The sequence below is a fragment of the Rousettus aegyptiacus genome, unplaced genomic scaffold, assembly GCF_014176215.1.
Source record: "Rousettus aegyptiacus isolate mRouAeg1 unplaced genomic scaffold, mRouAeg1.p scaffold_m13_p_9, whole genome shotgun sequence".
Classification (NCBI taxonomy): domain Eukaryota; kingdom Metazoa; phylum Chordata; class Mammalia; order Chiroptera; family Pteropodidae; genus Rousettus; species Rousettus aegyptiacus.
Genome location: NW_023416312.1, coordinates 74001258 through 74145436, shown reverse-complemented (window position 1 = coordinate 74145436; position 144179 = coordinate 74001258). Strand labels below are relative to the sequence as shown.

Here is a 144179-nt window from a genome sequence, read left to right as displayed (position 1 = left end):
AAGAGGTCCATACCAAGACATGTCATAATTAAAATGCCAAAGGTTAAATATAAAGAAAATATTAAAAGCAGCAAGAGAAAAACAAATAATTTCATGTAAAGGAACACCCATAAGACTGGCAGCTGATTTCTCAAAAGAAACTATGCAGGACAGAAGGGCTTGGCAAAAAAATATTCAACAGGAGGAAGACCTAAGATCTACAACCAAGAATAATTTAATCAGCAAAGCTATCATTTAGAGTCAAAGGACAGATTAAGAGCTTCCTAGACAAAAATAAGCTAAAGGAATTTATCACCACCAAGCCAGTATTACAGAAAATGTTGGAGGGACTTCTTTAAGAAGGAAAAACATGTATCCAAAACATGAATAAAGAATGGTAACAATTACATTCCTATCAATAAGTACCTTAAAAGGAAAAGAATTAAATGCTCCAACCAAAGATAGGGTGGCTGAAATGATAAGAAAACAAGAGCCCTAAATATGAAAAGGAAAGGGATGGAAAAAGATATTGCTTTGATGGACCTAGAAAGTATTTAAATCAGACAGAGAAAAATAAACACTACATGATTTCGCTTATATGTGGAATCTAAGGAGTAAAAAGAACAAACTAATCAAAAACTGACTAACAAATATAGTGAACAATTTGGTGTCGGACAGAGGGGAGGGTGTTTGAGGGACTGGGAGAATGGGGCAAAGGGTTAAAGAAGTACCAATTAGTAGTTGATGGATGGTCACAGAGATGGGGAGCATGGCATAGGAGATGCAGTTAGCATTAATACGTTGGCTAGGTGGAGGGTCAGGGGAAGTATGGTGCGATTGAGGGTATTGTTTTATGAACTATATAGATGTCTAACCGATGTACTGTATACTTGAAACTAGATTTAAAAAATGAAACAACTTTTAGATTCATAGTAGCTAAACCCCAAGAGTCAAAAAAAGTGGTGGTGGGGAAAGCCTTAAACCAATAAGCTGTCAATTGTTGAGTTTTCTACACACATAGCTAGCTGCCCAATATTCATGTGGGAAAATCAATGGTACAGTCTAGAAAGAAGAAATCATATACTTTTATATCAATTTATTGTTGTCAACAAGTCCTTAAGACAATATTAGTGTTCTCTACATGTAGATTCCTAGCAAATAGATGCCTAAGAAAGGCTACTTTAGGATAATGATTTCAGAGAGGTGAGGGGTGAAAAATCATAAAACCAAGTGTGTTGCAACAAATGTTATACAAATCAAATACTGCTACAGTACAGTATGGGAGAGTATTAAAATTTATCCACTAGAAGATTATTGAACTGTTAGAATTCAATTTTAGTGAATATATTATAATATCCAGTTGTGTATAATAAAGTTATTTTTTTCATGTCCCAGCTAACAACCCAAACTATCCTAGTACTACTCAATATTCCTTTGAAACTGTGGAAATGATGGATTCCATCAAATGAGAAATACTGTATGACAGAAGATTCACAATTCCTTGTCTGTTTAATAGTTAATATATTTAACAGGATAATGTATTATATATAGAATATAGCACCAGTAGTTGAAATACTGCGAAATGTTAGCTATTTTAACTCAGATCTGACATATGTTTCAAAATATTTGGGATATCATTCATTGAATTTTAAAAAGATGGTACTTCCTGGTAAGCAGCAGCTCAGAGTAGAAAGAGCACTGGACCTGGAGTCAGATGCGATGCAGGTTGTTTTTGCTAAATGCTCTCTAATATCCTTTCCAGATTTAATGTTATTACCTTTTACCACTGAATCTTGAGAGTTTGAGATAATTTAAAAATGGTTACAAAGTTGTTGCCTTCAAGCATCTTGGTTATTTCTTTTTAAAGTTTAATTTTAAAAATAGAATTTGGTAAGGAAAGGGGTTGGGAGGAAACAGTTTCATTTTTTTCTGTAGATCTGCTGTCATATATCTTCTATTACTTGTTAATAGTGGTCGGCTCCCCTCTATTCTGTTGATAAGAGTTGAAAGGAGTTGGAAAGTGTCTAGGAAAGAGAATTCAAAGAGCAGCAGTAGTTCTTTCTGCCACAAAGCCAAGAGAATAACATTACCTGAGAGACTACATTGGTGTAGTGTGTTTACAAAACTGGCTCAAATTCCCAAGATTAAATAGCTTAGAATTTCTTGAGAGTTCATGCAAACAAATGTTACTTTTATTGTCAGATTTCCTTCTCCCCAGCCCCATTAGTATTTACATCTCCACATCAATGTCTGACCAACAGAAATCACAAGCCTAAAATGTCCGAAACTGATCTTAACATCTTCCTCTCCAATCCTGCTTCTCTCTTGTATTCCCAGTCTTGATCAACAATATCACCACCCCACTGGCTCTAGCCAAGCTCAAAACCTTGGAGTCATTCTCAACAACTTTTCCATCATTGCCCGTTCCCCTGTCTTGCCTCTCCCCAATCCACTCTTTGTATTGTGGCTAACAAAGTGCTCTTTCTAAAATGCAAATATGTTCACAGAGTTTCCCTGCTTAGAAAGCTTTAATGACTCCTTTTAACCTACTGGATAAAACTCAAAGTCCTCTTTTGGTACCTGCAAATCTCTCTAGCCCAATCACCTGCCACTCCCTGCCATTCTCTGAGCCCTTTACACTCCAGTGACATGAACTGCTCACAGTTAACCAAACACACCATGGTCTTTCGTGATTGTGGCTTTGCATATGAAATTTCCTCTGCTACTATGTCAGCTTGAGTTACTTTTCCTCATGCTAGTTTTATAACTCTTGCCACACTATATTGTAGTTACCTCTTCACTTGTTTGTCTAAACTGCCAGACTGCCAGTTCTCTGTTTGGGGAAAAGATAAACATTATAGAGGAGATTCAGACTCTGTTTCCTTCTAGGTGGCAATTAAGCTCACTTTGGACCCTGATACACGACGCCGTTCTTTAACATTTGCTTTTTTTCCCCTTGTCCTAGCCCTCTCCGTGGTGAAAGTGTTAAGCAGTGGAATGGTCACGTGACCAATAAGACAAAGCAGCCTGGCTGATCCACAACCTGGATAAACATCTACCTCATATTATTTTTTAAGTAAATGAAAATCTGGCTAAATGGGCCTTGGATTTAGGGTGGCTTGGCAGGAGCTTTCTATCTTACCATGTACCATGTGGCAGACCCCAATTTCAACCCCTAGAGCTGTAGCTGAGGGTCAACACATCCGCCCCTCATGGTCTCAGAGAATATCACACTACTGTCAAACAAATAGCCCAAGAAGAAATAGCTGGTGGAGATCTTCTTCCTTGTTCTCTCCTCTGTCTGAAGCCGAGACAACTCTGTTTGCAGGAATGTCTGCCTTTGGATGACTACACCATAGAGCAAGGAATCAAATACCAATCACATACACATGATAGGTATTCTCCTTCACCTCCCCAAAATAGGCATAGAGAAAGTCTTCATCTCTATCTAGAACAATATCTAGTTAGCACTGCTTTCTGGCCCAGTTGAAAATAACCTAGTCTTTTAACCAGTATTTAGTTGCCCATGTGAGGCAGCCAGTTTTTCAAGTATCCCTGGCTATAGAGTTCCCTAGGTATGGTGGCTCTAGGTGTAATCTGGGTTAGTTTGATTGGTGATTAGCGTGGAAGGACCTTGCCAAGCAGGTGGGGGAAAAAGGGATTAGTTATCGGTCTGGTTGGAAGGAATCTCATCTCTAAAAACAACAAATCTTTAGAAAACAATGAATTCATAATCATCATAGAAATTTTCCTTCATGGCTATTGTGAATTTTATCAGATACTATATTTACACTACAGTGAGGCATCTAGCAGCAAGAATGGGTTTTAGATTTAAGTGGGGAGAAAGGAAATTAATATAATCTATTTGTCTTCAGGAGAGACCACCTTTAAAAAATCAAAAAGCTCCCACGATATCATTTATACATATGTCAAAGGCAAGGAAAGGTGATCTGCTCTTAGGTGTCTCTCTGGCTGAATTCGGATAAAGAAAAAGAATTCAGGTGCTACCAGTTGTAACATGAAATAAAACAGAAATATTACTGGCAGGTGTGGCCCCCTGAAGTTCTTAGGTTTCTATGTTCAGAGTAAAGATTACCCTACCCATAAAATGATCATTGATGACATCATTTATGATGCCTTTGCCCTTCAGTTGGCACTGCACAGGCACGGCTTGGTTCTTCACCACGTCTGTAAAGTGCATTGCCACCAGCGGGGAGGTGTAGTTAACCTGTAGGTGGAAGAACAATGAATTCTAAATGTGAAGAGGGGCGACTCTGTGGAAGGGTAATAGAATGGAAGTGATCAGACATTCAGTGCAGGATGAGGTAAGCTCTAAAAGGCAACTGAGTAAATTCCATGATGCCAAGTCACAAATGGTGAAAGCAAATGGCATGCTCTCTCTGCCCTGGAACAGTGGGGGAAATGATATATTTCTCTCATAAGTCACTGTCAGATATCTGTCCTCTGGGGAAAACCAATTCTAACTCATGATTTTCTGGATATCAGACCATGAATCAAACCAGAACTAGTGTCTGTCAAGTCTCCATGCTAGAGATGAAGCCTTTACTGCCCCAAGGCTTCGAATGGGAGAAACAGGTAAGTGGGGTTATTTGGGCATAATCAAGTAAAATGGCAGTGTTTTGTCTGCTCATGGCTCTGACGCCAATTAGCTATGTGGCAATGGGCAGATCACTTCTACTCTATGAAACCTAATTTCTCCATTCGTAAACTGAAGGAGTTAGACCAGACTATCTGAGATTCCTTCAGATATGGAAAGGAGTGGCTGTGATAGAAATTAGTAGAGTGGGCTCCTTCCTGGTCTTGGCCAGCAGCTATTCACCCCTCTGTTTCTACCTCCTGCTTTATAATTCACATAGAACCAAGCTACTCCTTCCTTGCCTCTGAGCCCTTTCTGACAGCAAAGACTGAAGTGGATACAGGCTTACGTGAGTCAGTTTGCCGTAGTAAGGATAGTAGCGGAGGTCAAAAGAAGCCGACTCTGGGTAGTAATTGATGGATCGGATGTCATTTTCATCTCCTCTCTGTAAGTAAAAGCAGGTATATGTGGAGTGCTGGGTCACTCAGTTTGTTGGAGCCTGAGCTAAAGGGGCCTATGCCCTAGATGAAATCACTGTGTGACTCATACCAAGTGTCCCAAGAAGACTACAAAAGAAGAATAGGGCATAGATCACTTCAGACCTATCCTCACAGGAACATTTCCAGGGAGAGACTGTGCCTTGGCTTTTCAGTTAAAAAAGTACTGAGTTGAAGGCCTTGACTGAGTAGGCTGAAGGAGCTCAGCATGGCTCTTGTGCTGGCTCCTAGGGGACCCAGACAGAAAGGGTACAAAGGGCTTGCAGTACCTGGTACTGCTCTGGCAAGAGGGTCTACCGTACCAGCCCCTCTCCAAAGAATCATATTGGGTTTGACACCCAGTACTGGACTTTGGAGCTGGGCAGGTGTAAGTTGGAACATGTTTAGTAAATCCTACTCCACAACAACTTGCACACTGTAGACTCAGTTCTACTAGAAGTCAGACCAGGTGCACAGGGATACAGCCTGAAGTTGGCTCACCTAAACTCATGTCTTTGACCACATTTTCTGTAATGCTTAATTACAGTAGATGGAGTCAGAAAGATAAGCAAGAGGGCCTGATACTGGAAACGATTAAATAATCAAGTCAACCCTCATCATATCATGTCAGGTAGGGGATTGCCCATTCTGCCTATACATTCGGCTTGTCCAAAATCACAGAAGTCTGAGGGCTAATAAAGGACAAATAGTTCATCACTACTAGCAAATCACTCACTAGGGTCATGTGATGGCTTCTGTCAATATAGTGTAATCATTCTTTGTATAAACTGAGCTCTCTTTAATTTATTCTAGTAATTACCTCATCCTGCTTGATTTCCACAAGTAGGTGTAGATTTGACCAGTATGGATTATTATAGAATGTATTAAGATTCTTAATATTTATTTTTTTATAGAAGGACAGTCCTCAGCAAGCTGAAAAATGAATGGCTTCCACTAGGGCACTATAAGTGAGACTCAATCCAATCAATATGCTAGTTTAAGACTGAGTTGGTTTTTGTGATATATTTACATATTATTCTAAAAACAATGAAATTCATTTTTCATGAATGATCTGTGGAATCAGTTATACTAGTTTGTAGACACCTCACATGTGTGTATATTTATTTACACATATGTACATGTGAACAGAATAAATGTCCTTCCTACCTTGCTCACCTGACAAACACAGCCTGACATTTCAAAGTTCATCTTCATCATCACCACCCCCACGTATAACCAACTTTTCCTAGTCAGTGTCTCCACTGCACCTTTCATAGCACCTGTAATGCTTGATTGCCCAGATTTCAGAGAGACTCATAATTATCTTGGCACTCCCAACACCTAGCAAAGTACCTGGTCTGTAAAAATTAATCAATAAATGCTTGCTGAATGTGAACTATTGGCTAAATAAATGCTGCCTTTTGCTGCTTTCTGCTATGCCACCATTACAACTGGAGTTTTGAGCTGTATTTCTAGTACTGAGAATGGCATTACTTGGCTCCACACATTTGCAAGACAAATGTCCAGGGCTGGGGGATGCAGTTGATGTTGTCAAACAGGAGGGAGCTACTGCCAGTTTAAGAAGAAAACCCCATATCTAGGATTTTTCCAACAAAAAGGCTAATTAGTGCAGATGAGATTGGAGTTAATAGTCCTTTGAAGGACAGTTAATTAGCATATTAATGGAGTGATGTCTAACTCCCCTGTACTCATTTGTTATTGTATCACCAGTGCCACTGGTCATTGCTGCAGAAAGTGAAATTCAATTTTAAAAGCAGGGACTAATGATTCTAATGAAAGCTATTTGTTTAGTTCAAAGAAACAAGTAATTAGAGCTAAAAGGAAACATAACCAGAATCCCAATTAATGACTAGGCACATTGTTGTTCCCTTCTGTGGTCCTTAGCTGAGGTTCAGTGTTTGGTTTTCACAGGTATACATCAGCACGCGCGCACACACACACACACACACACACACACACACACAGAAGAACTGAATGCTTTCTGGAAATAGGGAGGCCTGAAGTTGCTAAAGGGAGGTATAGTTATGAAAAGATTAACCCTTTCCATAACCCATAACCAACCATCAACGGTAAAGCCTTTGGAAGAGATGAACCACCTTTTTGCATGAAATAGATACACTACCAATGCTAACAACTCAAAGAGGCACTTTACCTGAACTTTGCAGGAAACCTTCACAGGATCTCCAAGCTCAGGACGAAAGCCTACAATCTATCAAGAGAAAACCAGCATTGTTTTTCTTTAACAAAACAAAACAAAAAGCAAGATAGATTTCACAGTAAAAATGGGGCTTTTATAAATCCCCTTGAGTCACCCCTTCCTTAGGCATAAACTTAATCTATTTTGCACTCTCAGAAATGGTATAAAAAGCAGGAAATGAAAAATATCTTCAGAGCTATGCAACTCAGCTTACTCCTTGTATTTGTGCTTGGTAATCATATAGTGGTAACTGCAGCAAGATAACCCCAAATGTAAAGAAAGAACTTTCTGGTTTTAAGAGGTGTGTGCCTGGTAAGGATCTCCCATACCCAAGACGTGCCAAGAGAAAAGGAAAATGCATTTCTTGTGATATGAGATTGTTCCCCCAACTCACCCCTAAGTCAATCCCCTGTTACAAACAGCTCAGGATCTCATTCCTGACAGAAAACATCAAAGGGCAGATTTGGAGGTGTGGTAGAAGAATGGTGTGGGAAGTGCTTAAGGAGAAAAATAACTATTGTTTGATCATTTGTTCAGTTGTTTATATTACTGATGCTATCAGTAAAAATGGCCAAACTTGCAGTGTGTGAAGACAGAGCCCAAGAGAAATGAAGTGTCCAGAGCCCTCCTACCCAGCTCATCCACTTATCATTGCCAACGTTTCAAGGGCCAATATACCCTGTTCATCTTTAGAAGGATGCAGGGCTGTCCAGTAGAGTAGCCAAAAGTAGAATCCTCCAGGCCAGAGCAGTTCTTCAGGAAGGAGCGCTTAAATTGGCAGGCCTTCTTGTCCTCGTCTTCATTGCCATCTTGAATGAAGTACTGCCCCGGGGGACAATCTACATTCATTTCCTCTTGAAGACTGTCATTATAACCTAAAGTGTACACGAGTAGCAAAGGGTGTTAGATGGGTGCTATAGAGGAAGGCCATGTTTTCAGCAGTCGTCCTCCCTAGTTTCCTTTTTCAACTCAGGTGTTCTCCTCAGAAAGCCCACTCAATCCGTCCTAGGCTCTGAGACATAGCATCAGGTGCCCAAGCCCCTTCGTCATTAACATGTCTCGAGGAAGCCCTCTGGGTTAGTCCCCTTGGCCCACTTTGATTGCTTGTCCCCTTCCTTCTCGTTCCCTCAGAACTTTTATCCATCTCTGGGTTATGTGTTGGTCACTTTACAACCTCTACTTTTCATTATCTCTTTTCAGATATGGTAAATCGTAAATGTGGTGGGCTGCCTCTTCTGTTTCTGGGAGAGGAATAGGCACAAAGTAGGCAGATTTTGGGAGGGACTGAATTATGTCAATGTATGGCATATATAAGGAGGCAGAGATCCTGGGTTAAATCAGCCTAGGAAATCTCTCCCTTTGAGGTCAATGAGAGACACCTGATGCAAGAGAGTGAGAAGTATGTGTTGTGGGACAGGAGGAAAGGGGAGGAAGAAGAGGGGGAGGAAGAGGAGGAAAAAGAAGAGAAGGAAATATACCAGCTTCTCATTCTTTACATTCTTTAACTAAGATAACACTGCAAAATAAAAGCTTAGGTTGAAAGACAGAAACCAATGACAACCATAGCATCTCCACCGAAAGGGTAAGGGAGTGAGATCTTGTTTACTGTGACCTGAAGCACTAAGATATAAGTGTCCCTTTACATTGGATGAAATGTAACATATGTCCAGGAAATGAGCTGAAAGGGGCTATCTGTGAGCTGACTCTTTGGACTACTAGATGCCATAGATCTAGGCTTTGAAAATTACTGGATAATTTCTAATTTGATTCTAAATGAAGAAGTCAGGTAGTCCCATTAGATCCAGCCCCCATGCATTCATGTTCCAAGTAGCTCAGTTTTTCCAAGGAGATGGTGTACCTATGATCCACCAGAGGCAAAACTCCAATGTACTGCTGGATCCTCGTCTAGACATGTTTTTGACCTGGGTTTGATATTATTAGAAAGAAACTGAGAATTTTAAATCTATTCCAGTTATGGCTAAGCCTTTATTATTCCTCAAAGCTATATTCGCTCCGAGGTTTCGTTTTGATCATTTTTTTTTTGGAACAAGAAGTATGTTCAAATAGTAACTTTCTAAATAGAAGTGCTAATCATGTTCTCATCGTTTCTCTTGAGGTGAGTGGTTCCATTAAAAATAATGTGACATGGGCATGACCTCTTTTGCAAAAGCCCAGTCTTCATGAGAATGAAATTGATACTCTGGGATGTCTATTTCAGAGATGTGTTCCTTTTAAACAGGGAATATTATCTATGCTTAGGAATGAAAAACTCAGTGCTTTTCCTAATGTTCCCCACCTCTGTCATCAGGTCAGAATTGGTATTTCTCCATCTTCTAGCTTCTCAGAGGGACTTTCTCATTAGAGATTCTGGCAGTACATTTGCAATAGCTCACAAGCATTTTGAAAGTAAAGAAGATATTGTGCTGGCTATGCTATTCAAGATGTATGGGAAGACAAAAATGGAACTACTTGGACTTAGAAAGACCCCAGCTCCCCTCATTTTACAGGTGAGGTATTTGAAGCTTAGACTTATCAAAAATAACACCAACCATTATTGATCCGAAGCTGAGTTTCTAACACCTGGCTATGTGGCAGCAGCAAAGAATTATGAGAAGCAGCACTTCTCAAGCTTTAAAGGGCATAAAAATTCATTTGTGGATCTTGTTAAAATGCAGATTCTTATTCAACAGGCCTGGGGTGGAGCCTGAGAGTCTGCCTTTCTAACAAACTCCCAGGTGATGCTGACGCAGCTGGTCCCTGGATCACTCTTTGAGTAGCAAGGGTGTCAAGAACATGGATGTGAATTTAAACAATGGTTCTGCTGCTGGGAAACTTTGATCCCATTATTTCCCCTTTCTGAGCCTTAGACTCTGCTATACAGGGTTAAAGTTAAATGACAACATTTATGCATTTAAATAATACTTCCTGCCACATAAGAAATTGTTTTCCTTTTAATTCAGTGCACATTCTACTGTCACGCCCAACTTCCCCCAGCACACACACACACACACACACACACACACGCACGCGCACACACACACACACGCGCGCACACACACACACACACACACACACACGCACGCACACACATTTCGGCCAGGCCAGGCCAACCAAATTAGTCTAACTGGCTTTTTTTTCGCAAATCATAGATTAGCAGTGTAAACCCACTAGAATTCCTCTTTGATAGCTGGACAAATATAGAGGTTGTGTTCTCTGTGTTTAACCATAACCAAGCTGCTACCTCAGTTTTCACCCTTTGGAAGGGCTTCTCAAAAAGACATTCACTTGTTCCTGAAAATATATGATGACATTATAGCTATAAGCATCTTGAAAACACTTCTGATCAAAATGTTGGAGTGTCTGCCATCCAGAGATTCTCCTTCTAACTCCCATCTGGAATGATGTTAAAGACCTTTCCTCTCTTATTTCAAGATGGCCCATCTTCACAAATGAATTCTATTACTTTGAGAAAGTATAGGAGATAGGAATTTTCCAGTTCTGGAGAATACTCTTCTTTTCTCACTACTACCTCCCCCCAGAATTATTTCTTTATAATTGATAATTATTGAGCTACCTGAGCATGCCCAGGATATAACTAGGTGCTGCAGGATGTTCGAGCAGAAAAGACAACTTTTCTGCCCCAATGGACTTATCATATTACTGGAGAGTTGGCTTATATGCTTTCAATGCAATATACAACCATACTGCAATTTTGATGGTATCTACAGGTGCTGAGGGGGATGCAAGTTAAGGAAAAACCAGGATGGGCTGGGGTTAGTAGGAGTGGGATTTCTGTGCCAGGCGAATTTTGGAATTTGAATTCCCACCCATCACCTTTCCAAAGAGATTTTCACTATTGATAAGAACTTACTTACCCTGGAGAAAGCCATTTAGGCTAATCACATAATGCTGCCAAGTGTCAGGTTCAGAAATGTTGAAGTTGAAGTTAAGGCTATGGGCGAAGGGTCTGATCATAACTCCTGGCAATGAAAACAGGTCTTGGATATATTAACCCATTCTTGGGATTATTTTTTTGGTATTGATTCCCATGAAACCATTTCCCCCCAGGCAATCAAAATGAAAAGGACTATAATTTGCCAAGTATCATTTTACTCTTACTCTTAATAATTGAATTCCTAAGTCATTTCCGGGAAGAGCCAAAGTTAATTGAGGCTGAACATGCTGTGCAAGCAGATTTCTGTCCAGCAAGTTCTGACAACACAGGGCATTTGGGCACTCACCAGGAGGCTTCACCCTCTCGGTGAAGGTTGGCGTGTAAAGACCGATGGTCAGAAATAGCATGTACATGCAGAGGGTGATCACAGCAGCCAAGGAGGCATAGAAGAAGAAGTAAATGACTAAGATCAGGCCTGCAGAACAGAGATGAGAGTGGTCAGTCCTTGCCGACAAGCTCTACCTCCTCACTTGAACTCATGAACCAGAACCAATTCAAACACATGAATTGGCTTTTTTTTTAATTCCCAAGATTCAGTATATCCTTGCTCATTCAGATTTCATCAATTTGGAATTGGTGAGATTGTGTCAGAGGTCCGATAGCAGTTTACCTTTACAGCATCTCCTACCCTTGCAGCAGGAAGGGTCTGCTGAGCAAATGATGACCAAGATTACAGGGAAGTGGAGTTTAAAGTACCACAAAGGAGAAATTGCTTGAGAGTCCTCTGGGCAACAGTTGATGTCCTAAGTACAAATCATTCTTTGCTATTTATTAAAGCTGGTGCCCTGAAGAGTCCTAGCAGCTTGATTCCAGTGATTATATGTATTTGCAAGGAATGAAAACAGCACTTCTTTTTCACAAAGCCTATAATTCAAACTTTCGATTAATTTACATGGAACTTGCCTCTAATCAAGGCAAAGGGAGGTTTTACCCTATTTATTTCGAATCTTCTTTATCTATTCAAAAAGAACACTAACACAGGACTGGGAGGAGAAAAGGAAACAGTTCTTAATTATTGACACTTGCTACCTGTGAGCACTACCTGTTAGCTTGGACAAATTACAGAACCTCTCTGCACCCCAGATTCCTCACAGGTAAAATGGGAATAAGTTTAGCACTTACCTCATATCCTTCTCTATATCTGTAACAGTACAGTAGTCCCTTCTTATCCATGGTTTTGCTTTCTGTAGTGTCAGTTACCCGCGGTCAACCACGGTCCAAAAATATTAAATAGAAAATTCTCAAAATAAACAATTTGTAAGTTTTAAATTTTACACTGTTCTGAGTAACAATATAATGAAATCTCACACTGTCCCACTCTGTCCTGCCCAAAGTATGAATCATCCTTTTGTCCAGAGTATCCATGCTGTATATGCTGAGTGCTCATTAGTCATTTAGTAGCTGTCTTAGTTATCAGATCGGCTGTCATGGTGTCACAGTGCTTGTGCTTATGTAACCCTTATTTTAATAATGCCATATTCACATTACTTTTATCATAGTATATTATTATAATTGTTCTATTTTATTCGTTATTGTTGTCAATCTCTTTCTGTTCTTAATTTATATATTAAACTTTATCGTAAGTATATATGTGTATTAAAAAACATAGTGTATATAGGGTTCAGGCATATCCATGGGGGATCTTGGAATATATCCCCTGTGGATAAGGGGGGACTACGGTACCTGAAATTCCATCTTTCCTTATATCCTATCCTGACCTTACCATTTTCTAGCTGTTTAATCTTAGACATGCTGTTCACCTCCTTAGACCTCAATTTCCTCATCTGTAAAATAAGGACAATAATAGTACTTGAATAATGCATACAAATAGCATAGCAGCATAACCGTTTGATAAAGGTAGAATTATAAACTAACACATACATATAAATACATGCTAATCACAAAACAAAAGATTAATAAAAATAAAATATTCCTAAAATTATGAAAAAATGAATAGCCTAATGCAGAGCTTGACACATACCAAGTGCTCTATAAATGGCAGTCTTTGTTGTTAGTATTAATATTATTGTTGCTGTAGGACCAGAAGCATAGTTGTGTGAATTCCTCCTCTGTGGGCTGTATTAGGTTTGCCCCAGGATTAGGCAGCACAGAGTGAGGTGAATGAGAGCAAAATTGTTGCTGAGAAGCTCTTTTCAAGTCCTCCTTGGGGTTTTCTCAGTCAACAATATCTGGCTCCACTCCCAACAGTGTCATGATGTTGGAAGTGCAGATTTGAACTGAATCATCAACCAGAAATTGGAACAAACCACATAACTTTGCTGTACCCAAAACTGAATCCAAATATTAACTTTTAAATTGAACCATGAACCAAATGAAATTAACCAAAAAATGATTGGAGAAAGGGAGAAGAAAATCCTTAGTAATCCAACTGGAAATGGAACCTTTGTGTTTTATAAGATAAACTAAAGCAGAACTGGAGCATGAACACATTGATTCAGCTGAAAATCCCTGGAGAAGAAACAGTGGCACCTGTGTGCCTGTAATACTTGGCTACTGCCTACTGTTCTAATGAGATGTGCCCTGTGCCACCTCCTCCATTCCTTTCCCTTCATCTCCATCCTTGGAGATGCAAGGATCCATGTTTCTTGCATGAAAGGAAAGCAAGATAATACAGGTAAATTCCCTTGGAGATATCTTTCTTCTTGCCCAGGACATGTGGCCAGGAAGCTATAGACGGGAGAATGGCACTATCAATGAGTCCCCTCAGCCTTACCCGGGAGTCTGTGTTCTGGGAGTCTATGATAGGCTAACTATCTCAGCCACATACCCTAAGGTAAAGCCGAGCACCATACCCATCTGAACCCACTGACTCCTCCAACTCGTTGTGCTCTGGATGTCCAAGTTGTACTTGACCGCTCCTCTAGGTAATCCAGGGTTCTCTCCTGAATGCCCCACCCAAACTTGGGTAGACCTGGATATCTTGGATAGACTAGATCCCAACTTTTCATTCCTCCAATCAAAACGCCCCATCGGTTCCTAAGGCCCTACCCTTTGGGGCCTCGCTCATTGCCATAGTTCATGAAGACGGTGTGGTGTTCTGGCAAGAGAATGAACTCCAGTGTTCATCCAACCTGGGTTTGACTCCCAGTGCTACCACTTATTAACTATATGACTTTAGACAAGTTACTTACCCTCTCTAAGCCTCAGTTTCTGCATCTGTAAAATGGGGATAATAATATTACTACCTCATATGGTTCTTGTCAGTATCCAATAAAATAACATATAGTTCCTAAGAATAGAGGCTGCCCAGCTACCAAAGGAAATGCACAGAATATAATAATAGGTTGCTGCCTAGGCTCAAATGGTCGCCTGGTTCTTAAGCAAGAGGGCACCAAGGCATATGCTTGGTGGCCTAGGCACTGGGATCACTATTTACCCTTTGCACAAGGGTAGTTGAACAGAAGAAGCCATAGTTCTTGGGCTCTCTTTAGGCCCAATACCCAGAGGCCTGGATATGACCTACTGTGCAGTGTCCCCACTGCCATATCTTCCCTGGGCACTTGAACCTTCCTCCCTCATCCCCACCTATTGGCCTATGGATTGTTCTCCATAGGAGCAATTTGGATCAGCTCATCTGGTGAAGTTCCAATGCTTGGCTGTTTAAAGTTTAGTGTAGGGCACTCTCTTTCAGAATTACACTTGCATTTCACAAGGCTCATTTTCCCAGTCATCTTTAGGCAAGGGAGAAACAGCTGTGCCCCCTTTGGAGCCCCAGTGAGTGTCCAGCATTTGTCCGCAACTTCCAGAATATTGGAATGTTCCTTGAATGGTACATCTGTTCTAGTAGAGAGTTCAAAGGATGGGCACGGGTGGAACTGAGAACTGAGGAGGGGTGGAAGGGAGGTAGACATTTTTCAGAGCCCCACACCTGCTATTCCTAATTTCAGGAATCAGGGCTGGCTGATGCACTCTGACAGCTGAATTAGAAACAAACGATGAGGGAGAGAATTCTCAGCTAAAGAGGACTCTAGAGGGCATAACAATCAACTTCAGCAACCTAGCTAGACCCTTGGCACTGGGGAACACTTATTTCACCCATGGCATCCTATATGTTTTTCTTCTCCTACAGGTTAACTGAGTTCCAAACTAGCGGCTGCTTTTTTTCTGGGCTGTGCAGAGAATGCAGCAAGTGTGAATTTGACCACAGGCAAAATATCCTGAGAAGGCTCAGCACTAGTAGTTCAAGAGGTGAGTAAGACCCTGGGAGAGGAGTGCTGGGGAAGTTGTAAAGTAAAAGTGGTGGCAGCATGTGGTTACAAAGAGGAAATACTAAGGAATGTGATTCTGCCTTTGATCAAGCAATATTGGGGCTCAGGCTTAATCGCTGGAAATTATCCCTTTAAACCTAATTTCTCTGTGTGCATCATGGGAGCACAAAGCACCCACAAGCTGGGGTCCGGGGCAGGCCTCCTGACTCTCCTTCTCTCACATTACTAGGTGAAATAATGAGGCTTTATAAACCCATCATCAAGTTAGCAGGGACTTGGGTCTCCTTTCCTAGAAATAGTCATCTTATTGGAGCCTCGGGCTGATCCTGTGAGAGAAGGCAAGGCAGGGATTTGTTTCTCCCATTTGGCAGATGAGGATACAGAGGCTCAGAGAGAAGGAATGATGAGCCCAAGGCCACAGAGATAGAAAGTGACATGTCTGGGACTTACAAAAATTTCTGTGCCATCCCAAGTCATTCTTGCTTTCTCTCTGCACTGCAAATTATTTTAAACCAAGTGGATTTTAGCTACACAATCAAGTTTGTTCACTCTTTGAAGTTCATTCTGATGGGATCTACCCATAGCTCAGGCATTTCCTGAGGTATTGGTCCTTTTACATGATATCTAAGGGAAGTTTGCAGACAAGCCCACCCAATGTACGGTAAAGGAGTCCTGGACACCAAGCCAAAAGGAAAGGACACCTGACTGGAGTATTGGGACAACTGGGACTTACTCCAACTCTGACCTGTTCGGGCCAGAGACATCCTTTTCTCCGGATCCCACAGGTATTCATTCATGATCTGCAATTTCTGCCACCAGGTGTTGCATGTTGGCTGACCCTGACTGTCTTCATCTTCCTTTTCTTCCTCTTCTTTCTCCTCTTCTTTTTCCTCCTCCAAATAAGGTACCACCATCACCTGAGCCTCCTCTTCTGCTTCTTCCTCTTCATCTGCAAAGTAGTTCTGGTTCACTTCATCCTGATCATCCTGGAACAGTAACAAAACACAATGGCACATTCTACCAGCCACTCAATATTTGGAGATGCTTCAAATTTCTACTTTCCCATAAACATACCCATTGTTAAAAGAGACATATTTTCTTTCCTTTCTTTTGAAGGAAATAGTCATTCTATGACCTATTTTGACCTAATATCCTTTTCCTTAGAGATGCAAATTTTGTTCTCAGCTTCAGGCATTATGGCTCTTCCCCAGGGACTGCTACTGTCACTACTCTGTCCTGGGTCCTTGGCCTTTCTCTTCACTTTGTCTGGCTTGTCAGGGCAGAGCTGAGCTCAGAGCTGGAGGATGGAGTAGTTTTAAACACCCGTGTTTGTGATGGGAAATTCTCAGTCTAAACCAGCTTCACCCTAACACTCTGTACACTTTTAGCTGCTCCACTTTACCATCCCAAGTTGTGGCTAAAAACATCCTGGGATAGACAGCAGGCAGAGAGGCCAACTGCTATACCCCTCCTCAAAATTTAGACTGCCTTCTCAACAGTAACAAGAGATAGGGGGTTATTTGCTGATTCTTTGACTTACCTTTTCTGGAAGCTCTTTCTGCGTCAAGCTGGTCAAACAGACCACTTTAGAGCTGGGATCCCAAGTGCTACTTCCTTAGCCTCCACTCCGCCAAACCCCATACCCTAGGCAAAAATCTGGACACGTAGTAAGTGCTCAGTATATATTTCTTGATTGACTGAATGTAGCCATTACTTGAGGTCTGAAACTGTAATTTTCTCTGAGTGATTCTAAGAAAATTAAACAAAAAAAGAAAAACCCAGACTTCACCAAATGGTATTTCAAATGCCTCCCAGCCACAAGCTAGAGAGTTGGATCTTTGCTCTTTGTGAATCTGCTAAGGCTCACTGCAGCAGCAGAAAATGAAGCCACCCTCCCACCTCTTTGCTGTCCAAATATGAAAAGTGGCGGGGCCTGTGCACCTGTTGGGGTTGGATGTGTGAAATGATAGAGACCAGGGGTTCCATGCTGCCCCCTCCCTGCCTGATTCATTGAAGGCCATTTAGAGGACACTCAGCTTAAAAAACGGTCATTAGTAGGGAGAAGGCTCAGAAAATTAGATTGTTCGGAATCAGTAAAAGTGATATAGAATGATAAGGCTCTACTATCAATATTCAGTCTGCCCAGTGCTATCTAGCTCTTGATTATAAGCATTCTTGAATTGCTGTCTAATTTGTTCAAATGTACAGCTTTATATCACACACCATATAAGAACTGACAGAGACCTTGAAGATGCACTTGTCCATCTGAGGCCCAGTGAGGAGACAGAATCTAACCAAAGTCACACAGCAAGTTTATGATAGAGCTGAACCTATGATAGTCCTAGTACCCATGTCTCACGATACCTTGGACAATGATGCTTCCCCTTTATCACACTGAACACAAGTGCTTGGAGGTGGTTTAGCAGATTTATGGAGTATAACAAAATGTTAGATTCTGTGTTCCCAAGAGATTGTAGGTGCTTATAATTGAGGATTTCTGACTCTGATGTGGACTCACAGTGTAAGGCTTAGGAAAATAAACCCATCACTCAATATCGAATGGATTAATGAATGTTCTTAAATCTCTTTCACTTGAGTGAGAACATATGTATACATTTGTCTTCCCAAACTACATTTTGAACACCCAGAGAGCAGGCTCCATATTTTTTAACTCCTTGATAGCCCACCACAGTGAGGAACCCACAGTTAAGTAACCAGGGGGTACTCAGCAAATTTCAATGATAACTACCTGACTTTGGGGAAATGCTGTCACAGAGCTTGGTGTCCTAACCTCAGCAGTCATGTGGACTGCAGTGGGTAGCCATAATGGCTCCCAGAGAATCTATTGCAACTGAGAATCTCAGATAATTTAAAGTGGAATGTTTCATTGTGGAGTAATTTTTTTTCCTTTTATATTTTCTGAAAAACTTCCTTTTCTCTCCTTGTTGCGTATATGCTTGCCCTCCACCTCTGTTCCACAGAGAAAACAGCTGGTTTTGGCCTCAGCTTGATCTTATTTGGAGATATGAGCTCTCATGCTAATCTCATTAAAGATAGCTTATCATTAAAGCTTTACCCTCCTGAGAATAATTAACCTTCTTGGAGCTAAGTCCCCAACGGCCCTTACAATGCCTGAGTATCAGGAACCTCAAATATCTTTTTCCTCTCCCCTGCTTCTAGGTATAGGAGAACTTCACAATGTACAAGAGAGACACTTTTGTGCAACTATTTAACAGAATCTTGTAGGAAATTCTTAAGGAATGAGAGGGTCTGTTTTTGTTAGTTTCCTAAGGTGACAGTCCCCTCATGTGATAGTGTGAGTGTACTAGGATATAGAAGTGGGTGTATGCTGGGGCCATCATGTTGCCCTAACAGGGAAGAGTCTGAAGGGCAGAAGGTAGCTCCACTTTGAGCACTCTAAATATATAAACATACAAACAAATATATAAACAGTATGTCTTAAAAGACAAATTTGTGCCTGGAATTGAGTTATACCCTATAAACATTTGAACAGTTGGTTTATTTTATTTTATTTTTTATTTTTATGTTTTTGGAGTCAAAAGGAAAGTTTATTAGAGAAATGGTAACGCTCCACAGAGTGTGGTCTCCTCTCAGAGGCAGAAAGTGAGAGGCACAGTGAGAGAGACAGTGAGAGAGAATAAAGGCACTAATAGGGACAGTTGGTTAATTTTAAAAGAGAAATTAGCACATAATTTTTCACTCTATCAAATAATTTCTTTTTAAATTTGATCATGCATTCCCTATAAAGTACAAGATCCCCTGATGCACTGAAAATCCAAATCAGTTGACAAATCATTAAAATTATATACAACACTTTAGCAGCATTACATAGAAAAGAAGCCAAGCAAGGAATAGTTATATATGCCCTACAGGTTGTGACTGCTCTAAGAGCTACAAGGGACTTTGAGGATGTCAAAAGAAAGATTCTACAAATTGTGGCTGGAAAGTTAAGGGAAGCCCTCTGTAGGTAGATGTGAGGATAGAAGAATTTGTGTTTTCCTCCACTGGTTGTTTACAGTCTTCACTTAACTCCCTGGTTATATAAGTGGCCATTCCCAAAGAAAAATGGATTAAGCTTTGTTTCCTCCTGAGGCTCAGATCACAATCCTTCTAGAGGGAGATTTTATAATATACCTCCTTTCAGAAAAGTGTTATGTGTGGTATATATTAAGGAATTAAAGCAAAGTAAACGCAAAGAAATTTTGGATTTAAAGAAATTTGTAATGCACCCTGGAGATAAATGGAGACATCGATGGTGTGTGTGTGTGTGTGTGTGTGTGTGTGTGTGTGTGTGTGTGTGTTGGGCAGGGTGTGGTGGCAAGCAGGATGGCAATAGTTTGTAGAGGGTCAGAGGGTTAGGGAGTTGCATAATGCAAATATAATGGAAAGAGCACAAGATTAGAAGTGAGAAAACTTACATTCTCACTTTGGTTCTTCCACTTATTTACAAGTCACTCCTGTGCTCTGAGCCCTAGCTGCCTCCTTTACATAATGAAGAATTCTGGAGAGATGATGTCTAGGATTACTCCCAGCTTCTACCTAAGATTCTATGATTTTAGCTGTAGTTTGGAATTTCTACTTTGGAAAAGGAGCAGCTGGGTTCCTAAGAAGGTACCACCCAAAGGGACTGAGACAGCCGGGTAGGCAGTGCCTTTTGTTTCCTCTTCCCCTTCCTTTCTCTCTTGACTAAATTTCCTGCTATCAGAATGAAACTTTTACTCCCAGTCTCTAAAAGGTCCATTCAAATTGTAGACTCCCAAGGAAAAATTTTTAGAAAACCTCTCATCCTCTAGACTCTTCCCCTTCCCTTGTCTTTGTTCCATAGGAAGAGGGGTTTCTTCCTGCAACCCAGAAATTTAAGGTGCAGTTGAGGTACTGGGAGTCACTGCTCACTCTTGAAATTATGGGCTTCCTTAAATTTCACTGTTTCTTCCATCCCAAAGAGAAGCAGCCACAAGCCAATAGCTACCCAACCCCCAATCTGCCCCACTAAAAAAAGCAGCAAAATATTCTTTTCCCTGGGACTCACAAGTCTGTAGAGATAACCATAAGGAGAGGCCAGAGCCCTTCTGGACCGGAGCTGCCTTCTCATGGCTGTTCAGTGGGCAAAGAAGCAGCAGAGGCGGGTAAAAGTGGATAAGAGTTCTGGAGCTTCTGCTGTTACAGGAGACACTGGTTTCTCAGGCCACTTGGAACCTAGTAAAAGTGAACCCTCCTGGCATGAGCCCTTCCCCAAAATAATCTATCATACCCCTCTCCCATTGGTTGGCCCCTTCCTTGAATCAAAGGAAAGCCCTATGGAAAGGCAAGCTCATCATTACAGGGAAAGGGAGATATTCTGGGTCATGAGGATAAGTGACTCCCCCCCCCACCCCCAGTTCATATCTACTCTCACTCCCTGCCCTTCTCTAGTGCCTGAGATACTATGGGCCCAATGGAAATCTTAGGTAGTGTTCTTCTCAACTGAGAGTTGAATATCAGTGTGTGCAGGGGGTAAGGCATGGGTGGGAGCTGAGAGTGAGGGGAGGTGGCCAAGAATAACTTTCTTTTTTCATAAGGCTGATCTCATGCAAAAGGATCTAGGGTGTTAGAAAAGATTCCCTTTGCTTTCCTTACCCCCACCCCCACCCCCACCCCATACTCACCAAGCTACGTATAATGTTCCTTATTTGTATCAATCCAGGGGCTCCTGAAAATGTGGATTATGAGTTCTGATTTTGGAGGCCAGGCTTTTTCTTTATCCCTCCCCACCCTAAAGAAGGTCTTGGACATAAAGAAGCCTTTTATTAGCTCACATGTCAGAATGGCCCCATCAGTCACTGCTCCTCACACACACACCCCTTGGAATCCTGGCCAAATTTCTGTAGTGTTTGAGATCTATATTTATCTCTTAGCATCAGGGCAGGGAACAAGCCAGAACTTTGCAGTGTCAGTTTCCCAGACATGTATAACCCCTGAAGCCAATGTGAGATCCAACAAAAGAAAAATTAATAGAAATAGCCAAGAACATTATACAGCATTTTTGGCCTGTTTGGTTTACCCCACTGAAGCCTGGGTAGAGTTTGTAATCCTTCTTTCACAAATCTTTCTTTCACCTCCCCATTACCCTCTGGTGCTGAGAATATTGCAGATACTGAGATTCTCTGAGCATATTCACAACCAAGAAAACCAGCACAATAGCTTAGATAGATTTATTCATAATTCCAAGTCTAGGCTATTTTGATGCAGATAGCTCCAATAGTTGTCCATTTAAAATAAAGACTCCATTAACTAGATTGTTACTAATTAGGACTTTTCCTTAGCAGAATCTTCTCTCATACCTTGATTTTGAGAAGACACCACTGACAAAGAAAGAAATTCATTCCTCTTTTTGGATTTTAATAAAAGCAAGATATATTCCAAGGGATAGCCTGGTCTCTGTAGACACTGACCTCTACCTCTTACACTTTCTGCACTCGAGCCTTTTGTGTGTTTCTTGATTTTAAGTATGAGAATCCTGAAACCCTTGGAAGTTTCAAAAATCAAACAAGGGACAGGTTAACTGGTCTTGTCTCACTATGGCAGAAAAGAGAAAGCAATCATATTAGCAAGATTCAAAAAACCAAGAGTGGGGGCAGCACTATCCACAATAGTCAAGATATGGAAACAACCTAAGTGTCTGTCAACAGATGAATGGATAAAGATGTGACATATATATATATATATATATATATGAATATTATTCAGCCACGAGAGAGAAGAAAATCCTGCCATTAGTGACAACATGGATAGAGCTTTAGGGCATTATGCGAAGTGACAGAAATCAGACAGAGAAAGATAAATACTGTATAATCTCACTTATATGTATGTATAATTCTAAACAAACTCTTAGAAACAGAGTAGAATGGTGATTACCAGGGGCTGGGGATGAGGGAATACTAAGCAGTTACTGTTTGGGTACAAAATTTCAGGTTGAGAAGATGGAAATAGTTCTGGAGATAGATGGTAGTGGTGTTTACACAACAATTTGAATCTACTTAATGTCAATGAACTTTACATTTAAAAATGGTGAAGATGGGAACTGAGAAGATGGTCAAAGGGTACAAATTTCCAGTTGTGAGATGAATAAGTTCTGGGGATCTAATGTACAGCATGGTGATTATAGTTAATAGTACTGTATTATGTACTTGAAAGTTGTTAAAAGTAGATCTTATGTGTTCTCACCATAAAATATGAATGGTAATTATGTGACATGATGTAGTGTTAACTGACATTATACTGTATCTAAATGTATCAAATCACATTATACACCTTAAACTTACACAATTGTATGTCAATTATAATCTCAATAAAGCCAGAAAAAAAACAAGAGTGGGAGGATAAAAGAGGGCTTGGTTTAATGTGACTTTGGGTAACAAAATATTCCATTCTGCAGAATCTCTTATTTCCTAGCATTCCGGGTCATTTGCTATATACTTAATATATTTTAACTATAGCCCAGGCTGCCTTTTGGAATGCCAGTTGTTGGTTGGGGTAAAATGACAAAATCTCATAGGATCTCAAAGACAGATATCTGTATGAGTCCACACTCAAAAAACTCTAGCTAAAATAGGAACCATTCCTGTTAATTTTGAAATGAAGGCAATTTGCTTAACAATGCAGCAAACTGGAGCCAGAAGTGGCCAGTGGGGCTGCAAATAAAGTAGTGGCTACAGAAGCAAGAGAGGAGGGAAAAAAGAGAGGCTTTGAATATGACAGTAGATTAAAAGACAAATTATTCAAGTCTCTAAAATTATATGCCCAGTCCTTGAGCACCAGTGTTAGCAGCTGCTTCTATAAGCCCCTTTTCCTTGTTGCCTACTACAGTAAAAGCACATGGTTGCTGATGGGGAACAGAAACAATCTTATGGACTAGGTCCTCCTGTTTCCAAAAGTAGGAAGAGATGGTAGCAGTCTTCAGAGAAATTTTGCCTCTACCATGAGGTGAACTAGTTTATGTCATCTGTTTTTGTGCAGTATTTAAATAATTGTGAGAGGTGGGAGGAGGGATTTGTCCCAGAACCATCAAAGAGCTGTTGTACATTTTACCTACCTAGGGATTTGCCAAATCCTCAGGGAGTCTCTGGGAGGTCATGTGCAGTGGAGCTTAAGAGCCACCCAAGTGTCAGCATCAGAGTTGCAATTGGAATCACTCAGGCATTGCTGAGTGCTCTCTAGGACCACAGACCCTTCTAGAATTCGTGACTGTGTGGACTCTGAAGTCATGGATGAGGAAACTCCAGGCTTACCTAGGGCCTGAGGCTGCCTGTGAAAGCTGCCCAGCATAGGGTGTCATCTTTGAAGTGCATGCAGGAGGGGGAATTTACTTGAGACTGCAAAGATCAAGAAAGATTTCCTGGACTAGGTGGGGATTGGGCTGGATCTTAAAGGGCAATCCTCCAAGCTGAATCAGCTACTGCCCAACTTTGATGATGCCAGTATGGTCCCTAGTGCCCAATGTTCCCCTCCCGAACTACCAGCCTGTGAGTAGTGGCCAGCAGGCATGGCCAACAGGCTCACTGGCTAAGGCCAGAGGGTTTCCTTGATCTGAATGGTCCAGATAATGGCCCCAGATCCCTAGTTCACTGGGTTCTAAGAAGAACCCTTAGCACATCACATTCCTGAATAGTTTCCATCTGTGGAGTACAGTTGTACAATGAGAAATGCTTTCATTTCAAAGGACTGAGGACTATGGGCTTGTGACTGTGTAAGCTCAGACTCCCAGGGAGAAAATGAAGGTTTAGGAAATTATGAGGTCCTTGTGGAGATTCAAGCCTATTTCCAGTGCCTAAAAGGCACTAATGAATATAATGCAGGCAAGAGATGTTGTTTCAAACAAACAACTAATTGGAATTAAGAGAAGAAGTGTGCAGAAGCCCCTAAAGAATGGATATGCTAATCGGTCTTCATTGCTAGCCCCTTAAGCTTTGACTGTGACATAGACTAGCCTATTAGATGCCTCCTCTGTAATAGCTGCTGAATGCTAGGGCTCTTTATTGCCATGGTAACCTTAATGTCTAGAGTCTAGCTGAGCCCCAATCTCCTAATTTACTACTCAGGTGGCTACAGTTCTTTGGGTTTTATTATTCTTCATGCCCCAAGTACCAGAGTGGCAGTGAATCATGCTTATTCATCCTCTGCACTGCCCATGGTGTCTTTGAATAAGTTAGGGTATCTCTTACTGTGTGTGATGAGCAGATTATTAAGTTGGAGCCTATTTCTGCTTTCACTAGACTGGTGCCTCTCAGAAAGCCAATGTATCTCTAACTGCTTTCTTACCTGCTGCATTAAATGGCTTTTGACAAGCAGAGTGATGGCACTGCAGTAGGCCCAGCCTCCCAGAAGCCTGTGCTTGCTAGACTGACTGGGAGGAGCAGAAGAATACAGGCAGGTCAGTACCCACTGGGAGAATGAATCTTGGAGACATGCCATCAAAAGGGAGCAGTTGGAGAGGGAGAAGAGTCATTGCAGAGAGGGTCCTGGATGGAAACTGTAGTGCTAGAAGTTTCAGTCCCTCTAGAGTTAGTGGGTATGGCCTGGGTGGAAAAGGAGATCCCTTGTTCTTAGTGACTCCAGAGGAAGGAAGTAGCTCCCAAAGGCTAAAAGGTACCACGAGGACATACTTCACATTATTTTATAAAAGACCTTTGTTTAAAAAAAAAAAAAGCTGGTTACAGAAACCAGCTCCTTGTCACTGGAGCTGCCCAAAGTTTGGTGTTTCATAACAGAGATGTTCTAAGAATGCATGGCCAGGGGGTGAGGACTAGGATTGAGGGCTTTACTAGATGACCTTTTAGAACTTTTCCAACTTTGAAATCATCTGTGTCTATGTACAATGCTGTTTCATTTATCAGGACATATGCTAAATTTAGATGATACTTTATATGTACATGTGCTTATTCCAACAGTACATATGCCAAAATTGGGGTGATACTCTATATATGTTTGTCTGTGTCTATCTCCTGGCATAGATGAAGCTTTGCAACAGGTGCAGATATTTTCCTGATGCCTCTGTCACTAAAAAATGGGCAACTTGAAACTAAAGATAAGTTGTACAATAAACCCTTGTCCCCTGCCAAATTACAAATGATCATTGCGAGCAAGAGAAAGTCTTGGGTTTTGTGGGAGTTTTAAAATTTTATTTTACTGCAGCATTTGACTGACATTCTCATGGGAGAATTGGTAGACTAGATAAAACTGTAGGCTACACAAATTTGGAACATCTTTAGACAACATATTTTTTTTCCTGCTTATTGAGAATGAAGGGTATAGGATGGGGTGAGAGGCTTTCTTGAACTAGATAGATCTAAGTGGTGGCATTTTAGTTTAATGACAGTTTGGGCAGAGAGCAGTAAACTGAACGATAGTCACTCAAGTGTGCCAAGCACAGAAGGGGCTGTTAGGCAAAATTGTTCATTTCCACCAACCCCTGCATAGCTGTCTAATATCAAGCAGTAGCATTTTCCCCAGGGTTGGACAGTTATATTAATCCAACCCGAATCCACTCTGGATTCAGAAAACACTAACCAGATCTCACAGTGGCTTTCAGCTACTTGTTAAATCAAAATTAAATTCATAAGCTTAGGGTCTCTCCATCAATAACTCTGCTCAGTTAGTCACTTGCTATAAGACCACAGGAATGCCGATTGATTTCTCTGTTGCACCATCTCTCCACCTTGAAAGAGAATAATTCCAGTGCCCCTGCTTTCTCACTGTCAGGAATGCTGTGGAGCTAGAACATTGTAGAAGAAAATGGCAAGAGGATTCTGAAGCTGGGTGGGATTATTGCTCATTAAGGAGTATAGTATAGTGTTTTAAAATTATAAGCTCTATGATTGGAACTGGATTTGAATCCGGTTCCCATTCTTAATAGCTGTGTAACCTTGAGGGAAGTTACGTCACTTCTCTGGGTCTCAATTTTCCCAGTTGGATCGGAATAAGGATTAAATGATATAATTTATATAAAGTGCTTGGTTTAGTTCACTCAATAATAATTATTATTGATAATAATATAAACAAACAAACGAGACAAACAAAAATATCTTGTTCTTTTTCAAGGGCTCTTCATCACAAGGCCAATGACCTGAATGGTAAAGGGAGTAAGCCTCCTAAGGTTGGAGGCAGTGACCGCATTTGGCCTACTAATGTCTCTAATGCTAGGAATTTGGGGCCAGGCAAGAGAGTGTGGGTATTTGGAGATGGAGTGAGAGGTGAACGCTGAAGATAGACATGCTAAGACTGGGGTGAGTCAATATTCTGGAGGTAGATAAGGCCTTCGAGGACCCTCATTCATATTATACAATGTAAAACAGTGTTTCAGACTATGGTGCACTCAAGAATCACCATAAAAGTTTGTTAAATATGTGTATTCCTGATTACTCCACAGATTACTTATTAATTTCAAAGAAAAAGAAGGGTTCTAGAAGACATCACCTTAAATAAATGATCAAATTTAGCATCACTATTAACAAGGTAATGGCATGTGGATCTCCTGATGTGATACAGTGAGAAGTAAACAATATTTCTTCTGAAGAAGTCTGGCCAAAGATGCTTAATATAAATCTAATCATGTAGAAACAATCAAACAAATCCAGACTGTAAACAAAACAACTTACCTGAACTCTTCAAAAAATATCAGTATCACTAAGAAAAAGTGCTGTTCTAGAACCTAGATTAAAAGAGACGACAAAGAAAAGACAACCTAATGAAATCCATGATTCTTGATTGAATTCTGTATCAACATAAACAGCTAAGATGTTTGGGAGATAATTTGAAAAATTTAGATATGGAATTGATATTGGATAATATTATTCTGTTACATTTCATGGCTGCGATAATGATGTTATACAAGAGAATGAGTGAATGCTCTTGTTCTTAAGAGATACATGCTGAAGTATTTAGGTGCAAAGTGATGTGATACCTGCAATTTAATTTCAAATGTTGTAGCCAAATACATACAAATAAAAAGATTTTTATTACATATGTTTGTATTTGTGTTATGGAGAGAGAGAGCATGTGTGCAAATCTAAAATGCTAACAATTTCTAGGTAAAAAGGTATGCCAGTATTCATCATAGTTTACTTTCAAATTTTTCCAAATAAAAAGTTTAGGATAAAACACAAATCCTTTCCTACAGCTCCATCTCAGATGTGCCTTCTTATATCCCCCCAACACTCCCCAACTCTTACCTAATATCCCCTATCCTGGAGCAACTGGAGATAGTTGGTATTAAAGAGACGTGAAATTAGGGAAAGCTTCATGAAGGCAGCTACATCTGAGCTTAGCCTCCAGGGATGGAGCAGAATTTTACAAGCAGAGATAGCAGGGAAAGAACTTTCCAGAAAGCAAAAATTCAAGTGAAGTTCAAAGAATATAGAACAGAGGTCATCAATTTTAGTGTGCACCACAGAGTTATTTGAGGAGATTGTTAACTATGCAGATTCTCTGATCCTAAATCCAAAATTCTGATGCTATAGTTCTGAAATAGGGCTCATAACTTTGATGGTTTAAAAAATATTAAAATGAATCTATGCAGGGGTTCAAAGACCATTACTTGCAAATCTTAAAGTTCCCACTCCTCTACCTCCTTGAATCGGCATAGACAGTTGCCTATTCCACATACATAGAGAACTGGCCCTGTCTCTCTTCTGTTCAGCTGAATCTCATACATGAATTTTCAATGAGGCTGATGTAAACCTATGGAGGGAAGTCCTCTGTACTAGACCTGGTAGTCATGGTATCTGCCATGTACAATACTCTGCTCATTGCCTCCTGCTCAGGAAAATAAATCCAGATAATCATGGCATAAGGGTGACCTTGATTGTACCAAGAATGGGCCCCAATATTTGTTGACAGATGAGGTAGCTAGGCACAAAGAGCTCTGCCCAATGAGATTGATAGTTACAAGCTAAGGCAATCCCACCAGGACCTTGTGGAATTCTTCCTGTAGACTATGGAGAGAATTTTCTAGTCAGTGGCAAGAGGAGAACAGAACAAACTTACAGAAGGAAGCAGGTACATTATACAAGTACAAGAGAACATGACACTGATGACTGTAACTGCTTTGGAATCTTGTAGCTTTACAGGCTATCTTTATCACAATCTTTCTTTTCTTGAGGTATCCTAAGTGGACCTCTGTTTTCTATGATAAAAGAATTAAATTAATGTTCCTTCTATGAGGTTCCAAGTTCTTAGAGAACTCCTAATGACCACACTAAAAAAGAAAGTGTCTCAACTGCTGTTGCTACTGGTCTGAGGAGCTGGCAGGACAGAAATAAGCTAATTATTTCCTTGTCTCTTACCTATTAAAGCAGACATACAAGTCAAGAAAGGAAACCCTGAGCACATTTTCTTGAGATCCTCCCTATCTTATAGATGTATGTGTCCCAAATGCTGCCCCCCTTTCTTGTCTTCAGTCCTCCTTGCTTGGTTCAGTGTTGTGGAAACTCCACCTTGTGTAGTCCTTTCCTAAACTGTTTTCTTCCCACTACCTCTGGCCCCAATCCAAGCGGAACCCAGCTTGGTAAACCCATGCTCAGAAGTCAAGAAGCGAAACAATCATCCTCTGTTCAGACAAGAACAACAGCTGCTGGAGGGGGTCAGGGAGGCGATAGCTGAAAGTTGTGGGGAGGTTGTTACCTTGGTCAAGATTCTGCCAGTGGCCCAGTTGGCCAGGGGAACCAGCCATCCACCTGGGCTCTACCATCTCAGGCCCAAAGATACCTATATATGGTAGACTTTGGATGCAGGGAGATGAAAGAAAAATCTGGTCCAGTCAGACTTTTGGACTCCCAATCCCCAGGTCTTTGATGTACACCAGTCTTTACGTCATCCTTCCACTCAGCCTTTGTGGTTGGAAGCATGATATGGCTTGGCATTGACTTTGCCCTACCCTTTCCCTCCTGAGATTCTGTTTTCTGGCCAGGATTACCAAAAGTTGTTAAAAGGAAGAATTCTCATCTTAAAGTTCCCACTCCTCTACCTCCTTGAAACTAGGGCACTGTTCTCTGAACTCACTAATTATACAAGTTAGGGAGAGGAATTCTAGCCCCAGATCCGTTCTGAATGCAGTGCAACCTTGGAATAGTTAGTTACTTAAACTCTTTGGATCTCAGTTTTCTCAAAGGGCTGTTGTGATGATAGCATGTAATCACTTGGTGAAAGTGCTAGACAAATCATCAGGCCTTCTGGTAGAGCAGTACTCTGGAGACATAAGTGGGGATGACCTCTTTCCTCCACAGCCTTGTATTTCTCCTCTCCCCAACCCTATGCTAGCAGCTGTTACTCAAGCTTCAGTGAACAGAGGGAATGTTTGTCTAACATTCCAACACTGTTGAAGATAAAGTTTATAGATAATGACAGCAAAAGAACTGTATGAACAAAAGGGATACTTGGGACTCCTGAGATTAGAAAGCTCAACTGCATCCGCTTTATACAACTAATCTGGGGGTTAGAAATATATGGAAAATGTGATCTTGGGATCCCACCAGTATACACCCCATGAACTTAGATGACTTTTGATGTGGAGGGTGGCAAGTAACCCCCCAAAGAACTAAACCTAGCTGGTTATGCAAGAGCCATAGCCCTGGAAAAATCACATGATTAAGAAGATAGGATGATAGACTAAGATAGGAGACAGAAGGAAAGAAAATAAAATAGTTTAAACCTCTTCTCTTCTTAATGGGACACCCAAATCATCCAACTTGAGAAATATAGTCAGGTCTGGTAAAAAGTTATGGGGGAAGAGCAGGGAGGAATGACATCATATGATGCAGCAACTACCCTCGAGTACAGCTCAGGAAGCAACACCATCCTAGGAAAAGAGTGACTATCAAAACTTATGACACACAGTGTAAACATACACATTCCTTACCGTTAAAGTGTACAGCTAAAACTTATTGGATTTTGTTAACCAGTGTCACCATAAAATAATTAATTAATTATTGTTTTTTTAAATTATGAATGTTCTGGGATTTTTTTAAATATATTTTTTAATTATAGATGACATACAATATTATATTAATTTCAAATGTGCAATACAGTAATTAGACATTTATATACTTTATGAATTGATCACCATAATAAGTCTAGTACCCATTTGGCACTATGCATAGTTATTACAATATTGTTTTCTAATTTAAAGTTTTTTTCAATTACAGTTGACATACAATATTATATTAGTTTCAGGTGTACAATATAATAATTAGACACATAACTTACAACATGACTATCCCGATAAGTCTAGTATTCATCCAACACCATACATAATTATAATATTATTGACTATATTCCCTATGCAATACTTAACATCCCTGTGACTACTTTGTAACTACCAATTTGTACCACTTAATCCCCACCCCCTTCACCCATCTCTCCAATATCCCTCCCATCTGGCAAGCATCAAAATGTTCTCTGTATTTCCGAGTTTGTTTCTGTTTTCTTTGTTTATTTATTTTGTCTTTTAATTCCACATATAAATGAAATCATGTAATATTTGTCTTTCTCTGTATGACTTATTTCATTTAGGATAATACTCTTTAGGTCCATCCATATTGTTACAGATGGCAATATTTCATCCTTCTTATGGCTTACTAATATTCCATTGTGTATATGAACCACTTCTTCTTTATCCATTCATCTGTTGATGGACACTGAGGTCATTCCTATATCTTGGCTATCATAAAGAATACTGCAATGAACATATAGATGCACATGCCCCTTCGAAGTAATGTTTTGGGTTTCTTTGGATAAATACCCAGAAGTGGGATTACTGGGTCCTTCTTTGTCTCTTGTTATGGTCTTTCTTTTCAAGTTTATTTTGTGTGGTGTAAGTATTGTTACTCCAGCTATTTCTTTTTCATTTCCATGTTCATTAAATATCTTCTTCTACCCCTTTACTTTCAGACTGTGTGTGTCTCTCAATCTGAATTAAGTCTCTAATAGGCAGCATATGCAAGGGTCTTGTTTTCTTATCCATTCAGCCATCCTCTGTCTTTTTATTACAGCATTTAATCCATTTACATTTAAAATAATTGTCAAAAACAGAGATTTGTGGACATGGACAATGGACTAATGGTTACCAGAGGGTAGGGGGTGTGGGAGAAGGTAGACAGATAAAGGGGGTCAAATATAGGGAGGTAGGGGGAGGGTAAAGTGGGTAAAAGAAATCAAATGGTAGCTGAAGGAAACTGGATTTTGGGTGGTAAACACACAATATTATATATAGATGTCAAGTTATAATGTACACCTGAAAATTATATAAGTGTTAAACAATGTTTAATAAAAAATAAAAATAAAAGTAAAAAGAAGGTAATTGTGGAGAGATATATAGTTATTGCCATTTTATTTTTCATGTATTTGATCTTTGTTCTTCTCCTTAAAGAAATCCCTTTAGTATATCTTATAATATTGGTTTGGTGGTGATGAACTCCTTTAGCTTTTTCTTGTCTCAGAAGCTCTTTATCTGTCCTTCGATTTTAAATGTTAGTTTTGCTGAGTAGAGTAACCTTGGTTGTAGATCCTTGCTTTTCATCACTATGAATATTTCATGCCACTCGCTTCTGGCCTGCAACATTTCTGTTGAGGAATCAGCTGACAGTCTTATGGGAGCTCCCTTGTAGGTAACCAACTGCTTTTCTCTTGCTGCTCTTCAGATTCTCTTTTTGTCTTTAACATTTGGCATTTTATTTCTAATATGTGGGCCTCTTTGGGTTCATCTTGTTTGAGACTTTCTGAACTTCCTGGGCTTGTAGGTCTGTTTCCTTTTCCAGGTTAGAGAAATTTTTCATCATTATTTCTTCAAATAGGTTTTCAATTCCTTGCTCTCACCTCCTCTGGTGTCCATATGATGCAAATGTTGGTACGTTCGATGCTGTCCCAGAGGCTCCTTAAATTATCCTCATTTTTTAAACTCTTTTTTTTTCTTTTTGCTGTTCTGATTGGGTGTTTTCTGCTACCTTATCTTCCAAATTGCTGATTCAGCCCTCTGTTTCATCTAATCTACTGTTGATTCCTTCTAATGTATTCTTCATTTCAATTACTGTGCTCTTCATTTCGGACTAGTTCTTTTTTATGTTTTCTACCTTCATTGTTATATTTCCTATCTCTTTGTTGAAGTTCTTACTGAGATCCTTAAAACCAATGTTTTTAACTCTGCATCTGGTAGATTGCTTGTCTCCATTTCATTTAATTCTTTTTCTGGTGCTTTGTTCTGTTATTACATTTGAGATGTGTTTCTTTGTCTCCTCACTTTGGCTGCCACCCTGTGTATGTTTCTATGAATTATGTAGAGCTGCTATGTCTCTTGGTCTTGGTAGAATGGCATTATGTAGTTAGTGTCCTGTGGGGTCCAATGGCACAGTCTCCCTGGTCGCCTGAGCTGGATTCTCCAGGTGTGTCCCTTGCATGTGTTGTGTGTGCCCTCCTGTTGTAGTTGAGCCTAGACTGCTGTTCACACATCACTGAGAGGGACTGATCTTCAGGCTAATTGCTTGCGAAGACTGACCATGACTACAGTGGAGAAGTGTTGGGCAGGGGCTGACCCTATGGAACAGGATTCCCTTTAACAGTGTTCTGGCACCTTCCAAGTCTGCCCTTTGGGTATGTCATTTGTGGAGGTATTTGAGTAATGCTCTCGTGTGGTCTGAAGCTGGCCACTAGGTGTGTTGGACTGAGGTCTCTTGGAAGAGGCTCTAGTGCATACCAAGGTCTTCCACTGCCTGTGCCCTTCCCAGGGCTACCTGGTATGAGCTAAAAAGTGATCTGCAGATGGTTGCTACTTGTGCTGGGCTTAGAGGTGCCTGCGAGAGTCTAAGCTGCAAACTGAGGCCAGCTGCTGCTAGTGCCAGGCTTGGGCCTGCTTAGTAAGATTTATGGGGCATCCCAAGGCCAGGTGCTGCTTGTTTTGGATTTTTGAACCTTTGAAAGATGTTAGGAAAGCCCACAGCAGGAGCCAAGATAGGCCACTTGTATGGAAAAGGCCTTGGAAGCAGCTTGACTGGGCCCACAAATTGGATGTTCTGGGATCTCAGGGAATCACTAGGGTTGAGTGAATAGTGTTATCTAGGTGATGGAGATTCAGACTGGGTTGGGGGTGGTCTCAACAAAGGAACAGTGGCTTCTGCCATTACTCTTTCTGAGAGAATGCTGCCCATCCAGCCCTTGCCTGGAAGCCAGACAATTCAATTCCTCCCTATATGTCTCTGGCTCCTTTCAAGCTGCTCCCTCAGAGCTCCCTCAGAGCCAGAGCTCAGAGCAATTGAGTTCATAAGCAAATAAATCTGTGTGTGGACCCTTTAAAAGGAATTCCTAGGACTCCAACAGCCCTCTCATTTGCTCGCCCACAATCCCTGCTGGTTTTAACAGCCAGAAATCATGGGGATTTCTCTTTTTGGCACTGGAAACCTGAGTTTGGAGGCCTGGTACAGGGCTAGGACCTCTCACTCCTTGGGGGTACCTCCACGGTCAAGTTATCCCTCCCAATTTTTAACTGATATGCATGGGCGTGGTCTGGCTCTTTTCACATCTTATCCCCTCCTACCAGTCTCGATGTAGCTTCTTCCATATATCCTTAGTTATAGGACTTCTGTTCAACTAAACATCAGGTGATTCTCAACGATGGTTGTTCTGTAGTTTAGCTGTAATTTTGATGTGGTCATAGGAGGAGGTGAGCACATATTTACCTACTCTGTCATCTTGACTAGAAGCCTCACAGTTTGTTGTTCTTAATCCCCTTTATTATGTCACCCAGATCCTCCACCCCTGCCCATCTGGCAACCATCAGCTTGTTCTCTGTATCTATGAGTATTTTTCTGTTTTGTTTGTTCATTTATTTTGTTTTTAGATTCTACATGTAAGTGAAATCGTATGGTATTTGCCTTTTCTGTCTAACTTGTTTCACTTAGCATAATACCCTTTAGGTCCATTCATGCTGTCACCAATGGTAAGATTTCTTTCTTTTCATGGCTGAATAATATTCCATTATATATGTACTTGCAAGCTAACAAGTTAGCCTGGCACATGCTCATGATCCTGGCAGAAGACATGAGACTCCTGGGTCAGAGGTAAAGGACCTCATTTCTCACAGCAATAGTAATAATCAGAGTATGGCATTTTCTTGTGCCAGTTCTCCTTACCCCCAAGTCTCATAAAACCTACTCTAAAAGATCTAGGTGATCAACATTAAGCTTACCAAATCAGAGTCTTTAATATGGGCAGTAAGTATGCTTCTCCTTTGCTCTAGAGGGAGACACTGTATCTTGCATAGCTGTTCACTTTAGAGATATTCTTGAAAAAATAGTCAAGAACAATGTTAGTCAGTGTCTCTGCTCATAGGGCATGCAGAAACACAAGATTTCCACAGGAAATTGTCTCACAATATTTTGAGCAAGTTATCTAACTTCTTTGAGTCTTGTTTTTATTTTCATCTATAAAATGTGTATCGTAATAGTACGTACATCATAGAGTTGTGAAGAGTAAATGAGTTCATACGTGTTAAAGCACCAGGCACCTAGAATATGCTCAATAAATTTGTTCTATTCCACTCACTCTCACTTTTTCACCACTATTACTAGAAGGCCCTACTATTTCACACCTCTCATTTTATTCCTGCTGTCATCCCAAGGCTCTCAACAAAAGACCTTGGTTTACTTCTCACCAACTTTTCTCACTCATTGCTAGTTTCTGTACACATCCTGTCAGGATTAAAGTCCCGCTTAATTAATTAATTATTCATTCATTTAATAAATATGTATAGGACACTTACTAAAAATCAGATACTGTACTAGGTAAAGGGGATACAATAGAGAATTAAAATGACACAATCACCACCCTCATGGAGCATGCCCTTTTGTTAGGCAGATATTAAACAAATCAAAATTATTGGTCATCAGGTAAGAATAACATATGAAATAGAGTATTATCCCCACTTCCCTCATTTGATCTGCACTGCCTTGCTGTCCACAAAGGATTGTATCTCTTAGCACTTTTCCTTAATGGAGTCAAACTTCACTCCTGGGCTCTAACTAGGTAAAAAGTCAATCTAAACTTGTGGACCAGTTAAGTTGTAGAACACTGTCCAAGGAGTGGAGTCCTATTACTTGCCAAGGCAGGAAGCAGCAGTGTGATAGAGTTGGCAAAATAAGGCTTCTAGAATCTGCTGAGGACTTGAAAGAACAGATCCAAGTTGACATTAGCAGAGTCATTCTTTAAGAGAAAACACAGCTGCTAAGGGAGTGTTTGAAAGCAAATCTGTTGGCCCTCACTCTTAAGGAACCTACACAGTTCCCTCAATTTTCACAATTAATTAGCTACATAAACTTTCTTCCTTTCTTCCAAGGTTAGCCTCACCTCTGACTTATAAAGAAATGATCATGACTCCAAATCAGTGAGATGTTTCACTGGTTTGCTACAATGTTCCTCCTCCTAGATGAACATTTTTTCTCTCCAATAGGATTGAAAGAAAGTTGAAGGCAAAACCTGTACCTTACACTTCTCTTATAACCCATTTTTACTCCTTTCTTTCCTAGCACAGCCTACATCTGTTCGGTGACACAATCTGTCTTTTAAAAATTAAAAATAAAAATAACTAGCTAAAAAAAGGAATGATGTTGTAGAATAGCATGGTGTTTACAAACCAATTCATGGTTATTTTATTTATAAAAGTTCCTGGACTTCTCTGGTCACTCTTATAGTAACATTTTTCCCCCCAAGTATTTTGTGAGCTCAAATAGATTGGTCTCTCTGGTTTCACAGATAAAAAGTCAGGTGTCAATTTGAACCAATCCCATGCTAGTACAGTACTGCTAGGAATTGAAGCAAGGAAACATGATCCCTAACTCTCTCTCTCTCTCTTTAATCATTATCTCAGCCTCTTTCTTAATCTAATCCCCTTGATCATGAGTCAGGGACCTTTCCAAGCAGTATGCCAAGTGTTCTGTCACTGTTCCTCCCTGGGGCAGGAGGTAAAGGGTGATTAATTGCAGAGTAGAGTATGAAGGAAGAGGTCATTACTGCTCAACTATTGTAACTTGGAGGTCAAGAGGAGGACCCAAATCTTTGAAGAGAAGGATATTGGAAGGAAATTTCAAATGTGACAGCAAGGAGACCCTCACAAGTAGGGAAGAGGAAGAAGCTATGACAACTGAAAAAATTAATTAGCCCAGGCACTAAATTTGGCTTTTAACTTATCAGGACTGGACCTAGGAGACCTTGACAAGTCAATTATTCAGAACTCTATTCTATAAAGGAAGGATGATGTAATAAGAAAGAATAGAATTTGCATTTTGACAGCACAGTGGACTTAATTAGGACTAATGTTAATATGTTGATCTACTTTCTTTAAAAATGAAAGAAACTGGAGATTTTTTTCAGAAACAAGGCAGAGCAAGAGATGTCCCCAGATCTCTCCCCTTGAACTAACAATAAGCCGAAGATCTAAAACTCAACAGAAAATTACCCAAACTGCACACCAGCATGTCCGAGCATGGGATCTGCACATAATAGCTACCACAGGTCAGAACCCTGAGTGTCGGGAGGTGGACTTGGAGGAATAAAAAAGGTGCCTCAGGGAGCCACCAGAGTTCCCTATAGGAGGAGGGGGATGGGAAAAGGTGTGGAGAGTTCCCTGACTGGCCCTGCCTAGGAGAGTTATGATTTCACGCAGTTGGCAACAGGGCTCAATCGTCAGGGCAGAAAGCAGAGAAGCAGGATGGCAGAAAAGCAACAGCTGATTTTTACCAGCTGCAGTTGCAAAACTGAGACTGAGCTGCAGCCTCAACCCCCAACACAGAGGGTCCTTCCCCTCATACCCTCCAAGATCGATTGCCATGGAGTCCCAGGGGAATCTCAGCAAATGCTCACAAAACTGTTGCTAACACTGACAGGAACTAAAACTGAGGGTAACAAGCAAGATTAAATATCTATCAGAAAATAAAAAGGCATTTTTAAGGATTTATATAAAGCAGGGATCCAGGAGGCTTAGACGCCACCTACTGGAAACCAAAAAAAAAAAAGTCTTCTTTGCAGCAGGCTAAAGAGAGTATTTCTATAATAAATCTTCATTCTGGAAAAAAAGCAGAATACATTTCCATTAATGGCCAGGTGAAGAAGTAGTCCATTAAACACCACGAACAACCAAGGTAACAAGGCATCTCAGAAAGAAAGAGAAAAATCTCCAGAAAATGAGCTTACAGAAATAGAAATATGGAACTTAAGAGACAGAGAATTCGGGATGGTGCTTCTGAAAAAAAAAACTCAGTGAGTTCCAAAACGAGTCATATAAACAATTTCAGGAATTGAAAAAAAGTACCAAGATGAGCAGAGCAAGGAGATTGAAACCCTCAAAAAGAACAGAATAGATGGTCTGGAGATTTAAAAAAAAACACTGCAAGAGTTGAAAATGAAATAGCAAGCTTGGGAAATAGAGTCAACCAAATGGAGGAAAAGGTCAATGATAGCAAAGACAAAAATCTAGAAATAAATCAGAAGGAAGAAGAGAGAAACCAAAGAATGAAAAATAATGAAAGAGAAATACAAGAACTAGCTGATACCATCAGAAGAGGAAACATAAGAATAATGGGCATTCTCAAAGGTGAGGAAAAGAAGCAGGGAGTAGAAAGCATTTTCAGACAAATAGTTGATGAGAATTTCAAAAATCTAAGGAATGAGCTGGGGCTGGGAATTCAAGAACCCAAAAAGGCCTTCACCAAGACACATTGTATTAAAATTATCAAAAATTAATGACAAAGACAGAATTCTCAGGGCATCCAGGGAGAAGAAAATGGTAACTTATAAAGGAAAACCCATTAGCTTATCGTCAAACTTCTCAGTGCATACCTTACAAGACAAAAAGGAATGGAATCAAATATTTAAATTCTTAAGTGAAAGGAAATACTAGCCTAGAATAATGTATCCAGCTAAGCTCCCTTTTAGATATGAAGCAGAATTTAAGACCTTTCTAGAAATACAAAAATTGAGGGAATTCTCCACTATAAGACCTGCACTACAGGAAATACTGAAAGGGGTCAGCTTGCTAAAAACAAAATGACAAAAAAAATACATAATTAAGAGTAAGATGACTATCAGGCAAATAGAAGCAGGGGAATGCAACCCTTACTAAGAACAGGACATTATAAGCTTAAATAATAAGAGAATTGCAATAGCAAGAGAGTAATGAACATTCAGCATACATGGAGACAAACTGAGATAACAATAACTGAAAAGAAGAGGATTCTAAGATCCAAATTCACAAAAGGGAACACAGATAAGGCATGCACAGAAGAAAATGAACAACTGTATATATGTAACTATCCTTTACATATTCATAATGATAACCACACACAGAAGATTCAGAACTGATGTATGTAACATAAAACAAGAAGAAACAGAGGGGAACCCCACACAACTCAACCAAAATAAAGAAAACAGAAACACAAGGACAAGGAAGCAACGGAAACACTGAGCTACTAGAAAGCAAAAGATAAAATGGCTGTAAGAACATCTCATATTTCAATAATCGCCCTAAATGTAAATGGACTGAACTCACCAGTAAAAATGCACAAGCTGCAGATTGGATCAAAAAACAAAACCCAAACATATGCTGCCTCCAGGAGACATATCTCAGCTCCAAAGACAAATATAGATTCAAAGTGAAAGGGTGGAAAATGGTATTTTAAGCAAATGGCATTCAGAGAAAAGCGGGAGTAGCAGTACTAATATCAGACGAAATAGACCTCAAAATAAAAAAGGTAAAGAAAGGTACTGAGGAACACTTCATAATGATAAAGGGAATCATGTACCAAGAAGAGATAACACTTATTAATGTCTATGCTCCCAATCTGGGACCCCAAGATATGTAAAGCAATTACTAACAGAATTAAAGGGAAAAACAGACCAAAACACTATCATAGTAGGGGACCTAAACACTCCACTGCCAGATATGGACTGATTATCCAAACAGAAAATCAATAAGGAAATAACACCCTTAAATGACACATTAGACCACCTGGACATAATTGACATTTACAGAACTTTCCATCCCAAAATAGCTGCTTATACATTCTTCTCTAGTGCACATGAAACATTATCAAGAATTGACCACATACTGGGACACAGAGATAGCCTCAACAAATATAAGAGGGTTGAAATCATACAAATCATATTCTCTGATCATAATGCTTTGAAATTAGAGAGCAACTGCAAAAAGAAATCAGGAAGAACCACAAATACATGGAGATTAAACAATATGCTACTGAAGAATAACTGGATCAGAGAAGAAATAAAAGGAGAGATCAAGAGATACATAGAAACGAATGATAAGCATAGTACAACATATCAAACCTTTTGGGACATGGCAAAAGTGGTCATAAGAGGAAAGTTCATATCATTACTGGCTTATTTCAAAAAACAAGAATGAGCACAAATAAACGATCTAATGTTTCATCTTAAAAAACTAGAAAAGGAAGAACAAATGAAGCCTAAAGTCAGAAGAAGAAAGGAAATAATCAAAATTAAAGAAGAAATAAATGAAATTGAAAAAAAATTAATAGAAAAATTAAATGCAACACAGCTGGTTCTTTGAGAAGATTAATAAAATTGACGAACCCTTGGATAGACTCAAGAAAAAAGAGACAGGACAGAAATAAAATCAGGGATAAAAGAGTGGAAATTATGACTGACATCTCAGAAATACAAATGATCATACAAGAATACTATGTAAAAGTATATAACATCAAATTTAATAATCTAGAAGAAATGGACTAGTAATTAGAAAGTTATAAACTTCCTAGACTGAATCAAGAAGACCTGGAAAATTTATATAGACCAATCAGCAGTACGGAAATTGAAATAATCATCAAAACCTACTAAAAAGTAAACGTCCAGGACTAGATGGCTTCATCAGGGAATTCTAACGAACATTGAAAGAAGATTTAATACCTATTCTCCTCAAACTCTTCCAAATCATCAAAGAGGAGGCAATACTTCCCAATTAATTTTATGAGGCCAATATTACTCTGCTACCAAAACCTGGTAAAGATAACACACAAAAAGAAAACTACAGACTGATATCTTTCATGAACACAGATGCAAAAATCCTAAATAAGATACTAGCGAACCGAATACAGCAACATATTAAAAAGATTATACACCACGATTGAGTTGGGTTCATCCCAGAGGTACAGGCATGGTTCAGCATACACAAATCGATTAATGTGATGCACTGCATAAACAAATTAAAAAATAAGAATCAGATGATCATATCAAAGGATGCAGAGAAAGCCTTTGACAAGATACAGCATCCATTTATGATCAAAACACTTCACAAAATTGATATAGAAGGAAAGCACCTTAACATAATAAATGCCATATATCACAAACCCTCAGTGAACATTATACTTAATGGTGAAAAACTAAAAACCATTCTTCTAAGATCAGGAACAAGGAAAGTCTGTCCACTATTGCCTCTGTTATTCAGTATAACATTGAAGGTCCTAGCAAGTGCAATAAGGCAAGAGAAAGATATAAAAGGCATCCAAATAGGAAATGAAGAAGTCGAATTGTCACTATTTGCGGATGACATAATTCTCTATATAGAAAACCCAAAAGACTCTACAAGAACACTACTAGAAATTATAAGCAAATACAGTAATGCCTCTGGACACAAAATCAACATTTAAAAACCCGTAGCATTACTCTAATAATGAAGAGTCAGAAAAAGAAGTGGAAAAAAATAATTTCTTTTACAATTGCAACAAAAAGAATACAATACCTAGGAATAAATTTAATGAAACATGGGAAGGACCTATGTAATGAAAACTACAATACCCTATTAAAAGAAATTGAAGAAGATACACAAAGAAATGGAAAGACATTCCATGTTCTTGGATTGGAAGAATCAACATAGTTAAAATGACCATATTACCTAAAGCATTATACACATTTAATGCAATCCCCATCAAAATCCTATCAGAAATTTTTAGAAGAAATAGAACAAAATGATTCAGATGTATATGGAAGCATAAAAGACCCCAAATTGCCAAAGCCATCCTGAGAAAAAATGTACAAGACTGGAGGCATCATGCTGCCCAACTTCAAATTAAACTACAAAGCTTCAGTAATCAAAACAACATGGTACTAGCAGAAAAACATACACATGGACCAGCGGAACAGAATCAAGATCCCAGAAGTAAATCCATATTTATATGGGCAAATAATTCTTGACAAAGAGGCTGGAGAAAAGAAAGCCTCTTCAATAAATGGTGCTGGGAAACCTGGAAAGCCACCTGCAACATAATGAAACTAGACTGTTGTCTATCACAACACACCAAAATTAACTCAAAATAATTAAGGACCTTAATATAAGACCTGAAACAATAAAATGCATAGAAGAAAACATGGGAACTAAACTCAAGGACCTTGGACTTAAAGAGGATTTTATGAATCTGACCTCAAAAGCAAGGGAAGTAAAAGCAAAAATAAATGACTAGGACTACATCAAACTAAAAAGCTTCTACTCAGCAAAAGAAATCATTAACAAGGTAAAGAGAGAACCATCTGAACGGGAAAATATATTTGCAAGCAACACTTCCAATAAGGACCTAGTATCCAAAATATACAAAGAACTCATACAACTTTATAACAACAGAAAAACAAATGATCCAATCAAAAAATGGACAGAGGACATGAACAGACACTTCTCCCTAGACGACATACAAATAGCCAACAAATATTTGAAAAGATGCTCAACATCGCTAGCTATTAGGGACATGCAAATCAAAACCACAATTAGATACTATCTCATACCTGTTAGAATAGCTATAATCAACAAGACAAGTAAGAATAAATGTTGGAGAGGATGTGGAGAAAAAGTACCCTCTTACACAGCTGGTGGTACTGCAAATTGGTTCCTCAAAAAACTAAGAATGTATCTACCACATGATCCAGCAATCCTTCTTCTGGGTATTTACCCCAAAGTCTTAAAAACCCATAACTGAAAAGGTATTTGCACACCAATGTTCATAGCAGCATTATTCACAGTGGCCAGGATATGGAAGCAACAGAAGTGTCCAACAATAAATGATTGGATAAAGATGCGGTGGTACATATATACAATAGAATATTACTCAGACATAAGAAGAGATGAAATACTGCCTTTTGTGACAACATGGATGGACCTGAAGATAATCATGCTAAGTGAAATAAGCCAGACAGAAAAAGTTGAAAATCACATGGTATCACTTATATGTGGGATATAAACCTAAAAGCAACAAATGAACAGGACAAACAAACAGAGAGCCATGGACACGGACTATAGACTAGTGGTTACTGGAGGGTAAGGGGTGAGGGAATAAAGGGAAGGTAGACACAGTAAAGGTGGTCAAATATAGGGGATTGGAGGAGGGAGAAGTGGGCTAAGGGAATCAAATATATGGTAGCTGAAGGAAACTTGACTTTTGGTGGTAAACACAATAAAATATACAAATGTCAAATTATAATGTTTACCTAATAATCATTTAATTGTATTAACCAATGTTACCCCAATAAACTTAATTTAAAAATAAAATAAAATAAAAATTAGAGAAACTTAGAGCACTGTAACTATAATCACTTCTCTCTAGATATTTCCTCTTTTAAAAATTGTGAAGTATAATGTACATACAGATTTTAAAAGACATTTTTTAGAACAGTTTTAGGTTCAGAGCAAAATTGAACGGCAAGTATAGAAAGTTTCCATATACTACTTGCCTTCCCCCCTCAACAACCTCCCCAACTATCAAAATTCCACACCAGTGTGGTACACTTTTTACAGTCAATTAACCTATATTGACACATCATTATGACCCTAAATCCATAATTTATATTAGGATTCCCTCTTCATGGTATACTTTCTTTTTACACATTTTGGCAACTGTATAATGGCATGTATCTACCATTATAGTATCAAAGAATAGTTTCACTGCCCTGAAAATCTTCATATATGTGCTACATACATCATTTCCTCCCCCTAATCCCTAGCAACCACTGACTTTTCTCACCGTTTTCTTAGTTTTGCCTTTTCCAGAATGTTATATAGTTAAAATCATACAATATATAGCCTGTTGAGATTGGCTTCTCTTACTAAGTATATGTATTTAAGGTTATTCCATGTCTTTTCATGGTTTGATAGCTCATTTCTTTTTAGTATTAATTATATACAAATTTGATGCATAAAATATTATCGTGCAGCCTTAATAAAAAATTTTAAAAAGCTCACACCATAGGGAAACCACTGCCCAGCTCAAGAAATAGATTGATAACACTCTCAGTGGTTACACATGACAAAGAATACAAACTTTACAGAATTAATGTAGAGAATTCATTTAAAAAAATAAAAGCAACAATAACAAAAACAAACAGCAAAACAAAACATAAAACACCCTAGGCATAAGAGAGAATCTAATTTCCAGAGTTGCCACATTATATTATGAAAAATACTAGTTTTCAAAAAATATTATGTGACATACAAAGAAACAAGAAAGACATACATTTACACAGGGAGACAAAAGGCAGTCAATAGAAACCGCCTCGGAGTAAGCCCAGACATTGGAATTACTAGACAAAGACCTTAAGTGAGATGTTTTAAATATGTTCAAATAAAGAAACCCAAGCTAACAGAATTAAAGCAAAGTATGAAAATGATGTCTCACCAAGTAGCAATTATCAATAAAGAGATAGAAATTATAAAATGAATGAAATATGAAGTATGAAGTTGAAAAGTGCAATAACTGAAATAAAAAAAAATCACTAGAGGGACTTGACAACAAATTGAGCAGGCAGAAGAAATAATCAGTGAACTTTAATATAGGTCAATTGAGGTTTTTAAATCTGAGACATAGATAAAAATGAAAAATGAAAAGATCTGCAATACTTGGACATAACCAAGTATTGGCACAATGGGAGACCCCAGAAGGAGAGGAGTGAAAGAATGATGGCAAAAAGTATATTTGAAAGAATAATGTCTGAAAGCTTCCCAAATTTTATTTTTTTTAAAAAAGAACACATGAGTCTATACATCTGAGAAACTAAACAAACCAAAGTATGATAAACTTTAAAAGATCCACATCTAGACACGTCATAATCAATTTGTCTAAAGACAAAGAAAAAAGATCATCTTGAAAGCAGCAAGAGAAGTGACTCATTACATATAAGGGTTTCTTAAGAACATCAAAAGCTAATTACTCATTAGAAACAATGGAGGCAGAAAACAATAAGATGGTACAATAAAAGTGCTAAAAGAAAACAGCTGTCAACTAAGAATTCTATATCTAGCAAAACTTTTCTTCAAAAATTAAGGAGAACTTAAGACATTTCTAGATCAACAAATGCTAAGAGAATTTATTGCTGTCAGACCTGTCCTATGAGAAATACTAAAGGGAGATTTTTAGGTTTAAATGAAAGAACACTAGATAGTAACTCAAATCTACATTAAAAAAGGAACTGATCAATTTAATTGCTTAAGCAAATATAAAAGACAATATAAGTACAGTTTTTCTTTATAATTCTTTATTTTGATCACTGCTTCTTCATCCCATTGGTGAAAGATAGATTCCCCATCCTAGGTTTCTGGAGATGACCAGACATACAACACCCAACACTGGACATATGAGATGGATAATGGTTTATCAGTCACATACTCACATCTCAGGGGAGGACCATGCAGGGGCACAGGAGGATTGCACTTAAGAACAGAGTGAACCAACAGGGTTTATTGGAGTCAAACTGTAGTATCAAGGGGGTGAAGTGACCTTTTTATCCCACAGAAGGATATGACTGTTTGGATAATTCCATGTGCTGGCAGGGAACTGAAGCCTGCTACTCAGGGATAAGCAAAAACTCTGCCTGGTCCTCATGGTAAAGAGGTTTTTTTTTGGCTAAGGGAATATTGTCCATGGGAATAGAGTGAGGAGGAGAACTTGCAGTTAGGTTATTTGAGGTCCTCCTGATTTTACCGCTGTCGAGGCAGCACTTAATTTTAGGACTTACATCACAACTGACCTCTTAAATGTCTTGATATCATTTTAAATCTTGGTTATGACTGAAACTTTGAGGGAGTAGAAGTGCCTCCCTAGGAAGAGAAATAGGCACTTGACCAGAAGGAAAAGTGCCACATGCTGAAGTGATCATCAAAAAACAGTAACTTTAGAGATGTCACCTTTTATGGCCAATAAAGGCATTTGAGGGACCATGTGGCATTGGTACAGGGAATGCATGTCCCTGGGGGCACGAATTTAGATTAAGAAATGCCTGTGGTAATAGTTACACTCAGTGTAGGGCGGGAGGGAGTCCGTTTGCCACTTTGTAACTTAAACAAGAGTTCTCTGAGGAGTTCAGTGTGCCTTTCAATTAAATCAAATTCCTGGGGCCTATAAGAGAATACTGTCTTTAAGAGTCAGCATTGTGTATTCTGAAATGAATGTGAAATGAGTGACATGAGTACCTTTGTCACTATCAGTAATGTCTGTAACTCTAAAGTAGATAGGAGTGTAGTGATAAGACCTTGTATTGTGGCCTTAGTACATATAGAGCCATGCATGACCTTGATTTATATTTTGGGTATCTATGAAGCAAGAGATTCCCAAAACTTTGTAGTCCAATTTTTTGGATTTTTTTTTGCCAGGCATCCAATATTAAAATGGCTACTTGAAGTGTGGCCAACTGTACTGACTCTTGTGTGCTATCTTTTTCAGGGACATTCTGATTAAGAGATGAAAAACAGGAACAATCTACTGAACTCTTTCAAGTATGATGGTGCAATGCCATCCATAAAGTATATAATTTCTCATTGTTGGTCACTCAATTGATCCTAAAGGGGTCCCCAGGAGCCAAGGGTCTGGGGGAGAGTTGACCAACTCCATCATCATGGCATCTGGGACATCACTGAATATAAAGCTACTGTATGTGGAATCTACTAGACAGCCCAGGTTTGGCTCCATCCTGTGGTAGGAGGCCTCAACAGCTGTGATGTGCTTGTGGAGTCTGCTTCCATGACCCAAGGCATAATGGACATCTGGTTATGGAAGGTCACAGATTCAGGGACTTGATTTTCAGATCTCAGTATGTGATCAGCAATTTCTGCCCTAATGGTATATGCATAGTGCAGGGCTATGAAGGACAATTTCTTGCATCAGAAGCCTATGAACAACTTATGATCATCATAGTTGCCTAGAGATTTCAGGAAACATGAAAGAAGGTTGGGGACACTAACAGGAGTGCTTATTGATTTTAATTTGGAGAGATTCTAAAGTTTATTATTAAAGAAAGCCCCATTCAAGGTGGGTAAATTTGCAAGTAGTAATATCAGGAGTATTAAATAAAATTTTTAAATGATAAATATGGTAACTCCAAAACAAAAAAAAATCTCTGAAAGATATTAGATTTGTATTAACATTGTGGGTGCTGAAAGGATCAATAGCTGTTTCTTGACAGTGTCAGAGATGGAGCAGCCCTCGATTTATCAAATAATTTTATAAATGCAACAGAGGAGGTGGGACCTTGCACTATGTGTGGAGGAATGGTCTGTCCCCTTTTTGTGAGCTTCTTTGTGAATATTTTTATGCCCTTAATATGTATCAAATGAATCTTCTTGAAGGAGTATGTCATCAGTGTAATGTCATATATGTGTTCCTAGAGAAAGGTGGAGGCAGTTAGACTCTTGCCTGCAAAGACTGTATGTAATGGTAAGGCTGCTAAGGTACCCCATGGGTAGCCTGGTAAAGATGTACTGTGTCCTTTCAGAGGTGAAGCCAAATTGTAGTTGACAAGTCGTTGAGATAGACATTCAACAGAATACGTTATCTAAATCTATAATCAAAATGTTTATGAATTGCTGAATGGATGCAGTCAGTAATTCACATAATACCGGGTACTGGATATAGGGGCCTTAATGGATGGAACCACAGCATTGAAGTTGCAGTTATTTACTGCAAGCCACCATTCATTCCTTCCAGGCTTAAGAACACACCAAATTGAGGTATTAAATGAAGGATCAGTAGGGCTAATCACCCTTTCAATAATTCTTATATAATAAGTTTAAAAGTGCTGTTTTAAGTTACACAGAACCATATTAACTATTTTAACTGAGGAATCCATGACATCTCATTTATCAGGCTACCCATGGGGTACCTCAACCATTTTGTAAGTGCCAAAGACTTATTTAATTTTAATTTATTACTCATTGAGTCAGAGTGTCCATGCCCACTACAAGACGTTTTATGATAATGGATGCTATGACTATAGGGAATTTGGGCAAAATAATAATTCTGAGGATTAAGGTGAAGTATACCTATTTGTCTTATTTTGTATTCAGTAACTCCCTTAAGATTATAGTGGATACTTGTTTAAATTTAATGGTTCCCCAAGTATAACTGTAATTTGAGCCCCAGTATTGATTAAGTCTATGAAGGTTTGCCAATGGGTCCATTTCAGCAAATGTTGAAATTAATTCAGAACCTATGTTGTAGAGGCGCAAAAGTGCCCTTTTGTCTTTTTTACTGTATAAGTTATTTTAGTAAATTTTGTATTTCCAGTTTTGTCAAATTGTGAACCTTGGTTTCAATTTAATTTATTTTTTCCTGCAACCCTGAGGATTGAGCTTTTATTGTCATAGAGGTCTAAGCAGCAACATGGTATAGTAAAGCACTGGGTCCACAATTCTGCTATGGCCCCACTCTTTGTCCCACAAGGGCTTCCCTTTTATCCCCTCTTCTCTCTCTCTCTAAAAATTCCATCATAAAAATGTAGATTTCCAGCCACAGAGAGCCACTGCTTTCAGTTTCTATCTCTGCCCTGTGATTTGGACCTTCGTGGTGCTTACTGGGAAAGGTTCAGGGGCTCTGGGGCCCACCTCATAGGTGGCTGCCTCCTCTTCCAGGAAATTCCAGTCCATCTTCTCAGGGTTGAGGTCCACATCCAGTAAGATCATTGTGCTTATGCCCTGGATAGAGATCCATCAAGCCCTATGATCGCAAGATTATGCCCTTAGTGTGCTGGTAAGCAAAGTTCAATCTCATTGACTGGTGGTTATACACTGAGAGCAATAAAGTATGAAATACTCTTTCTCATTTTTTAAAATCATCAGTACCTTGGCCATGAAAAAACATGGATGTGCACATTAACACCTTTGGGGATCAGGAGAGCATACAAGGGAAGCAGCAGCATAGGCGAGAAGCAAGGATGCTACCCTTGCCTGAAAAAACAATGATTATTGGGCAACTGGGGTGCCATGCTTAATTCTTCACAAGATGGTGGTCTCCTTCCTTTCTACAAACCTCATAAAGAGGTGTCAGTGGGGCTGTCCTGGCAGTGTACAGTCACAAACAAGTTTTGCATGACTATCCAAGCAGTCAGTGACAATATTACCAGGCTAGACGCAGTGACCAGAGAGCTATAGTCCCACCCTTGGTAACTTGGACTCACATGCCAATTAGTTAAGATACCGTATTTGCTGCCTTCACAGGCAGAAGCCTCAGAGACCGCCTGCCAAATTAAGATCAAATCCAATGGCATATCATGACATGGTATAGTCAATTAACAACAATTCTTGTCTTGAGGATTAGAGCATTTAGAGTGGGAAGAGATGACAATACCTGGCAAAGCAACACAGTGCCATGCAAACCAAATTGCAAGTCTACCACCAATTGACAGTTCTATCATAGACAGCATTTGCCATATCATGGAACCAGTTAATTAGCCTTGAGCACTTAATTAAAGCTGACCAGTTATTCTTTGTCATGGTTGGTCTCTTCTGTTCGTAATGCCAATTATTTCGATCACCCCCTCTTCGCCCCATTGGTGAGGAAGAGACCATTCCCTAGGGCTATAAGGATGACCAAACATGCAACAACCAACACTGGAGATTGACAGCAGTTTATTAGTCACATATACTCACAGCCCAAGAGAAGACACTGCATGTCACACTGAACCACAAGGGGTTTGCCCTTGAGAAAAGAGTAAACAACCAGAGGTTGTGGGAAGCAGTTTTAGTAGTATCAAGTGGATGGGGTAACCTCTGATTCTTGTGGGAGGATGTGATTGACTTGTTTAAATAATTCTATGGGCTGGCAGGGAACTGAAGACCATTACTCAGGGATAAACAAGCACTGTGCCCAGTCTCTGTGATAAGGAATGTTGCTAGGCTAGAGGACCTTTTCTGTGGAAGTAGAATGAGGGTGGGAGTGATTTGCAGTTAGGCCATGTAAGGAAATCCCAATTTTACCAGATGTTAAGGCAACACATAATAGTAATTTTAAGCTGTATACCATATTCTTTTTCTTCATTTCTGGTTTAAAAGACAACTGCATAAAGCAATCATGACAAATCTATGTTGATGGATGTACAATGTATAAAGATGTAATTTGTATGACAACAACAGCACAAAGGAGGCAACAGAGAATGGTACTATCTTGGAGTAATGTTCTTGAATAATACTGTAATTAATGTGGTATTAATTTCAACTAGGTTTTTATAAGTTAATATGTTAATTGCAATCCCTAAGGAAGTCACTAAAGAATATAACTGAAAATATAGTAAAAGAAACAACAAGGTAATTAAAATGGTAAACTAGAAAATAATCAATTTAACTCAAAAGAAGGCATTAATGGAGGAACTGATGAACAAAAAAAGACATGAAATATAAAAAACAGAAGCAAAGGGCATTTGAGATCTTGTTTCCTGGCATATGTCGTCAGGTTGACTCAAACTCTTATGAAAAATATAAAATAATAAAATAAACAAAGCAAAATAGCAGACAAAAATCCTATCCTTTCTCATAATTCTATTAAATTCAAATAGATTAAACACTACAATCAAAAGGTAGAAGTTGGAAGAGTGGATTAAAAGTCATGATCCAAATTGTATGCTGTCTAAAAGAGACATGCTTTAGACTTAAAGACACAATTAAGTTGAAAGTAAAAAGATTACAGTTGACCCTTGAACACCATGGGGATTAGGGACATCAACCCCATTACCAGTTGAAAATCCATGTTTAACTTTTGACTCTCCAAAAACTTAACTACTAATAGCCTACTATTGACCAGAAGCCTTACCAATAACAAAGTTGATTGACACATATATTGTATATTACATGTATTATATACAGTATTCTTACAATAAAGCAAGCTAGATCAAAGAAAATCATAAGAAAAACTAACTTCGCAGTATTTATTGAAAAAAATCTGCATATAAGTGGACCCATGCAGTTCAAACCCGTGTTGTTCAAGGGTCAACTGTATCACGGAAACAGTATCCAAAAGATAAAGTAGATATACTATCAGACAAAATAAACTTTAAGACAAAAATTGTTACTAGAGACAAGGATGGACATTTTATAATGATAATAGGATCAGTGTCAGGGAAAGAGATAGAACAATTACAAATATATGCATAGCAAAAAACAGATACTCCCCCCCTCATATACATGAAGGAAAACTGACAGAATTGCAGGGAGAAATAGACAATTCAACAATAATAGTTGGGGACATTGCTATCGACCTTACAGAAAAATTTTTAAAGGAATACTATGAACAATTGTATGCCAACAATTAGGTAACCTAAATGAAATAGATAAATTTCTAGAAATACAGAACTTACCAAAACTGATTCAAGGAGAAATAGAAAGTCTAAATAGACCTATACAAGTAAAGTGATTGAATCAGTAATCAAATATTCCCACCAAAAAAGGCCCAGAACCAGAGAACATCACTGGCGAATTCTAGCAAGCATTTAAAGAATGAACACCAATCCTTCTGTTCAAGCTAGAAACCTAGAAATCTTCCTTGATTCTTTCCTTTTTATCCCCTTTCACCATGTATCCCAAGTGATTAGCCCAGTGCTAGGCAAATAATAGACATGTACCTATTTAGTCAATGAATATTGAGCTCTGCCATATTTCATGTATTGTTCTAATGCATTAAACCTACAACAGTGAACAAAACAAATCCCTGATCTCATGGAACTTGCATCCTGGGGAATGAATGAATGAATAAATAAATCTTTTAATACTTAAATCAAACACCACTTTCCTACATCCCTCTCACCTGAGTTAGAAATTCTTTCTCATTCCTCTCTCAGTATTCAGCATACACTTTTACTAATGCATTTTTTTGCATTTAGTTTTCTGTGCTAAAATTATTATTTTTTAATAAATCCCTCAATTAACTGTGAAATCCTTGATTGCAGGATCTGAATCTTACTTATTTCTAAGACCTAGTGCATAGCAAGTACTCAATAATAGTTTGTTCTATACTATTCAAGGTGTTTCCTAACTTTGAATACCATCCCTACCCTTTCTGGTTCAATTCTACCTCTAGACCCTCCCACACATACACAAATTTAATGCAGCCAGTACACTAGTCAGTTCTCTGGTTTTCCTGTTCCCAGATCCATTTCATACATAGGGCTTTGGTGATCCTGGGGTACACTCTGGAGGGCTTAGGTGGAAGTTGTCAAACTAGGGAAACAAAGATCAGCAAGAAAGTGTGACTAGCTCATTCAAACTATCTCCACTACTGGGAAACATCTCAAACCACAGATCATGGTGAGGGAAACCCAGCATCATCAGCTTGGATGTAAAGCATACCATATCATTTGAATGATGGGACATGGCAGTCACCTAGGTCTCTGCTGTATGCCTTGCCTGTTAGGGAGCATAATACCAACTACAGAATTTCTGAATGTTAGTATAATAACCCCTGTGCTTCTGATGGAAAAATAGGCCAAGAAAGGTTAATTAGGCCAGGGGACTCTGGTCGTTTTGTGAAGAGAGGCCATTTTTCATTTCATTTAAGCTTTGAGAACACCCAACAGGGGAGAGGAGATGTATGCTTGAGTGTATGTGTGAGTATATTGGAGGAAGCTGTCAGTGAAAGTCTTGAGCTGAGGTGGGGAGCACTAAGAGTGATATATCTGAGAGTATTCAGAGAATATATAATCATGATAAGAAGGGGTCAAGGGAACTGACAGGGAAGAACCTGGGGCGGGGACAGGAAACTGATAGTAAAGGTCCTTGGAATGGGGAGGAACTGGCAATCTGACAGTGGTGATCCTACACAGAGTCATAGAGGGGCTACCAGTGTTTGCTTCATTTCCTTACTAGTTGATCCAGTGTCCTAACTGACCACTGACCCGGGCTGGACTAATAATTTGCATGCCCCACTACAATGCCAACACATCAAACAAGCCACCATTAGAAAAGGATCATTTTCCTCCAAGCAGCTGCTTGCTGCAATCATTCTGCTGATTAAATTTCATTCTGGAAAGTACTGCACAGACATTAATCAGGTGTCACAGCCATTCCATCCTATAGCACCAAAGCCTCTATGACCTTTAAAAACACACCAAACAGTTGCTGGAACACATCTCCCTAGGGAGGATAGGTCCTTAGGCCAACTCATGGAAATCTATGCCGTCCTTGCCCCCTTCCAGCCAATCTTCTTCTCCCTTGGCTATAGGAATGGTAACAGAGATCATTCTGACATTTTTGCCTGGGGCGCTCTGGCAAGCCTTGTGTCTTGGTGGTACACTAGCAACCCCCTACATATGTAGATTCGAAGGTCTCAAAGGGTTTCCCCGCCTGAAAATAGCTTCCTCACTGGCCTGCTCCAGTGCCTGACATTACACTGTAATAAGCATTTCTCCAAGTTAAAACATTGTAGTCTCCAGAAATTCCTTGTTTAAATTTTTAAAAAATGAAATAGGTTATCTGGAAGAGAAAATCCATAAATAGTAATGGCACCTTATAATCACAGAGTGCTTTTCCTTGCTTTCAATGTACTTCCCCACATGCTATTTCATTTCTTTATATCAACCCCATGAAGAAGATATTATTATTATCCCCATTTTGCAGATGTCAAAATGGAGGGTTGGAGAGATTAATTGATTTGCTCAAAGACTTAAGGCTAGAAATTGGTCTCCCGCTGCTAAGTCTTAAGCTCTCTCTATCCCACTAATACAAATGAATACTGGCAACTGAGGATTCTAAAAGCAGATGTGTTTCAATGGGAGTGCAGGCAACGGCTCAGGTCACCTCTAAGTAGAGTGTCAGTGAAAGGGCCTACAAGCAGCCAGAAGGCCTGGTGGAGTCAGTGAGCACCTGGGTAAAGGGAAAAAGATGGGGAGGTGAGAGGGACAAAAGCAGCCTGTTCTACTTCAATTCAGCTGTTAGTATTAGTGCTCTCCTATTTCTTTTTCCCAAAGCAGTAGGTGCCAAAAAAAAAGTGCCTTATCTCTAATTGAGAATTTTTACTAGAAGTGGTGGAGAGATGCTGCATGTAAGTGGAGGCAGGAAGGTCACATATTGGTGTTCCCCTGAGTTGGGCTGCCCTTGATGTTGTGCACCAAAAACCTCTGGCGGCCAATTCTCTTCAGGCAATGGCCATTCAAGTCCAGGGCGTTATAATGAAGGTAGAGTGTTATAACACTGTATCAGTAATGTAAGACAGTGCCCTGTCCTTAAAGCATAATGTCATTTAAAATGCAGTATGTAGTAGACTGCAACTTAATTGGGAATGATGCCTTGGACCATTCTAGATGCTACAGAACATTTGGCATAGCTATTAAAAACTGTTCTCCAGAGCCAAGGAAACTAATTGCAAATGGTTAGGTAAGGCACAGCTGATGGAAAGATTTCCCCTTAAACTGATTGCATGATATATGTACAGAAATGTTTATTGCAGTATTGCTTGTAACTATGAAAAATGAGCTAAATTAAATGTCTGGCCATGGGGCTTGGTTAAGTCTGAAACATTGATATGATAGAATGTAATGCAGTTACTAAAAAATGAGGTAAATCTGTATATACTGACATGGAAATCTGCCCATGAAATAGTATTGGGTTTTTAAAAATGTAAGTTACAGGATAATATTTAGAACTTGGTTCCATTTTTGTTCACTATTTATGTGTGTAACTCTGTGTATGCATATATTTGTTATATATGAATAGGAAAAGCGGAAAAGTCTGGGAAAATATACACCAGACTTTTAATCTCACTTTTGAAGAGTGAGATTGAGGAGGAACTTTCCCTTTTTAATTTATATATTTCTGTCCTGTTTGAAATTTAGGTGCATATTTCACTTTTATATTTGTTGACTGTTAAAGGATGGCAGCCTTTATTAAATAATCATCTCATTATTGCAAGATTTGGGGTTCCTGGGCAGAGCCGAGAGGCAGGCATGGAGTTAGGTGCATTTTACCTTCAATAGAACTTCTTACAGGTCCAATTTAACTGCAATATTAGTATTTCTTTTAAACAGTAAGACGCTAAAATATAACTTTACCAAATGAATCCTCTCTAATAAACAAAATTACTAATTTTATTCCTTTTTCTAGTCTGTATTTCCCTCAAGTCACCCCATTCCACCAGAGGCAGAATTCCTTTATCTTCAGAGAGGTCAGTTTCCCAGAAAGCTGTTCCCTTCAGGAAATCACAGAGTAGACAGCCCCCTACTGGTGTAGTTCCAAGGGCATAGAAAGAGCTGAACTGGGAAAAGTACTTACCCACCTGGCAGAACCAATAAGCTTTAATCACACAATGAAAGAGAAGTACAGATTCCCTTGAGAGAGGTGACATATTGCCTAAAACGTGCACTCAAGCAAGGAAGACTGAAAGCAGAGCCACGTGTGTGCATGTGCACACACCTGTGTGTGTGTGTGCATGTGTGTGTGTGTGTGTGTGTGTGTGTGTGTGAGAGAGAGAGAGAGAGAGAGGAATCAAAATAGGTGTGTCCAGAGCAGCAGCAAGTATACACTTCAGGGAGAAGAGAGTACAATTTTTTATGAAACATTCACCTGTTTAATTTATTTATAAAATGGAATTTGGAGGGTTTTTTGCTTATTTTAATAATAATGCATGCTCATTGAATATATTTGAAAGATACAGAAAAGTATAAAGAAGAAAGTAGCCACCTATAATTCCACTTCCCAGAGATAACTACAGTGAATATTTTAATGACTTTCCCTTTAGTCATTTTCTCTGCGTGTATACGCAAATTTTAAAAAAATTGAGATCAAACTATACAGACTGTTCTTATCCTGCTTTTTCACCCATTATTATAGCCATTTCCATATCCTTACCATTTGAAAACATGACTATGATAGCTGTATAATATGTGCATTTTATGGCTGTGATGTTGTGTGTGTCTAGATGATCACTCCATTAATTTGGGGGCATTTCAGGTTTTTTCCAGCTTTTCTACTTACTATAAATAATGTTGCCATGGACATCCTTGCACATAAATCTTAGTCCTGATTTCCCTTTCCTTACTACAAATTCCCAGAAGTGGAATTACTGGGTCACAGAGTGCAAACATTTTTGAAGGCTCTATGGAGCAATTTGAATGGGGAGCAAATTTACTGATTCCCAGAAACTACTGAACATGTAGATCCTCTCCAGTCCAAACCTGAACCAAGTAGTTAAGACAAACACACACACACACACACTCTGCCTGCAACAGTGCCACATCTAATTAGGTGTTTAATGAATGTTTTTTGATGGAGATAAAGGAAAAGTATGTACTGAGCTCTGTAATTAGAGGAAGGAAACAGGGCAGTTATAGCTTAACTTAATCCTATCCCCACCAACTGGCATCTCTGGTATGTAAACCAAGCCATCCAAACTGTGAGACCACCCCCTCCTATGATTCTCTCAAACCGTTTCTGTGGGCTTAATGCCACTCACCCTCGTCTCATGCCATTTTTCTTCCTGGATAAAAAGTAAAACATATGGTGAGTTTTTCTGTATAGATTTTTACTTCGATATAAACGTGTTTTATATAACTGTATAAAACATGTTATCTCGTTCTAACCTTAACATTTGTGATTATCAACCTTTGTTACATTTATCTGAAAATTCAGAAAAGCATTATTTAGCCTTTTTGAATATGAAGATTTCCCTAATGTATTCATTGCTGAATGAATTATTGTTCTCTGTTGCTAATTTTATGCCTGCAAATTAGGAAAATGTAAAATTCTATGGAAAAAAATAAAATACTTTGATCTTAAAAAGAAATTACCTCCTTTCTGTGTTAAGAAAGATTGTTCTTCTGAACTTACTTATCAAGAATTTACTAGAAATATGTATACCTGTATCATTTTGATATTTTTGTTAATGTTTCCAAACAATGTACTTTAATATCACAATAATTTCTTTATATTCATTTTCATTAATTCTCCTTTTGCTCTTCATTATGCATTAATGATCAGATGTACTTTTCATCCCCTGTCTATAAGAGCTAAGTCAGTATCATAATATAAGTTAAAGGGAGTTTTATTGTTCAGGAATGAACTACTATTGGGTTTGATTGACTGAAGATGGACTTTGATGTGGTGTATGTGAAAGCTACTAAATGCAACTTACAATGCTTAACAAAAATCATTTTTTATTATTGAAAAAGTTTCTTTTTAAAAGGAGTATTTAACTCTTGAAATAAACAAACAAAAATAAAAGTATGCATGGGTAAAACAATAGGGAATAATGCATTCCAACCTGGAAGATTGTTATCTCTGGATAGCAGAATTGTGGGGGAGAGGGTAATTTGCTGCATCATGTGTCTCTGCGGTTTGGGGAATTTTTACAGGATCATGTTTTATTTCAGAAAGCAGGAAAGAAGCAATAGATTAAAAGTACCATATATTCCAACAAGTATTTTAAGTGCCTACCAGGCTTAACTAAGTGATCGCTAGAGAAATTTTAAAAGCTACATAAAAAGAAGACTTTGGGTATGTGCAACAGAGAACAATAATGAATAGGACAAGAAAAGAAACTGAGCAGTTGGAGGTTTAAGGTACTTGTGGACTGTAACACAGTGTTGCCTGCCTGCTGGGACTGCCTTCAGCCTCTGGCTCCTAGATCTGTGGTTCTCACTGATTGCCTAGGGACCAGCTGAACTCCAGTGTAGCTTCTTGACTAGCCTTTCCAGTCACTGACGGTAACCAGGTGTGTCTTAAGTGCCAAAACATCTCCTTTGTAAAGTAAAGCCAAGAGAATGTGAGAACCCAGGCACTTTCACATGCTGATGGTGAGAATGTACTTTGCTCCAAACATTTTGGAGGGCAATTTGGAAATATGTATTAAGGCCTTAAAAATATTCAAACTTGATAAAAATTAGAATATTGGTTATCTCTATGAGGGTTATTTCCTAGGAATGGGGCTCAAAGGAGCCAACTGGGATGTTGGAAATGTTCATCATTTTGATCTGAGTGGTAGTTAAAAGGGTGTGTATACTGTAAAAAATCATCAATATGTATACTTAAGACACTTCACTGTATATATGCTGAAAAAATGTTTTAACTAGAAAAAAATATATTTGGAATTTTTAAACCAATTGTTCCACCATAATATTGTATCCTCTTGTAATAAAGATGCAAAGATTTAGCTCATTTTATTATTTATAACATTGAAAATTTTAAAACCTTTAAAATACCCAATAATAGATAATGGTGAATAAATAATGTTTCATTCATTTAAAATCATGTTATCAAAAATTTCTTATTGGTATTGAAAAGCACTTATAATTAGTGTTGAATAATGAAAGCTGGTCTCAGAATAGGAAGAAAACAATAACAAAGTAATAACAAGTACCAGTTTTGCTCCCTTGTGCCATGGTGATTTTTCTAGTACCTAAAGAAAATGACCAGCTGACAATGGGAACCAGTCAAGCTTCATGAGTGAAATCACACCATCAACAATGGTTATTCTCAGTGAAGATTCAGCTGCTTGTGATGTGAGCACTGGATACTAAGTAATGACCGAAGGTAGTCCAGGGGGCACAACTCCAACCTCAGTTAAGGATATTTGGATTCTTTGAGGTTTTCCATTATTCTGCAGCTTCCTTTATATCCTTGGTCAACTCAAATCTGGGAGCTGAGAGGTGGGTGGTGATTAACAGGGTGGGAAGAGAATGGCAAGGATGTGTGTGTGTGCACATACACATATTTGTTAATACTCGTTTGACCACCATTTCAAATATTCATGTATGTGTATGTATCCATGTAGCCATGATACTTCTGGCCCACAGTCCCAAATTTAGAATCAGGAAGGTACTATGGTAACTTAACTAGTCAAATTGATCATCCAGATAAGGAGGTAATCTAGTGCTATGGGTATTCTCAGGGTGAATGTTTAGTGACAGAGCACCATCTGGCATTTTCCCAGTGATCCGAAGTCTTCTGGGGATCCCTCTCATCATTGCTTTGAAGAAGATGGATAGAAGCAGGGTGCAGCCCCGTTGGCAAACATTTCCCTATGCTATAAAACAGTTTGTAACCTAGAGCAACATTGTATGCTTGATTAAGCTTGTAGTGAAAGGGTTTATTTTAAGCCATTTTAATAATTTATTTTTATCAGAAGCTAGCCAAGCATGAAAGACCTGTTCTTACATCTAGGTGGCTTGCCTATTGGTCAATTTTACTACAAGCCTATTAATGTATCAAATCCACATGTGTTTAGAACATGAAGAAAATCAGAATGGAGCTCATGAAAAAAATTGCCTCTGCTTTTTAATTGTCCAACTCATTCTGAGTTCAAATAAACCTTCTTTTGGAGGAAGACGGATCTTCATGCCAGGCTTGGTTGAAATGTGATTTTTTTTGCCAAGTTTCCATTCTTGTCCCTCCCCTATCTTGGCTCCTCTGTCCAAACAAGCATGCTATCTCTGGGGAGAAGACTGCTACTACTCTGAGCTACCACAGCTGCTGCTATTGTCACTGCTACTGGTCTCAAAGTCATTTTTAACTTGACTGAGAGGCTGCTGTGTTCCAAGTCCCATAAGGTACCTTAAGAGATAGTCTAAAGGAAATATACAATATGCAGTTCTTTTAAATAGCCAGCTCCTCTAGTACTTTCTAAAATAGTATTTAATGTTCATGTAGGATTCAGGAACACACATGTTGCATAAAGCAAGGTTCACTCTCACTAAGGGCACCTCACTGTTTTATGGCTTCGATTATAAAGATCAAATTACATATACATTCTGTGTCAATTGATGAGTAATGTGCTTCTCTCTAAAGTGAAGAGCCCTCATTTGTCCTTTGAAACCAGCATGGTAACAAATTTCTATGTGGCTTCTTTAGGGATCTCTAGCTATATGGTTGTTATAGGGAAGACAAAAATTTCTAAAGTAGGTATAAAACAGTCTTTTCCAGCCTGTATAAAACATTCTTTTCTTCGAGGCTACTTCCACGGAAACAAAATCAGTTAATTATGGAGCACTCCTGAGAAATCAGTGCTGATTGCCAGAGGTCTTCACATTAAATATGTGAGATATTTTGAGTTGGGGAGGAAGAGGAAAGTAAACAGGATTAAGACAAACATGGCAAGAGTCTAAATATGGAATTTCTCTCTGCCTTTGTGGAGTTCATGAAGACTGACACATAAGCCATGCATGCCTAAAACATATACCTCTACAACACTGGGCATCTTGTTTCTATCTAGGACAATTATCACAGATTTCTAAACCACGTCTATAGTGTAGGAATGCTAATAATACCTGACACAGCATTCAGCCTGGCCCCTGGGATGTGCCCAAGTTCTTTATAAAAGACTTCCTTTTTAACCTTCAGGAAACATCTTTTCTTCCTTTGGAAGATAGGGAAGAGCAAGGGCCTTTGGTTCCATTTCCTGCATGAGGAAACAAAGCCTCACAGTAGATTAGCAAACCAGAGCTGGGGAAAGTCAAGTACTCTTCTTCATCCCATCAATTCTCAGAAAAGTTTTATACTTGATTCTGAGGCGAGTTTCAGGATGGGGACATGGAGAGAGGGTTGCAGCAGTTATCATGGAGAGGCTGTTGGAAGGAGACCTGACAAGTGTAACCTGAGAGCTCTCACCGGGACAGATGGATCCCTTCAAACAAGTCAATCCCCTTGGATGCCAGTCCCACAGGACTGAGTTTCCAGAAGTAGTTGGAACCCAGTCCCACAGGACTGAGTTTCCAGAAGTAGCTGGAACCCATTGTTATCTCCTTCACCTTCTACCTCCCTTGACTATGAGGCAGATGTCAGGGTACCCCAAAGAGGTCTCATCCCATTCCGCTGCTATTTTGGGACATCAGAACCACACTCTGGGCCAATAACATAGTGCTTCCAGCCCAATATCCTAATGGGGTCCAAAAGGAAGGGTTGGGGAAGGACTTGGCTGTCCTCCAGGATCAAGGAGATTCTCACTTTATCCCCAGTTTTCCTTAGCAATCTCCAGTGGGTCTGTCAGCCATAACTTTTCACTCTTTCAGGAGCTACTTGTGTTTTCATCCTGTTGTACCTCTTGGGACTAATGAATTCCTTAGGTTTTCAATATGGTATATAGAGTAATATTTCTTTACAGCTGCCATAGCAGGAAGATCGCTGACCTGGGAATCCAACAGATCTACATTCAAATCCCACCTCTGCCACTTACTAGCCAGAAAATTTTCATCCCTTCTGAGACTCAAGTTCTTCGTCTGTAAAATGGAATTCTTAATACCTCCTCTTACTGCCTTGCATGGCTGCTAAGATGAGAAAATGAGATATTTGACATAAAAGCACCCTGAACAAAAGCACAAACTGGAGTGCTGATGCAGACTCATATTTGTTTGAATTGAATCTCCTTGTAGCTATTAGGGGACTGTTGGTTCTAGAATTCTCGGATTTGGTGAATGAGGCTGTGTACCCTCTCTCCATCTCTGCATAATTTTATACACTCTGCTCACATCCCTTTCCAGTCTTCATCTTAGAAAAGATGAAGACTCTTTAGAAAACAGTCCGCGTTTGTTTAACATCTTCATATGGCAGCTCCCTCCACCCTCCCCCATCCCCTTGATTATAGAGTAGCCCTTCTCTGGATCATCTCCAGCTCCATTATGTCATTCTGGATGCACTAAGACCAAACCCGCACAAATAAGTGTGTGTGTATGTGTGTGTGTGTGTGTGTGTGTGTGTGTGTGTGTGTGTGCGCGCGCGCGCGCGCTTCTCAGCTCGGAACCTCTGACTCTACCCCTTCCCCAATTACAAACCCTAGAACAGGATTCTTGCCCAAGACCCTCTCTCCAAACTATAGAGAAGGTCGGTTGGTCCTAGGCTGTAGCCTCCCCCTCTTTCTCTGCGCAGCCCTGGCCCCAAGGGGATAAAACGGCTTTGGAAGATGGGAGGTGTATAACTAGGATGGGGGTGCCGGGGGCGGTGGGTGGGGGATCTTGCGCAAGCGCACGCGGCTGCTCGGACAGCCAATGCTGCTGCCTCCCAGGGCAGAGACTGGCAAAAGAGGAGGGAGGGAGTGGGGGGGGGGCAGCACTTGGGCTGCACTTCGCAATCACAGGCAATCTCTCTCAGCTCTAGGAGGGACCTGGAGCTGCAGCCACGGAGTAAGATGCTCTACGCGGCGCCCTGAGCCTGGGGTGAGTGAAGCAGCTTCTGTGTCCGGGGCAACAGGGAAGCTTTCACCATGCATCAGTCCCTGACTCAGCAGCGGTCCAGCGACATGTCCCTGCCCGATTCTATGGGTAAGTCTAGACGCTTTTCCCAGGGGCGGCAGCAGCAAGGGGTGAATGCGAGCGCCCTGAGCCGGGAGAGGGAAGCGGGACTAAGAAGGGGGATCTGCGAGCCCCAGAGTCTGGGTGGTGGACCAGGGTCCCAAGAGAGCGGCCAGGCGGGGGCGGGGGCGACGCGTCGAGATTGGAGTGCCAAGCGTGCGTTGGAGTCTCCCTACCCGGAGTGCGGGTGTGTACGTGTTTGTGTGCGTGCGTCAACAGACTTGCAGCCGGTGGTAAATCCCAGCTGTCTAGGGATCAAAACACTTCCCTGCAACCTGAACCTTCTCTTTCCATTAGACACTCCCTCTTTGAGAAGTCCCTGTCACTTCTAAGAGCTCACGACTAATGATAATTAAAAGAAGCAGGGCCCTCGCCCTCTCCCAACTCTGTCGGAGCTGCCCTGAAATTCAGAGCTGCAGTGGGGTTGGCGGGGCTGGTGTGTGTGTGTGTGTGTGTGTGTGTGTGTGTGTGTGTGTACGCGCGCGCGCGTGGGGTGGGGGTGGTGGTGGTGGCGAGCAACCATGAGAGATGGGCGGGTGGGAGAAAAAAGGAAGGGGACTGGCGGGAGGAGAATTCCTGAAGAATCATTCAAGACAGCCCAGCCCTGCGGTCTGCAGCGGTAGGATCAACATTCCTTGAATTTGATTCCTATTCTGCTCCAAAAGCACGGAATGTAATGTGCCTGAGTGTGAAAAGGAAGGGGGCAGACGAGTGAGAGAGCAAGAAAGAGTGAGCGTGAGCTTGCGCATCTTCAGAAGTAGTGCTTTCCCTCTTTGGGTGGAATGGAGGATGGGGGAACCCAGTAGCCTGATTTGGTTCAGCACCTTTCCTCATCAAAACTGGGTACAGCTACCTCCAGGCACCAACCTGGCTGCTCCTCAAAGCTGCGTTCTGATAGTAACAAACAAAACACAAACCCAGTACCTCTCAGCTGTTAGGCACCTTCCCAAGCCCTATGATTTCACTAGGCAGAAAAATTAATTTGGATGCCAGGAGAGTGGGAAGAGATTGTCAAACCATGATCCCACCTAATCTTAAAATTCGCCTCGGATACACTTTAACCAAATCGAATTCTCTCTTTTCAACATACTTTATATTCTGCAAAATCCCTCTGTCCTGAATTCTTGCCATCCAGTCTGTTCAGGTTTTCTATGAAGAATTTGCAAGAACGTCTCGAGGGGAGAGAGCTGGGAGAGGGTCGCAATTCCCTCTGTGAGCTTCCTACTGCCAGTTGGCGAAAAACTCAGTCTAAACAAAATTCGTTTAACGGGGGCGGCGGAGGGGGAGGAACAGAAAGTGTAGCCTGTTAGATGGTGGTAACAATCTTATTTTTAATGGTTTTGCACATTTCAGTATAAGAATTTGCTCTGTTTTATTTCTAAGGGCGTAGTTATTTGCAGTGTGGTACAAATGAGGTCAAAGACTTAGGTCCGATTCTAGAACCCAGCAGTACCAGATTCCCCACAGCTCTCTCTCCCTCACACACACACGCAGTGCACTTCTTACCTTGGCCAGCCGTGGCGCCAAAGCTGCCCTGGCTTGCAGATGCTAAACTGCTGCACGGGAAGGCTGGTAGGGAAGAGTGCCCTGCCGGCAACCACCACAACCACCAGCAAATCTGGCCCCCTGCGCCGGGTCATCTGCCTACGGGGAGTGGGCAGGTTAGTGGCTCAGGGCCTAAAACATTGCGACTTGGCACATTGCTCTGTGGGTTGGGGAACAAGATGAAGATAATTCTTTCTTGGGCTCGCAAGGGCCCTAGGCCAGTCTTGTGTTTCCCGAAGGTCTGGGCAACAAGAAGCTGTGTGGGCTTCGTCCAGACGCTGTGGGAAAAGAATAATAGATCCCTTTCCACTCATCCGGCTTTGGAAAGTCTGCAGACCCAGGGCACGAGCAAATTTCTGAGTAGAGTGGTAACCCTGGGTTTCCGCACTTTGGACGGTTGAGTGTGCACGGAGTTCCCTGGCGTTGGTCCCTCACAGCCCAGGCCTGCACCAGCGTTTAGGCTACTTGGGAGCTACTCCCACTTACCTCTGGCAACACCGCGCTTCCTTGCATGGGGAAATTGAAGGGGGGAGGGCAGCATTTCTGAGTGGATTCCCTCTAAAGGCAAGACATGATGGCAGCCAAAACAATAAAATTTAAAACAGATATACTGCACCAAGGTGCCTACACTTACTGGCAGCCTGGGGATGAGCTGTTTGTCCAAGGCTTGCAGTGGAGCAGGCATTTGGCAATAGAAAGATAGTAATTTGACTCCAGCGCTCCTTCATCCCCTCACATCACCCCCTTCTCCCTTTTGGCAACACCACCCCCAGGCGCTAAGGCTCCTCTACAATATCAGGGCACTCCTTCCCTCCCAAATAACACATTTGTAATTCACCGGTGGCCTTGGGTGTCTCCGGTTAAAGAACTAAGAATTGCCGGATGGATTTCAGTACCTTTAAGGAAATGTTTGGGAGATTGGCAGAGCCTTGAGGCTCTTGCGTGGGCAGCCACAGGTTTCCACGGATGCTCAAGGCTGGGACTTCCTGGAATCCTCCCCGTGTGGCAAAGCTGACTCTGGTAAGCAAATTCTAACCAGTTCAGAAGATCGGCCCCTAGAATTAGTCAATCATCAACAACACGGTGCATAGGACAGGATGCTGGGCCTTCATCCTCGCTGCACTCAGAGTACACACCCTATAATCAAGGAGGTAGTGAAGAATATGTATGAGGTAAAACAAGTGAGCAGAGACAATCGTCCTACCTTCTGGCAACCCACACTTTGGCTCCTGTCAGATACATAATCCTGAAACTGGTGGACATCAGAAGGGTTGTAGACTAGACCCACAATTACAATTATATTTAATATACTTATTAAGTAATGTGCCTAAGAAGAAGGGACATGAAATGATGAGTGATTAGAGTGAGTTTGGTCAAGAAAACTTCTTGAAAGGGGAGTTTTGAGCAGGTTTCAGAGGAATGCAGGGATTGAGATTCAAGACTGCAGTGCAAGGAGAGTGAGGGGCTCTGGCCAGAGGGGAAACCCAGAGGAGGGAGAAATTGACTTTATTTGGAAGGGTGGAGACAGCAAATAATTGGGTGCTTCTAGAGCTGAGTATCCTGGTCCTCACGAATCTAGGGTGGAGGTGGAGCACTGCAGAGAGAGAGGGCTGCAGTAGTTCTGCGGGGAGGCTACTGGGGGCGAAAGGGGGCAGGCAATGCCAATGACTGGATTTCAGACTCTCCCATTGCTGTTGTTTATAGGAGTGGTTGTTGTTGTTGAAACAGATACATTCTTAGCACCAAGTAGACAGGCTAGTGAGCAACGTTTGGGTTGTGGCACTAGTTGGCCAGAAGGTTTTTAGTTCTGGGGAGCCCTCATGTACCCTATTTAAAAAAAAACAATTCTATGAATGTAGCCCATATTTATTCACACAGTTCACTCTCAGAACACAAACACACACACACACACACACACACACACACACACGCACGCACAGAGCCTTTTCGATTAAAAGGGAAGCAATTCTGAGACGTTGCCCCTTTATTATTCAACAAGTATTGACTGCTTCTTGCTACATATACACTATGATAGGCAGTTTTCAAGTACCCACTGCTTTAAGTATCTCATGGTGTCTAAGTTTTTTTGATATGTCGATTTACTAAACAAATTGGAATCAGATGTTCCTTTGTTTACTGGAACATCTAAGGCAGGCCCACAATGCACTCTAATAAACATAGGGCTCTACCTTTTCCTTAAAAAATAATAAATAAAACACCAGGAAAATGTTCTAAGCAGACACAATAAACTGTATTTTAGGAGCCCCAGCCACACCTTGAGAGAACAGGTGTGTCTTGCTCTCAGTAGATGTGTCTTTTAAGTCAAATTGACACTAAAGATAAATAGAAAGGTGATTCTTCACTTTTCAAAGGAACTCACTCCAGCAGGCCTTAAAATGGCTCACCCCCAAGTGCGACTAGAAAGAATTTCATTTTACACAAGTATGTTCCTTATAGTATAAAATAAGGGATGACTTGAGGGAGGGTGTGAGAGGACAGAGAGTAAATATTCAACCTAGTAATGGGAGACTTGTCTTAGGAATTTTACTCAAAGTGAATCCTGTCTAGAGGCAAGGTCCTGGTGGAGCTGTAGGGTCTTTGCCTGGGTTTCTCAACTGACAAGTTCTAAAGCAGGAAAAAAAAATAGATGTTCGAATAACACCATGTGGTTTGCTGAGTCACTTTTCTGACCTGGCTCCTGTGCTTTTAAGAGTTAGAGTGATATTTGAAAAGGAGACCCAAGAGCTGTAAATAGAATCAAAAGCCAGTTAGTGGAGAAGAAGCAGGCAAGTGATACAAAAAAATTAAAAGACTATGCACACAAACACACAGTCCCCCAATTTAATCTCTAAGATTACATGTTTTTTTTGTGTGAGGTATTAAAACACTTTCATGTGTCACAAAGATGCCCTTGGTGCATCCAGATGTTCCCTCGCTTTTGTTTGCCACTTTGTGACAGAAAGGGTATGAGCAGCAAAGGAGAAAGGCAGACGAGAATGGGAGGTGATGTTGGTAAGTTTAGATTAGAACTGGTCTGTAGAACTAACTCGAAGATTCACTGAGAAGTGTCCATCATCAAATGGACTTAGGAACCCTGGTTTAGAGACTCATTTAGGGCCCCAAGAAATCAAGAGGTGGGATAACTAACTTCAGGTAAACAGAAGAAATAAATCCTGCCCACCGCTTGCAGTCCGCTTCTCCCAGGCTCACTCATCCTGTTTACTATCTGTCAGCTGGCCATTTGCATCCCAAATAGCCCTCTCATACAAAAGGACCCGATGTCACAGGTGTCTGTAGTGGTCCTTTTCTGTTTTCCCATGGAGGCTGGACTGAGGCCTAACTGGAGGCTAGCCTCATTTCCCAACCCTCCTTCCCTCTCTTCCCAGGGTGCAATATGGCACTTTAGTACGTGGGGGCCTATAAACACTCACACCACTTTTACATTTCAGTGTAAAATAGTCTTAGACTAGCATTCTATTAGAAATGACCCTGATGAGTCACATCCCTCATTTTTGAAGCTGACGTCAGGGAAGACCGCCAGCCCCTCCCACCTCCTTGGAGCCTTGGAGGGACAGCACTGGACCTAGGGAGGCTTTATTTTCCTATTAGGAGGGGATATCTGCTGGGGTCTGCAAGGTCACCTACAGCCCCACCCTTTCACCACAACCAAGCCTCCTGGGTCCCACTGGTTTTCTCCCTCCTCTCTCCTTTCCCTTTCCTTTATCCCCTCTCCCCTCCCTCCCAGTGGTGCAGTCTGGTTGGCTTCAATGACAGCTGCTTCTTGAGGCTGCAGTGAAGACTCCCCGAATGACAGGGTCCTATTAACAGACCCCAGTGGCCTCTTTAGGCCCATAAATGACAGTCAAGCCACTAGGTGGGCGAACCCATCAGAAGGCTCCCCAATGCTTTATGCTCTCAACTAGGGAACTGGATTCTCATAGGGTAACTCGTCCCTGGTATTTCCTCTTGAGAGTCCCACTCCCCAGGCCAGAGAAATGCATGCAGGGTGTGGAGCAGTGCTTGATTCCTTTTTTAAAAATTAAATTGAAAAGCAAGTCTAGATACCATTTTTTTATCTGACTTAATAAGCCTGTTTTTGAAAAAAATATATTGGCTTGTGCTATCATGTCTGATAATCACAGAGTAGGAGGACAGGTTTCTCATCATTTATATTTATGACACCTTCACATAGCTTAAATGTGTGTAAGTTATAATCCTCCCCATCTACCTCCCCTGATACATATTTTTATGGACTAATGACCTCCAAATGCTTATTTTATTACGTGCATTCATTATGCAACAAATCTTGCTAACATACTATTTTAAAATTTATACATGAGGTGGCAAATGTCAGAAATAAGTGAAAAAAAATCCCAGTTTCTAGCTTGGTTCTGATATTTACACTGAAAATAAAATTTCATATCTCCAACTTATGAAAAAAAAAACCTTAGTTGCACATTGGGTTTAAAATATTTTCACTTAATACTTCCACATGTACACTTCTCATTTATCACATGCCTTATAATTTAGCCTGAAAAAGAACACTCTAAGTGGGTATGACACATCTTTTATATAGTGCCGAAAGCAAAACATTTGTTTTGTTTCGATTTTGTGTAACTGGTAAGATATCTTCTGTTGTTTATTTTCAAACTGGAAATATATTTTTTTACTGTAAATGTGGCACTTCAAAAAGAAAAAGTAAAACTAAAGCTCTTTTCCTTCCCCAAAATTCCACTCCCCGGGAAAGAACCCCAGTTACCAATTGGAGTAGGAAAGGAAAACCTTCTTAGTTATTTTTTAAGTCCAACTCTTCTCCAGCAGAAATGATCAATTTCAGTTTTTCTATGTACTTTCAGGGGCCTTCAATCGGAGGAAACGAAACTCCATCTATGTTACGGTGACTTTGCTTATTGTGTCTGTGTTAATTCTCACGGTGGGCCTTGCTGCAACCACCAGGACCCAGAATGTGACTGTTGGAGGTTATTACCCTGGAGTTATTGTAAGTATAAAAGGCATAGTTGGGTCTCAGGAGCTTGCTGGCTATAGACTTTCAGGTTCTATTCTGATGGTTTTCAATTTTGTTTGAGTTTCTAGTGTTTGCTCCATTTTCCTTCCTTATATATCTCTATATTTATATAGAGATGCAACTGGACCCATTAAGAAGAGCACTGAAGTAAGAATCTTCATCCCTAACTAGGAGTGTGATCCTGAGCAAATTGTTTCACACTTTAGGATCTCCGTTTTCTGGTCTAGAAGATGTTACTAACTAGCAGTGTTAACCTTAGGCTAAGGTCCTACCCTCTCTGTGCATCTGCTTTCTTATGTATAAGAGTAGTCTCCTAATCTTACCTGAAATCTGAGGACCCTGGCAGTTTGACACTCTGTGACCAACAGCACTAATCTTCAAAGTGATCCTGCATTCCTATCAAGAAAAATACATAGGATATTTACTCCTAAAATATGTATATTAATTCACTTATAAATTAGTACATTTTCATAAAACATACACAAATGGAAATTTAAAAATAGATAAAATGAAATAAACAATAATTTTTAATATCTTCATACAAATTAAATTTCAAAGACTGATATGCACTTCACATGAGGTCTATCATTAAAGAAAGTGGCTATAAATCGTTATTTCAAATAGCCCATTAGATAATTTTGAATATTTTTGGCTGACTATCAGATATGATTAGATAGTCATTGACATCATTGTTTTTGATCTCACTACATGGCTTACAAAAAGCTCACCCTGAGAGCTAGAAGTGTCAACCCTGCCATTTTCCAGTAGCTAGCTTGTGCTTACATTATTAGGGTCATTTTTAATTCGTGGTTTCTCAGCAGGAGTCTTTCCAAACTACTTGTCTATTTTGTTGGGACTAGTTTAGTTAAAATTAGGTAAGATAATCCAAGCACATGTCAAATGCCCCACCATCAACCCTTTGCTGCTTAGAACTTGCCCTCCTTCAGGAGAGCTCACTTTGTCATCTGACATTCATACCAAAAGACACCAGTGACAGTCTGTTTATTGGATATTTGTAATGATAAAGTCCTTTTTTTTTATCATTTTAGATTAACAATAATAGGAAACAAGGGTTCAAATAGTTTCTTTCCATACTTCATTGGATTGTTTGACCCACCCCCAGGATATTTGCACTCCATTTTGGAAACCACTGAACATTTTACATACAAAACTCATTTTATATCAAATCAGCACATTGTACATTTTGAATATATACAATTTTATTTGTCAATTATACCTCAAGAAAGCTGGGGGAAAAGAAAAAAACAGAAACAAAACCTCATTTAGATCTACACACACTGCTGTTGAACCCAAAAACCTAACTCTAGAGTTTGGATCATATTTTTAATATCAATTAAATGACTTCTCAATTGAAGCTGTTAAAGAGCAGGAAGACATTTTAGGATTGTTCATGTAAAAAAATATCTTAGGATAGCAAAGAGGTCAGATGCATTTGTCATTGTTTTGTTCCTTTTTCTTTTTATTTTTTTTATTTGAGAGGTGAGGATGAGAAAGAGAAGCAAAGAGAGGGAAAGGGATTAAAGATGGATGCCTTTGACAAGCCAGTGCTGTGAGTGATCTAGACTGATGCCTGTTGCCTAGGCCACTGATTCCACAGTCGGCCTTCTCAATAGCCCTACCAAAGCTGAGACCCGACTTGAGCTGTACTCTCATGATCTTAAGGCTGCCTGAGGAAGTTCCCTCACAGCTCTTAGGCCAGTAGGGCTCCCGCCAGGCGAGGGCAGGTGTCCCACAGACACTGTTTGGTGCCCTCTGTTCAACATATGATTTGAGAACTCACCTGGTCTACTTCCTGTGGTGAGGCAAGAAAACCAGTCATCAGCAGAATTGAATTTTATTTTTAAACACAAGCAAGGGGGTGGAGAGGAAAGGGAGGTAAGATTGCATTTTGGTGGCTTGGAAAAGCAATATATAGGGTCTGTGTGACTTTGTGTGCTTTAGGTAGCTGCATTTAGTGAAATATTTCTGACTGATGAGCTAACAATGCTCAAACCAAAACTCAGATTCTCTGTAGGTGAAAGGAAGATATTGTCCATGTCACTTAAGAATAGAAACACCTATTTATGATCAGTGGCCATGAACCTTCTCTGTAGAATATCTGACTGTGGGTGACTAGGTTGAAATACTAACAAAGGAAGGAAAGTGCATAGTTATTGTTATTGGGTACCTGATGTTCAGCTAGCATTTCAAGTTGAAGCAGTAGGGGCATATGTCTGTGTGTGTGCTTTGAACTAAGAGCTAACCTGGAAATGTTAATAGGAGAGCCATCTCTAACAGGCAGTGTGCCTCATCATTTAACCTTTAAAAATTTGCTCTTGTAGTTCCTGTAGATTGTTTCTTTAAAATGGGTTTTAATTATAGAAAGTAAAGCAGGAATATTACAGACTGAAAAGCAGAAAAAGCCATTTGAGTTTATAGGTCAGATTGTGTAGTAACAAATACAATAACAACTCATGCCTCTGAAACAGTAAACACCTGAGAATCAAAATTTGTCTGGGAATTGGGCACTTTCATTAATCGAATAGTTTGGTCATTAGAGAGGTAGTATATAAACTCGAAGTCAGAGGTTTCCCCAACTTGGTGTGCATAATGACCTGGTGAACCTGGTCCTGTAAAAAATACAGAACTCCACTCTCTACCCCCAGAGATCCTGAGTCAGTAGATGGGACCCAAGAACCTTATTTTTCTTTCTCTGAGCTAACATTTAATAGAAAAAGTAAGACATGCTGAGTCTGCATTTTAATCAACACTCAGGGAGTCTAATTCAGATGGACCAGCAACCACCTAGAGAACTAAAACACAAAGTATGCTTAGCTATAAAACCAGAATGAGTATAATGTGGCATTTTAAGATTCCACACTATTAAATTGGTCACTTTAAGCATAAAATTCCATTGTACAGAACTGTGAAAAAAATTCAGGTTATTTGGAACTCTGCTGTTTTGGACTCCGATTAAATGTGTTAACAATATATGAGAAGTTAAATTTCAAAAGAGACAAACTAGGAAGCAGTTATTATATTTAAAAAAAGACTTACCATACAATTCATTTAAATATTGAGATCCCAGGCATTTTAAAATATAATTGTATTTGCATAATTCTAAGTCGTTTGAAACTTCTCTGGGCATCTTTATTTTGCCAAAAGAGGTGCCCTTATATAGTGAGGTGCATTATCATAGGGCGTTAGCTACTCTACCTGAGTTATAATGTGGCATCATCACCCTAAGGCACACATGCATACATTCATCTTTAAAGATATGCTCATCTGTACAGTCTGAACAGTATAATTTTTAAAAAAATTAAAACTCACAAAGAATGATCTAGGCATTTTACTGTCCTCAAATATTCAAGACATATTCCATTCCAGAAGAGTTCCAGTGAGCTTTCTACTCTGGAGGCCTAAAAAAACAAGAGCCTCGGTTGTTATATGAAGCTGAGAAGGGCCGGGGAGAAAGCCTGTTCCTGTATAACTTTCTAACTTTAAATCCAGGAAAGGGAAGCCTCTAAAAGTGTTTCTCAAGCAACTCACACGTTGGAGTTGGCCACCTGATCAATGTGGAAAGCCTTTTATTCTTGAACTCTCGCCCCAGCTGTTGCACTGATAGGGCCCACACCAGCCTGGGTTTTCTTTCTGAAAAGAAACCAAGAGTTTCTGAGCCATTCCCCTGGGGATTGTTGGGGTCAGCTAACTGAAAATTATATCAGAGTTATTTTATGTCCGATAATAATGATACTTGAGTTATTTTATGTCTGGTAATATTTATATCCATTATACCAGAGTTAACTGAAAATTAACAGAGACAACAGGTATAATTCAAAACAATTGTCCTAGAAATCTTTTGGCCAGTGTGACTTCACAGGTAAAGATTCTTTTAATAAATCCAACTAAGCTTTGACTAACTTGAATGCTCAGGAAAGTTAAGGAGCTCTGGACAGAGGGATTTGGTGGTTTATCGTGAATTGGGCAGAAATTTTGTTTACCTCTTGTTGAAAATGTTTCTAAAATTAAGTTCTTGCTTCAGTAATTACATTCCAAAGAAAAGACTTGAATCTTGATTTGCTAGATAAGACATTTAATGCCAGAAGGTTCTAACCTTCATTGGGTCCCTATTGTTTCTTTACTGTTGTCATTCAAAGTTCTCTGAAGATACCGTGGGCCTGGTCTCCCATTACCTCTCTTTTGCCCAAACTGTCAATTCATAGTATCCTGAACATGACTTGGGCTTTTCTGCCTTGATGCTGTCATTCTCAGTGTTCCCCTGGCCTGGATCATTCTCTCTGTTCTCTCACTTTCTTTATCCAAATGTTCTGTCTTATCCCAACTTAAAGACACAGCTGGGACACTTTCGACTACTGTGGTCCATGGTTGTGTCTACAATCTCTTTGAACTCCCTACCACAGATTCCTCCTACTAATGGTTCCTAGAAAATTCTCACATTCTGCTTTGTGGGATGTTGAGCTATAATCTAATTTAGCTTTGTTTATACAGGTCCACGATCCCTTGTCTAAACCAGATGTGTTTTGAGAATTTATACTTTTTTATTTTAGAAAGATAATATAGTACATATATCATATATTATCTAATATCTCAGTGGGGTCTTGATAAATACCGAATAATAAATCACCTTCATTTATCTATAATAAACTGAATTTTTACACTAGGCAGATAAAGATAATTAAAACAAAATGCTTACATCAGTTTAAGGTCTGGTTTTGCCACTAAGTTTGTTACCAAGAAAAAAATAACCCCTTTTGGTTTTAAGAGCTTTGTGGATTTCAGGATTATGTAAAGAGATTGTGGACCAGTTTACCTAAATTATAGCTCCTGAGGCTGACTCTGATTGGTCCTGGTATCATACCCCACTCTACATCCTGGCCTCCAAATCATAGGTTTAGGCTAGCATAGTGCCTGCCACAGAGTAGGTGTCCAATTGATATTCATTGAATGATTAATCCTTCTGTGCCTCAGTACTGCATGTCTGGTGCAGTGGATAGAGATAAACATAGATCATAGGGCCCAACCCCAAAAGAACCCTTGACTCTAATTTTGATTTGTCATGATTTGTCTTTTTTCTTCTGCAAGTGAAGGACAGCCAAAATAAAGCAAACTGGTTATTTGTTCATGTAATAGGGAATCAAAATGGAGGTCCAAAAGTCTGAATGTTCCATGATTCCATGCAGTTCTCGAGGGGGTGACTACAAAAATTACCTTTCTGAGACCTCAGGAGAGAAGTTGATGAGAAGCAGCTGCCCAATTTTTCAGGAAATTCTGTTGATTTTTTCTTCTTTACTTTCAATCCCTCAGCTCTTCCTCAAATAGGACTTCTCACTGCATCCCTACAGAGAACTTCTTCCCTAGGGGGAAGCTATGAAGGTGTTTCACTAACATTAACCACAAATACAGCAAAGTATGGTTGAAAGCACCCTGGCTGTTAGTCAGAGGACCTGAGGGCTAGTACTGTCCCTGCCAGTAACTTGCTGTAAGAGGGGAGTAGTCCTTACAATTCTCTAGATCTCCATTTTCTTATCTGTCAAATGGGAATGACATGCACTCCATCAAATTCTATAACATTACTATGACCAAAAAAGATGGCAAGAGCTTCCCTAACTTAAAATGCTTTTCAAATGTAAGGTGGTTTTAGAGACTCTGGTGAGTTCATCAATCTGTTATCCAGGCGAGTGAATTCTTCCAGCTATGACTCAATAGATATTAGTTTCCTGACTGATGAACTCTATCTATCTTTTAAGCTCATGTTAAAATGTTTCCTCCTTTGTGAAATCTTAGAGCTACCGTGTATTTAACAGCTTACTTTATGCAAGTCACACTACATACAAGCATATCTCATTTTATTGCACTTTGCTTTATTGTGCTTAACAGACGTTGCATTTTTTTACAAACTAAAGACAAGACCCTCCACTAGCAAATAGATTACGACTTGCTTTACTGCGATACTTGCATTATTGCTGTAGTCTGAAACTGAATCCACAATATCTCTGAGGTATACCTATACCTTATCTCATTTAATCCATTATGAACTCCATTTTTTAGATGAGGAAACCAAAGCACAAAGTGATTAAGGGACTAACGCAGGGTCACACAGTTTGTAAGTAGCAGAGCCAAGGATATCATACAAAATGACTTATTCTCTGCTCCTACAGCACTTTGTTTATACCTCGCCTGTGGTTCTTAAACTACAGTCTATCTCTCTTTCACTAGACTATGAGTTCCTTGAAGGCAGGAGCCATGTATTCTTATTTATCTGACAAAAGTACTCAGTGAATGTTAGAAAACTGAGTGAGTTGGAGTAAAATAGAATATTATAGAAGGAAAGTGGGTGGGGACTGGATGATAACTGGCTGGCCTAGGATTTTTAGTCCCAGAGTACCTTGTCTTTCCAGTCAATTTCATGAGGCTTCAGCCCACCTCTTCTGGTCACTGCTATTAGAGAGCCATCTGAGAGTGCAGAAATAGCCAGTGTCTGTTTCCTTCTTAAGGCAAAGACTGCCGTTAGCATTCAGGAGTCATTCAGTGAATATCTGTGGAAATTGATGAACTCAGTAAAATGATTTATTTTCCATGTAAGAAGCTGCCTCCAACTTTCAATCTCCACAAGTGGCCAGAGTGCCATACATAGCACAGACTATTCATGAAATTCTTCCTAAAAAATAAAAGCTGTGGGGCATATTGGAAGGAAAGATAAGATAGAATACAAAACTCTCTTATGAAACAGAGCAAATAATGATAGGATTTTCCAGCTCAAATCAGGTTAGAGCTGCTTGAAAGTTAAATGTCTTTAAAAATAGTAAAATAATCACTAGAAGAGTAATTAATACTTACTGAGTACTTACCGTGTGCCAGGCATTGTGCAAAATTCTTTGAATGTATCATCCTGGCTAATCCTTCCGAAAGCCCTATACCAGCCACTACTGTAGTCCTTGTTTTCCACATAATAAAACTGAGGCTTAGAGAGGTCAATCAGTTTGTTCAAGATTGCACACACATAAGTGGGAGAGCTGGGATTAGAAGCGAGGCTGGGCTTATAACCAGGTTTTAATCAGTATACTTTCTGACAACACATTTTAATTGCCTTTAACAAGACCAGGTAGGAGACAGATATAGTTTAATGGCTGAGTGAGGATGTTCTCGGTAGAGTCTTGGATGGCATGGGATCTGTATACCATTATGCACTTCAACTTCTATTTCCTAAGAGGAATTATTGGCTGAGTGGCCCTTCAGAAGGAGTCCTTGGAAATTTGTACTCATTCCTTCATTTTATTCTCTTTAATTCTTGGGTTTCTGAGACAACCACCCAATTCCCCTACACTGCCCCACCAAGCTCCTGCCCAGCCTGCGGGTCCATTCTATTTCCAAGCCCTGGTGTAAGCTTTGAGCCTCAGACTGAAATAGATACCTGTGTGAGCCAAGGTAAGGCTGCAGATGGAAACCCAGACCATTAGTGAGGCTAAAGAGATATGTAACTACATTGCTGAACTTGTGTTAAGATTTACTGGTCCATTCTCACCACTTTTTACTTCTTTCATTTTCATCCACATCAACAGCCATCATTTAGTGATAGTTTCAGCTGATACTGGCAGATTCAATGCACTAATGGCAGAACTGAGAGGAAAGTGGGATCTGCTACACCGAGCCATCATCTTAGCCACTTAGAGAAATTGTTACTCAGGGATTTACTCTGCCATTTCTCTTCTCCCTTTAATGAATGCTTTCTGTCCATAAATGAAGCAGAGATGGAAGAATAGGTGAATAAGTGCTAACATAAATTGCGGTGGGTCAACCACAAATACAGGCTTTCAAAAAATAGTTCTTTGTTTTTAAGTCTAGGTTAAGGCGTTTGCTGATTTCTAAAGTAGTTCCTGGGTTTTATTAGTGTGCCAGATGCACCAAAAAATTGCTATTCCAAACCTTTATTTTATAACCCATGCATCAGAGTGGAAGGTCACTTAAAAAAAGGCTAAAGATCAGGACATAACATGTGCTTCCCCAGTCACATGCTAAGTAATGGATATTGACGTTGAAATAAGCAGGCTCTGGAAAGCCATGGTTGACTTTGACTTTTAGTTTTTGGGCACATGCATTTCTTTTTAGGTGTGATTTGTATCTGCAAGGGAAAATGGCAAATGGTGGGAGAAATACTTTTATTGCACATACTGTATTTGTGTAAGTAATAACTGCACATGGCTTTAGCATCTATACCCTAGTTACTTTCCATTATCCTGAATCATACTCAAGAGCTGAATGATTGTGTGGTCAGGCTGACCATCTCCCCATGTGCTAGATGTGCCATGTTACTTTGCAGCTCGGCTTTGGATCATTCCTTGGAATCATCGGATCCAACCTTGTTGAGAATAAACGGCAGATGGTAAGTTTTCATTGCTATAGAATCTTAAAGTAACGCATTTCTTAAGGCTACCCAAATGGGACCAGAAAATGCTACTTTGCCTTTTTCTCTAATCTTCCAGGAAACTTGTTTTCCAGTGACCCTGTGGTATGCGACTTGTTCTCATCTTGTCTGATGCTCCCTAGCTTCATAGATATAGAATATTATGGATTTTTCCCTTTACTGTCCTCCTCACTCCCAAAGGAATGCCCCCAGCTTATCTAGTCAGGTTTCCGTCCTAGCCTAGAATGCCTTTGCTTCTGTGATTTCCATTGCCAGAGCGCCAGATTATTGATGGCTCTCACATCTTCCTCTCTGATGCATAATCTTTGGAGGAAGTTTCCACAGAGAGTTCCCACATTTTGAGATTACAATCTAGAGAACTTTGATTAAGAGAACAAATATACATGGGGCACAGAGAAGACAAAATAATATCATGAAGTCAACCTAACGTATTTTCGTTGCCCATAGTTCAAAGGTAGGTATGTCGTAAGTTTGAAAGGAAGGATGAGCATATAACAGGAAGTAAAACTTAGAACGTTCTATGTCCTAATGGGGGCCCCACAAGGGCAAGCTGGTGTATTTTCCTGGTTCAGTCTGAGAAGGCTTCCTAGAGGGCAGAAGAAGATACAGACAAAATTGCAAGTATATTGCAGTTTTATAGGCTTGTAAATCAAGATGTCTGATGAGTGGTCAGATGGTGGACTGATTAGGCTCCCCCAGTACAAGTCTCTGTGGCATCCTGACTTTGATAATAGGGTCTATTTAACAGCTAGTTTAATCAGATTATGTAATAGCTCCAGGGACAGAGAATTCTAACCATATGTTTTCTCCCAGCAATGTTGGGAATCACCCTCAGGGGAGTTCTAATAGTTCTCTTCTTCCATTTCACCTGGACTCTGCCCCACCCCCAGTTGTGTTTGCACTTTGGGCTTAAATTATTCAAAATAAAAGGGGAGTTTTAATTGTAGAGCTGATAATAACATAGTTAATAATGCCAGTTTCATCCATTATTTACCAATACTCTGTAGTGCTGTGAAGTGAAATTTATGGCGAGAGGTTTCCGGAATAACTCCCAAAGGAGATAAGTATTTCCTCCTAGCCCGTCGACACCTTAAGGTGGCCTTGACTTTGGTTCCTCCTTCTCCCTAGAGAGCTGCTTAGTGACATGATATTTCCCCTTCTTCCCCCTCCCCACACATCTCAAGAAATAAAAACCGATTTTCCATCTAGTTCTGAGGGTCAACACAAGCAGATGGTGGGCTCAGGCAACACCTATTCCTGTCCCTTGGAAACACCTTGAAATACTTACCTTCACATTGAATTGTAGTATCACCCTCATAATAGAAGACAAATTAGGAACATTTCTGTTATCTAACATGATCAGAGAATAGGGCAATCTGGTTCAAGTAAGCGTTTTCCTTACTTGGAATTTTTCACATGCATCATACAGAGTTGATCAGTTTCATAGACTTCAACTCTTATAAAATACCTTTGACATTTAAGTCTTAGTAAGTTGAATGTTCTCTTTTTCTTCAATGATGCAGAAGGTTGTGTAGGGTTGTGTGGGGCCTCAGAATCCCTGTCTTTATCAGTGCCCACTGTGAGGGGTTGGGAAGAACATTGGACTGGGAGTTGGTGGGCACCAGTCTCTTCTGTGGATTAGATGGAGACCCTGGGCACACACACTGCTTCCTTTCTCTGAGCCTCCAGTTCCACAATAAATAAATTAGGGATTTGGACTACATGACATTAAAAGTCTAACATATTTCTGAGTCTGAGAACGGAAGAGTCATGCAGTCATATTCTGTCATGGACAGCATGCTGAATACCAGCAAGCCTCCACTTCATTTGGTGTTCATAGACTCACAGAGTGAACTTCTTAGCTTGTCTTGAAAATGTAAAAAGTGCTTTAGTGGCCCCTTCTCTGCCTCCACCATCCCCAGCTCTCACTTGACTTGCATGACTGCAAAAAGCATCCTCATGGGGTGTCAAGCCAGAGTTCTGCTTTAGCTGGCAGTCTCTTAGGAATCACCTAGTCTCCAGAAGTAGCAAGAGTGGAAGGCTAACAAACACTTTTGTTTTGTTCCCTCCACAGCTGGTGGCTTCTATTGTCTTTATCAGCTTTGGTGTTATTGCGGCCTTTTGTTGTGCCATAGTTGATGGGGTCTTTGCTGCCAGACATATTGTGAGTATTTTTAGTCCTGGGTTAAAGTAAGTATGCAATACAGCAAGGCCTCACTGAGTGTGTGCTGGATGTGTGCTAAGTGCCATGAGAGGAACAGTAGAGGGAGAAAACAGGATTACTGACAGTCAAGATGAGGACACCAGTGGACACACAGGCATCTAGAGAACTGGATCTCAGCTGAAGACATAGATTCTAAGTGCTAAAGTGATTTATCTTGGGCTCCAGAGGTCAAGACAGGCTTCCCAGTTGTTGTGGGACTGGAGCTAGACATTTTTACATGTGGATGAGATTTGGAAGGGCAAAGACAACGGCAGTAGAGCCAGGGGAATGGCTTGGAACTGATGCTGGGAGTGAAGAGGTAGGGAAAAAGGAGTAGGAAGCCACAGGACTTCCTGAGAGACTTGAATTTTTCAATAGCTGGCCTCTCTCCCCTTCAACAGCCACAGGAACAGATCATGAGGACAGTGTCACCTTTTCTCAGATGCCTGAACTTTGCTGTTTCTACAACAGTAGTTGGAGAGTAGAAATGTGATTCGGGTCTGGGGAAAGCCCCAGAACTAGAAGCCTCCACTCAGAGCCCAGTCCTGGAGTTAAGGTGCCAAATACTTCCTACTCTGGAGAACTTGTGCCTCAAGAAAGGCCATTTTACCTGAAACTCAAATCTGTGCTCCTTCTCTGGGTACTCCTGTGATTCAGGCTATTCTCATGTGGCTTTCTACAGAAGCCCTCACCCGTTTTTCAGCACTTTCCATTTCATACTATCCCAAGCATCTGGCTTAGAGCCAACTTCTCCATTAGGTACAATAATCACAGTGCCTATGACCTACAGTGCTTTCAGGGTCCCATAAAAATATCATTTCTTTTCAAAGCAGAAGAAAAACAATGAACTTTTACGTCAAAAGAAAAACTTCACATATAATATAAATACATATGCCAATACAATCCTAAGATATAACTAAAATAAATAAAATATAATTTTTAATATTTTTTAATGGAGGAAGGGGTCCACAAAGGCAGAAATGCCTAAGTGCCAGGGAAGTCATAATGTAGCTCCGATCTGTCCCACAAACCAAAACCAAAAACAAGCCATATCAACTTACTGAGCTCCCACAACAAACTCAAATACTTATTTGATTTCAACTGAACCAACATTGAAAATGAAAACATCTCACAAAGTAGTTAGAAATTGTTTTGTTTTCTAAAACAATTGAATTGCAACAAAATTGTATTATCAAAATCTTCTGTGGAGCAATGACATTTTATTCCATTACAGTCATTGGCTAAAAATGTCATGCATATAGTCAGATCTAGGAAAAGATGATTTGCAACATTATTATTCAATTCCAACTTGTTCTTGGACCCCTCCTCCTGGACAGAAGAATCAGTCCCTCCTTTGCCAAGATTAGAACTCATATGGTCAGTGCTGCCACCCGAGCAGTCTCTGAAATGGCATCTCAAGAGATAATTTCTGGCAGAGGAAGAAAAGGGGGTGAGGGAGGGAGGGCTTTTGCCCAATGTTCTTTCAGGCCCTTTGATCCTTCCCTTCTGATTTTAGCTGAGAGCAGCCATCTTGTTTTTCATCTTTTTCTTCTTAAAAAGGTAAATGACACATCAGGAACTTGTAATGTCCACATTCCTACCACCGTAACGTAGCAATTCTTATCACTTTCGCATATTACGCTCCAAGTATATACCTATTTTCGTAGCATGGCTGCAGTCAATTATAGTATTCATGCTATTTTATATTCAACAGGAGCCATCTTGATAACGATAATGCCTTGTTTTCATGTAGTGCATTTAGCTTTTCAGTGCGCCTTCACATCTATTATCTCATTTGAGATCCACAGCAATCCTGTGAAGTATGTAGGGCAAGCATTATTATTCCCATTTGACAAGCAGCATCCACTCTGAAGCAGTCTCCATGGCAACATAGGCCTTGTGGCCAAAAAGCTTGCATTAGATTTTGATGACATCATGAGCTAAAATGGCTTCCTTCATTTCTCTTTCTCTTACTCCTGATTTTTTTAATAGCTTTATTGAGATATAGCTCATATTCCATATAATTCATCCATTTAAAGTATACAATTCAGTCACTATTATATCTTTACAGTTATGTGAAAAATATCAAAGATTATAAAGTGTAGAAGATTTTCATCATCTTCAAAAGAAACCTCATACCTTTGAGCTATCACCTCTGCATTCCCTTATTTCCCTTAGTCCTAGACAACCACTAATCTACCTCCTTTATCTATAGATTTCCCTATATTAGGTAACATCTCATATGAATGGAATCATATAATATGTGGTCTTTTGCGACCTTCTTTCACTTAGTATAATATTTTCAAGGTTCATCCATGTTATAATATATATATATATATATATATATATATATATATATATATCAGTGCTTCATTTTTATGGCCTAATAATATTCCACTGTATGGATATACCACATTTTGTTTCTCCATTCACCAGCTGATGGAAATTTGGATTGTTTCTACCTTTTGGCTATTATAAATAATGCTTCTATAAACATTTGTGTACAAGTTTCTGTGTAGACATATGTTTTTATTTTCCTTAGCTATATTTCTAGGAGTGGAATTGTTGGGTCATGTGGTAACTATGTTTAACATTTAGAGGAACTACAAGACAGTTTTTCAAAGCAGCTGTGCCATTTTACACTCCTACTAGAAGTGTATGAGTCTTCCAATTTCTCCACATCCTTACCAACTCTTCTTATTATCTGACTTTTTAATTTATCCTAGTAGGTATGAAGTGGTATCTGATTGTGGGTTCGATTTACATTTCCCTGAAACTCTTAATGTTTATGATCACTGGCCTCAGTCAAAGGCAATGGGGAAAAAAGCCAAATTATATGTATAATTTGACCCCTACCTGCATCTGACTCCAGACTCTCTGTACCTCTTGCAGTTAGCAGCCTGCAGTAGATCATTTGATTCAGGGGTTTGAGTTAAGGCTGGAAGAATCTTTAAGAAAACATTTCCACTTCCACTGTACTTGTCCTAAGACACCTGCCAGTCCTTACGGAAACCCAGAGAGTTTTGAGGAAGGAGGCTTTATTAATCTATGGTGATATCTACTGGCCAGTTTAAATGAAAGACACATTTGGATCTAGCACTGCTTGGGTAGGTTAGAGCCAGCTTTTCCTGTTTTTGAAGCCCTTTAATGTCATCTTGCCCTGTCCTTTGACTTGCAAGCATAGGAGCTTCCTTTCAAAATCTACCTTCTTACACACCCTTCTAAGTGCCTTATTCCTTCTCTCTCTCATCTCCTATTTCCTTCCCTTTCCTTCCTTCTAATATATCCATTAAATCGATCAGAAAGCTACTCAGCTTTCTTGTGTCACAGTTTCTCCTCCTCCAAATGGATATAATAGTGACCTTCCTCTCAGGGTAAGTATGAGAATGATATGAAATTATGGATGTGAACATGCCCTAAAAGGGCCTGGCACAAAGTAGACACTTACCTGTAAAGCAATTTCCATTTCCATCCCCTCACTCCAGAGTTAGTGGTACTTCAGATTCAAAAGGTTGCTGAGCCCTGGCTGACTGACCTTTACATGCTTCCCAATTGTGTGGGTTTCTTACTCCTTTGGGGTCTCAATACAGAATAGCAGCCAGAAGCAGCAAATGGGCAACCATCACACATGTCTGTTTTCATTTAGGGAAGTTGGTGGCTGAATGCTTTTTGCAGAACTAGGAGATCAGGAAGGCTGTGACCAACATCACGCCTTCCCTTCTACAGGATAATAATGACTTCTGCTGTCACCCAAACATGGAAAATAAACCCTGCGGGGTGTGAACATGAGAACCCACATTCCTTTCCAGCCTGACTCTAGGCTAAGCCAATAGGGCAATGTGCTTTTAGAATACTGAGCAGCCAGGGAGTTCACGTAGAAGTAGCTGATAGAAAGTCCTAGGTACATGTAGAAGACAGCTTAAGCTAGGAGCCAGGAGGCACTTAGGTGCTAGGAACAGAGGATGTTAAATAACATGTGTGGTTAAAAGCAGCCACCAGGATTATTGGAAATGGTGAGAATAGTGGAGGCAGGGCAAGGAGCAATTGGTAAATTACCTCTGCCAGGGTGCTTTGGCAAAACCACCCCTAAGGCCACTCTGCATAAACTGTTTGTCCTATCCTAACCTGCTTCGGGACAAAGACTCCTACTACTTAGGGAATATTTAGTGTCACTCTGAAAGTGAACAACATCCCCTCCTGCAAGCTTCCAGGCAGCACTTGATTATGTCTGTCTGTTCTATACCAACCCTCCTGCAACCCTACCTCACCCCAATCCTCCACCCCACCCCAATCCCACCTCCACATTGTGACTGAGAGCTCCCTCACCAGGAAGCTGGCCATGCCAGTGAGGTCAATCAATCAACTGTCCTTGAGCCCCAAGTTAGTTTTCTGGGCTTTAGCAGTATTTTTGGAGTTCATTGTCTTCATATAATCTATGTAACTGAATGGAAATGGCTCATAATTCAGTGAATTAAAATCTCAGTAGCTGTCCATCCCCCTGGGGCTTGCTTCCAGAGCTCTTCCTTCTGGAAAAGCTGTGACCATGACAGCAAGGAGTACATGTCAGCTAGCCCTGGTCCTGTCCCCAGGTGATAATGAGACCTCATTGTTGGAGCTGGGCTCCCCTTGTTTGAGAGTGTGATGTTGCAATAACCTGGAGTTTTGAATCTTGTTCCCTAGGGACACTGCAAGAAAACAAAGACTAGAAATAAAAGAAAACCAGAGAGGAAATTTCCAGAAACCTATTCCTCAATCAATTTCCTAATTTTTCATTAGCTAAATGGTCCAATGGAAAGCAGTTATTAAAACATTTTTATCTGATCCTCATATTCTCAACCTTCCTAGATGAGCAGTTTCAGAAATTAACCCAACCCACTACCTGTTCTGGTGTGCGTGCGTGCGTGCGTGTGTGTGTGTGTGCGCGCACGCGCGCACGTGTGCGCGTGCATGCGCACGTGCAAATCTTTTATTACCAATCAGAGCACTTGCTGCTTTATTTTCCAAAGTCAAAATCCATTTGGTTTGGTGTTTTCATTTCCAGGATCTGAAACCACTCTATGCTAACCGGTGCCACTATGTCCCCAAGACATCCCAGAAGGAAGCTGAGGAGGTAAGCCAGAATGAGGCTGCATGTCCAACCTTTTGGGAAAGTCTCCTGTTCTGCCTAAAACCTTATTTCTTCTACTCCTTTCCAGGGGTCTAAGGCTTGCTGCTAGGTATTTGTAATTGATTTGCTTGGTGGATCAAAGCACAGTGCTAATGAGGCCATGGTCATAGCTTGGAGCCTTATCAGGCCTAATCAGATATACTTTGTTCTGTAGCCACAGGCTGCCCCTCTGACCCCAGCAGGCAGCCTCTCTCTCAGTGTGTGGCTTTGATCCCAGGAGGGACAGATGAGAGTAAAGAAGCCATAGGGCAGGGTCCTTCCCCATCTCTGTGGATGATGGTTCATTTGTCTATGGTTCAGGTACCCAAGCTGGAAGAAAGCAGGAGCCCCACAAAGGTAGTAGGATTGAACTAAGGAAAGAGCCTGAGTTCCATACACAGGAGAGGTCAAGAATCCAAATGACAGTGATTCAGAGGCCTGGTCCACATGGAGCCTCTGGAGAGTCCTAGACTGTGGACCTGGCTCCTCTCATGACACCCCCAATAGACCAGTCTGATAATGCTTGAGTGGTCACATGAGACTCTCTCTTGCCTCACACAGCTCTCCTTGTCTTCCACATGGTTCACACAGAACAAGAGGTGGTGGGCAGTAAGGCGAAGTATGGCTCCAGGTCATTTTTGGAGAGCTCACATTTCAGTACACAATAGTCCTGGAGATCACTTTTATAGGAAACTACAAACCTTGGCAATTTAATTCCCTGTTAACCACAAATTGAAAGTCAGCCCCCTCCTCCACCCGAGAATAGTTATAAAAATTGTAAATTTGTGATTGGGAAAAAAGAGAGGCAAGTGGTTAGAAAATGGCCACTGCATTGTTTAACTTTAGGGGAAGTCATTCTACGTAAAACACTACGTGAATGGTGCCCTTGGAGTTAGGCAAAATGATGACCCTGCTCTAAAAGCACCAGGACAAATGCTTTTTTTTATGGCTGCCGTTCACTTGCCTCCTTTTTCTAATCCCAATCACAAATTTACCGTTTTGCTAACTATCCTCGGGTTAGAAGGGAGGAGTAGAAATGTGTATGCTTATCAGAAATGTAGTGAGCATTAGGTGAAGGACCCACTATAGGAAAAAAAATTGTGTTTACCACAAATATTCTCTATAACACAGCAAAACAAGTTTATGAGTGCTTCATTGCATACATATGGGGAGAGAGCCTGGAAATTTTTTACCAACGGAAGATGGTAAATGGAAATTAATCTTTAAAATTTTGCCAACTCAAGATGCATAAATAGTCATTGCTTTTCTTTTGATTTCATCATGGTCACTTTCTTGTGTTAACTTAGTGACTGTAAAAATATTAATAATGACTTCAATGGATTCACTTGTAACCCTGGTCCCCCTAACCATATTTTTCCTGTATAAGGTCATAAGTTCCTCAACCAAAAATTCTCCTTCCGCGAGGGTTATGAGGAACCTTACCCAGGCAGCTAGAGAGGTACCATTGTACTTCAGAGTGCATGTGATGTCCCTTCTGTCTTCCTTCCCATCTGATCCCTTATATTCTGATTTCCCTTACTTTTGTATCCTCATTTTCTGCCATCCATGTTTTCCTATCTATCCTTCCATCTGTCCTTCCTCCTCTCCACCTTTACTCTTCAAGGATGGGGCACTGAGGGATGTGGCTGAGGCTGGATGTGAGCCCAGCTACACAGTGACTTGCCTCATGCACAAGTTCAGACAGCTCCCTTACCAGCCCCATCCCTTCCATGTATTAGTGTGTTCATCTCACAGCCATCTTTACTGTCTCCATCAGTTGATAACTCACATTTCCTATCCCAGAGGGCCCTGGCTTTCATGTCAGCTCATCTCCTCACTGTTCTGTGCCCTTAGGTGGACTGCCCTCACCTCAGCCGTGGACCCTGCACTCCTCGCATCCGGGGCAACACCTGCTTCTGCTGTGACCTCTATAACTGCGGCAAGTAAGAGCTCAGCCCCCAGGCACAGAAATAGTGGTTTGACCACGATGGACATTAGAAGGGCTAGGGTGGGTGAAGGGCACACAGTAAGGATCAGAGAAGTAGAAGACTGGTCAGTCAACAGATTTCAGCTCACATGCATTACCTGCCTTCTCTGTGCCAGACAGCATGCTAAGTGTTTTCAAATATTTGATCTCATTTAATTCTTATATATGATGTATGTTGAATTATCCCCATTTTACAGATGATTAGAGTGAGGCTCAAAGAAAACAGACAGCTAGCCCAAGATCACACAGAACTTTAAAATGGTAGAGGAAGGGTTCAAACTCAGTTCTGTCTAAGGCCAAGTTCAATGACACTCATCAAGTCATTACTGAACACTTTCTCTGTGCCTGGCCCTATTCTACACTGGAGATTTGGCAGCAAACAGAACAAAAATCATTAAATACATAAAGATAGCTACTAAATACATAAATACAGAACATGCCAAATGTTGATCAGAGATCTGAAAAAAAAATGAAGCAGGAGAGGTAGATAGATAGTGACAGTAAGGGACTCTGTGCTGTGTTAGATGGAGTAGCCAGGGAAGGTCTCTTTGAAGAGGTGACATTTGTGCAGAGACCTGAGTGATGTGAGAGGGCAACCCAAGTACATACTTGGGGAAGATGTGTTTCAAGCAAAGGGAACAGTAAGTGCAAAGGCCCTGAGGCAAGAGAAGGCTTGGTGCTATTTCTGCTATAACCACTCTGGTTCTCTGCCCTTCGATTGTGAAAACATCATTTATTCATTCTTTCAAAACATATTTAGGAATTAGGAATACATAAACTACTGCTGAGGAGCTCACAGACTAGTGGGGAAGACAGACACATGAACAATTAATTGTAAGATAGTGTGATAAGAGTGGTGGGAATCAGTAGATGCACTGGGGGCACTGGCAACCCAAATGACTGAAAACAGAGTTGCTGGTGGCAGGTATTACCAAGGAGGAGTTCATGCGGCAACTGAGACTTAAAGTATAAGCAGAGTTTGGAAACAAACCAAGAAAGGAGTGGAGATTTGGAGGGTATTCCCAGGAGTTGTGGGTGTGGGGATAGTTATACAAGGAAGTAGTAGGTGAGAGCAAAGCTGTGGTCACAGGCCAGATCATGGAGGTCTCATTGGCCATAAGAATGCCTTTGGACTTGACTCTGTGAACAATTGGGAGCCATTGAAGGGTATACCACGAATTCTAATGCTTAGAGAGGAGGCAGCTAAGGGAACCACTGCAAGAGTTTAGGCCAAAGGGAATGGAGCCTGGGTTAAGTTGGCTTGAGGACAATAGGAAGCAAAGAATACTTTCAAGAGTCATTTAGAAGGTGGAATTGACAGAAATGTGTGAGCAGGTGATGCAGAACATAAGTGAATAGCCCTGCCTATGGGGTGTGTCAGCCAATGCCTACCCATGCACATGTTTTCTCGACTCTCAGTGCCAGAGTGCTGAGGGCCATGAGAAGGAGAGAGGAAACGAGGAGTTGGCACAAAGGGCTCAAATGGAGCTAGATCCAAAGAGGTCCAATGGATGCAGCCTCCTTCTCACTCACATTCTCTACTTTTGGTATTGGGGAACCAGTTTCTCTGGGCTGGGGATTAAGACCTAACAGACAACAGGCAAGGAGGAGAAGAAGGAAACTCACACCAGCCCTTTACCTTCTTTGCTAGCACCAGTCTCATTTTGTTTTGGTGGAGGAAGAGAAACTTAAAGACTCAAATGAGGTTTGGGGATTATCTGGAAGGTTCAACTATTCATGGTGTAATAATAACTAACCCTATAAAGGACTTCCCTCCTAGCGACAATAATTGAGTGCTGGTTATAATTGTACTTCCTGAGCCCATCCTTCCAAAAATTATCAAAGGAATATAAAATAGGTCCCAGAGGAATTGGGGTTCTTTTGCTATCTTTCCTCTTGCCTCTAACTTATCCCTCCTTCCCCTGCTCTGCCCTTCCCTCCTCCCTCCTCTTGACAGCCTCTTCCCTTCTCCTTTTTGGTCAGCTCTTCTTTCCCTATTCAGAGCTTCCTGGGGCAGGGGCTGGGAGCTGGCCAGACTGGGGCCTGAGATACAAGGAAACAGGAGGCCCATTAAAGGGGCTGAGAAGTGATTCCTTGCAGACACACCTTTCTCTCTACAATTAAGGGTATTTATGAAAAAGTTTTGAATAAACTAAATCCTACTTTAAATTCCATTTAGCTGAGCCTTTAGGTGGATTTTTTTTAGTGGAGACTCAAGCCCAATTTATCTGCCTTTTGATCTGAACTTCATAATAACTAACTTTCTAACTTTCTTAAAGCAAGTTATGCAAGTATTGTCTTCAAGGCTCTAAAGGAATTTTATAAGGAGCTTTGCTAAACTCTGAGCTTCCTAAAGGCAGTGAACATGACTTCATCTTATCTATATCCCCAGGCCCTAGCACAGGACTGAGCATGAGTAAAGACCTGCTGAAAAGGAAGTGACATTTGTTAAAAAGGAACAAAAAGAGAAATAACCTTTTATTTTCAGGAAAATAAAATATGGGACTAGGCAACTAAGAGGGGTCATGGAGATACTGCTCCTAAAGATCTTTAAGTCCGGAAATTGTTTTCATCTACCTGGTGCCTGGAGACCACCCTGAAGCAGCAGTCAAGGCTCTTTTCCAAGTCTGTCCTGCTAAGAGTCCAAGGTCAAGGCCACTAGAAAAGCATTTACTGAACTTTTCATCAGGAAACAGTCCTACTAGGTGATAAACCAAGGCCACGGATACTTAAGAGGTGATGATCCTACAAATAGAGGGAAAAGTTTTACCTTGATCTGAGGCTTTTTTCTAGCCAGCTCCAAAAAGACCTAAACTCCAGGCTTAAATATAACTAGCCACAAACATTCTGAGGCTTGGAGACTTTAATTTTGCCAAATGCACATTTGTTTTCCTATTTTTAATCAATTGCCAGCTTCTCCAGTACATTTCCTGGAAAAGAAGCCAAGAAAAAAAGTGGAAACAAACACATCAGGCAGTTATTTGTGCAGTGCTACAGAAACACAGAGTTTCAACTGTCCCCTCAAACCCACAGACCTTCTCTGACGTCAGGGACAATGAGGTTTTAATACCAAACATAGATTATTCCATTTAGCCTTGTGCAGGACGGTGGCTTTCTCTAGGACACAGCTCCTCAGCAGCAGCCTTTCAGACTACTTTACTCAGCTTTGAAGAGGTCAAGTCAATATCACTGGTTTTCAGTGTATATAACCTAAAGGTAATGAAAGGAACTGCTTCAGCTGATAATAAAATGAAAGATGATAGCTTATTTTCATTCATTCTTCCCTTTGACAAACTTTTATTGAGCTCCTACTATGTGCCAGGGACTAGTCTAAAAGAATACCTATCAATAAAACATAATTTTGCCCTTAAGGAACTCAGTTTACTAGGAAGATTGTGGGAAGGGGGTTTAAACTGAATACACACAGTGAGAGAGATATGCATAGAGGCTGCCTATTGCTACTGCCTGTCCATTAAGAGTTGGCTAATGGTTCCAGGCCCCTACTAAAGGGTGGAAGTATGCCATTCTGCCTAATCTAAGATCTGATGCCTCCTACTCTGTTAAATGGGGTCTGAAACACAGAGAGTTTATCTATTTTTCCAGGCACACCCAGAAAGTTGAGAGCAAGAAAGTGACATCCCGTATTGGGTAATCAATCTCATGATCAATGCAGTAATTAGTCTGAACTCGGTTACTCATTCACCAAGTATCTATTGATGACCTATAATGTTTCTACCACTGTGTGAGGCAGTGAGGGAGACACAAAAGAAGGTAAGAGATGACCTTTGCCCTCAAGGGATTACAATTTAGATGAAGACATTTTGTCCACATTGGCCTTAGTTGTAGCTTCAGCACCCAGAACAGTACTCAGTATTAAGTAGGTTCTCAATAAACATTGGATTAAATGAATAACTGAATTACTGACATATGCAAAGTGCCAAACTAAGAAAAACAGACTCTCTAAGGCTATGGGAGTCCAGGGGAAAAGCTGATGAATGGGCACTGGAGTTTTTGAAGAAGGCTCTAAAGAGGTGGGTATTGAAGCTTTGAGCAATAGGAGAGATTAGGACAGGCAGAAAACAGAAGGCAGTACCTTCCATGTACGGGGAGAAATCTGAGCAAAGTTTTGGAATAAGTGCCCAGCGTGACCAGTTGAGACTTCTGAGTGTTGACTCCATTTTGGAGTCAGATTATGTTAGACTGAGGAGTTTGGACACATTTTCCTGAAGACAATGGGAGCCATGGAATGGTTTTGATTAAGTGAATGACTTACTTTTAAAATGTTTTAGGAAGCTTAATCAGGCAGTAGGGTCTGGCAGGAGAGCCCTGCAGTCATGGCGGCTTGAGGGTGGGAGTGCTGAGAATGCAAAAGATGGAATTTCAGAGGAAGCTCTGCACAGAGGCTGAACCACATAGAATCATGACTCTCAAACAGAAACAAACCACATTAATTTGTTAAATCCTGAACCAGATCTTAAAAAATATTTTAATAGCTGCTGAACCCGCTCAAACTGAAACCAAACATATATTCTGTACAATTATTATTTTTAAACAAACTACTGGCCTATCCCCATGTTGTGGCCTGTGCCTTTAAAGTGTTAATACTTTTAAGAACAAGATTCAAAAGTTTGAATCATGTTGCCAGAGGCTCACTCTTAGAAAAAATATAGCTGCATGTTTTGGTGGGGGTTCATAATATGTGCTGAAGCACTGCTTTCACACATTCTCTAATTAAATACCCCAGGCTCAGAGAGGTTAAGAAAGGTGCTCAGGGTCAGACAACAAATAAGTGACAGAGCCAAGGTTCAAATGCACTCATACTCCAGAGTCTGCTGTGCCACACTATTTATCTTTATGTACTACCAGCCTGCCTTCAGTGCCTTAGGAAGTAGGTGAAGATAGTTTGGCGGCAGTTGGAAGCTGACTCTCAAGGCTCTCCTGGGCCTCTACAACCCCATACTTGCCCTTACACACAGGCCTTCCTTTTCCAGGAGATAGTCCTTGTCCAACTGTGCCTTTTTGAGTAGTAAGCAACTCTGCCTCATTCCCAGGACTGAATACGTTGCCAACTAACCAGATATGCTTGTTATATGCCTATGGATGGTCTCTTCAGCTATGATCTGGAAAATACTGGAATCCATTTCAAATTCAACTGAATTGAAACACCTTTAAAATTCCACTATGGAAGCTTACTGTGTCAAGTACAGTAGTGAACAAAACAAATGAAAACTCTGTCCTCATGGAGTTCACTTTAGGATTGGGCAGACAGATAGTAAAGAAGCAGACACATGAGTAAGGACTGAGTGCTACAGAGGAATTAGAGAAGGGAAATGTCTTAGCTTGGGCTGCCATAACAAGATACTGTAGACTGGGTGCCTTCAATAACAGATATTTATTTTCTCATAATTCTGGAGACTGGAAGTCCAAGATCACAGTGCCAGCGTGGCCGAATTCCAATGAGAGCTTTCTTCCTGGCTTGCAGATGGCAACTTTCTCGCTGTGTCTTCCTTCACATGGCCTTTTCTCAGTGACTGTGTATGGAGATCACTCGCTCTTGCTCTCACTCACCCTCATGCACATGTGTACTTTCTTACTCTTCTTATAAAACCACCAATCCTATTGGAGTAGGGCCCCACCTTTATGACCTCATTTAAACTTAATTACCTCCTACAAGCCCTTCTCCAAATACAGTCACGTTGAGAGTTAGGGCTTCAATCTGCAAATTTTGGAGAGGTACACAATTTAGTCCATAGTAAATAATGTGATAAATAGTGACTGAGCTGGGGTGGCTGGGGTGTCTTTAAACATCTCCAAGGAGGTGCTAGTCAAGTTTTGTGCAGCAAATCAGCTGTAGTTCTTTGTTGGGACATTGTTTTATTTTGTTTTGTTTTGAGAGAGAAAACACAGAAATCTTTGAAACCTGAATTCAGATCTCAGTTCTACCTCTTCTGACTTGAGAGCAAGTTCCTAATCTGTCTGTGCTTCAGTTTCTTCATTGGTAAAATAGGAATGGTGATAGTACTACCGCATAGGATTTGCTGTGCTATCTAATAAACTTTATGCAAATGATGGAAATGTTCTGTAATCTGCTCTGTATGATACAGTAACTAGCCACTAGTGTGGCCCTTAGAAGTATTGCTGCTGCACATTTAACATATGGTTGATGAGACTGAAGAACTGATTTTTAAATTTTACGTAATGTTAATTAATTTAAATTTAAATAAACACATGTGACTAGTAGCTGCCATATTAGTACATATTTAAAATGCTTAGCGCTGTACCTGGCACATGGCAAGTGTCAATAAATGTTATCTAAGATTACTGTTTGTGATAATAACAAGTATTTCTCTGGCAGGTAGGAGTTTTTGTTTTTGTTTTCTATAAACAGCAATCACACTCTGATTTATTACAGTGTCCTTACTATATAGCCCCCTACTTGCCCACCTGTTTTTCGCTGAGCTGCATGATAGCCAAAGCCCTAGGGGCCAGCCTGTCCTTGGGGACTGACTGGAGTGTGGTTCTCCCTGTCCAGCCGGGTGGAGATTACCGGTGGGTACTATGAATACATCGACGTCAGCAGCTGCCAGGACATCATCCACCTCTACCACCTGCTTTGGTCTGCCACCATCCTCAACATTGTCGGCCTGTTCTTGGGCATCATCACTGCCGCTGTCCTTGGAGGCTTTAAGGACATGGTAAGGAAGGATGTGACCTCGTTCTACAGAGGCCCCTGTCAGGAGCCAGGGCCAAGCTGGGCAGTTAAGAGCAATGGGAACCCATGTTTTGAAGGGAGGAATCATAAGAAATTCCTTTAAGAATGTAGCTGCCTTCAAACATTTAAATTGAAGGAGCTAGGTAATGCCATCAGTCTACAAACATTTCTTATTAACACGAGTTGCCTATATTCTCGAGGCACATTCTGGGAGCAGGCAAGGGAAGTGGGGTGTTCTCAATTCTCATGTTCACGCTGGTTATGTAAACATAGCTTTGTGTCCCCCCCCCTTTTCCCCTCCTCTGACACACACACTTTTAGCAGAAACCTTTTTTGGGTAGTTTTCCCCTAACAGCCTTGGGGGAGAGAGAGAGATTTTTAAGCTACAGGTAAAAGTAATGATAATTTTCCCCTCCCAGAAATTTTGTCCTGGAGTTTCTCCAGAAAGAGCATCTGGACTCTTTTTTTTTTGTTTTTCATGCATTTGAAAGGCTAACCCTAGGCTAAGCTGCTTGCCAGGTCTTATCCTCAACCTCGACCTCAGTCTCAGCCTCCCAATGTTCCCTATCCTCCCTTTCAATTCTTCCATCTTTGTGTGTATGTCTGAAAAGGCACACCAGGACTCAGCACCTAGTAGGTGTTCCATAATACTAGGCTCCTTCCTTCCTTTACTTTTAAGGCATTTCTAAGCATTTATTTGCTTATTTAATAAACCTTGATCTCAAATTATAGGGATAATATCTTTAGAGCTATCATCCTGGCTTCCTATGAGAATAGAATCACTTGAGGTGCTTAAAAATCACAGATCCCTGGACCCCTTCTCCAGAGATTCTGATTTAATTGGTCTAAATTGAAGCCCAGGTGATTCTGATCTGCAGCCAGGGTTGGTTCCAATCCTGCTTGCCTGTCTGCCTCCCTTCCTTCCTTCCTTCCTTCCTTCCTTCCTTCCTTCCTTCCTCCCTCCCTCCCCACTCTTTCTTTCTTAGTTTTAAGACACAGTTTTAAATTAAAGTTTATCTCATTTTATTTTCGTTCTATGTTAATAAAGATTTTTAAATTGTTACTAACATATTGGACATTACAAACTTCGATTACTTAAGGGCACTCGATACAAAATAACATTTAATTTATTCATTTTTTGCTCATTTGTTCAATTACTCAAGGGAGAGTTTATGAGGGCCTACTAAATGCAGGAAAAAATCAAGATAAATGTCCTATTCTCAAGTATCTCAAATTCCCTTAGTAAAAGAAATATATAAACAAATATCAACAAAGCAAATAAGCAAAAAATAAAAATAAAATAATAAATTTATGTCAGGTTTAATAGGGATACTACTTTAAAGGAATGCCCCTCATGTGTTTATGGAATTATTTTGTGCCTAAAAGGGGTTTTACTTTGACCCCAAAAATGAGGCAGATAACCTTTAGTCCCTTGGCTGTTTCTGTCTCATTTTGGGGTCCCTGAGGAACAGTAACCTGAAAGGTTGTTTGTAATTTGACCCTGGACTGTCAAAAGGATGGATAATGGAAAATGAAAGGTGGGATAGGACAAGGGAAAAGAAAAATGCTGCACTTTGGGGCAGCAAGTCCCTGGCAGAACTAGGCTGACTAGAAGTATTGAGTGTTCCTGCCGATGACCCTAAGTCAAGAGAAATCCTTCCCAGCTCATCCCCAGCTTGTCTGTCTGTCTGTCTCTTTCTTTTTTCTTTCCCTCTTGCATATGCACACTTCTCATTCCCATACCTCTCCTCCCACATGGAAAAACCCAAACACTGAGGAGTGGGAGAAGCATCAAGGAAGCGGGGTCCTCAGAGGGAGAAGGATTTCCTATAAGTTTGGATCTGAGGGAGCTTGGGTGAGAGAGTTTGGGTAAAACCGTTGTTTCTGGGTTGGGGCTTCTTTGGAGAAAAGAATGCCCTTCATTCTTGGAGACTTTCTCCAAAAGGCAGGTGAAAGCCTAGGCATTATGTGGAACATGAGCCAACCTCTTTGGCAGAGAAGCTTCCTGGTTGGCAAGTTGAGGAGATGGGACATCAGGATGGATGTGAAGAGTTTTGTTCCTAGAGCTTTCAGACTTGGGCAGCAGAGCTACCCTGAGGCTCAAATGGAGTGGGTGGTGGCTACTTGGTAGGCTGTACGGGGTTATGGCAAGGACCCTTGTCAAGAATCAGTGGACCATCGATGTCTAGGTTTATTTCTGGACTCTTAATTTCACTGCAACATTTACTCTCCAGGGAGAAAACGAGTTTGTTGATGATCTGTCCTCATAAGTGGCAGTAATGGCCCTTTATTCTCTGTAAAGTATTTTTGCACAAGTACTTTCTCACCTCATCACTACTAGTACCTTGTGAGGTAAGTAACCATTGCTGCCTCTATTTCACAGATGAGGAAACAGGCGAACAGATGTCAAGTGACTTGCCTAGAGCTAAATAGCAAGCTGGAACTGAAGCCCAGGTTTCTCAAATGCCAGAGCCTTTGCTTTTTCTACCCCATCCCAGCTTCTACTAACCAGCATTTGGATAGTCCTTTCTGGTTCTACAAGTGCTTTAACAGACATTACCTACTTTGCTTCACTGCCTTAATTTTTAAAAAAAGAGTGAGTTGTTTCCAACTGTTGGGAACTTCTTTAACAGTAAAGGAGGAGAGCAAGGGAAGTTCTGATCATCATCAAATGCCAGTCTTCAGAACTCAGGCAAGGACCGGGGGTGGGGAGGGGGAATGAAAAATGAAAGCAAACATCAAGTAGTAAGACATTTGATTCATGAGGTAAGAAAACACTAGCGGGAGTATAAGATGGGGCACCAAGGAAGAACCATTACTTAGCTCACTTAATTAAAATGAGACATGGTGTAGAAAATTCTGGAACATCAACCAAGTGAACTTATGTAAAATCCTTGGCCTACATCCAAATGTGGTTGGTAACTTGTTGTGCATCTCTTCCTTGAGTAGAATGCCCTGAGGTCTTCAGGGAGGCATAGGGGTACTGGCTGATGAAAGCATTCCCTAGAGAGTGAGAAGAGGAGCCAAGGGCTGTGAGCTGGCAGTTTTCAATAGGATCAGGTAGGAGCCACCATTTCCAGAGTTGTGGGATCTGGAAAGGAAAAAAGGGCATCTTCATTCCCTGACCAGAGGTGTTTGGTATAAAGAATCTTAACAAAATGTTTGAGGAAGTGTTTGTTGACCAAAGCTACGAGGATTTGAGATGAATCTTTCAAAAGTGATTATATCTTGTCATTTTCTCCTAATTGGTGTCTCTGGTTTGGAGTAAAGTGTGGAGGAATAAAAGTGGCATTCTCAAAGTCCAAAATCATTGGCTAAGAATAGACTCCGTTTTGTCCAGACAAGACTGCTTTTACTATTTCCTGTGCTACCAAGAACCTTTGTTTCACTGAGATCAGTAATAGGGGTCTCTTAACTTAAGCCCCAGAATTGAAACAACAACACACACTCTTATAAGCACACACAAATAGAGTGCCCAAATTTATTGTAAAATCGGAATTATTGATTTAAAACATAACCAGACCATTATTTGGGGCCACCTCTTTTGTTCCTTCTTTGCCCAACTCTTCACTTCACCTCCCTTCACTCCCTTTTCCTCTCTTATTGCCATGTTATCTCTACATCCTCTACCCTTGACTTTCTTCTCTCTGTGGCCTTCCTGTGCTGTTCAGTCTCCTCTCATGTTTCTTCTGAGTTTATTTCTCTCTCTAAGAGTGAACTTCCTTTCAAAGTTTCTTCTGGACCCTCAGCCTTGCTAAACACACACAAAAAATTACAGGTAGAGTTTACAGTGTGTAATTGTATCTCTATAGTTGGGCTTAATTTATTTGCATAGAACTGGTTTCATCTTGCAGGACCTAGAGGGTGTGTTTTTAGTTGATAGAAGGCCTAGGGAACAGAATTTCTGGGACTTCCTCAGGGATGAAATTTCTTCTTAGAATTCTGGTGGAGAGGTAAGGGCATTTCTGAGCACTATTCCTTCATAAAGCAAGCCAATCCTGAAAATGGCCAAGATCTCAGCCCTCTCCTACACATGAGATAGGCTGACAAACATTTTTCTGGTTGTCTGTGAGCTGCGTTGTAATGACTGAGGTTTGTAGCTCTTCAAACCTTTTTGAAATGTAAATAGTACCCACTCCAAGGAAGAGAGCAACAGAACTGTGTTGAAACTTGCTATAAGGAGTTTCCTCTGCCAACACCCCAACATGGTTGCCTGTGCCACTGCCAAAGTCTGCCCACACATTTTCATCACTTGAGAGGAAGCTTCTGTTCTCCATTAATGTGGAGTAGATGTGTACCAGAAAGGAAACACATTGATTTTGCAGACAGCACTCGATTATTCACACAAATGGAGGAGGTGTCAATGACATGGAAAATGGGAAAAAAAACACTTGTCTCACACCTTGACCCATGTTGCACTCAAGAGGTACAAATCGCAGTCTTGTTTGGGAACTAATGAGCAGTGATGACTTCCTTTAGCAATGCTTTGGCCCTGTTGGGAGCAGGACTCCCATCCTGGACAAGATTAGCTTTAACCGTTAAAGGGCTACACTACCACGTTATAAAAATGGCATTCAATTCTTTCTGCATTGTTTTGTTTGGGAAAAAAAAGGGAATCAATATATTCTGCTTTGTCTTTCATGGTTTCTGTGCACTGCTAGGGTTTCGCTTCCAGCCTTCAAGGCTGATGAGAAATAAATATCCTTCCTATCTGCATGAGAGCTCCTTAGCAAGGTTGGAATCTGTGGGAATCTGCACAACTTTTACAAACGCTTTGTGACTCATCACATTTCTGTCACAGCAAGAGCAATAGCCTGTTCAGCCTTGTCTATTTGACATTGTGTATTTTAGGACTTATTTTTTTTTATTTTTCTTTTTTATTTTAAAAAAATATGTAAATAAACTATTTCAACTTTTTTATAAGTTTGAATTTTTCAAAGTAAGTTGGGAGAAATGACACAAGTAAAATGTATTAGTTGTAAAAACTTTAGCTGTACGACAGAAAGTGAAGAGTCCCCATTTACCTCCTAATACTACTCTGCTCCCCAGAGATAACCACGGTTAACAGTTTGTTGTAACTCTTTCCAGATTAATTTCTTTTTTTATTTACAACATATATACATACATAATTGTTTGGGTCCTAATTTATAAATTGGGTTCATGCTATATTAATAGAACATGGTGGCTTCTATTTAAAGGACTTTATTTTTTTTAGAGCAGTTTTAGGTTCACGACAAAATTGAGAGGAAGGTACAGAGATTTCCCATATATGCCCTGCCCCCACACATGCATAGCCTCACCCATTATCAACAGCTCCCACCAGAATGGTGCATTTGTTACCAAGGATGAACCTGCACTGATGCATCATAATCACCCAAAGTCCGCAGTTTACCTTATGGTTCATTCTTGGCGTTGTACTTCTATGGGTTTGGGCAAATGTATAATGACATATATCCATCATTATAACATCACACAGGAATATAAAATAATATTGAATGTCAACTCTAGTTGAAAAATAAAAATAAAAACATCATTCGAGGTATTTTCACTCCTGCAAAAACCCTCTGTGATCTATTTATCCCTCCCCCACAACCACAACCCCTGGCAACCACTGATCTTTTTATTGATTCCATAGTTTTGCTGGTGGCTTGTTTATTTTTGTTTGTTTGTTTTAACAATATATCCCAGACAAATTTTTGTCACTAAATTGTTTATCAATAGCTGCATGGTATTCCATAGTATAGATATACCACAGTTTATTTAAACATTTTCCTAGTGATAAAAGTTAATGTTGTTTCTAATATGTGGTTTTCTACAGAACCCAACTCTCCCAGCACTGAACTGTTCTGTTGAGAATGCCCATCCGACTGTTTCTTACTATGCTCGTCCTCAAGTGGCATCCTACAATACCTACTATCATAGTCCTCCTCACCTGCCACCATATTCTGCTTATGACTTTCAGGTATGTTTTGAGAAAAAAAAAAACAACTCTCCATTACTCTTGCTCTCACTCATGCTTTCTTATTCTCTCCCTAATTATGGACCCTCCCTAATGTGTATGAAGTAACCAGGCTCTTTATCCCAAAAGGCATTTAGCAGCCTTGGGTACCATTGACTAACATAAGAACTGTGTAGACAAGCAATGATAGAATAGATGGGAAAGGTGAGAAAGACACAAGAGAAGAAACGGAGAGATGGAAGCATAGGGGAGACAAGGAAATACGATTGAGATGTCCAAAATTGCCTTGACCTACACTCAGGAGAAGATGGTACTCATTAGTACCTCTCCATGGACCCCTGAAAACAGTGGCTATTTCCATTCCTCTGCCACAGGGAGATGCCTAGCCTTGCTCCTTAGCACAAGGACATTCTGAGCTACACAAGGGTTTGAATCAAATCTATAAGAAATCCTTTCTTTTTCTCCAGACTTCTTAACTATGATGAAATAGAGAAAATATTTTTTATAACATTCTCCTCCCCTTTGCTGTCCTATTATCACATAATTCAAGAATGGTGTTACCAAATTTGCACTTTTACGTTTTCCTTTTGAGCCAAGACTAAGCACGGAAAAAGAGAACCAAAAAAAAAAAGTGATTAATTAAAATGGATTCATTGTGTGCAGAGCACTGAACTAGGCACTTTGGGAAAACAAGTAAAATGGTCCTTTAGGCATTTACAGTGATTGTAAACCGTTGAGCACAGAAGGGTGGGATTACACTAAAATCTGGTTTTTCAAAATTTGGGGACCAAAGGAAATACCTTTGAAGGGAGGGAAGCACACAAAAAATTTCTTGTATTGACTAAGAGCTCATAAATGCTCCAAGGGGGACACAAAAACATGAGTGTTTTGGGGTGCTTTCAATTAAACAGTCAGTTTGAAAATGCAAAGCCCTTGGGCAAAATGATTTCAACTGCATGTTAGCAAAATAACTGAAACTGGAAAACTCCATCTAGTTGAATAAAGCATATTTTTGTTTGGTTTAGATACTGTTTGGGGAGGTCCAGGGCTCTTTATTGCAATAGTAATACAGCTGACCCTTGAACAGCAGGGTTTGAACTGTGCAGGTCCACTTATATGTGGATTTTTTTCAATAAATACACAGTTGGCCCTCTGTATCTCAGGGTTTCACATCCACAGATTCAACCAACTGCAAATCAAAAACAATATTTTCCACCTGTGGCTGGGAATCCGCAGATATGGAAAGCTGATTGACTATGCATTATTCTATGCCATTTTATATAAGGGACTTGAATATCCGTGGGAGTTCTTGTAACCAATCCCTCGCAGATATTGAAGGACAGTTGTACATATAGTGTGAACCTAGACTTGTTCACTGTTATAAAGTACAATATTAGAACAAGGAGGCATCCATTAAAGCTTGGAAAAAATAATTTTAGAACTTGTTTTAGAGCCTATGTATTCAGAGATAGACAATTCGAGGAACTTATTACCCAAATAGATGATGTAGACCAGAAAACAGAATATGTTCAAAAAGCACATAGATAATGTCAGTAGTAACAGAGACGGAAAAGGAATCCTTTAAAAGAATCCAAGGAAGTTGAAGCTAACACAAGGAGGGACACCATTCTCCTGGGGACCCTATGATAAAAAGTCATCCAGGGATTGAGGACCCACTGTAGGTTCAACCAAAGAGGCTGCCTCCTTTTTTTTTACATCAAAGTAAACTATATCAATTATATGGATTTTATGAATGTTCACTTTATAATAAGCCTCTTAAGTAGGAACAGTAATCTCCCTGGTGATGGTTGCTGCTGACTCTAAGATAGGAAGGCCCTCTTTAAGGTATGCAGCCATCTCTCTCTCCATCATTCCTCATTTAAACACTACCCCCAGGGATGAAAGCAAGATTGACAGTGCCACTGGTGACTCAGGCTGGTGATTTCAGTTCAGTTGATGTTTGCTCTGTGTTCCCATGTGTCAGGGTGTGTGCTAGGAACTGTAGATAGAGAGAGTGAATAAGACATAGGCCCTGCGTTATGAATGAGACATGAGGGGATGGTTGAAGACAGCGGTGGAGACAAAAAAATAAATAGACTTACCCAGAGTGCTGTGGAAACCAAGAAACAGGGTACCTAACCCAGCGAAGGGATCTAGCCACCTCACCCAGACCTATGCTGTAGGCTAATAACAGGGCCTCCAGAGGTTTGTGGAGGCCTCTAATTTTAATAACAGCTTCTGTTCGTGAGCATTTACTATGTATGAAGCATTGTGCTAAGTGCTTTACATATATATCTCACTTATTCCTTTGCGGGAAATACTCTTGTCATTGACATCTTTAAGATGAGATGGTTAAGTCATGGAGAAAGTAAGTAACTTCCCCAAAGTCACAGAGATAGCAAGGATTTGTGCACAGGTCTGTCTGACTCCAGAGATTGGCTTGCAGATTCTTTGGAAAAGCTGTAAATCTGAGTACAGCACAAGTCTTTGTCTCAGTCAATTTTAGGATATTTACACTTTCTACTGGTTTAAATTCTGGGGTTTCTAATCATGACTCAGAAAGGTCTCTTAGTACATTATTAAATTGCTCCCCACTGCAGGGGCTGCTGGGGCTCTTTTTATACTTATCCCAGTTCTTTCCCTAGGTTCAAGCTATGTTTTGAATTTCTTTTTGGGAGGCTCTGTAGTTGTATGGTGGGGTTTTAAGGGTTATATTAAGTGATTTGATTCCCTCCTGAACTTACTTAGATGGTATTTTGTTCTAGTGTTTGAGTTGAGCTTTCTTTTGTTCACCAAGTTCTATTTCCTTATGGTTTCATAGGAGGTATTACTAGTCTTTACACAAGAAAGGCTAGAAGATAGGGGGAAATCTGCTCATGTTCCCAGGTGAATAGAAATCAGTCAGCAAAATGTATATCAGCTCTAACAATAAAACCACCAAAAGCATAGACCTACCTCCCCGCGCCACCCCCCCGCAAAAAAAAAAAAAAAAAAAAAAAACCAGAGCTCCCTATGCTCTTCTCAGATTGTAAAAGGGCCCAAATTATAGTAGGAAAACTGACCTTTCTATACTTTCTTCTGAATGACTTCCCCATTCTGGTCATTTCCAAATAGGACTATTTAGGTGACTTAGAGTTTGAAGACTTCTGCTTCCTTTTTACCCCAAGGCTGATAGAAGGAAGAGGAAAGAAATTTATAGGGTTTTGTTTGAACCCCTCAAAGTCATGCCCTTACTGGATAGCTGTCCAGTTAGGAAGCTTGGAAAGCATTTCTTGTGGTCAGAAATGAGCAAGTACTTGGGTCTGGTCAGCTGGTCAGGATGCTGTGATACTGAGCTTGGGGAAACAGTATTCTCTCAAACTTTGGGCTCCAAGGTATCCTTGCTTCTAATGAACTCCCCATCCCCCAAGACAGGATGGAGATAAGCTGAGACTACATTTGGCTCCCTGCTCACCTCCCCAACACTCACTTCCCTAACACTCACTTCCCTTGCCACTCACACCCATTTCTCCATTAACCATCCTTCAGCTTCAGCCAAGTAGTCTAAAATGACTCTGTTTATGTTCTTTATTCAGTCACTTGAGGTTTCATCTTTGCCATGAAAAGTGACCCATCATAAATTTGGCCCATTTAATGAAAGGCTTGCTTTAGTCCTGGGGGAGGCAGTATATGGCACAGTTTACTGCTGCCCTGAACTTCTTCCATTTCTTTCTTTTCTCCTGACAAGGTTTTCCTTTCTTCTCCTCCTTTCTCTAGTTTCTGACCCCTCTCCCCTGTTTTCTTTTTCTTCCTTTTAGTCACCCTTCTCTCCATCTCCCTTGCATTTGCTTTCTGGGACAGAAACAGGGGAGGAATTCTCAGAACCAGGAGATCTTGGATTTTCCCCCTAGGGATATAGCATCTCTTGCTGTTAATCTTTATCACCTGGCCAGTGCCAGGGCTCTTTTTGGAGTCACTGCCTCACAATGCTCCTGAAGAGAGATGCCACCTAATACAGAAGTGCACATTGGTCTTGAAGAGTGTAGGTCAGCCATCCAGCAGAGGAAAGAAGGCAGGCTAAGATGGGAGAGGAGAGCTATGTGTGTTCTAAAAAGGTGATGTTCTTCTTGTAGCACCATCAGCCTGGTAGGCTACCCTAGACCCTAAGAAGCAGCTCAAGAAGCTCGAGCTGATTATGCCCAGCAATAGGCTCTTTAGATGCTTTTCATGTTTTGTGATGTGCAAAGATTCAAAGCTCTGTTCTTCTGAGCTCCTGTCTCATTAGTAAAGTAAACTTTTAGGAACCAAAATGTACCAGGCCAGCTCCCCTGCTGCAACAAAGCCAGGTTTTTCCCAAGGTGCCTGCCTGTTGCTAGGAAACTACGCACTGGTACTGTGGGCCTTCTCCCCAACCCCAACCGAAGCCCCAAGGGTGTGTGGACTGCAGCCAGTGCGCTCCCTATCTCTTCTAGGAGCCTTTCAATTATTGTTATCATTAAGACTCCCAGCATCCAAAAAGGGAAGTGAGAATCATCCCACCCCCTTCTTCTCTAATAACTTCTCAAACATGAAACTAAGAAGCGAAAACTGAAGGCCGTTATACCATCCCCTTTTTTATTATCAAAGTGTGCAACTGCCACCCACAGAAGCTGCTGTCCACAGAAGCCTTTTAAAGCTTCTTGGGACAGAACTGCCTTTAGCTCCACTATAGGAAACTCACCCCTCCCTTCTGTGACTGGGAACACCTAAAAGTGGCCTCCAGACACTCACCATCCTGGAGCGAGATTTAGAAGGGCAGAGTACCACACGCTCAGCCCAGAGATCTTGTCCCTGGGGGGTTTTGCCATTCTATCTGGTTAAGAGAACAGTGTTCTTAGTTGAAGAAAGCAACAGAAGAGGAGCAAGGGAGAGAAGGAGAAATAGAGAGTTCTGGGGTGTGGAGTTGGAAACTAGCAAATCACGATATTGATGTCTTAAGAATGCATATCTTCTTGGGCAGGGAGAAGAAAAATTGAGATTTTAGAAAGGAATCTGTCTTGTCTCTAGTTCACAACTTCAAGTCGTTTTGCCTTGAAAGGCTCTGCAGCTTCTATGACCCTGTCATTCCTTCACTCAGGGTAAAATAATAGATGGGATGGGGGAGGAGTGGGATGATGGCTTCTACAGTCTCTTCTCAGTCCTAACATTACATGGTAAGGGGCAGATATTTCAATCTTTCAAGCAAGACCTAGAAACCTGGACGTACCTTTCTAAGGGGTACAGTGATCAGGACTGGGGATAGGGAGAATCAGCCAATTTGTCTCAGACTCCAGAAACCTTGTGTCAAAGCCGACTCTAGATTGCTCCGGGCCTGGAAAATGACATGATCTACTCTGATTGTGGCCAGCAAAACAAAACAAAGGTGTGACCTCCCCAAACAGCACTTGAACTCTTGAGAACTTTTGGTGTGAGTCTTTTTTTTTAATATACCAGTTCCTCCTAGAGTTGAGACACAACAGAAAATTACAATTCTCCAGCCCTGTTTGTTGGCTTATGTTTGCTTTTCCTGAGAGCCAAAAACTGGCCTCTTACTTCTTGCCATCCTTGTAGCCCCCCTCCAGCCTTCAGGATTCAGCCATGCTCCACCACTGGAGCAAGGCAATGGTCCCCACAAGGTGTGACTGTATTCTTTGAAAACAGATTCCATTTAAAAAAATAAAAACATGCTAAGTTCATCTTATTTACTCCTGAAGTTATAGTCACTCATTCAACATTTATTGAGTACCTACTACTTGCCAAGCTCCGTTCTGAGCCCTGGGGGATAGATACAGCAATGAATTAAACAGGCCAGCTCTCCTTGAGCAGGAAAATGATTAGGGTCAAGGGTATATGTGGGCCAGGGAAAGAGAAGTGGCAAATGACTCCTAATATGCCAGTTCACTGAGTATTAAATGCAAATCTGCTCCCTTCCCAAAGACCACCAAAGTTAGACAACACAAAGTAAAATCCTCAGTACATCTGCAACCTGACAGATTGCTTCTCCTCCTTATCATTGGTATTCTCACCTCCATTCCTTTGTTCCTCTTTGCTCTTCAATCTATGCTGCCCTTGGGGTGGGGGGACACAGTTAAGACGGAATCGAAATTGCTGGACTTAAAGTAAGACCCAGATCCAAGAAAGACTCAACCTCTCTGACCTTAGTTTCTGTTTTATTTTTTGTTTTGTTTTATGAGATGGGTTCTGTGATATTTTCTTATAGCAAAGACTTTTCCAGGTATTAACAACTTAACTTCAAATGTTCTTAGGGCTCAAAATACATTTTTGAAAATTAATTGGGATGCTGTTGCCATCGCTCAGGGAGAAGTATTGAAGGCTTGAATTATAAACATGGAAAAAGCATTCAAAAGAGAGAGGGGTAGGAGGAATCAAAGATACCTCTGCATGAACATCACAGCCCGAGTGACTGAAAGTAGTACTAGCCCAGTTCCATGCCCCTCATTGACTTTGTGGGGTCTTAGGAGCTCTTTCTTGTTCCTAACAGAAACAAACTTGATCCATATTCATTTTGGGGGAATCGCAACCTCACTACCCAAACTGATGTTTTGTTTTCATTACACAGCATTCCGGTGTCTTTCCATCCTCCCCTCCCTCTGGACTTTCTGATGAGCCCCAGTCTGCCTCTCCTTCGCCCAGCTACATGTGGTCCTCCAGCGCACCACCCCGTTATTCTCCACCCTACTACCCGCCTTTTGAAAAGCCACCACCTTACAGCCCCTAAAGAGGAATGCCTGCCAGCTCTCGGGATTATTGTGGCTTTTGCATTTCTGCTTTAGTGAATTGTGTAGGGTACACAATTTAAAGTGTGATTCTTATGCAGTTTCAAGTTTTACAATGGCCTGTCAGGCTAGGGAAAGATAGCAATGAAGCTTATTTGTTATCAGTGCTGAGCAGGGGTGGTTAGGCTGAACCCAGGATTTCCGAGAAGGCCAGCACACACAATCTAAGCAAGACTGGGGAGCCAGCCCAGGAAGAAACTTGTAATGTTTGGACCTGCATTACCCCATGGCTCTGCCTCTGTATTCAGCAGAAGTGTGGTCCCCATCTGTTTCATTTTGTGTAAATGTAGTGTTGTCTTCAGGCCCTTGGCAGATTGCCACCCTAGTATCTCAGCTTGTAGGCCCTATCTTTCCCTACCACTAAAGTCAGTTCCTAAGAAAAACTTCCCAGATGATGGAGCTACACAATAGTTCCAATACAGAAAGTTCTAGCTAAGATTTTGTTTGCTCATGTCTGGATGTTGGGGAAAAAACTGCCCATTAACTCTCTTTTCTTCTGAATATTGTAAAAATTGCTGTCATGATCATTCAGCTCAGCTCGTTACCGGTACCTCCCATAAGGAAAAGTGCAATATTCCCTCAAATAGTGGGGAACAGAATTGATCATCCTGGAATCACTGAAATTCACAGAGCAACATGTGAGGTGTTTTAAGTCTATGTTACACATTAGATAACTTAGGAGACAGTGGTTCTAATACATGTCTCAAAGTATTAAAAAATACATTTGCTACAGGAGATATAAATCTTATGGTTAAAATTCAGAGTTAAAAAATGCTAGATTAGGTTCTTGGGTCATGATATGGTTACTAATTTTTGTGACTATTTAATCTTCAAATATTGTGCTGCACCCCACCCCAGAAGAATCATCAGTATTTTAATGCCACTGCTCTTATTGGTCCCTTTTTCTGTTAAGACCAATCATGACAGCATTCAAGATTATGAAAGTGTTACAATGCCGCTTTTAAGTCTGCAAAAATGCAAGTGCAGCCAACTTGACAAATTCTTAAGTATTATTGTAGATTTAAAATCCATTTGACACATTGTGGTAGGTATTTGTATAGTTCTTTTAATTAGACATAGCTCTAAACCATCACCCTGATGGGTTCAACACTTTGACACCCATGCCTCCACTTCAAAATGAACACTTTCATTGTGATCTTAACCTAAGGACTAATTTAAAGGGAGATTGATAATCCTACACTTGTATAATGTAAAAATGCAGGGGCTACAGGAGGGTACCTAATTATACAGTTCTGCAAACACTGAACACATATTGGAAAAATTTCCAGCCAATTTTGCTACCTCCAGACTTGATGGATTAGAGGTAGCAGGCAAATGCTGGTGCTCCCATCTACCTTGTAGACACCCAGCCATCAAGAATTATCAAGGCTTAACAAGTGCACTCATTGTTCACAGTAAATGTTTGCAAAACATTAACTTTCAGCATCATGATGTCTCATCCAGATTTTGAATCTGAAAAATGATAATCCTTTGCATTATATAAAATCACTATTATTTTCTACAGTTCTCAGCATATTAAAATTCTATTGGATTTCAAAAAGGGACTAATAACCAATTGACTTACAAATATTAACTTGTAATACTGTGATTTTTTTGCTGTTTACACTTTACCTTTTGCTTTAATGTATAATTTTTTTAAAAGCACCATTACAGTATATTACATTTATCATATTTCTTAGTGTCAAGATTCTGACTCATTTCTATGTATTTTTCTTACTTTACAAAATAACTTGAAATAGTATAGATTTTGTAACACTTAATTTGAGCTTTTTTATTACATTTAATTATATAAAGTGCATGTTACCTTAGGAAAATTAATACTTGCTGCTTTACTCTTTTGCAAAACATTTGCTGTAATGAAGGAATTTGTATTTCCAATAGGTCCCTTGACTGCATTTTGTAATATTTACTGCTTTATGCCTAATTCTGCTTTAAAATATTGAACTGGGCATGAAACATTAAAATATTAATCCAGAACCTATATAAACTGGATGTTGCTTAAAATCTGTATCACTGCCATGTTGGAAACCCAGACTGCTTTTGTGATGTTTCAAATTAATAAAACTATCCTCCTCCTTATCCATTTTCATGGAATCTATGAGTGGGACAAACACTCTAAAGCGACAGACAGCAGCTGACTCACTTTTGACTATTATGGTTCAAGATACATCAGACATGCAAATAAACAACATGTGAAACCTAATGGGAGATTATGTCATGCTGTCATCAGAAACATAGCTCAAATCTCGCTATAAAAATTGAAAAACAACAGAATATAAAAGTCTATATAATTTCTAAAATATAATCTTGTAAAAAATGCACTCAAAAATCAGAATTAAAATGTTTTATTTTTGCTGTAAGAAGCTCTATGAACTAATATCAGGTAACAACAGTTAATGAAAAGTAGAACTTAAAGTTATGATAGGAAAGATTGTACAAGTATGAATATTACAGTATTGGTGGAAATGCACAAGGTTTCATATGATTGACAGAGGTGAGGAAGTCATTGCTGTTAAATTAGCAATTAATTCTTTAGAATATGCATGCCTTAACCATTCGAAATACCTTGATCATTTTTTACCATTTGTTTTATCTTTTTGGTACAATGAGAAATAACGCTGCATCAATTCCTCACAGTAGTTGTATGTGGGGGATCATTACTACCAAAATGATAATGATCATTTAAAATATATTTTAAAGTGAATCTTTCAAGATTGCTATGGCATTTTAAAATCTGCTTGGAGAATTTTCACTTTCTGCCATCTCTTTTAATAAATTGCTATTTCAAACAGTTCTTATCCAGAATATTTACAGGTAATTTATTGTAGGAGGAAATTCGAAGCCAATTTGAAAGAAAAAAAATGAAGTTAAACAGCCAGAAAACTGAGTATAAAATAGAAAAAGCCCATGGTCAGTTTTAAACAGCATCTTACTGCAGATTTCCAACCCAATAAATACTGGGACTGCAGGGTTTTAGCCTCAAAGGAGTATTCCACATGAATTCCAAACTTTGGATGTAGAAACTTTTAGAAAAACTGAACACCCTAACATACCTGCAAGTAAGTCTTCTGGCAAAAATACAATTTAATTGTTCAGTTTTCCTCCTCCCCAAAACTCCAGAAGATACCTTTAGTAAGCAGTTTAAATTTCATACTCAGAATTTACAGAGAGCACAGCAGCAGCAACATCAGCAAATACACACACACACACAGACACACACACACACATCCATCCACATTACTCAGGATGGATAGTTATCAAACGACAGACTAATTTACCTATTAGTTAAATCTGAAAGGTCTAGAAGCTCTGCTGGCATCAGTATCATTCACACTTGTAGAAGTAATTATGTCTAACTGGTTGAAATAGGTTAATGAAACTCAAATTTCCACTGAAAATATTTCAGAATGCACCCTATAGCCAAAGAGTAATGTTATCAATATCTACATAGAAAGGACACTGATATTGTGATTCCAGAGCTCTGTCTTAAGTTACAAGGTAATCTAAAATTTTCCAAGGATTAGTTTACAAAATGGTTTGTAGCTCTAGACACACAACAGCAAAACAGATGCATGTCATTCTACTCCTTGGTAAGCAAAGGATTTTTTCTTTCTCCTTGTATTATTGCAAATACTGATGCTGATACCCTCAGGTACCAACTTAAGAAACACTGAAACCATTATCTTCAAATCTAGCTTACTGTCAGAAGGATGATGTATACATGAGAAATCATGATTAAAGCTTTAAGTTCAAAGGTAAGAAATAGACTATTTTTAAAAATACATGGTTAAGGAAAAAGAAAATATGTTGAATTAAGATATACTTAAGCAAGGTTACAAATGACTAATGACTATGCACAACAGTCTTTTTCAGTATCTATTAATTTTTTTTCCTTTGCAAAAAGTCATTTATAGAAATTCAACAAGTTAATCCTGTTATATATGCTAGGCTATATATTTTTCCCAACCTGCTTCCTTTTAGTACTAGCACTTCAATAAGTTTTTACTTTCTTTTCTAAGTGTTTAAATATGTGTCATTTTAAAAGGAAGAAAGGTGGTATTTACTATTCTCAAGATAAATGGTAATCAGCAAGCCTATATTACATTCCATATATAGTTTCTGATTGCTATAATACCGCAGCAATTTGAAAATGGAACGGAACTTGTTTTAGAAGGGGTAAAAACCTAAAAGGTCTTGCTGAAAGGGAAATACTAGATCGCTGATTGAACTATTTCAAATGAAAATTTCCTATTAGAGAGTCTAAGTAATATGAACATTTAAAAATATATGCCAGTGGCCTCCCACCCAAAATATGTAGGAGTCTCATTTCTGGAATCTATCATGTATAAAGATTTATACAGAATTAAAGATTTATTTGGTGGCTTTCAGATTCAAAATTTGAAAATTTCATGGGAATATTTTTAACCATAATGAGCAAAAAGGCAATCTCCATTCACTTCCTCTCTGTCTCTATCATGTAAGAGCAAGAATTCAAAAAAAAAGTGACAGCTTTTCATGTCCTCCTGTCTGCATTATGGAGATTAGTATTTTTGCCCACAGGGACCACATAGCAAAGATATATATATATATATATATTTATATATATATATATATATATATATACACACACACATATACACACACACACACACACATACACACACACACACACACACACACACACACACACACACACACAGTAGTCCAGCCACCAAAGTCTTTTCCAAACTATGACAATAAAGCAAGATATAATTCTAATTAGCTAAAACTTATTAATTCTTCAGATGAGACTTGTCTGCATGGCCATTTTCATGGGGGCAGGGAGGCAGGAGGTTGCTATCCATTTGGACTAGCACAATATACAACCAAGCAGAGACTTACTCTGAAATTTTCCAGAACAACTTTAAAAGTTCTTGTTCACTTTTTATGCCATATATAAAACACAACACACATTTATAGTCTCAATATTAAGAAAATTAAGAATTCAGCAGTAAAGTGCTAACACAGAAGGGGGAAGTTATAAGATGTACTAGGGTATGCTAATAACTCCAGTTATTTTCAAAGAACATTCAGACTGCTTCAAACTCTATTCAAGAAACTATCTCTCCAAGCATTTTTTGCCCCTTTTAAATAAGCTGAAAGCTAACTATATAAACAAATACTTGGGGCAGGGGGGAATTCTCAATCTCTGTACTCAAACTCAGAATAATTTGCTTCTAAAAATTATCAACAAGTAATCCAACTATACTACCTTTAGATGATGTGGCAGAACAAATTAACTTGTTTTCACCTTGTTTTATAGGTCTTCTGAAAGCCCTGCCCCTTAATCCAAACCAAAACTTTGATATTTCAAAAGAGTTCAGTAAGATTCTGGTATTATGAATTCAAACTCAGTACTGCCATCTGTTACATTCTGTTTAAAAATTGAATCATTTTCCTGCTGAATAAAAATATCTTCCCAGGTCATTGGCTTGTTCTGAGTAGATGTGGTCCCTACTGGAGGTTCTTTCCCAGCATCAACCTTATACCCAATACCATCATCCTTCATTACAGGCACAGTGCCTGACCTATCAGAAAGGTATGCATATTGTCTGATCTGTAAAGACCTGCATGGATGTAACCGATAAAGCTTCGAGTCTCCAGAAGGATCTTGACTATGAACTGACTTTATGTGTGAAGACATAAACTGATAGTTGATGAAAGACTTGCCACAAGCCAAACATTGATACCTTCGCTCCCCTGTGTGATGAATTTCATGCTTTGTGCGATATTCTGCAAGGGGAAATACCTTCTCACAGTAACGGCAAGGATACTTCTTTTCCCAAGAATGAATGTTAAAATGTCTCCGCAAGCTCGTCAGACAGACATATGATCTTTTGCATACAATACAAATATAATAGACCCTTCCATCTACTATTAACTCATAGTGATCATCATGTTTTACTTTCATACGTTTGTTTGTTGTCTCACTGCTAGATGTTTTTGGTATCTCATTCTCAAGTCTGGCCTCCCCTTCATCAGGGTCATCTTTGACAGGGATCACTATGTCATAAGTATCTTCACCAATATTTGCATAAACCTTGCAACCAGTCGACAAGCCTTCAATTTCAGTAGCTGTATCTAAAGTAATGATCTTCTGACCCTCCATTAGATGTTTTGATTCTAAACCTGGATCATTAGTGTTTCTAGTAATTATATCTGAAATTTTTAAAGAATTGGAAAGTGGCTCTTGCAGAAGTGTAGGGATCTGCATCTTCTGTATCAGTGATCCATCAAAAGTGGTACTTTGAGGGATATCAGCCTGTGGGACCAAAGATGTATTACTGATGGCCGAATCTGGACTGGAGCTAATAGTGTCATCATCATCATCTATAATTTCCTCCTCCTCTTCTTCATTGGCCTTGTTTCCTGTTAAACCAGCACTGTTTGGTGTCTGCTGATTCTGCACAAGTAAATTGATTGAAGGTGACATATGATTTGGAAGTGAAGGACTGACATTTGGTGGTGTAGTAAGTGGTGTTTGATTTAACAAAATAATGTTAGGAGTCAGATGTGTCGGGGCCGAAGATACCAGCAATTTTTCACTTCCTTGTGTTTGGCTCAGAGTTGCCTGATTCACAGGAGTAGGAAGTTTCTGAGTAGGTGTGATATTTGTTAAAGGGGGAGAGTTATTACTAGCACAAGGTGCGACATCTGAAATAGCAACAGAGCCTGAGTTAGGCTGGACCTGTGCCACTGCACTGTTACTCGGCAAAGTCTCCTTTGCAGGCAGAATCTCAGAGCAGAAAATGACGTCATCATCATCATCATCTGAATCAGTAACAATGATCTTTTTTGTCTCATAATCTTCAGCAGATAAAGAAAAAGACTCTGTTATAATAGGCATTATAGCGGCCCCATTATCTTGGGCTTCGTCTTTTGATTTTTGTATTTCAAGGTTCTTGTCACTAGAACCAGGAGGTGAGGTTTCTGCATTACCATCCTGAGCTGTACCTGAGATGCTTTTAACCTGTGACAACGGGACACCAAGCTCTGCTATAAATTTAACTCCTAACAATTGCCCTGATTTAATTAACTCATCAAGCAAATCTGATCTAACACGAACAATTTTAGAACTATAGATATAATTGAGAATTTCTGCAAAGATCTCTGCTCTTATAAAGCTCAGTTCAACAACTTGCCCAGCAACTGAGAAGAGCTGATGGAAGTAAGTACTAGAAGCAGAAAGAATATTCCTGTGGGCCCGGAATTTTCGGTCTTCCACAATAACGGTAACATCACAGAAGAGTCCATGACCACGTTGCTCATTCAAGGAGTTCAGCAGACTGCCAGAGTACTGAATGTCTGTAGCAGAAATCAGTTTTCTACTCTCCATGCCTGTAAAAGAAAGGGAGGGGAATGGGGATGAGATAAGATTAGGAAAGAAAAACGAAAGTATTTTATCATTCAGAATTGTAGCCACAGCATCATTAAATAGTTCATTCAAGTTTTAACTGAAGTTTGGCATAACTTTTTACTTCTATATAAATTGTTCATACAGGATGGGTTTTGGACCACATGTCCATTCTCACATCTTCCCTCTGAGACAAGTAACTTTTAAATTGATCTACAGACGTCAATAGTAATCTCCTCATTTGAAGCTAATACATGCATCACCACTTAGCAAATTTTAAAGACCAGAATTAATTTTCTTAGTTCTGATTTTGGGTTTTCTCTTCAAGAAGAGCTAAAGAGTTAATTTTTAGCTGTCTTAAAACTTTTTTAAGAAAAGGTATCATGAACACATGAGTTATTTCATGTAAATGAATGATTTACATGTTAGAAAAGTTTGGTATGTGCAATATTGGGTTGGAAATACTCTTCCTAAATTTTAACTTATCTTTAAGAACATATTCAAAAGCTACTCTCTGCAGCTAATGACTGAATCAGCATTTGTAAACACTGAAAACTATTACTTGTAAGTTTCTCATTTTTCTGTTATTTAAATTGGTATGCCTCATTTGGATAAATCATTAAACACCTTATTACTCCTTCTTCATCCCCTTTCTCCTCATCTCTTTACCCTTACAATCTCTAGAGGTAGAATGTTCAACAGAGTGCCAAGGGAAGTCAACAGATGCTATTGTAAAAAAATAAATAAGACAAAGGAAAAGGAAAGTTTACTATTTCTTAATGCTATTTTGCACAAAAACGTCTTTGGTGGTAAAGAATTAAGTGCACTGGTATGAGAACTTTTTTTCACAACAAATGAGTTAGTGAAAATGAAAATATAAACTTATGGAACAGAGCAGACATTACTCTAGCAAAGGGGGGGGTGATGTCAGTAAACAGCATTGTTGTGTACCACCCCCAAAACATTTTTTTGGACTTCTCAGAAATATTCCCAGTAGCACTGACCTGAGTTGCTTAAAAAAATGTGTGTGTGTGTGTGTGTGTGTAATAACAATTAGCTGATTAGTACTTTTGGTAAGGAAACACTTTTATTGCTAATATTCTTTTCCTTTATAGTTACCAAAATAGTACCACTGTTATAGTGCCTAAGTTATACACTTGAAAGGCAGGGCATCTCAAATATCTTCTCAATTTTTCAAAATTATAGCTTCAAAACAAAACTGAGTGAAAAGTCTAGAGATCAAACACTTAAAACGTCATCTGTAATAAGGTGTTGCTCGTTAACAGTACCAAGGAATTTCAAGTTACCATAAAGGCATTCATCAGAAAGGGTGACCTTTGGACAGCGAGCCAGCAACCAGGGCTTCTGAAATATGGGGTTTCGACAGAAGTCACTTTTTCAGGGAATTAGGTGGGTTTCTGAATATGATCTCACAATTTTTGACATTTGTCAATGGTTTTTTTTTCCAATGGAAGAATGTGTTATATGGACGTGTCCCTGTGACACTAGGACATGGTTTCATTTTGTTTAGGTTTCCTCCTCCCCGTTAGGGTGGACCCAGGAACAGCACAAATCGGTCTAAAACCACTCCAAGACTTGCGACCTGACTTTGAAAAAGCCATTCTGCATCACTGCGAAAGAAATCCTTGACTGTGGGCAGGTGATGGTGGAAAAGGGAGAAACGCCATCCGAGAGGGAGTGAAACAAACCGACACGCGGCTCCCTGCGGCAGCTGAACCCCATCTTCCTGCCTCCACCTCTCTTCCCCATTCACACCTAGCCGCCTGCAACTGAGGTTTTTAACCTTAATTCAAGTGAAAAGGCAGCTTCTTGCAAATGCAGATGGAGAAAACTGCACAGTCAGAGAGGGTTTATGAGGTGAGCTGGGGAAAGTAAAAGGTGGCAAAGAGAAGGGTGGGGGTGCTGGGAGGGGACGAGGCCGAGCAGGCGGCATTGTTATGCCCTGGAAGGGGACGGAAGGGGACGATGGGCTCGGCAGGAAGGCTCTAAATCAAAGTAGGGGCGATAAGGAGAAAAAGAGGCACAAAAAGGCAGACAGAGGGGCGAGGAAAAAGCCAAGTGGGATCTCGGTGGAGGGCTCCCCATGCTCCAGGCCTACCCAGAGCACCGACAGCCCCCAGGCCCCTGACGGTGAAGGGGACCGCGCCGCGGCCCTCCTGGTTCGTCCCCTCCTTCACTCCTGGGCCCACACAAAGAAAGGGCCGGAGGAGCGGAGCCTCCGACTCTGCCGCTTCCTGGTTCAAGTGAGGAGAATACAGACGCAGGCGCGGCCCAGGGACGGAGGAAGCAGCGCGCCCCTTGCCCCTCGCCCCTCCCGGGTCGGCGCTGGGTCCTCACCTGCTTCCCGGCGCCGCAGTTTCTCCTCGTCGGGCCGCGCCGAAGGGTGGGAGTCCTCCAACAACAAGGCCAGACTCCGCGGCGATTCGGCTCCTTCTTTAAACGTCGCTCCAGTCTTGGGCGACGTCGACGCGGCTGCCGCCTCCCGCCGCCACCGCTGCTACTGCTGCCCCACGCCGCCGACAGAGGGCACAGCTCGGGGGCGAAGCGCTGAAGTCGAAGGCTCCCTCCTCTTCCGAGAGCACTTCGGGTTTTCCGGAAGAGCCCGAACTCCAGGAGGACCCGCTTCGGCGCCCCATTCAGACTTCGGCTCCTTCCGAAAGGGGCGGAGGAAGACTGGGAAGCTCTCGGGATGTTCGGCCCTTTCCGGAGGGCGAAAGGGTGGGAAAAAGGAAAGCGGAAGATGGAGCAATGCAGTCACAAGCGATGGAGATGAAAGGGAAGCTAGTCGCTTTCATCTAAATTCAGTGTAAGCGTCTCGGGCGTAAAAACTTTGAGAGATTATCAGGGTTCCATTTCTTCTGCAAGTTTGAAACTGCTCTATTAGCTTGTTTCTTAGATGATAAACCACCTCGAAATATAATCTGAAAAAATATAATCAAATTTTGTCAACTCAATTCAAATTCTGGGATAACAAGAAAACTACATTACAGTAACTACTTTTAGGAAATAAAGCTAGTGTCTGGACAAGTACTATCTTCTTAATGGACTACTAAATGATGCTAATTCCTTCATTTCAACTATCGTTTACTTACCACCTGTTGGATCTGTACCAAATCTTATGCTAGGTTCTGTGGAATACAAAAATGAATAAGCCAAGGTCTCTACCTTTTCAAAGAGCTCAGGAGATAGGTACCCAAACGTGGAAAAAAGTGTTTGTACAAGGTATAGAACACAGAGAAGGGAATAGCAAACCGAATGTTAACATTTGAGCTGTATCTTGAAACATAAATAATATTAACACTTGCATTGTTGATTTATGTTTATTTTCATAGCATTTCCTCCTCAGACGGCTTTAGTTCCTGACACATAGTAGGTGTTCAATAATTGTTTAATGAATGACTAAATGAGTTGTGGTATTTTTTTAAATCCTCTGGTCATGCACTTCCGACTGAGTACCATGGTGAAAACAACAGGATAGATGTTGGAGAACAAAATATTTCTTTTTCAGTTGGTTATTGATCATATTCAACTAAGGAACCAAAGTAGTAGCTTTTTTCCTTCAACAATGAAGGCCATTCACTACTTTCATTTTCTTTTTTAAAAATATGTATAGGATAATATTGCATCCGTTTCCAAAAACTTGAATTTGCACCTGTTTACCTTTCAGTCAGAATCCTCGTACTTCTTTCCTACAAAAATCTTACTGAAAATGTCTGTCAGGATATTCCAGAATAAAAACAGATCAACTATATTTAATTTTCTTTAACATGAAGTCAGACAAGGACGTCATCATCTATCCCCAATCCATTCTACACTCTCCTCGATAAAGCAAAGCCACATAAATTGCCCTGTATTCCCAATAAAGGGTGAAAACAGAACCAAAGTCATAACTCCAATATAAAAAAAAGTAAATCCACATAGTAAAATATCAAAGTGGTGTAATACAGTTGTATTTTCACATGGAATTAGGAAATTCACAAGATATTCCTTAGTTTCTTCTCCAAGATTTTATATTGTCGGAAAACAAACTATGTGGGAATTATTGCATCGTTGTTTCTTATTAGGACAGAATTATGAAAGTTTCATTGTTTAATATAAATCTATTTCACAGGAAATAGGAGCGTGCTGTTGTCAAAGAAACTAAAGCAGATGGTAATATTTTCCTGGCAACTGAGCACTTAACAAAACTAGTTAGCAGGTTAATAATTATTTTTCTGAGTCATCCTCCCCCAAAATCTAGTAGCAAGAAAAAATTTAGGAAATAGGACAAAGTATATCTTGAAAGTTTAGAATCTATTTATCTTTCAGTAGCTAAGGTGACTAAAACTAAAATGAGACTTAACTTTGAAATACAGATCCGAGTGGCAGTAGCTGCCATGCTCAATACTAAATTTTTGTTGGTTACCTCTAAGTAAATTGGAAGATGCAGTACATTTTCTGTTGCATCAACATTAACAGCACCAAGGTTGTCCATAGGATTGCCTTGCCTTTGTCCCTTTCCTGAAAAGGCTTTAAAAGTGTAGAGCCTCAACTGAGGTATGATGAAAACCTGTTCATTCAAAGCCTAGCGAACCTTCTCTTCCCTCTGCCCATGTCTCTCACCCACTAACTCAGCAAAAACTGAACTAAAATTAAAAAGCTACCTATAATTAAGGAGAGGCAATGATCAGAAAAGAATTTTTTTGTAGGAAAGCAGAGCAGACCAAGACATTTAATATTTGCCTTTGGGACAAGATCATTGGAAAGTTTCATTAATTTTCTGTTTCTCAGAAAGTTATCTCACTTTTCACTTTCTTTTCATCTACATGCTTAACCCTACATCAAACTCAATAGATTTTATTTATTTATTTATTTATTTATTTATTTATTTATTTATTTATTTATTTATTATGGTGACATAGGTTAATGAAATCCAATAAGTTTCAGCTGTACATTTTAACAGTGAGGAGAGTGTGTGTGTGTGTGTGTGTATTTACATTGTATGTTCACCTCCCATAGTTAGATTTCTTTCTGTCACCACATATTTGACCCCTTTTACCCTGTATACCTCCCCACGCCCCCCTCCCTGCTATCCTCTGGTAACCACTAGTCTATTGTCCATGTCCATGAGTCTCTGTTTGTCCTATTAATTTGTTGCTTTTAGGTTTATAACCCACATATAAGTGATATCGTGTGGTTTTCAACTTTTTCTGTCTGGCTTATGCTTAGCATGATTATCTCAAGGTCCATCCACGTTGTCGCAAATGGCAACATTTCATCTCTTCTTATGGCTGAGTAATATTCCATTGCATATATGTACCACTGCTGCATTAGCCAATCATCTATACACTTTGGTTGCTTCCATGTCCTGGCCACCATGAATAATGCTGCTATGAACATCGGTGTGCAAATATCTTTTCAAAAATGAAATTCAGTAGATTTTAAATGGAATCTATATCAAATGGATGTGGAGGTACAAATAGTTTCACATTCTAGAAAGGCTTTTAATTGACTGATAATGGAATTGGTTTGGTTTTGTAACCACGTGTCAGTGTTTGCTCACCTTGTTTGAACTTGATTAGGAATTCCATGAAGGCCGCAACTGTACTCTCCTCTGTTAAAATGCCAAGAATCTTGTGGGCGCTTTATATATTAACTGATGATGATAAAAGAGAAAAAAAATGACATTCATTCAGTCCTAGAGCCTTGAATTACTCAGTCCTCTGAATTATGCTTAGCTTCGCAGATTTAGTAAGGTCACCACACAAGTATAAGAAGAAACCGTAGTAGGATATAGTGAAAAAAAGACTTGAGGAGCAGATGTTAGTGGGTTGGATTCTGTACTGTCACCTAATAGCTGTGCAACCCTGAACCTGATTCTTCATCTATAAAATTAGGATGATAATAATACTTTCCCATAGAGTTGTTTAGATGATTAAATAAATTAACTATGTGTGATGTCGAACAGTTTACAATTTCCAAAATATTACATGCTGTTTACTGCTTCCATGTCTGTACCTGGAAGCCTGAATCTAGAATCATCATCCCTTTCATATCCACACTTTGCCTCTCTTGTTTGGCAAGCTCCTGGTCTTCCAGAAAGACATGACTCAAGCACTAAATTATTTGTGAAGCCAGTCTTAACCCAAAAAATGGTAGATAGATATGATTACTTAATGTTGAATGAATATCTGGAACCCAGTAAGTGCTGAATATGTGTTTGCTTTTTCATTGCTGTCCCCTTTTCTGTTTAATCCCAACAATTCTTTCTTTAAGTGACTTGTTTAATATTGTTAATTCTCCTCTTCTTAAAATCTTTTGTAGCCAATTGAAGGGATGTATAACCCTCCTACTTGGAAAGAGGGAGCGGATAATTGCTAACAATAATTATAATCTACCAAAAAAAGCAACAGGTAGCTCATTTCAAATACAAAAAGAATATTGAAGGAATATACTGCCCATGAGTCCTCTGTGAAAAATTACTTGGCAATATAAAATCAAATCAAATAAAAAATGAGTCAAAATAAAGAATTAAGAACGGACATTTTGTAGTGAGCCTATCTATTTAAATGGAGGACTAAGACCAAACAAGAAGGCTGAATACGAATATGTGACACAATGAAACTACTATAAACTCTGACAATAAAACTCCGTTCATTCATATGTTCATTAAATATATACCATTTAGTACCTACTCTGTGCCAGGCAATGTCCTAGGCACTATAGGTACAGTTATCATCAAAATGAAGTCTGTCTTCATAATATCAGATACTAATGAGTACTAGGGAAAAAAATAAACTGTAAAGAAATAGAGAATGGCAAGTGTGCTATTTCAGATAGCATGTTCGGGGACTGTCTCTCTGAAAAGATGATGCATGAGCAGAGAATAGAATGAACTAAGGGTAAGAACCAGGCAAATATCATGTTGCATTAGTATTGTATGAGACATTCTAATACTAAAATGTTATTCATTATGTATCTGAAATTCAGACGTAAGTGGGCCAACTGTATTCTTTCTTTTTGCTAAACCTGACAACTTTAAAATAAACACACTGTTAGCTGCTTAGGAAATACTTCGAATATTTTTTATCTTTCCTTCCCATCCCATTTTGATTTTTCTTTTAATTAAAGATAGACTCAAAAAATATGTACAGCTAATCCCTGAACAATGGGAGGGGGATTGGGGGTGCCAGCCTCCCAGGCAGTTGAAAATCCACGTATAACTACGATGTAATTCAACTTGAGTCATTCCTATATATTCTATATGCACATATGTATGCACATATGTGTGCATATATTATGCATACATACATACATACATGAGACACAATAGTACCCAATAGTATAGAATATGTAATATGCATGCACAGAAAGCACCTGCAACACAAGTAGAATTATCTGTATTGTTGATATGGCCACTCTGAAACATATCCTCTGGTCTGTCATCTTTCCCTTCAGTTATTTCAAGTACAAAGCTGAGAAAGACGTGGTCTCTGGTCCAATTTGGACCTGGCGAGTCCCGTGCGGAACCGGAAAAATGCCTCCAACTGGTTGCAGCGCCGGCTTGTTTACACGGATACACACACCCCTTTTTTTTTTTTGTCGCGGCTGGAGGCCACGTAGGCCTGGGGAAAGATTTTACCGAAGTACTCAGAAAGGGTTCCGTGGTTTCCGTAGCTTCGGGAGGTTGCACAGCGGCGGGTTCTGGGAATCAGGTGGGTTCCCGGGCTCATGAGAGTGTTCCCTATTTTCGCGACAACAATGACTGCGGTGTTTCGCGTGCCCCTGGGAGGAGAAACAGGAGGGAGGTCTTGGTCTTCAGGGAGAAGCATCGCAGTTCATCCAAGAGCTCGGGGCGCAGCAAGTCCGCCCGCTTCCCGCGGGACCGCTGCTCTCTCTAGCACTTCTGCTCTTGGTCAGGATACCCGAATGGCCTTGGGCATCTGCGGGGAGGCCTCAGCCAAGGCTCCCCAAACCGGCCCTACTGCTCTGGCTGGTGGTATCGTTCGCGAGAGCGGCCCTTGGTACCGCTGCACCTTCGTTTCTGCTCCTTAGGGCCGCCTATTGCAGTCCCTGCGGGAGCGACAACCCGTGGCCTAGCCTCCTGGAGAAGGACAAAGAGGATGTGTGAGAAGTAAGCGTCTTCAGTCTGAGGAGTGCATCGGGCTTCTAAGTCCATTTCATCTTTTACCCTGCTTTTGATCGTTTGCATTTCGCTCCCTTTTGCCCTCCTTGCGCCCATTTTCATTTTTTCTTCAGTCTATCCATGGCAGCCCCTTAGTCGCCCCTTTCTTTCTTTAATTCTCACTCATCCTTGAGCTCCTTCAGACAGCGCTCTGGTCTCCCGCCACCCCTTTACACCTCGGGTCTTGTAGCGGATATGGCCAAGGTTCGCAGACCTATATATAGCATTTATTTGCTTTGTATTATCATTTATGAACATGTTTCTATTTCCAAATAGACTTAGTGGAAAGGAGGAACCCTGTGAGTTATTCATTACAGAATTCGCAGTGTTTATCGCTTAGTAAGGGCTCAGCCATTGTGTGTTAAATGAATAAATAGATCCGTTTGAGATGATAGCAGGATGTGTAAGTGGAGATTCTTTGTTGGGAATTGGGAAGGATTGAGGTTAAAGGTTTAAATTGAAAAGCAGAAAAACCTTCCTTCAATACATGATTCAATGAATGTAGGGAAAGTGATGTGCTAAACTGCTGAGGAAGCTACCTTGAGAAAGATCTTGTTAAGTGGTCTCAATCTTGACCTCGAGGAATGAGGGGAGGGTGAGGTCAGTTATCCTCAAGTAAAAGTGAGTATTGGAGTGGAAAAACAGTTTAAGAAGGAGAAGGAAAAGAGTTATAATTACTGCTGTGTACGTATTTGTATCTAATGTTTATTGAATGTCTCAGGTAGCATACTAAGTGCCTTGAATGTATTTTTAAAAATGAGAAATTTAAAAACATTCCAGGCATTGAGAGGTAAGTTGAATTTACAACAGTTGAGAGACATTTTCACGAGTAATTTTTCTTTCAGCAGTGGGAGGTAATAAAGCATAGCGAGGAGGATAGTCTCTGGATTCAGACTGCTTGAGTTTGAAGCCCTGCTTTGCCAAGTAATACCTGTGTGACCTTGGGTGTGGAGAGTTTAACTAAGTTACTCCATTGTATTGTTGCCTTAGCATCCATTTTGTTCAGCCGAGTGGTTTGCTGGGACCTTAAAATGACACTATCCCCCTCATGCAAGCACGTGCCGTAGATAGCCCACAGAGTCACAAATGTTAAGTTCCTGATATGACTTCCCCAGCAACTCTCGTGATCAGCTGCCTCCCAGCACTTGTATGCTATGTGGGCCCCCTAGAAAAGACCCCTGGGGCTTACCAAAAACCTACTCTTGGTTTAAATTGATCTATCTGGTCCTAGCCTAGGAACCCAAAGTACTCCACCCACAGACCCTAATAAAGGTGTGTGCCCCAGGTCCTGTCTTTCTATCTGTACTCTGCCTTGACCTCCCCGTGTAGCTCTTCCAGTACCTGTAAGTAATAAACTGTTCTATTTCAATTTCTCTTGTAGTCTGTTGTTGCACTTAAGCTTACCATCCAGCACCCTGGGCTCCACTTAACAAATGTTAATTTAACAAAGTCAAAACATGGGATAAGTTCCTTAACCTCTCTCTAAGCTTCATTTCTTCACCTGTAAAAGGGGATAAAAATAGTGCTGATATATTTAGTATTGTAATGATTTAGTACCTGGAACATAATACACATTCTGTGTTAGCTATTAGGGTTTCATGCCTGGGAGGACAAACAGTAAAAACAGTCCCGAGTTACAGTGGAGATCTGCCTTTCCAAGTTAAAAGTTTCAGAAAGGTGTCCCCAGTCTGTGTCAATCAAAAACCAAACAGCTTGTTATTTTAGAATCTTAACCAAAAGATGTAAGAACAGCTTGGATGAAATTTGCATTTGTGCATATAGAAGATAATTTATCTTAAGAGCACAGATGAAACCAGGTAGCAACAGGGACAGTTTTAGTGGTCTCCTATTCACCCTGTTGGTGAAGGAGAGTTGTCTTCCCTAGGATTATGGGGAGGCTGAACACAGGGCACATGACACTTAACAAATGAGATCCACAGGCTGGAAGGGTACTGAGACCCACTACCCAGGGATAATCGGAAAGTGTGCCTGGTCTCGTTGATAAAGAGGTTTTATGCTTTACATCATAAGGACTGTGTGTCTTTACAGTCCAGCAGGCCCCATTGGCCCCTATACTCTTCTGTTCAAAGAACTGTTATTCGTATGCTTACTTTTAGATTGCCTGCTTCTTGATTGGGAGACACTCTGAGTCCAACTGTGCATAGGTATAATACCTTTTCCCCTGGACAAAAAAAAGTAAAAAAAATAATGTATTCCAACAATGAAACCAAATATATTTATTTTGTAAAGATTTTTTAAAAGCCAAATAAAGACATAAACAGCTGAACTTCGGGGAATTGAGCCCGTTAGTTTTTCCCATTTAATAGTAACAGCAGAAATTTTAAAAAGTGACAAACATAATAAAATGTTTAATGTTCTCCAAAGAACAGATAGACAATATATTCCTTTTCCGGAAAGGAATGAAAGGAAAAACAGAGAGAGAACAAACTCTGAATCTCATTGAATACAATTTTTGTCACATAGAACTTTTTCTTTTCAGAGCTCCATTTATTTTCTACTTCTGGTGCTTCATTTTTTAAAAATTGGCTTTACTAATTCCTGGGTTTCTGAAAACTAAAGTTTTAACCAAACCAAAACAGACTCCTTTCTCCTTTTATAAATGTGTGTGAACAAATGAAGCTATTTCCAAATGTAAAACTGTTTCTGTCACATATTGTAGAAAGCAAAACGAGTAGTTAGGATCTGTGTCATCAGTGTGTCAGAAAAGATGCACTTGACAGCCCCCCAAGGCTGCATTTCTGGCCCAACCTCTCAGGCTGACAGTAGTCTGTAGCATTTGATATTAGAACATCAAATCCTAAAAATTGAGTTCACATTTATACCAAGTTTTTAATTTAAAGTTTAAAATGTAAAGGGATAACTGGACTTGACCTATTGAATTTAATAAGATGATAGATGAGAGAGAGAGAGAGAGAGAGAGAGAGAGAGAGAGATGATAGATAGAGAGAAAACAATTCAGCCATTGAATTATTTACATGCCTATATTTTCTGATAGATTAAGTCAGAGAGGTTTGGAGAATTGGGAGTTCCTAAAGTGTGAAGACATTCTCCAGAGAATCCTTGATATACACTGAATTGTGTTCCCCCTGCCAAATTCCTAGTTTGAAGTCCCAACCCTCAAAGTGACTGACTGTATTTGATAATACGGCCTTTCAGGAAGTAATTAAGATTAAGTAATGGCATAAGGATGGGGCCCTGATTCAAAAGAACTGATACACTTATTAAAAAAGGAAGAGACAACAAAGATCTCTCTCCCCCTCATCTCCCTTTTCCCCCTTCCCTTCCCTTCCCCTTCACTATGGGTACACATAGAAAAGGCCAAGGAAGGACAAAAGGAGAAGGCAGGAGTCTACAAGCCAAGAAGAGAGGTGTCACAAGAAACTTACTTTGGCTGCACCTTAATCTTGAACTTCTAACCTCCAGAATGGTGGGAAAATAATTTTTGTTGTTTAAGACCCACAACCTGTGGTATTTTGTTATGGCAGCCCTAGCTGACTAATACAATCCTGAACCAGAGTAAGTTGTTAAAAATACTTATTTAAAATGTTATACTGTTTGTTAAATCTCAAATCTATTAAATTTTTTATTAGGTGAAGAACTTTAAGTACATCTCACACGTTTCTTCTTCGTTGTGATTTAGCCTCTTATAACCCTTAGGTTTTGAAAACATAGAACATACCTAAGAACTAAATCATGTTGCCAGTGGATTTTAGCAGGCTAATTGTTCTTTTAAATTATTCATGAGGTGCTAATTTCTTATTCATAGAAGGGTTCGATGTTAAATAATACATTTATATTATTTTGAAATATTTTTTTCTCAACTAACCCAATAGCAGATTGTGTGCTATATATTAGCATTACAAAAGGATTTAAAAATGAATGTGCCAGTATGGTTTTGTTTAGTTAATTGCCCTATATCCAATAATATCTGATGGCTTGATGCTTTCTTTACCTATTTCTTTTTTGTTTGGTGATATTTATAAGCTGCTCCTTCCCTCTGTTTCTGTGTCTACTTTGGGTTCAGTTGAGACAATATGCCTCACAGGTATACTTTGTAATTTTTGACAGGGTGGTCAAGCATTATTATCAGAAACTAGTTCTTATAAGTAACTTAATAACAACCTGAATAGAATTAGAGTTAGACAGAACCCTAAAATAATTTTCTAGGGTTATTCCAAATGTGATCTCCAGATGTAAAAATTATATGATATGGAAATTCTATTTTAAACTATTTTAAAATTTTAATGACTCATTATCAAAATCCTCCACAACAAATTGAAATCTTTTTATACTGTAGCGTGTGAGATTTTTCTTGCTCTGGGGAGAAAGAACAGTTGCTGCTCTGCCATATGTCCTTTACACACATAGAATAAATATGACGTCTTCCCTCAGTCTTCCTATCTCCACTTTCTTTCACCTTTTCCTATGGAACCTATTTCCTTACATTGTCCTATGGTTTCTTCTGAAAATGTAAATCTTACATGCTTATTTCAGTTTGAATGGCACTTCGTATGGTCTAAAGCATTTTGCAAGTGTAAATGATTATTATATTATTATGGTTATATAATACATTATGATTATTATATTATTATCCTTGAAATGTACTCTTAGAAAAGTAGTCCGGTGCTTGCTTTTAATGAATGGTTCGTGGACAATCATTTGTTATTGAAAAATTTAAGTCTATATTTTTTACTCCATGGTCCATGTTTCATCCTTTTCCTGATTCTTAACAACCATCTTCTTTAAATTCAGCTCTGATGAACACACACCAGTAGAGGATGAAGAGCCAAAGAAAAGCACCACTTCAGCTTCTACTTCAGAAGGTGTTTTTTAAATACAGAGCTTTTTTATATTGGGAAGTTAAAAATGAGTTTATGTTGAATATTAAACTTTGTTTTATCAATTTGCCCATCATCTTTTCCTTGTTAGTATTTCATATATAATAAAATTGATGCTCAGAAATACTTCTTTAGAAGTTAGTTTTTTATTTGTATTTTGTGTAGAAGAAAAGAAGTCTAGTCATTCAAAAGAAAGGTCCAAGAAAAGGAAAAAGAAAAAATCATCTAAAAGAAAACACAAGAAGTATTCTGACGATAGTGACAGTGACTCTGATTCCGAAACAGACTCCAGTGGTAAGAAAGTCACCATAATTCTGCAAGCCTTGTTTCGAAAATGGTTTTACTTCTTAAAGCCTATTCAGAAGAAGGTTCTTAGAAACAATAATATTAGCTAGGAGTTTTTGAACACTTACTTTGTGCCGGACACCCTGCTAAGTGCTCGATAGTCATCATTGCTATTTAGTTCATACAGTGACTACAGGATACATCTTAGAGATGGGGAACGGGAGGCACAGAGCAGATTGTAAGTACCACCCTGAAGGTCACACAGTTGGGATTCGAACTTAAGCAGTGTGACTCCAGATTGGTTGCGTGTAATTGCACAAGGCATGTGGCACTGAAGCAAGTCAGGGCTGGGCTGTGAGACTTGGGGTACCAAACCAAGCCATACAGGGCTGTATCAGCCCAGTGGAACAGCTCTTTTGTGTAATTCTCACACTCAGTGGGCACCTTTGTGCACTTTTCAAAAAGGCGCACCATAAAGGACCTCCTTCAGGCTGGCAGCTGATTTGAGGAAGACACCCCCTGTGGATGGCACATCACAAAAAGCCACCTTGTTTGTGTCCTCTCCTGGCTGATGATTGACAGAGGGTGCCTCCTCTGGGGGCACTATGCCAGGCGCTCCTTTCTCTGATGTCATCTGTGTTTCCTGGCCCCCATTGTCACTTTTCTTCCTCCCTGCTGGAAGACCAGACTTTCTTAAAGCACAAATCTGAGCATGTCAGCCCCCTACTTAAAATCCTTCAGTAGCTCTCCATAGCATTCAGGGTAAAGTTCAAACCCTGGTTGATCCCTCCCTGATCACATATACCCTGTCGCTTTCTCTCCTAGCATCCTCTGTAGCCCGAGAACTATTTTCTGTCTCTTCAATATTCCACGTTCTTTCTCTTGATTTTGTTACTTGATATGAGGGTTGCCTGCAGTGCCAGTCTCTCCCTGCATGCAGCTTGGCTTACTCATTTCAACAATGGGCAGGTATCATGTTTGTAGTAAAACCGATTTTAAAAAGAACTAGCTCAAGAGTCACCCTTGCCTGGTCAACCATTCTTCAAATATCCTCCCTAAATCAGCCTGCTTTTGAGACTCCTCTGTAGGCCCAGAGCACCCCAGGCTTCCCTTATCACTCCGGATTCTATTTATCTCTTTACCTCTGTCTCCCCCATTAGACTGAGCTCCTGGAAAGCATCCCCCAAATGTATACATAGGGGTTCCCCCCCCCCCTTTTCACCATGAAAATACTTGCACACTCAAAAAAAGTAAAGGGAAGCACTCAGGTTTAACATATGTTAGCATTTTGACATATTTGTTTCAAACATGGGGTTTTTGCTGAGATAGTGAAAGTAAGTTACAAATATCACAATTTGATGTTAAATATTTCTGTATGCAACTCTTAAAAGACATTTTCCTACTTAACTACAATACCATTATCTCACCCAGTAAATCAATAATAATTCCCTATATCATCTAATATGTAGTAAAACAGCATGATTCCTGACATGTTTGAATGAACGAATTTCTCTGTAACAACAAATGGGACAGCAAAAGCATACTTAATCTGCTCAAAAGTGTTAAAGTTTAGAGGGAATTTTTTTTCAATTGGAATGTATTTTATTTATTTTTTTAAATTTATTTTTATTATGGTGACATTGGTTAACAAAATCCAGTAAGTTTCAGGTATACAATTCAAGAGTAAGGCATATGTATTGCATTGTGTGTTCACTGCCCATAGTTATATTTCTTTCTGTCACCACATATTTGACCCCCTTTACCCCATCTATTCACCCCTCCCTCCTCCTCCCCACCCTCTGATAACCACTAGTCTCTTGTCCATGTCCATGGACAATATTGTTTGTTTGTCCTGTTCATTTGTTGCTTTTAGGTTTATATTCCACATATAAGTAATATCATGTGATTTTCAACTTTTTCTGTCTGACTTATTTCGCTTAGCATGATTATCTCGTGGTCCATCCATGTTGTCGCAAATGGCAGTATTTCATCTCTTCTTATGGCTGAGTAATATTCCATTCTATATTATGTACAACAGCTTCTTTATCCAATCATCTGAAGTTTTGCATTTCTCTAATGATTAGTGATGTTGAGCATCTTGTCATGTCTATTGGCCATCTGTATTTCCTCTTTGAAGAAATGCCTATTAAGGTCCTCTGCCCATTATTTTTTTAAAACTTTAAAAAATTTTTTATTAAGTTTATTAGGGTAACATTTGGTTAATACAATTATATAATTTCAGGTGTACATTATCATTTGATATTTGTATATTCCATTGTGTGTTTACTACCCAAAGTCCAGTTTTATTCAGCTATCATATATTTGATCCCCTTTACCCACTGATCACTGGGGCTCAGAGGAAGTGAGTCTGTCACCAAGTAAATTCATAATCTGGCCCTTTAAAAGAGATGCCTGAGACTTCCGCAGCCTTCTGTCTCACTCAACCACAATCCCTGCTGGCTTTCACAGCCAGAGATTGTAGGGACTTCTCTTATTGGCACTGGAACCCTGGGCTTGGAAGCCCGGTGTGGGGCCAGGACCCCTCACTCCTCCCAGGGGTCCTCGGTAGCTAAGATATTCCTCCCAATTCTCTACTGTCACACACAGTTGTACAACCAGCCCATTTTAAGTCTTTGCCCCTCCTCCCAGTCTTGAGGTGGCCTCTTATGTGTGTCCCCAGTTGTAGGACTGCTGTTCAGATGACTTTAGGCAATGCCAATGATGATTTTCTGTAGCTTAAATGTTTTTTTGATGTGGTAGTGAGAGGAAGAGAGCACAGCATCAACCTACTTTGCCATCTTGACCAGAAGTCCCTTGTACCTATTATTTTTATACCCAATCTTCTATCATAGGAGAAAAAAGGGATTGGTTTAGTATATTGAACAGTCAATGCCATATTAGAAAAACAACATGCAAATCTGTATGCTATCAATATTTTAAATCACAACAGGAGAAAGTATTTCCTTATTGGTAAAATATCTTAGGGAATTTAAAACTGTGCTCCCTCCCTTCGGTTCACCCTTAGTGTGGACTATGTGCCAAATTCTGGACTAGGCTTCTTGCTTTGTTCTTATACTCCCACTTTTAATATTCATTAATTATTTTCCATATCTTAGGTGCAAGACTAGTTAGTGCATTGCACTGTGCCCTTGCTGTTAATTTTTTGCCTGGTAACAGGATGAGAAATCTTAAGTGTCCTGACAGCAGACTATCAGCTATCCAGCTGCTTTGCCCCCTCCTCATTAGAGATAGTGTCACCTTGGTAATGGGGGAAGCTGAACATGGTAAAAAACTCAACCCCTTTCAAAGTCAGATTGAGGGAAACAGCCCCCTATTTGAAAAGCCCCTCTTCAGTCTGAAGTAAATACTTAACAGAAGCACACTAGATTTTAGAAGGTTTCCTTCAAGGATAACTAAGGGGTCCTTCATCCCCAAACTTCTCAAGAATTAAAAAGGTCGTCTGGAAGACTGGGCAAAATGACAGAGATGATAGAGACTTTGTACATCTCCTCTTGTGACCACACCAATATTGTGACGGAAACACAGAAAATAGGAAGCAGAGTTGCCACAGTCTAGAGGAAGAGAAGCCCTACAACTAGAGAGAGAAATAAGAAATTACCCTGCAATGGTAGAAGGTGGGAGGGGGTGAAGATGAGAGGCTGCTTGGTCCTCAGCAGCTGAGTGGGACATGGGCTACAGCAGCTGCAGATGCTTCTTTTAAAGGGCCCACGTCTGTGAGTGGACTTCTGCGGTGATGGCCTTGCTCGCTCTGAACATCAGCACCTGGTCAGTTGCTCCACGCAGGGCACCAGGGACTTACAGGGGGACACAGAGTTGTTGGAGTGAGGTCCATAGGTCAGCCTTTCTCCCAGGAAGAAGTGCTGGGGGTATCCATTGTTTCTCTGTTGAGCCCTTCCCCCTCCCAGTGTATAGATGCAGTGCTGCCATAGCTGAGCCATCATCAAATTGGATAACAGAGGTTGCTCCTCCTGGAGGATTCCCTGAAATTCTGCCTCCCTCAACGTGCGGCCCCACCCAAGCCACATCCAGTTGTGTCTTCAGCAAGTCCTGTGCCCCTTGCCAAGCAGCTCCAACCCCCAGTTGGTGGCAGCTGGCCTCGGTTTCTGGCATGGCCTCTTGCGGCAACTATAAGCACAGCATTTGTGGATTGCTTGCTGAATCTTAACAGGTGGTCCTGGAGGGGCACAGGCTAGGGCTAAACTTGGCCTGCAGCTGAACCCCTCTCAGGACTGTGCCACCAGACACCTACTACACAAAGCCATGCTAATAAGACCAGGAGACTTAGGAGCTTTGCTTAGTACATAGAAACAGATACAGAAAGGCAGCCAAAATGGGAAGACGAAGAAGCAGAAACCATGTAATAGAACATAACAGAGATCCAAGAATAACGGAGTCCAGCAATCTAACATATGCAGAGTTTAAAACACTGGTTATAAGGATGTTCAGTGAACTTAGAGGAAGTGTAGATGAACTCAGCGATAACTTTAAAAAAGAGATAAAAAACAAAAAATGGAAATGGAAATTATAAAAGGGAACCAGTCAGAAATAAAAATTATATTATCTGAGATGAAGTGTATATTAGAGGGAATCAGCAGAATGGATAAAGTGGAGGATCAAATCACCCATACAGAGGATGGGGAACCAACCAGAGGACACCAAATCAGAATGGCAAGCAGAAAGAATAAAAAAAATTGAAAATAATTTAAGGAGCCTATGGGACAAAATTAAATGTAACAACATCTGCATCATAGGGGTACCTGAATAAGAAGAGGGACAGCAGGAAATTGAAACCCTATTTGAAGAAATAATAATGGAAAACTTCCCTCACCTAGTAAAGGAAATAGACGTACAACCCCAGAAAGCTCAGAGTCCAAAAAAGATGAACCCAAAGAGGCCCACATCAAGACATATCATCATTAAGAAGCCAATGGTTAAATACAAAGAGAGAATCTTAAAAGCAGCAAGAGAAAAGCAGCTAGTTACCTACAAAGGAGCACCCATAAGACTGGCAGCTGATTCTTCAAAAGAAACTTTGCAGGACAGAAGGGCTTGACAAAAAATATTCAAAGCGATGAAAACCTAGGATCTACAACCAAGGTTACTTTATCCAGCAAAGCTATCATTTAGAATTGAAGGATAGATAAAGAGCTTCCCAGACCCCCCGCCCCCCCCCAAAAAAAAAAGCTAAAGGAGTTCATTACCACCAAGCCGGTATTACAAGAAATGTTGGAGGGACTTCTTTAAGAAGAAAAAAACGTATCAAAAACATGAATAATGAATGGTAATAACTACATATCTATCAACAAGTACCTCAAATGGAAAAGAATTAAGTGTTCTAACCAAAAGATAGGGTGGCTGAATGGGTAATAAAACAAGATCCTTACATATGCTGCCTACAAGAGACTCATTTCAGATTAAAAGACACACACAGACTAACAGGAAGGGGTTGGACAAAGATTTTGCCTTGAAGGACCTAGAAGATATTGCACTGAATGAAGTAAGTCAGATAGAGAAAGTCAAATACCACATGATTTCACATACATGTGGAATCTAAAGAACAACAACAAAAATGGGAACAGAGAATATTTTGACAGCTACTAGACGGGAGGGGAGGGGTTGGGGGGATGGTGAAAAACAGCAAAGGGATTCAGAAGTACAAATGGATAGATACCAAATAGTCATGAAGATATAAAGTGTCGCATAAGGAAAACATGTTGTAATATGTAAGAGGGAAGAAGGGTACTAGATTTAGTGGGGTGATCACTTTGTGAATTAGATCTCTAGTCACGATGGCTATACAACTGAAACTAATATATTATTGTATGCTAAACTATAATTGAAAAAAACCTCATTGAATTGTACACTATAAATATGAGAAACTAATCGTCTATGATATTTCAGTAAAGCTTTTAAAAGAGGTGTTCTGGCAAGGGAGTTTGTGACTTGTCTTGCTGGGATATAAGAGTTGCTGAAGCTCTGAACAAACACTGCCTTTATATATTAGCCTTTAATGCTAAGGAAAGTTTGTCCAAACTAGGTTCAAATTCATTAAAACTCAATTTCTGCTCAGCCCATAGGTTGGAGGGAAAGAGGCATACCATTGTCAATTCTGCATGTGACAACCTTCCTGGGTTCAGGACACTGTCAGCTAACCCAAGTCTAGCTACAAATTCAGTATTCTGAATGGAAGGTGCTGTTTCCTGCAGTAGAGGAGCACTCAGGCCCCTGCTAGCCCAACTCCTCAACCAGGATATCCCAATTCCATCACCACCAATTCCTAAGGCAGGAGCTAGGCATTTCAGAACAATAAGCAAGTGGCACCCTCATGTTCATTGCATCATTATTTACAATAGCGAAGATAAGAAAACAACCTAATTGTCCATCAGTGGATGAATGGATAAAGAAAATATGATGTATATATACAGTGGAAAATTATTCAATCATAAAAAAGAATGAAATCTTGAGGGTAGCTCCATAGTGTAGTGGTTAGCCTGTCTGCTTTACATGCAGAAGGTCCTGTGTTCTTGCACTGGGTGGAGACCCAGGCCCCCCAGGTGTTCCAGGCCCCGGATGCCCCAGATGCCCCAGATGCACAGGATGTGCTAGGTGTGCCAGGCCTCGGGTGCACCAGGCCCTGGGTGCATGCCCAAGCTGAGCAGGTGGGAGGAGATGTCCCGCCTTCAGAGATCCAGTTCTTGAGGGGAAACGGCAACATCTATAGGTCAGGGGTGGAAGTGGGGTGGGGGGTGGAATTAAAGAGGGGAGGAAAAGAGAATGAAATCTTGCTATTTATGACAATGGATGGAAGTCATACTAAGTCAAATAAGTCAGAAAGAGAAAGAAAAATGTCGTATGGTCTCATATGTGGAATCTAAAAAACAAAAACAAAAACAAAAAAAAACAAGCTTATACAGAAAACCAAGCTCATACAAATTGCCAGAGGTTGAGGCTGAGTGGTGGGAAAAATTGGTGAAGAAGGTCAAAAGGTACAAACTTTCGATTATAAAATAAGTCGCAGGGGTGTAATGTACAACATGGTGACTGGAGTTAATAATACTCTTGTATATTTGAAAGTTGCTAAGAGAATAAATTTAAAAAGTTCTCATCACAAGAAAAAAATTCTAACTATGGTGATCGATGTTAATTACACTTACTGTGGTGATCATTTTGCAATATATACAAATATCAAATCATTGTGTTGTATACCTGAAACTAATATAATGCTATATGTCAATTATATCTAAATAAAAGAATTTAAAAACCAACAACAGTGTGGAGGTGAGGTCACACAAAAGGCTTTTCCCTAAATGCCTGGCAACTATTAAAAAAAAACAAATAAAAAAGCCATGTCAATTAAACCTGCCTACTCAGCATCCTAGGTAATGGGATTTACATTGTATTCAATCCTTTTGAAAGTTCTCAATTTACAAACTGTGACACTGTGGGCCTCTTCTCCCTGCCCAACTCCTCTCTTTTGCTCACTTATTGTAATATTTAGAGTCATTCCTTTGCATGGGATTACAGTCTAAAGAAGGCCAGTGTAATAGAGCCCATTTGGGGGTGATTCAAATGCACTAGTGGTCGAATCTCCCTAAATAGCCGGAGCCCACAGTGGGCTGTCAACTGGGCCAATATTGGATCACTATCCCCAATTCTGGTTATGTAAGATAGGTCTATTAAAGTTGCAAAATGGAGAGGAGAAAGCATATATTAAGAGTTTCTTGAGGGAATTCATGTTGTAGAGTTTGGAAATTGATGAAAAAATTTTACTTATTTTTTAATAAATTTTTGGGTGACATTGGTTAATAGAATTACATAGTTTTCGAGTGTACAATTCTATAATACATCATCTGTGTATTGCATTGTACGTTCAGCACCCAAAGTTAGATTTCCTTCCATCACCATATATTTGACCCCCATTACCCTTATCTGCTTCCCCCTCCCCCCTTCCTTCTGATAACAACTAAACTGTTGTCCATGCCCATGAGTTCTATTTGTCTTGTTCATTTGTTGCTTTCAGGTTTATATCCACATGAGTGAAATCATACGATTCTCAATTTTTTCTGTCTGTCTGGCCTATTTTGCTTAGCATGATTATCACAAGATCCATTCATGTTGTCACAAATGGCATTATTTCATCTCTTCTTATGGCTGAATAATATTCCACTATATATATTTACCACATTTTCTTTATCCAATCATCTGTCAAAGGGATACTTCAGTCGTTTTCCTGTCTTGGCCACCAGAAATAATACTGCTACAAACTTCAGAGTGCATATTATCATTGCAGATAAATATTTTCACGTTTTATGAGTAAATACCCAGAAGAGAGATTTGCTGGGTCATATAGTAATTCTATTCTTAGTTTTTTGTATCTATTCTTCAGTTAATGGACATTTGAGTGGTTTTTTCCTACTTTTTGGTTATGAATAATGCTATCATGAATATTCCTGTATAACTTTTTCTGTGTGTGAACATGTTTTCAATTCTTTTGGGTATGTACCTAGGAGTAGAGATGCTGGGCTACATGGTAACTCTATGCTACCAGAATTGGAAAGAGATGTCTATAATCAGCTCTCAAGAGCCAATGCAAATAAGCACATTAAAAGGTTTTCAACATTAGCCATCAGGGAAATGCAAATGTTGGGTCTCAGCCTCAGGTTAAGAAGTCTCCTTTTACATCCTGAACCCTAGGAAGTTTGTCAAATATGCTTGACCAACAGATCATATTATTTTGAAACAATATTAAATTATTCATTTACCCAAAGTGACAATAGAAAACTTTAAATATAATTACAGAAGTTTGCATAATTATTAGTAAAATAGTTCTTACTATTGTGGAGATTCAGTTTTCTTAGGTAACCAAGGGCCTGATTAAGACAACATAAAACATAGAAAATTATTTAGATAAAGCACAGAATCTTTGTTTTCTAAGCAGAAAACATTTTCAGTAGCAGACCGATAGGCCAAGACCTTTGTCCTATTTAGCAGAGGAACAAAACCCAACTCTAATTTTGCATCAGCTTACTTTTGATACTTCACTTACTCTATTAAATTTATTTTAATCTTATTCAGCTTGACCACGCATAAAATTCCCTTTCTCAAGATTCTTTTTCCACGAGACTTCTACAACTCTTCCAGTCCCTCTTAGTTTGTCTCTTCTTGCTCATTCAGAAATAACCAACCTTATTTAAGACAAACCACTTTATTTTAATTACTTTAAAAATGTATTTTTATACCTTGTACCTCCCTTTACTGAGAACACACATCATTTCCTTCCATAATAATTAGAATTTATAACCATTAGAACTTTAATTTCTTGTGACAACTAAAAGTATGCAATTAGCATTCTTCAGATTGGCAAATTTAGGAGAGTTCTATACATCTATTTCATCATAACCTTTAGAAATACATTTTTTTACTGGCAAATCGCAAAATGTTTTCATTAGCAGATCTAAATTATTTTTTTGTCTCTCTGTAATAAGAGGTCAAAAGTAGGTAAATTTAGACTTATCTAAAAATCAATGTTTCAGTATTTCATGTTATTTGGAAATATATAGATATTTGATTATTTTTATCCTTTAACTTAGTATAATTCTAAAGTTTTGAGTTCCCAAAAGGGTTTAGAAAATCATTTAAGTATATATACAATATAATTATTACTAAACAGTTAAATTAAAAGGAACTTTTTATCCTATTTACATCCATTTAATTTTTGTTCCTAACAATTAGGTTTATATTACTTATGAAAATTTTACCACAAGTTATTTTTCTTGCTGACAAATTTTTCAACATAAATAACATGTTATTTGACTAATAAACCCAGGTAGGATAAAAGTTTTATTTAATGCTGATAATTCTAAAGATATGCCTATTTAACCAAACCAAATTCAGAACCAGGTTTAATATCAAACATTTTTTCAGATCATGTGATTCTGAAAAGCATTTGGGTTAGTCTGTTATATTTTGAGAATTCTCATATAAACAGCTTGTTTGGTTAAGCCAATTTCACATTACAAATTAGCAATACTATTCAGCAATAGAAATATGCTATGTCTAGAACATATATACATAGATATACATAAACATACAAACAGATCTCATAGCTTTCATTCCAAAACACTAGCTTTTAAGTCCCAGGTACACTGTGGACTCAGAGGAAAAACTTGATCCACGTTATGTTTTTGGCAGATGGACTAATATAGGATTTTGCTCAGATGACCAAAGCTTTGCATGCTTTTAGACTTTCTTTAAAACTTTTTAAAAATTAATTTATAAAAAATCATAGAATGCATTTTATTTTCTCTGAGAGGCCTGAGATCCTCTCCTTCAAGGGTGCCCCTTAAGGTCAACAAACACAAACAACAAAATGAAAAGAGAATATGCACAATAAAGTTGGAAAGCTCAAAAGGTAAAAAGAGTGGCTTCAGAACACCCGAACTTAAAAGTGGCAGATCTTCCTAGAGGAAGATGGAGCTGGGATGGAGCCTGAGCACAAGATGGCAACTGCCACATGTCTGAAGATGAAGAAAATGGGGAAGGGGAAGCCTCAGACAGCATTTTACCCTTCAGTGGGAGCAAACAGTAAAAAGGAGGGGGATTTTTTCCCTTTTCATGGTGGCCATAGCAAACAAGACATGAGATAAACACTAACTTGGAATTAAACCAGATCCACAATGGTAAGAGCACCAAATACTAACCACTAGACCACCAAGGAGGCATGGGTTAAACTCTGACCATGTGTCTGTCATATGGATTTCTCTCTGGCCCCACCAAAGTTCAAGTGAATGAGCCCCAGATGCAACCAGCTGCTTTTACCATGTACAATGAAAGCCCAGGAGGGGTATGTTAAGTTTCTAGTCTTCTGATGTGAGAGAAAGAGAGAGAGAGAGAGAGAGAGAGAGAGAGAGAGAGAGAGAGAGAGAGAGCACGAGCAAGCGCAAACGCGAGCGAGCGCAGTGCCTCTCCTATAATGTGGACTCAGAGGAAGGCTCTCACAAAGGAGTTCGCTATGGTCACCAAGAAATTCAGTTCCTAAAAGTCAAATCATTTAAAGTAAGTAACACTGACAAATAATATATCTCACACACATTCATACATTTTCTCTGAAGAGGTCTATTGTAATATTACAACATGAATGGACATAGGGGATCTCGTCCCATTTTTCTTTTCTTACAAAATAGTTCTAGCTGTAAGATGGTGATGTAATTTAGAGATCCATCCTCTGGCCAGTGTTCCCCTGAATCTCCAGTTCTGTAAGATACAGCCTAGAGGGCTACATTGAGGTAAGAGGCAGAATTACCCATATTAAGGGCTGTACTAATTAATTATTCACTTCTAGTTCAAGCATTCTAAATTAACCCTAGGATTTAACAATTACTACAAAGAAAGCAACAAAAAGCAGTCACAAAGTACAACACTTAAAGTTTATTAGCAAAACAAACCTCAAAGAGATGCTAGCTGGAGAGAACTTACAGAGATAAAGCAATAAAGGACCAAAAAATACACGAAATGACTAAACCTCCTTCTCCCACCAGGTTTCTCCAAGTCCAGGAGACAGAGAGCCTGCAGAGACAAAAGAAACAAGAGTTCCCAGGAACTGTCACCCTCTTTTGTTTCCACCAGGTTTTCCCAAGTCCAAGATAAGCATGTTCTTCCTGGGATCATTACCTATGAAATCTTACCAGAAGATGTCTTTGATTTCCAGAACCAAAACAAATTCTAAATCGAGACCTTTTCAAGTCCTTGTTTTTTATGCTGCAAACAATAGCACCTTATGTTGATGGTGCCCAGTCAGGGACTGCCACCTAGCCTCCATCTCCAAAACAAACAGGTCCCCTGCTAGATGGGGGCCTGGTTGCTGGAGGCCAACAATTACACAGGCAAAATGGTCCCCATACGGGCCACCAAAACTGTTACCAGAGCAAAAGGGGTCTATCTGCCTGCATGTGTCTAAGTCAATCAGATATGTGCAGGTTTTGCAGCAAAGAAAGGATTTATTTTAGAGAGCTGGAAGTCCCAGAGGCACAGGCAAGCTTTTGCTAAAAGTCTGGCTCCCTGGGTGTCTTAAGGGGATAGATTACATAGGGGGAAAATCCTTAGTCACAGAAACTAAGTTGGGGTCATGAGTGTTAACTGATTTGATGGAGCTTGACTCATTGATTATCATGTCCCTCCTGGTTATCGAATTAGCCATGATGTCATCCTGTCTGGTCCTATAGTCCATCTCAATGGTTTTGGAACTGAAACACACCTAAAGCCAAGATGTTGTCCTTAGTTGAACTGAAACTTATTGTCTTCATAATCATAAACCTGAGGCTTAATTAACTTTATGTCCAGAGCTTAATTATTAAGGGAGCAGGCATACAAAGGTGGAATAATAAGGGTAGAAAAGGCAAGTGAGTCACAATGCCATTATACTGGGCAAAACCTGTTTGAATCAGAGAAAAAGCTATCTTAGAGAAATGAAGTCTGTATGTGGTTACAATAGGAGGATAATGCCCAGATTTTTCCCCTTTGGGTGAATAAGAGCACCACTAAAGTAAGTCCTTATTTCCACGCCACCCACCCTTCCTAAACACCACTACCACCACCATCACCAAAAGTATAAATAGAGCTCTAATTCAGGCATCTCCAATTATTTTCAGAAAAAAATAGCTCTATCTGTCCACAGAAGGATATGTGATGTCAATTCCTCAAGAATCAATTTTGAAAGGTACACAGACATTTTGAGTTTATTGTCTATATGCCTTCTTTATATTCCTTTGTATCAACATTCATACAATTGTTTCCCAATGCTTGAGAAACCAGGTTACCTAGCCCCTTCCCCTATGTACCACCAGCTAGTGAGCTAAGTGGTGGGGATAGTAACTTGTGTCCTAGAAATTAAACTTACAACTGTGCATGCCAAGACTAACTAGCATTCATTCAAATTATACAAAGAGCAGGCTTCTGTACAATATCTATAGTGATAATCTCTCCCATAGCTTATTATTCTATATGCAACTGCCTATTAGATATGTTAAGCATCTGGGAGGCCCACTGGCTTCCCAAAGTCACAACATCCACACAATTAAATTTATCCTTTGTGCCTGTGGAGGATAAAAAATACAATACCTTTCCTCCCACCTTCTAAGTTGTATGGGACCAATTATCAAATTAACCGAGACTGGTTAACAGGAGAAAATCAAAAGTTGACACATGCTCATAGGGAGTTCACATATGCATGAAAATTCCAAAGACAGTGAGACAGCATTGGGTATATAGGACATTTTGGACAAAGGAGAAAGGGTGGAGTATTAGATTTAAAAAGTGAGAATGAGCAATTTACAGGTAGTTGAGAAAGAGTAGAACATACCTGGCAAAAAAAAAATTCTTGCTAGGCAACTCAGGAACAATGGGACACAGGATATCTAGCTAACAAGTGTCTGTCTGAAGCCCTATTTACTTAATTCAAATTAGGCTAACAAGACCATCCAAAAGATTGCCTTCCTGAAACAGATTTTTCTGTCAGAATCTCTTGGGCAGGAAAGGGGGGAGGGTCAAAGGTCTTCTCTGAGGCTTTTGTTTCTTAATAAACCCCCTAAAAATCAATATCCCAAAAGGCAAAACTTTTGGTCCCTTCATGCTCAACATGATCATTCACATATTTCTCTCAGTAAATGGTGTCATCTTCTGGTTTAAGCTAGAAACCCTGAAATCATCCTTGAAACTTCTTTGTTCATTAATTCCTATATTCACTCCATCAGCAAGATATTTTTGGTTGTCACAATAGAGTATCCCACTAATATCTAGTGGGTATAGGCCATGGATACTGCAAACATCCTACAATGCACAGGAAAGTCCCCCACAACAAAGAATGATCCCTTCCAAAATATTATTAGCACGAAGTTGAGAGACTAAGTTAATAATATTGTACTAATGCCAGTTTTCTGGTTTTGACAATGTGCTATTGTTACGTATTATATTGCCATAGGAGAAAGCTACATAAATGTCATGCAGGATCCCCACATACTTTTATCAACTTCTTGAAAGTCATAAACTATTTGAAAATAAAGTTATAACAACAATAATAATAATGAAGATGAATTAAATTTTCCAATTACTCTCCATTGCACTTAAGATAAAACCCTAAATCTAACCATATTGTTCAAACCCAATTCCATCTCCACCATTTACTGGCTGTGTGACCTTGATCAACTCAAACTGTCATTCAGAATATTCTCATTTGTAAAATAGAGATGATGCCACCGTAAAAAAATATGTAACATGGTGTTCCTGAAGGCACTCTGTAAATTATTAACTGGTGTACAAATGTGGGGAGTTATTAACGCTTTTTAGCCCTGGCTCTCACTTTTCCCCTACCTCATCTGTAGCCAAACTTAAGTATTTGCTGTCCCATATTTTTTATCCTTCTGTATAATCTTTTTAAGTGATCTGCCTAGACTGTCTCTCCCACTTTCAATTCCATACAATGAATTTCTGTTTTATTAAAGACTCACACACAAAGACAAACTGGTTATACAAATGGGAAAAAAAATCCTAAATGTTCAGCATTTATTCAACATTGGAGAAAATGGTTGATTAGATTATGGTTCCTGACTAGCAGTGCTTGTCATCAGTTCATTAATTCAATAAATATTTATTGAGTACCTAATAAGTGCCAGGCACTGTACTTGACCCTGAAATACAACAACGGTTGTGGCTGGCAATGAATATTGTTTGAATGGTTGAATGAAATAAAGAATGAAGGAACAACAATAGTGGCATAATAAGAAATATATTCAGTCTTTGTCCCTGGTTCCTAGCACAAAGCTCAAGTGCTTGCAATTTCCTGAGTGATAGGAGTATCTTTTGTCATTCATGAGAAGCCCTTTTTGAGCTTATACTATGGAGGTGACTTGGGGTGCTGCCCCTACATAGCCTCAATATGGGGCTGAGCACCAGAAAGACCAAGTGTTAAAGGGTTGGAACTTTCAGGCTTCCCCACCTCAGAGGAGGGGAAGCAGGGACACTGCAGATAAAGCTCTAAAACAGAATAATTTTAAAAATATTTTTAAATTAAAAATAAATAAAACAACTTAACTGTCCATCAATGGATAAATGTAAAAAGAAGACATGGTACATATATACAATGGAATTTACTCAGTCATAAAAAAGACGAAATATGGCCATTTGCAACAACATAGTTGAATATTGAGGGTATTATGCTAAGTGAAAGAAGTCATAGAAAAGGACAAAATCTGTATGATTTCACTCATATGTGGAATATAAAACAAAAAAAGTTACAAATGAACTAACAAAAACAAATTCATAGATACAGATAACAGAATGGAGTTGCCAGAGGGGAAGGGGGATAGGAGAGTGAGAAATGCATAAATATATGGTAACAGATGGAAACTATACTTTTGGGGATGAGCACACAATAGAGTTTACAGATATTGAATTATAATGTTGCATACCTGAAATTTATATAATCTTATTAACTAATCTTACCTCAATAAAAATTAAAATAAAAAGCCCTCTTGAACAACAAGATTGATGAGCTTTTGGGTTGTTGAACACGTGGAGGCATGGGAAGATTGGCACACCCAGAGAGAGTGTGAAAGCTCCATGTCCCTTCCCACATACTTTAAGCACTTTTCATTTGGCTGTTTATCTGTATCCTTTATAATACCCTTTATAATAAACACGTAAATATAAGTAAATGTTTATAATAAACAGGTTAATGTAAGTAAATGTGTGAGTTCTGTAAGCCCCTCTAGAAATTAATCAAATCTGAAGGGGGGGTTGTGGAAACCTCCATTTATAGCCAGTTGGTCAAAAGAGCAGGTAATAATCTGGACTAATGATTGGCATCTGAAGCGGTGGGCGGGGGGGACTATCTTTTGGAATGAAGCCCTTAAACCTATGGGATCTGACTCTAGTGTCAGAATTGAATTAAATAGTAAGACACCCAGTCAGCATCCACTGAGAACTACAGAATTGCTTGGAGGCATGGAAAAACCCTACACATTGGAGCAGTATTATGCAATCATTTAATCAAAGCTTACAAAACACTTTTTTAACATGGAGGAAATGTTCTTGATGAAATGTTAGATAACATAGATACAGAACATCAGATAGTATGTGGAATACAGTGCTTATAAAAGAAATTACAGGACAATAAAGTAAAAAAATAGTTTTCATTATCACCCTTGGATATTAGACAAGGTTTTGATGAATTTAATTCATTTTACTTTTGGCTTCATAATTTGTATAGAAATCTCAATGATAATGTGTTAATTTTGTTATTGAAGGGGAAGTATTTATTTGTGGAAGGCCAGTAAGAACTCCCACCCATACTTAAAGGTCCATCTTAACATCCACCTCTTCCAAGTGTGTTTCCAGATTTACCGAATGTAATTTCTACCCCCTTAACTCCCATATTATTGCTTTGTTACTCATATGTGTTATTTGCTTTGTTCCAAAATATATGTCATTTTAACTAATTTATTTTCTTTCTCTCCATGACTTGGTTATATCTTTGGCCCCTACAACGATATAACCACCAGATGAACACAGAATTATACAATTATACACACGTGCAGACACACACACAAATGATAGGGAGAAAAAGGATGATAACTATGAAGAAGGAGAAAGAAACAGGAGAGGAGAGTCTTTGCAATTCAGAGATTTCCAGAGAAACTCTACAAACAGTACTTCAGACAGAGCAGAGTATGTTGCTGTTCTGTTTCTCAATCCATGTCTAAGACCACCAAGTAAGTGCCAGACCCTTTTTGGGAAGCTGTTTGCTACCTCAGTTTGTCACTCAGGACTGCAAGATGGGCTGGGAGGAAAATAAGATGACCGAGCCAATACTAGACATGCTCAGTTAGAAAAAGTCCCCAGGCTCACTGACCTTGCTATTAAGGCCATCCAACCTTCATCTGTACTCACTAACCAATCAGCAAGTCCTTACTGAATGCCTATTATGTACATAATACTGCTGTGGGGAATAAGAATGTATAAAATGCAAGGAGTTTACAATCTAATTGAGAAATCACAAAATACACATAAATATTGAGGAAACCAGAATTTCCCACCCCAAAATATGCCTTTGTGATACTGATTATTTTAAGTTTTTTTCTTTAAGAAACAAAAGACTCAGAACTTTGATCCTTCCCCTTACCTGCCTGAAGGCATTCAGATATAAAAACCTGCTTCAGGAAGGGAGCCTTAGCATATTCACCTTAGCAGGTATGAATTAAGTGTGGCAGACAGGGAGACTCTGAGCAAGTCTGTTTGTTAGATTTGTGTCTCTCTGTATCCCACTGGTCCTGGGTGGTCCAGCAAGAATTTGTTTATTTTCAGCCCCAACAATATGCACACATACTACATTCACCCATATACATGCATACACCTATATATTTGTGCTTCCACACATTTAAAAGTGACTCACAACAAGGCAATGTAATAAGAATCCAATTAATTGCTTCTTACAAGAGATGGGGATTGAACTAGAACTTGAAAATTTTGAAAGTCAATGGTAATTAGCACATTGCATATTCTTTTACCATTAAGTAGAATAAAAGC

At 39.7% G+C, this 144179-nt stretch overlaps 3 protein-coding genes across 5 annotated transcripts; 1 reads left to right on the top strand and 2 right to left on the bottom strand.

Moving 5' to 3' along the window:
* Positions 1-4020: 4020 nt before the first annotated feature.
* ATP1B4 (ATPase Na+/K+ transporting family member beta 4) lies at positions 4021-20594 on the bottom strand. 2 transcript variants are annotated; one of them, XM_016122148.2, is made up of 8 exons: positions 20505-20594; positions 16188-16440; positions 11512-11640; positions 11146-11250; positions 7949-8145; positions 7226-7282; positions 4926-5021; positions 4021-4207 (listed from the first exon to the last, which is right to left on the bottom strand). In XM_016122148.2, exons 1-8 carry the CDS (start codon positions 20565-20567, stop codon positions 4046-4048), a joined length of 1062 nt encoding a protein of 353 aa, XP_015977634.1. In that variant the 5' UTR covers positions 20568-20594; the 3' UTR covers positions 4021-4045. The 2 variants fall into 2 exon arrangements, with proteins under 2 accessions (XP_015977634.1, XP_015977644.1); XM_016122158.2 differs by having other exon boundaries at positions 4046-4207; positions 16200-16440; positions 20505-20567.
* A 41203-nt stretch (positions 20595-61797) lies between these two features.
* On the top strand, positions 61798-107509 carry TMEM255A (transmembrane protein 255A). Of its 2 annotated transcripts, XM_016122128.2 has the most exons (10): positions 61798-61993; positions 68425-68567; positions 76933-76995; positions 79112-79201; positions 84282-84350; positions 85774-85845; positions 86241-86329; positions 92906-93068; positions 98904-99047; positions 105622-107509. In XM_016122128.2, the coding sequence occupies exons 1-10, from the start codon at positions 61936-61938 to the stop codon at positions 105778-105780; spliced, it is 1050 nt and encodes a 349-aa protein (XP_015977614.1). In that variant the 5' UTR covers positions 61798-61935; the 3' UTR covers positions 105781-107509. The 2 variants fall into 2 exon arrangements, with proteins under 2 accessions (XP_015977614.1, XP_015977620.1); XM_016122134.2 differs by lacking the exon at positions 85774-85845.
* Positions 107510-108188: 679 nt separating this feature from the next.
* Positions 108189-115859, bottom strand: ZBTB33 (zinc finger and BTB domain containing 33). The gene is made up of 2 exons (XM_016122118.2): positions 115611-115859; positions 108189-113236 (listed from the first exon to the last, which is right to left on the bottom strand). The coding sequence occupies exon 2, from the start codon at positions 113232-113234 to the stop codon at positions 111219-111221; it is 2016 nt and encodes a 671-aa protein (XP_015977604.1). The 5' UTR covers positions 113235-113236; positions 115611-115859; the 3' UTR covers positions 108189-111218.
* Positions 115860-144179: the final 28320 nt, after the last annotated feature.

Excerpts from the sequence above, each read along its gene's own strand:
- TMEM255A (XM_016122128.2), top strand. The coding sequence starts at position 61,936 with ATGCATCAGTCCCTGACTCAGCAGCGGTCCAGCGACATGTCCCTGCCC. Across the intron at positions 61,994-68,424 it reads GTCCCTGCCCGATTCTATGG|GGGCCTTCAATCGGAGGAAA; the intron begins GTAAGTCTAGAC and ends ATGTACTTTCAG. Across the intron at positions 68,568-76,932 it reads GTTATTACCCTGGAGTTATT|CTCGGCTTTGGATCATTCCT; the intron begins GTAAGTATAAAA and ends GTTACTTTGCAG.
- ZBTB33 (XM_016122118.2), bottom strand. The coding sequence starts at position 113,234 with ATGGAGAGTAGAAAACTGATTTCTGCTACAGACATTCAGTACTCTGGC.
- ATP1B4 (XM_016122148.2), bottom strand. The coding sequence starts at position 20,567 with ATGAGAAGGCAGCTCCGGTCCAGAAGGGCTCTGGCCTCTCCTTATGGT. Across the intron at positions 11,251-11,511 it reads CGAGAGGGTGAAGCCTCCTG|GAGTTATGATCAGACCCTTC; the intron begins GTGAGTGCCCAA and ends TTTCATTGCCAG. Across the intron at positions 8,146-11,145 it reads CCTAAATGGCTTTCTCCAGG|GTTATAATGACAGTCTTCAA; the intron begins GTAAGTAAGTTC and ends TGTACACTTTAG.